Source organism: Phragmites australis, chromosome 22 (genome assembly GCF_958298935.1).
Source record: "Phragmites australis chromosome 22, lpPhrAust1.1, whole genome shotgun sequence".
Taxonomy (NCBI): Eukaryota; Viridiplantae; Streptophyta; class Magnoliopsida; order Poales; family Poaceae; genus Phragmites; species Phragmites australis.
This window is the reverse complement of record NC_084942.1, coordinates 922,728-1,063,304: the sequence shown is the minus strand read 5'-3', so window position 1 is coordinate 1,063,304 and position 140,577 is coordinate 922,728. Positions and strand designations below refer to the sequence as shown.

The window sequence follows — 140,577 nt, the reverse complement described above, 5'->3', positions numbered from 1 at the left end:
GACGGAGCGAAGCGGAGGCCCGTCGCCGGGAGGCTTGGGCGCCCTCCTTCACTTGGGGGGGTGCGGGGGGCTGGCCCCCCGCGGTACGGTATATATACCCGTCGCTAGGGTTCCACTGCGACTGATTCATTCATTCTCTTGTAAGCCGCCGCACGGCGTTGTAACCCGACTCTTGATAATAGTGAGGAGTGTTTGCTGGCTGGCGCCCGTGGTTTTTTTCCCTTCGAATTGGAGGGATTTTCCACGTTAAATCTTGTGTCTCCGCTGTGATTTGATCTTGTGTTCTTCGTCGTTTATTCGCCGTCATTCACAACAAGTGGTAACAGAGCTGTGGTTGCAGATCATGACGACGTCGATGAAGTTCGATCTACCGCCGCTGGATTACAAGACTCGGTTCTCGCTATGGCAAGTCAAGATGCGGGCCATCCTGGCGCAGAAGGATGATTATGATGAGGCGCTGGAGGGCTTCGGGAAGAAAACAAAGGCTGAGTGGACTCCTGAGGAAATCAGGAGGGATCGTAAAGCTATGTCTTTAATTCAGCTTCATCTCCATAATGATATTTTGCAAGAGGTGCTGCAGGAAAAGACTGCTGCAGAGCTCTGGTTGAAACTGGAATCGATCTGCATGTCCAAGGATCTAACCAGTAAGATGCATATGAAGATGAAGTTGTTCACTCTCAAGATGAAGGAGGGTGATTCGGTGATGAGCCATTTATCTGCCTTCAAGGAGATCGTGGCCGACCTAGTGTCGATGGAGGTTAAGTATGATGATGAGGACTTAGGTCTTTTACTGTTATGTTCACTGCCAAATTCGTATTCTCATTTCCGTGACACCATACTTTTGAGCCGTGATGAACTAACCCTTGCGGAAGTTGTTGAGGCACTCCAGTCCAGGGAGAAGATGAAAGGCATGGTGCAGTCTGACGGGCAGTCGTCCTCCAAGGGCGAAGCACTGCATGTGAGAGGCAGATCTGAGCATAGATCCTCCAATGACAACAACGGTCGTGACAAGAGCTACGATGGCAGAGGCCGTTCAAAGTCCAAGCCGCCTAAAAAGTTCTGTAAGTATTGCAAAAAGAAAAGCCATTTTATTGAGGATTGTCTGAAACTTAAGAATAAGGAGAAGAGGAAAGGCAATCATGATGGTAATGCTTCTGTTGTTTCTGGTGCTGAAAATTCCGAATCTGGAGATTGTCTGGTAGTTTTTGCTGGTTGTGTTTCTGGTCATGATGAATGGATACTTGATTCTGCATGTTCATTTCATATCTGCACTAACAGAAATTGGTTTAGTTCCTATAAGCCTGTGCAGAAAGGAGATGTTGTGCGTATGGGAGACGACAACCCGTGTGACATTGTGGGGATCGGCTCTGTTCAGATCAAGGCACATGATGGCATAACACGCACGCTGAAGAATGTGAGGTACATACCAGGGATGTCCAGAAATCTCATCTCACTCAGCACGCTTGATGCAGAAGGTTTTCATTATTCCGGTTCAGATGGTGTTCTAAAGGTATCAAAAGGTTCTCTTCTTTGTTTGAAAGGTGATCTTAATTCTGCAAAGTTATATGTCCTTAGAGGAAGTACTTTACATGGTTCTGTTTCCGCTGCTGCTGCTGTTACTAATGCTGAACCTAGTAAGACTAACCTTTGGCATATGCGTTTGGGACATATGAGTCAACTTGGTATGGCAGAATTGATGAAGAGAAACTTGCTGGATGGCTGCACTTCGAGTAACATAAAGTTCTGTGAGCATTGTATTTTTGGGAAGCATAAAAGGGTAAAATTCAACACCTCAGTTCATACCACCAAAGGTACTCTTGATTATGTACATGCTGATTTATGGGGTCCTTCCCGTAAGCCTTCTCTTGGTGGTGCTCGTTACATGCTTACAATTATTGATGATTACTCTAGAAGAGTTTAGCCTTATTTTCTGAAAAATAAAGATGATACCTTTGCTGCATTTAAGAATTGGAAAGTTATGATAGAAAGACAAACTGAAAGAAAGGTGAAATTGCTTCGTACTGATAATGGTGGAGAGTTTTGTTCGGATGCTTTTGATGATTATTGCAGGCAAGAAGGCATTGTTAGGCATCACACCATACCGCACACTCCGCAGCAGAATGGTGTGGCCGAACGTATGAGCAGAACCATCATTTCAAAGGCTCGTTGCATGCTGTCCAATGCAAGGATGAGCAAGCGTTTTTGGGCTGAAGCAGCTAACACCGCATGTTACTTGATAAACAGGTCGCCTTCTATTCCACTTAATAAGAAAACTCCCATTGAGGTATGGTCTGGTACACCTGCAGATTATTCACAGTTGAAAGTTTTTGGCTGCACTGCTTATGCTCATGTTGATAATGGAAAATTAGAGCCTAGAGCTATTAAGTGTCTTTTTCTTGGTTATGGTTCGGGAGTTAAAGGATATAAATTGTGGAATCCCGAAACAGGAAAGACTTTTATGAGTAGAAGTGTTGTTTTCAATGAATCTGTGATGTTTAATGACAGTTTGTCCTCAGATCATGTTCCAGAGAGTCCTGAAAGGGAGCTGCAGTTTACCAGTGCGCAGGTGGAGCATGTGGATGATGAGGCAGGTGTGCAGGTGGAGCCAGTTGATACTCATGATGATGAAGTTGCTGATGACGACACTCATGATGATGTTCAGCAGCACTCACCTCCTGTTTTGCAGTCAGAGGAGGAATTGCCTATTGCTCATCGCAGGTCAAAGAGGGGCTGTGGACCTCCAGCCCGTCTTATTGAAGAATGTAATTTGACTTATTATGCTTTGAGTTGTGCTGAACAGGTGGAGAATACTCATGAGCCAGCAACTTATCGTGAAGCCATTGGTTGTAGTGACCGTGACAAGTGGATTTCAGCTATGCATGAGGAGATGCAGTCTCTTGAGAAGAATAGCACATGGGAGGTTGTTCCTTTGCCTAACAAGAAGAAGACCATCCGCTGCAAATGGATCTTCAAGAGAAAGGAGGGTTTAACTCCAAGTGAGCCTCCAAAGTTTAAGGCAAGGTTAGTAGCAAAAGGCTACAGTCAGATTCCCGGTATTGACTATAATGATGTGTTCTCTCCAGTGGTAAAGCACAGTTCCATTCGTACTTTTTTGAGTATTGTTGCTTCACATGATCTTGAGCTTGAGCAGTTAGATGTGAAGACTGCGTTTTTGCATGGAGAGCTTGAGGAGGATATATACATGGACCAGCCTGAAGGGTTCATAGTGCCTGGCAAGGAGAAATTTGTTTGCAAGTTGAAGAGATCCTTGTATGGTTTGAAGCAGTCCCCTCGTCAGTGGAACAAGAGGTTTGATTCATTTATGCTGTTGCACGGTTTTAAGAGGTCTAAATATGATAGCTGTGTTTACATCAAGCATGTTAATGGATCACCTATATACTTGCTGTTGTATGTTGATGATATGCTGATTGCTGCCAAGAGTAAGGTTGAAATCACTAAATTGAAGAAATTGTTGAGTAGTGAGTTTGACATGAAAGATCTTGGTGCTGCTAAGAAAATTCTCGGTATGGAAATTACTAGAGACAGAAAATCTGGTTTGTTATTTCTTAGTCAGCAAAATTATATTAAGAAAGTTCTTCAGCGTTTCAACATGCATAATGCAAAGCCTGTTAGTACTCCTATTGCACCTCACTTTAAATTGTCAGCTGCACAGTGTCCTAGTACAGATACAGATATTGAATACATGTCAAGAGTTCCTTATTCTAGTGCTGTTGGGTCTTTGATATATGCCATGGTTTGCTCTCGTCCAGATTTGTCATATGCTATGAGTTTGGTTAGTAGATATATGTCTAATCCTGGTAAAGAACATTGGAGGGCAGTTCAGTGGATTTTCAGGTACCTCAGAGGCACAGCAGATTCTTGTTTGAAATTTGGCAGAACTCAGAAGGGACTTATTGGTTATGTGGATTCAGATTATGCTGCTGATCTGGACAGGCGCAGGTCTCTCACTGGTTATGTGTTTACAGTTGGCAGTTGTGCTGTGAGTTGGAGGGCTACATTGCAGTCTGTTGTTGCTTTGTCTACTATTGAAGCAGAGTACATGGCTGTTTCTGAGGCGTGCAAGGAATTAATTTGGCTGAAAGGTTTGTACGCTGAGCTGTGTGGAGTTGATTCTTGCATTAATCTATTTTGTGACAGTCAAAGTGCCATTTATCTTACCAAAGATCAGATGTTTCATGAGAGGACTAAACATATTGACATCAAGTACCATTTTGTTCGTGATGTGATCGAAGATGGTAAGTTAAAGGTATGCAAGATCAGTACTCATGATAATCCTGCTGATATGATGACTAAACCTGTTCCTGTTGCTAAGTTTGAGCTGTGCTCAAGCTTAGTTGGTTTAGTGGATTAGCCCAAGAGGCTATTTGGCGCCAGTGGTATTTTTCTTTGTTATGTTCAGGATGAAGGTGTTGATTTATGCTACAAGGCCCATTGGGGTGCGCCCTCCTTCACTTGGGGGGGTGCGGGGGGCTGGCCCCCCGCGGTACGGTACATATACCCGTCGCTAGGGTTCCACTGCGACTGATTCATTCATTCTCTTGTAAGCCGCCGCACGGCGTTGTAACCCGACTCTTGATAATAGTGAAGAGTGTTTGCTGGCTGGCGCCCGTGGTTTTTTCCCCTTCGAATTGGAGGGGTTTTTCACGTTAAATCTTGTGTCTCCGCTGTGATTTGATCTTGTGTTCTTCGTCGTTTATTCGCCGTCATTCACAACATGTACATGATTAAGTTCAGAGCAAGTAGCAATTGATGCGCCTCCTCAATGTCATACATGAATAGTTGACTTGACTCGAGAGCTTTTGTCTTGAAGGGAGCAGGTACATCATCAATTGCCCTTTGATCATTGTCCTCGCCAGCAAGCTTCCTCCTCTCCTTTTGACTTCACTTTGGGCCTACCATGCGATCGAATCTGTACTGCCATTAACCCATAATACATCATTGACCGGTTGATCATTGTCATTGCGAGGAGGCTTATTCCTGACGCACCTTCTTCCCTTGCGACAAAGTAGTTTGTGCAAGAGCTCGCCGGAGCAGAGCCAACGTAGATCACGATGGCGGAGGTGTTTGCGTCTCTATCCATCGGGACGGCATGGGAGAAGCTCTCCTCCTTCCTCTGGGTCCTCACAGCGTCCTCCTTGGCGCCCTCACCATCGTCATCGGTAGCCATGGACCTGGAGGAGCTGAGGAAGCTGGAGAGAACCATGCGCCGGATCTTGGCAACTTTGCACGACGCCGAGGAGCACTGGAATATCCAGGAGGAGTCCACCAAGCTGCGGCTAAGGGAGCTCAAGGAGTTGGCGTACACCATCGAGGAAATTGTCAACAAGCGTGAGTATGAGGCCGACCAGCGTACGGTAGAGGCTCTCAAGGGATCCACGGGTATTCACTACACCAGCAAGCGCAAGCGCCAGGAGGTAAACCACCTTACAAATTAAAAGGTTTTGCTACAGAGATTTCCGTTCATGTAGACCTGATCGTATTTATAAATTCTAATTTGATCTTGCTATTGTTTTTTCCTGTTCAATATATGGCACAATATCATACGAGGGCTTTTGCTTTTTGCACTAGTATGTAACTACAAAGTGGAACTGAAAATAAATAATGATTAAGCTTTTTCTTCTTTCTCCAAAAAGGAAAATGGGACTTATTCGGTGGATACTGGTGTAGTAGAAGTTACATATGAGTTGGTCTCTCGAGTAACAAAATTAACAGAGAGATTTGATGAGATCAGGCTTTTCGCCAACCACTTCAGTTTATCAGAGAACGATGGAGGGAGATGGTTCACTCATGATATCAGTAGTTCGCGGCATACCAGTTCTTTCGTATTTGAGAAGAGGATTCTTGGGAGAGACGAAGACAAAGACATACTTGTTGAGAAATTATTGTCCGGAGAAGGAACAAATGGTGGAAGTCATGTTTCCGTCTTGGCGATTGTTGGTACGGGAGGATTAGGCAAGACAACGCTAGCAAGACTTGTGTATAACGACCCGAGACTGCGCCAGTCATTTGACGAGCATGCTTGGGTTTATGTGTCTGAGCTTTTCGATGTCAGTACAACAACAAGGAACATCATTAGTTCATTAACCAAAGGGACATGCGAGTATACAGAACTTGCTCATCTTCAGGAGAAACTGGCTGATGAAATAAAGGAAAAGAGAGTTTTACTTGTGCTTGATGATGTATGGAATGAGCGAGGAGACTGCTGGGAGTTGTTGTGCACGCCTCTGTCAACTGCAAAGATTTGTCAAATCATATTAACCACTCGGAGTGAGGAGGTTGCGAGGCTGGCACAGACAATGCCTTTCTATCGCCCAAGTTTCCTAAGTTTTGATGACAGTTGGTCATTGTTCAAGCAAGTTGCATTTCCTGCCGACCAAGAGTCTGACACTCCAGCAAATCTGATAGAGATTGGGAAGAGTATTGTTAAGAAGTGTAAGGGATTGCCGGTAGCAGTTAAGACACTAGGAAGCATGTTATGCTATGAAACTGATGAAAATAGATGGGAGGATGTCTTAGAAAATGAGTCGTGGACTTGTAACAATCAAGTTACGAAGTTTTACCAGAATTATAGTTGAAATACATGCACATGCCCATATACTAAAGTGATGCAGTTGTTTTCTTGCCTCATCTCTGTTTGCAAAAGTTAGCTCACTTTGTAAGAATAAGGTGATGCGGTTGTCAAAATTGAACTAGTACATGACTAGCTTCACTCTGATGGAAATTGGACTTCTCTTTGCGCCGTATAAAAGGCTAATGAGGGGTGCGGTTAGGGTTAGGGTTTCCGGTCCCCTTCCCACTTCACTGGCGCTGTCGTCTCTAGAGATCGCCGCCGCGCCGTGGTCGAGGTCGACGCGGATCTGGGCCAGCTCCTCGTCTTCCTCCTCTCAGATACGCAGCTGAGGAAGATGAGGAGGATGAGGGCCCGAAGGGGGTGCTCCTCGCCGGCTTCGCGGCCGTATGCATGTCGAGGCGGACGGATGCACGTCAAGGTGGAGGTCGTCGCCGCCGTCTCGGGTCGGCGCGCGCCTGCCGCTGCTACCAACAGATGTAGGAGCGCTGCCTCTATGGGCGCTGACGCCGAGGTGTGGCCCGTGCTCTAGCAACCACCATTGCGCTGGGGGCCAACGGCGTCGCCACCGTCGTCGCCTCTCGGATCCGTGGAGGCATCCAGATCTGACTCTGAAGGGCGGCAAGGTGTGGCATCCCCTCTCTGTGACGTCAGTACCCGCCTCCTGCTGCTCCTAAATCTGGGCACATCGGGCGAGGTCGCTGCGACGACGAGTCAGGACGGTGCGGCAGGCTCGGGTCTGCGTCGAGTCAGGAGTCAGGACAGCGGCGAGGTTAGGGCGGCGACGGCGTCGCTCGGGGAGAAGAAAGCAGCGGCAGGATTTCCTTGCCGGCTGTCACTAACTACAGCCTCGAAGGATTTCCGCGGCGGCGGCAAGCCCCCCGCGAGAGCTCGTCGACCTGTGGGAGGCGATCGAGGTTCCTGAGCAGTGGATCCGTATGAGGGGCTTCCTTCCTCACTGAAGAGGAAGCAGAAGGAGGCGGGTGGGGGTGTGGTGGCGACCTAGCGCTGCAAGTGAAGGCTGTGGGCGTGGTCATTGACCAGCAGGACCTCGCCCGTGGTGAGATCAAGGAGAGGAGATCGATTTGGAGGGAGAAGAAGGGAGTGGCAGTTGGGAGAGTACACTGAGAGCGAGAGGGAGAGGGAGGGTAAGTGTATATTTTTAGCTAGGTTAGGATATAGTGAGTTGGGCCTGTTTTGGGCCAAAAACAAATAGACCTTGTTTAAGCTGGAAACATCGATGCCGGTTTTTCCTACAAAACAGTCTTCGTTAATTAATATACACATCACATATCATTTTTTAGCAAAACCGACTATATACATTACAGTTGTTTTTTTTTTAAATCATTTGCGATAAGCTCTGACATCACAAACGGTTTGTTTCTAAAACCATCTACGATAAGCTCATATTCAAAACCCGAATATGATAATATGTTATTTGAGACAGTTTTTATCCTTCAAGATTCTTTTAGATAGGTTTTATATGTGATTAGTTTATCACAGATGGTTTTTATAAAACATCTGTGATGTCCGGTCCGATACGTGATGTTCTGTATATATCAGGATGAAGAAGAACTAGCTTGATCTGTCGTCGTAGCTAACTAGGTAAGGCATGTATGAATCCTGCATGATGTGACATCCACTGCCTAACTGAAGACTCGCATGCGTGTCATGGCAAGCAGAAATGAATCCCTTGCAATGCAATATGTGTGCAATCGCTACAACAGAAATAATTATTATTATCGGTTGGTAATTTATTTTTACTGTTGGTTATCCAGCCGACAATGATTACTCAGTAGTGATAGTTGGATAGCATCACTGTCGGGTTTGAAACTGGCAGTCGATTATGAAGCGACAGTAATAATCCAAAAATTTAACGTTTGTGGGGCAGGAAAAATTAAAAAATATATCTTTTTGCCACAAGGAACCCCGTGGCCGTGCGTCGCAGGTCATAGTCACGCGATTTTTTGTACGCATATGTTTCATGGCACTTGAACCCTGACCTCTCAGCTCATAAGATCCGTCCTTACTATCCCACCACAGAGGTGCAAATGATGATAATAGGATAAGCTTTTCTTATGTTCCTTGTTTCCTGAAACTAGTTATGATTATTTGAATATTTAAATGACCTCAAATTAAAAAAAAAATAACTACAAAGTTGTAGATCTCGTCAAGTGCTATAATTTTCATATAAATTTTGTCCGCATCTGAGTTCATATGAAAAGTTATGAATTTTTTAAGATAAGCTATAATCCATTATCGTTGCTGATTCGTAACACGAACTGGAAGTGATACTTGAAGAACTATCACTGCCGATTTATTGCTAGAACTGGTAGTGATAGTCAAGTTTCACTGTTGGTTCATAAAAAGATCTTATCATTGTCGGTTCATGGCCAGAATTAGTCAATTATCACTACCGTTTTTTCGAATAAACTTTTAGTACCGGTCTTTGATACGAACCGGTAGTGATAAAGGCGGCTGTAACATCCTGAGTTTTAGCATATTAATTAATCACAAAAATTAACTCCAAATTAAAAAAATTATAATTAATTAAACCAACTAAAATCAAGGAAATATACATTTAAATATATGAATATACTTATATGTATATATACATATTCAAATGTATTATTTTAGCTAAGTATTCTAAAGTGCACTAAAATTATTTCTAAATTAATCCCTGCATTGAATTAGAATGTCTCTCAAATTCGAATCTACTCTTAGTTTCCCTTCAGCTCAAATCGTATTACATTCAAATCCACTTCCGAATCTCAAGATCCAAATCCAAATCACAACTCAAATATTCCAATTTGAATGTTGGTCAAACCCAAATCGAATTCCAAAACCAAATTCAAATGCCTCCATTTGAATTTAAACCTTTTCCTTTTCCTTTTTCTTTTCTCCCAAGGTCAAATCTCTCTCCCTCTCTCAGTTCTGGCCCATGCGCAGCCGACCTAGCTTCCTTTTCTCTCCCCTGCTCCCTGCCAGCGCACCTGGGCCGCGATGCCCTGCTCGGCCCACACCCCCCACGCTTGCGCAGCATGGCAAACACGCCCACCCGTGCGTGCCCATGCGTGTGTAGCCATCCACGTATTGACCATCCGCCTGTTCGCCCGCTCGCTCTCTCCCTCTCGCCGTCATCTCCCTCCGCTAGTTCGATGCCACCACGTTGTCCACCCGCGCCACCGCAACGGCTGGCGCATTCAATGCACCGGCAACTTGCCTGCGCTCTTGCTCTCTCCCCGCACCCATGCACGTGTGTGGCCGATGTAGTCCTACCACCGCCGCAGAAAAGCCGCGCCACACCTTCTTGTCATCGTCGCCTCCCTGTGCCATGTCATCGCGCTCCCATTGCCTCACTGTGCCCTCTCTCCCTCTATAAATAGAGCAGTCCGACCTCCCTTCTCTGTTTCCCCGCTTCGCCGCCACCACCGCCATCATGCCATTGCTAGCCGTCGTGACCTTTCCATCGTCATTCTGTCCCCACAAGCTGTCGAGGGGTACCCAGAGGTCGTCGTTGTCCTTGTGCCACCCTCCATCGCCCAGGAGCCCGACGGGAGCATGCCCGTGCCAGAGACCGATCAATTCCACTGCTGCCGCATCGACACATCGCTGACCGCCGCCATACCCATCACCGTTTTCGAGCTCGGTGAGCATCCCCGTCCCCTCGCACACCGTCCTAGATAGCTTGTTGTCATCTTAGTGCCCTCCCTTCGCCTAGAGACGTGCAGCCGTGAGGTTTTTCCTGCCGCCGTGCAGAGCTCACCACCGGTGATCTCCTATCCCCCTACTGAGCTGACCTCCGTGCTGTGTTGCTGTGTAGCAAACATAGATGTAGGTCATGGGTGTTAATTGCGCGTGGTTAGTGCTTAGCCACTGCCCCAACTATGCTCCACCGCCCAGCTCTGCTCCGGCTGCCATCTGATGCCCCTCCGGCCCCGGCTCGCTATGGATAAGCCCTCACCCGAGTTCGTCATCGTGTGTAGAAGCTCGACAACCCTTTGCCTTTGTGAACCCCTGTAGAAGCTTGATGACCCTTTGCCTTCGTGAACCCCCGTCGCGTGCCACATAGCCCGCTGAGCAGGTCGTGGCCTACCAGGCTAGCCCAACCACCAACGGGTCGTGTCCCGGTGGGCCAGCCCAGCTCCCAGCCCGCAACCAGCTAGCCCGATCCGAGTGGCCTGGAGACTCTGCATCCCAACACTGTGCGGCCCAGGACCCAGTCCAGTCCCGGCCTGGCTCAATCCAAGCCCATTTTGACCCAACCCGAGTACTATGCAAGTGGGCTCACCAGTTACCGTGCAGTGGGTCCTACCCATAAATAGTGTTATTTCATATTTTTTTGGTTTAATTTTAGATTAAGTCTTCCAGTAGTTATAACTTCTCTGTTTAGGCTCCAATTTCAGCGATTCTGCCGCCGAAATTCATCTAAAATTGAGATCTACCTATCTATCATAGTGTGATATCCATTATGGCTCATTTGTCTTCCCGTATGGTATTATTTGTTCTTCTCTAGTATAGTTAATTATTGACCGTAGTCACGTTTGAAGAACCAACAGAGTTTTGTGAGTGTTGCACCGAAAGCATCAGGAGTGAGGAGGATCCAGATTTCGAGCATTGTTTAGAAGAGAACATTGGAGAAGGCAAGTCCTATGTCTTTGATCATATTGAACTAATGATTTCAAATAATCTACATGATCAACTAAAACTGGACTTATTATCGTATGTGTTATATATTGCGCTTTTCCAAACTGCTTGTAGTAGTTAATCCGATCAAACAATTGCCATGCCTAAAATATTATCATCCAAAATACATATAACCTAGGAATTACCTGTCATTGTCTATATTAATGTCAGACGACGCCTTGATATCTAGCATGCTTAGGATTGAATATGTCTCCTTGGAGACGTCACCTTAAATGCATCTCTTCGGAGATATTGATTCACTATTTATAAAATGAACCCATATATCATGGATCCTTGATGGTTTTAAATTCCGTGATGGTTGTGAAATCCTTGATGCCGTGTGAGATATGACGGAAGATGTGTAAAAATAGGTGAAAACTGTTTTGGCAGGGGCAGGTAGAGTAGTCCTCTGGTCGAAGATGCTCTTAGGGGCTTGAGTTACTGTCACGTCCTAAAATCCGTAATTGTGTGTTTTAATCCTAAAAACATGCAATTTCAGCTTCATGTTCCAGTTTGGGTCACTGGAGCACCTCACTTTGAATCAATGAGGTGGGAGAAGGAAAAACTAAGAGAAATAAAAGAGCTAGAAGCAAGTCTGGACTTTCCTCTAGGTAAATGGGGCCCACTTGGGTGGAAAATATCTCTCTATAGGTGGGCAACAACACTCTCTCTCCCCCTAAAAAGCTTGCCCATACGTACTACTCACCCACTCCACCAGATAAGGCTTTTTGAAGAAGCAAGTTGGAGTTGGCTGTCTCTCACTCTCTCTCTTAGGCTCCCTTTTTCCCCTTTTAGATCCCTACCTCTGGGAGCAAGATCAAGGTACGTATGTGGTACTCACGTGACCACCAGCTCAAGGACTACTCGTCCATCCAATTCATTTTCAGTTTCCCCGAAAGAATTCGAGCTGGTTCTGAACTTGTTTGGTGTTCTTTGGGAGAAGCAAGGAAGCAGCAGTTTTTCCTCTCTTCTCCAAGCCATTTTCCGTCGTTTCCTCCTTCAACTGGCGGTCACCAACCTCAGCAAAGGACCTTGGGTGAGTCTGCTAGGCTCCCATGGCAAGTATGCTCATTTTTTGGTTGGATAGATCTTGAATCTGCAACTAGGGTTGCAAAGTTCTTAAAGTTCTGCAGTCTGGGAACAAATGAGGATTTATGTGGATTTGAGTTAGGAATCATGTTGCTAGGCGGTTGAGCAAAGTCTAGACCCTGTACCCCCTTCTAGGTATTTTTACTTTTGATTTAGAGAGACTCCCAGGTTAGTTTAGCCCAGTTTTTCCCTTCGTAATGGCTGCTGTTCTGGAGCTGCGCGAGGCTGATTTTACTGTAGCTCCGAGTACTGTTCACCCGACGACCCCCGGGTACTGTTCACCCGAGCACCCCGAGCGCCCCTGTACTGTTCATCCCGAGCACCCCGGGTACTGTTCACCCCGAGCACCCCCGGGTACTGTTCACCCCGGGTACCCCCGTGAGTACTGTTCATCCCGGGCACCCCGAGCACGGTTTATCAGGCTTTGCTGATAGCTGATAGCTTGTAAAATTCGTAGTTAATTCGTAGGAACTCCAAACTTTTTGAGACCACTTGGAAAATTCTGGTTTGGACAGTACGATCTTGGAATAATGTTGTCATGTATTGTGGAGCATATTTTTCTTACATGATCGCATTTCATACATGCTCATTACATTGCACGCGTTGCTCTCTGTAGTGAACGCCGATCCGTCGATCCCGGAGGCCGTGGGCGATCGTGAGGCGTCCCACCTTTCTGATTCAGGGCAGCAAGGCAAGCATCGTTCATATTGCACCGTGTCTACTTGAAATTTTAATATGTTATCTACGCTTATGTATACATTGCATGTGTCGGGTACTGAGTTGGGTAGAACCTATGCCGATGCATTATCCCATTTCGGTCACGTGTCATGTGTTGTTCCTAGGAGCCTAGTGGTGTCATCGAGGTCTAATTTTAGTTCGCTATGCTTAGTGGTACTTAGGCTTTCCGGTAGAAGTCGACGACGGTGTCCACCGTTGTCGCGAGCCTAGGACTTATTACTTGTTCGCACTTATGGTTGTGTTGATGATGAGTCGGTTTGGTGAGTGGTGAGTTGAGACGAGGTGTGGGCGGTGTTAGGGGTGTCATCTGCTCACGAGGAGTCCTCAGGCAGTTCGGGGAGGGAACCCGGACACCGTAGACCGCTTGCACCGGTTAAGCACCGATCATCGGTGTAGTCGGCTTTAGCACATACCTTACTCACCACATGCTGATATAATGGTAGGCGAGCCGATTACCTTCGCAGACGTGGTCATGTGGGCCTCGTCATAGACGGTGTGAGTCCGGTTTGAGTCCGGGCTTTTAGCGGTATTAGTTTGCTCGGGGAGTAGTTCTAATACCGCCGTGCCGAGCTATGGTTGATCCACATGGTTGGGCCTGGTTGGGAAATGTTGTCACGGGTACCCCCTTGTGCGCATCTTAACGGGTGGCACAAGCCGTATGGTCCCTGTGTCGTGTGGGTCCAGGAGTATCCCCCTGCAGGGTGTATAATCAGTTCGAACTGCCGCGCTCTCGGTTATGAGCATCGCTATCGCTTATCTCCACCGAGCGACCATGTTTTGGTCGTAGAGTTTCGATGTGGGTTGTGGCATGGTTGGATTGGGGTGGCTTGGTCGGTATGTGGTTGGTGGTTTGGTGGGAATGGTTTGCTTTTATACACTTGTTGTTATATATCTGTTTTGATCAGTTGGTTGGCAGGGTTTGAGTCGGTGGTTGGTTAAGTCAGTTGCTTACACTTAGAGTCTAGGTTGCTTACCGCTTAATGAACTTAAACATGTCTTAATCCTTGCTACAGCTTTAAATGCATGATCCTTGGAGTCGAGAATATATATACTCATACTGTGTAAGACTTGCTAGTACCTTCGTACTAAGGGGTGCTGCCCCTAAGTTGCTTTCAGGTTCGCAGGTTGGCGAGGGAGAGGCAGTGTTCGGCTACTTTGTGCCTGCCGATCAGGGTGGCGGGCAGGAGTAGCACCTTCTACTCCGAGCTCCGGCGCTTTTGGTATGGAGCCTAAGGGCATACGGCTCCATACTCTTTTGTTGTATAGGTTTTTCTTCCGCTGCATAGTTGTTGTTGTTCCTCTTTTGTTGTAAATTGTGGAAGCAGTTGCTTGTTTAATAATGGTAATCCAGTTTAATTATTTGCTCTCTATTAAACTGTGTTGTGATATTTGAGTTGGAAGGCATGTGTTCCGATCCTGGGCACAAAACACGTGCCGGGACTACCGGAATGGTATTCTGGTTAATCGTCGAGGTTGTGATTATGAATAATGATCCTCCTGATGATTAATTAGAATACTATTTGGACGGTTCCTCACAGTTACCTTTGTGGTATTCACTGTCAGAAGATACCTACCCATGTCGTTTAAGCACCGAATCTCACACCGTCATGCTGAGCTACCCTGTCAGTGTATCAGGAATCGGGGGTCCCTGAGTCCCGAGGCCAGGCCAGCCGTCCGCCACGTGTCACCATCCTGCGAGGTCCCTCCTGCAGGATGAGGAAAATCTAAGTTCCGGGAGAAGGTGCTCGGGGCCACAGCCTCTGGTCCCCGAGCACCCCAGTTCCCCGATGGTCAGAAGAGCTAAGTACCGGAAGAGAGTGCTCGGGAGAGAGTGCTCGGGGCTGCGTGTGGCAGCCCCCGAGCATTCAGTTCCCCGAAAGATTGTGCAAGAGTGCTTGGGAGAGAGTGCTCGGGGCTGCACGTGGCAGCCCCCGAGCACTCGGTTCCCCGAAGGTTCGCACGAGAGCACCCGATGATCCCGACGACCCAGAAGGGCCCCCGAGGGGCCCGCCAACGAGGTGTCAACCAGTCAGAGGTCCAACGCCACATTTAATGGGCATGCGCGGCCTGACATCCTGACATCCTGACATCCCCAACTGCTCCCGCCGCAGTGTCAATCCCTACCATGCTTTGGCAGGGGCGGCGTGGGGCCATTAATTGCACGAGTCCCGTCCCGTATCATCCGGTGTATCTCAGGATAACGTTGCCAGGATCAAAGCATTCCGCCTGCCACCCTGCCCTGACAGAGGAACAAGACAGGGTGGGCGCGCCGGGTGCCTCTGCGGCTACCCGGTGGGCCCTCTCAACGACGCCCGGCGCCAGGGTGTCCACAGCGACGGGTGGTCGGACGCGCGCCGCGTTTTTCCACCGCCCCTGTCACTTCGCCCAGAGGAAATGATGACGCCTTTCCCAATCGTGGCGTCTTGGAACATGTGCCCCTTCTTTCCCGTTTGGGGTATGTCGTGGCCGGCGAGTGCATAAAAGGATGGAGATATAGAAGGAAGAGGAGGGATCGGAAGACATCGAAAGAGACCGGATTGACTCGAGGCAATCAACCGTGCCACACTTAGACGAAGAACACCGCAAGCAAGCTTGAGCAGAGCTAGAACAAGGGAGCCTCAAGCTCTCAGTTAGACAATATATTCTTGTAACCAGACATATCCCTGAGGGATCCCCTTCAGGAAAGGATATTGCATCCACACAGGAGTAGGGTATTACGCCTCCGCGCGGCCCGAACCTGTCTAAACTCCTGTGCATTTACTTCCCCTGCACTAGGTCGATCGTCCCCCACCACCGGCCGTTGCATTTATTTCCACTTCCATTTATTTCTCCGACGAACCCATTCAGGATCATCCCCCCGGCCGAATCTCTAAAAAGGGGTCTCTCAGGATCCCTGCGATAGGAGTTCACCCTCCGACAGCTGGCGCGCCAGGTAGGGGGGAACATCCCTGAATCTGTTCGTTTGTTTTCTTCCACAGGAAAAGATGGCCGGTGGGCACCGTCTCCAGCATTCCGGCTCCACTTCTAGTGACGGAGTGCTGCCCGACGTCCAAGAGGCCCCAATCGCTGCTGCGTTCCAGCAGCAGCCACTATTTGCACGTGCGGTTGTTCCCTCCCAAGGGGACCAAGGCGCTGGGCCCAGCAGGGCCGCCGCCGCCGGTGTGCCCTCCGACCCCCAGCAGGTGGTCGAAACCCCAGCCGCCAGGTCCGCCTCTGGACAGCGCCGTGTGCCACTTCGGCGTAGACTCGCCTTTAGCGAGGCTGGGCCGGGGAGCACGCTGCTTGCGGCGCATGCTCTCCTCAGGCACCCGCCAGTCCAGGCAACGCCGAACACTCCGGAAGGCCGGTGGATCCAAGATGTCGTCGCCCTGGTCGGCACTGCTCGCCGCCAAGTGCTGGTCGGGAGTTCTCGCGCCACCACCCAGCGTGGCGCAGTCAGAACCGGCTCATCAACAGGCAACGTTCGCACGGGCCGGGGGGCCTCCAGGCGGAGCGCCACCCCCCTGGCCGTGTCCGAAGCCCGGGACCTCCGCTTGCGTCTCAACGAGCGGAGGGGCCACGAGGATGCGCGCGTCACTCTTGAGCGCCAGCGGGGAACCCGGCAGGAGGCCGAGGCGGAGGATCAGGCTTCCTCTTTCCCGACCCACGATCATCGGGAGTCCCCGACTCGCCGGCATTCACCACCAAGGACTCCCGCCCGCGCTGCGGGGTACGACACCGGTTGCCGTGCCTTTACCACCGAGCTCCGTCGGGTCAAGTGGCCCTCCAAGTTCCGCCCCGAGCTGCCGGAGAAGTACGACGGGTCCATCGACCTCGTCGAGTTCCTCCAGATCTACACTACGGCCGTTCAAGCGGCCGGAGGCAGCGAAAAGGTGATGGCGAATTATTTTCATGTTGCCTTGAGGGGCTCTACCCGTTGTTGGCTCATGAACTTACCCCCAGGGTCTATTAGCTCCTGGGATGACCTCTGCCACCAGTTTGTAGCTAATTTTCAGGGCACATTCACGCGCCCCGGTTTGGAGTCCGACCTCCATGCCGTCAAGCAACAGGGGGGGAGACGCTGCGGCGCTTTATTCAGCGCTTCAGCCAGGTCCGCAATACCATCCCACGGGTGGCCCCCCACGCTGTCATCGTCGCCTTCCGGCAGGGCGTCCGCGACGAGCGGATGCTCGAAAAGCTAGGTACGTGCAAAATCGAAACCACTGCGGAGCTCTTCGCACTGGCCGATAAGTGTGCCAAGGCGGCGGAGGCCCGGGCGTGGCATGCTCCACGCCCCACCACCGACCAGCCAAGTTCTTCCCGTTCCGATAAGTGGGAAAAGAAGAAGAGAAGAAAGCGCGAGACCGCTCCTGTCGAGCCGGCCCAGGGCCCCGCCCATAGGCTGGCCCAAGAGCCTGATCGCCAGCAAGAGCGCCGAGCGGCCGCCGACAGATGGCCTGAGCCTGATCGCCAGCAAGAGCGCCGAGCGGCCGTCGACTGATGGCCCGAGCCCGCAAGGGCCCTTGCCAGGGCCCCTCCTCGGGCCCCGGCGCCCGCGAGGGCCCCGGCACCAGCTAGGGTACCGGCTCCCGCAAGAGCCCCGGCACCCGGCCGGGCTCCTGCTCCAGCGAGGGTCCCCGCTCCCGTGGGGCTCGAGCCAGGCAAATGGTGCCCCATACACCAGACCAGATGGCACGATCTCACGGAGTGTCGTACGGTCAAAGGCCTCGTCGAGCAGCGCCAGAGGGAGCGTGACGAGTCCCGCGGGGGAGGCGACGCTGAGGCCGCCCCCGACAACGCCGAGGTCGGCTTTCAGGAGCCCGAGCATGCCGTCGCCTTCATCGATGGAGGCGCCTACACGCCTTCCTCGCGCCGCGGCATCAAGGTCATGCGGCGCGAGGTGTGCTCGGCAACCCCGAGCGAGGAGGCCGCCGGGCCCTTGAGGTGGTCGGACGCCCCGATCACATTCAGCATGGCCGATCACCCCGCAAGTACTGCAGCCGTGGGGCGACTACCCCTGGTGGTGTCCCCCACCGTCTGCAATGTCAAGGTCGGTAGAGTGCTGATCGATGGTGGTGCAGGCCTTAACCTCCTCTCCAAGGAGGCTTTTGAAAAGCTACAGGTGTCCTCCAGGCGCTTAAGGCCGTCGCTCCCCTTCTGCGGAGTGACACCCGAGCACTCCCTGCCCTCGGGCAGGTCGAGCTACCCGTGACCTTTGGGAGTCGGGACAACTTCCGCACGGAGAACGTCCTCTTCGACGTCGCGGAGCTCCCCCTCCCCTACAACGCCATCCTCGGGCATCCGGCGCTCGCCATGTTCATGATGGCCGTGCATTATGCGTATCTCACGGTTAAGATGTCGGGCCCAGCGGGCCCCATCTCCGTGACCACCGACTCCGGCGGCGCCGTCTCCTGCGCTGAGCAGTCGTACATGGCTCTAGTTTCAGCGCGGGCCGAGGTCGAAGGCTGCACAGGGGGCCCGGGACCCTCTTCATCCAAACCCCGACTCACCGCCGACGCCTCTGTTCCTACGAAGGAGGTCGTGGTTGGCGAAGGCGCTACCCAGGTCGTCCGGATCGGCGGTGACCTGGGCAGCAAATAGGAAAGTGCGCTCATCACCTTCCTCCGGGCTAACGCAGACGTGTTTGCCTGGCAACCGTCCGACATGCCCGGGATCCCTAGGGAGGTGATCGAGCATCACTTGGCGGTGCGCCCGGACGCCCGCCCGGTGAAGCAGAAGGTCCGGCGGCAGGTGCCTGAGCGCCAGGAGTTTATCTGGGAGCAGGTCAGCAAGCTCCTCGACGCCGGATTTATCCGAGAGGTCCTCCACCCCGACTGGCTGGCAAATCCAGTCATCGTCCCGAAGGCCAACGGCAAGCTCCGTATGTGTGTGGACTACACCGACCTAAATAAGGCTTGCCCTAAAGATCCTTTTCCCTTGCCTCGCATTGATCAAATTGTAGATGCAACTACGGGATGCGATCTTTTATGTTTTTTAGATGCAAACTCTGGGTATCACCAGATCCGCATGGCCGTAGGGGACGAGAAAAAAACTGTTTTTACCACTCCGGTGGGGACTTACTGTTATATGTCAATGCCTTTTGGTTTGCGCAATGCTGGGTCCTCTTTCCAGCGCGCCATTCGCATTACCCTTGATTCGCAGGTTGGCCGCAACGTCAAGGCTTACATCGACAACCTCGTGGTCAAATCCCGAGACCGCGCCACCCTGCTCGAGGACCTTGCCGAGACTTTCGACAGTCTCCGCACCACCCGCCTCAAGCTCAACCCCGAGAAGTGTGTCTTCGGGGTGCCGGCGGGCAAGCTCCTCGGTTTCTTGGTTTCCGGCCGAGGAATCGAGACCAATCCAGAGAAGATCCGGGCTATCGAGCAAATGCGACCCCCGGCTCGACTCAAAGAGGTCCAGCGTCTCGCCGGCGGCATGGCGGCCCTCGGGCGCTTCATCTCCAAACTCGGGGAGCGAGGACTCCCCCTCTTCAAGCTTCTGAAGAAGACTGGTCGTTTCGACTGGACGCCGGAGGCCGAGTAGGCTTTCCGCGATCTGAGGAAGTATCTCACCTCGCCACCCGTGCTGGTGGCTCCCTCCGAAGGTGAGCCCCTACTGCTCTACGTCACGGCCACTCCCCAGGTCGTGAGCATGGTGCTGGTGGTGGAGCGTGATGAGTGCGTGGGGCCAGGTGCTGGGTCCCAGCTCCCAGTGGCCCCCGAGCACTCACCCGTCCTTGCGGCTCCCCCGAGCAAGGGGTCGAGCCCGAGCATTCTGCTCCTCCCGACCAGGCAGTCGAGCCCGAGCACCCGGCCAGCCCCGACCATGCCGCCGAGCCTGGGGGCTGCAGCAGCCCCCCGGGTAAAGCCGCCGTCCGGGCCCGCCGGGTACAGCGACCGGTGTACTTCGTCAGTGAAGTCCTCCGGGAGGCCAAAACAAGGTATTCCCAGGCTCAGAAGCTGCTCTACGCCGTGCTCATCGCTTCCCGGAAGCTGCGCCACTACTTTCAGGCGCATAAGGTCTCGGTGGTTACCACGTATCCACTGGGACCCATTCTCCGGAACCGGGAAGGCACCGGGCGTGTTGTCAAGTGGGCGGTGGAGCTGGCGGAATTTGACCTGCACTTTGTCAGTCGCCAGGCGATCAAAAGCCAGGCGCTCTCCGACTTCGTGGCAAAGTGGACACCCGTCCCCGAGATTGTCCCAGAAGAGATCTCTACGTATCCTGGGCACGACACGCCCGGGTACTGGGTCATGCACTTCGACGGCTCCCTCTCGCTGAAAGGCGCGGGGGCCGGAGTGGTTCTCACCTCCCCAACGGGTGAAGAGCTCCAGTATGACGTGCAGTTGCAGTTCCGCGCATCCAACAATATGGCGGAATATGAATGTCTCATCGTCGGCCTCCAGGCTGCGATGGGGCTCAGGATTCATCGCCTCCTGGTCAAAGGGGACTCCCAACTGGTGGTCAACCAGGTATCCAAGGAATACCAGTACACGGATCCTCAAATGGCGGCGTACGTGGTAGCAGTCAGGAAGCTGGAGAGGCGTTTCGATGGCCTAGAATTGCGGCATATCCCTCGCTGCGACAACGCCCTGGCCGACGAGCTCTCCCGCCTGACCTCCTCCCGTGCGCGCGTCCCTGCCGGAGTCTTTGAAGAAAGACTCGCACGGCCTTCCGTCCTGCCTGCCGAACAGGACGAAGGGGAAACCTCGAACTCAATTCAGGGGACCCCGGTGGTGCCCTCAGTGGGAAGCCCCGTCAGGGTGCCGCCGTCCGGTGAGTGCGCTGCACTCGCTGAATGTTCTCAAGATGCCTCGTGGATGTCCGACATTCGAGGGTACTTGAAGGAAAAGTCCCTTCCCGGGGATGAGGAGTCTGCCGAAAGAATTGCTCGGCAGTCCAGACGCTATGCCATAGTAGATGGGGATCTCTACCGGTGCAGCGCAGGAGGTGTCCTCCTGAAATGCATCTCCCGGGCAGAAGGCGGCGAGCTTCTCACTGAGATCCACGAGGGTGAGTGCGGTGGCCATTCATCGTTCCGTACGCTCGTCGGGAAGGCCTTCCGGCAAGGCTTCTACTGGCCTACAGCTCTCCAAGATGCTTCCAAGCTGGTTCGGCGCTGCAGGGCGTGCCAGTTCCACGCAAAGCAGATTCACCAGCCAGCTCAGGCTCTTCACACCATCCCCCTGTCATGGCCTTTCGCGGTCTGGGGGTTGGACATTCTGGGTCTGTTCCCCCGAGTAATCGGGGGCTATGAGTACCTCTACGTCGCCATCGACAAGTTCACCAAGTGGCCGGAGGCGGTCCCAGTCATCAAGGTGACCAAGAACACGACGCTCCAGTTTATCCGCGGCATCACCAGTCGCTTTGGCGTCCCGAACCGGATCATCACCGACAACGGCACTCAATTCACGAGCGCCCTGTTCAGGGACTACTGCGAAGACCTCGGCATCAAGCTCTGCTTCGCCTCCGTCGCTCATCCTCAGAGTAACGGGCAAGACGAGCGCGCCAACACGGAGATACTGAAGGGCCTCAAAACCCGGACCTATAACGTGCTCGCCAAGCACGGGAAGGGATGGGTGGAGGAACTGCCCGTCGTGCTATGGGCTAGTCGGACCACGCCAAGCCGCGCCACCGGGGAGACTCCATTCTTCCTCGTCTACGGCGCTGAGGCGGTCCTCCCCTCCGAGCTCACTCTAGGCTCCCCTCGGGTGCATGCATATTCTGAGGGTGAGCAGGAGCAACGAAGGCGCGAAGACGTTGACTATCTGGAAGAGCGCCGGCGGCGTGCCGCCATTCGGGCGGCTCGGTACCAGCAAAGCTTGCGGCGCTATCACCAGCGCCACGTTCGGGCACGGTCCTTTGAGGTGGGGGATCTAGTTCTCCGACGCGTCCAGTTGCGCGAAGGAAGGAATAAGCTATCCCCTATGTGGGAGGGTCCCTTCACTGTGATCGGGGTCCCGCGAGAAGGTTCTTTCAGGTTGGCGCCAGAAGACGGACGACCACTTCCCAACCCATGGAACATCGAGCACCTGCGCAGGTTCTACCCGTAGACGGCCATGCTCGCGGCTCAGGTCAACCAGGTCGGGGGCTTCCCCCCGCCCAAGTTGACCGGGGGCTGTTACTCATTGGGTAAGTCGCCCAACCTTGTAAAATTTGTCAATTCAATGTAAATCTCAATGTGCAGTCGCATGTCAATTTCTTTTTTCTGGATTCCATAAGTTTAATCTGTCTGGTGAGATGCTCGATTGTGCGAGAAAAAAGTTCGCTCTCTCATTTTCCCTGCTGATAAAAGAATCCCAATCGGTATGCACGCGGGCAGTTGCCGCTGACTTACGTCTGATGTGGTAGGCTGTGATGTTCGGTGTTGTGACAGGCTCCCGGGCACTACCGAGTTCCTGGGCACTCTGGGTAATCCTATCACTCGAGCTGCTCGAGTAGTCCGGAGCTTACGCCCCAGGGACGGGCTGTCGGTGCTCGATCTGGTCTATCATACCCGGGCGCCACCGAACCATAGGACCTCTGGGTTATGCCCTCTGCCTGCTCTTGTCCACCGGTCTAGGTATTCAAGAGGTCTCAGGTCAAAAATGAGAGTAGTCTATAACAAGTACCGCACTAACAGAACGCACCAAGCAAAGAAATTCCCTATCCTCTCTTAAGTCACAGGTCGACAATCAAGAGCAGCTCGACCGCGAGGGCCTCAATGCCTAGGTCACTAATCGGCCCCAAGGGTCCTCGGGTGGTCCTACCACTTAGGCATGAGTGGTCGAGATCACCCGACCCCGGGATCCTCGCGTGCCCCTTGACGCTCGGGTGCTCCGGCTAAAGGAACCAAGCCCCCGGGCACCCCGAGCTCGGAAGCACACGCCCCTCCTGGATCGGTTGGCCGGAAAGCCGATAGCTGTCCGGTGAGTGGTTAAATTCAGACAAATTTATAGTCAATAGTACTCTGTTCCCGAGTCATCCTCGGGGGCCTTCGTATTCTAATCTGCCCTGTGAGATGATCTCCTCGCGCACAAAACCCTACCGTGTGTCTACTTTTTCCTGGAACGACAGAACAGTTCATAGAAAGGTGTACCGCACGTACGGTAATGTCCGACCAAAGCCCTTCGTGGTGGTCGTGATGTTCGGTCCGCTTTTAAGGACCCCGAGCACTACCGAGTCCCTGGGTGCCCTAGGTAATCCTATCACTCGAGCCACTCGAGTAGTCCGGAGCCTATGCCTCAGGGGCGGGCTGTCGGTGCTCGGTTCAGTCCGTCTTAAGCCCGGGCACCACCAAACCATGAGGACTCTCAGTCACATTTCCGCCCGCGCGTGTCTCCGGTCTACTAACTGAGTGGTCGCGAAGTGAAAAAATATTCACCGGTCATGGTGTGTTCCGTGCTGGATCGATCCATCTCCCGAGCAAGGAAGTTCGTATATTTGTCTTTTGACTTAGACGATGCGGACTCGCGAGGGCTCAGGGGCTGAACGCGCCAAGAGCGACGATCAGGACAACTTCGTTCTCGGGGACGGAAAGGCCGGGAATGGTCCAACTGAGTACTCCCCGGGGCTTCAAGGCAAAACATCGGAAGGAACACTAAGTACTCAGGAACACTGGAGTTGCGAGCCCAAAGAAAAGCTGCCATTATATTCACAAGGAAAATACAAGCATTTCTGAGGGATCAATCCCATATTTACATCCATCCAAGACAACAACAAAAGAAAAAGAAACTGCTACAAAAAGCCTAATCGGCGGCGGAGTCGGCATCAGAGTCGTCTGGGTCGTCCCCGGGGGCTGGCGGCGGCGGCGCTTCCCGCCTGAAGCCGGCCGCCACCTCGGCAGCAGTGCTCCGAACCGCTTCCCGGGCGGCCTCTCCCTCGGCTTCAACCACTCCTTCCCGCGCTGGCTCCAGCGAGAAGTTCGGGTCTCTGCTTCGGTAGCAGGCCAGGACGTGCTCGGCCACCGCGTGGGCCAAGCCGCGTCCTTCCCGGGCGGTGAGTTCCTGGACGGCCCAGGGCAGCGCCTCGAGACGCTCGCAGACTTGTTGAAGCCCTAGCACTTGTCGTGCGGGGCCATCACTCTTCTCGTCCGCGACAAGCCGCCCGAGACCGGCCCTCTCCACGGCCCGCCGCATCTGTCGGAGTATGTCCTCCAACATTTGGTGCAGGTTGACCCTCGAGATGAAGGCAGTCTTGAGCTTCTCCTTCGCAGCCCGCAGCTGTGCCTCGAGTCCCTGGTCCCCGGCCGGACCAGAAGAACCGCCGTCGGTTGCGGAGCCGGCGGCTTGTTTTGTCTGCGCCACCAGTTCGGACAAGGCGCGTTCACGGGCGGTTAGCTCCGCCTCGTGTTTTGCGTTCTCCTCCTCCCTGGCTTCGCCGCTGTCGCCGCGGCAGCCTCCCTTTCTCGACGGGTCAGCTCCCCCTCCCGGCGGGTCAGCACGCCCTCCTGGTGGGCCAGCGAGTCCTCCCGGGCGCCCAGATCCGCCGCCGTGATCTCGTTATCGACCTCCCGAAGGGAGAGGTCCTCCTCCCACCGGCGGATATCTTCTTCAATCTTCCGGAGCTCTTCTTCCCGGCGCTGGAGGCCGGTGCGCGTCTGTTCGGCCTCGCCCTCTCGGCGGGTCAGCTCAGCCCGGAGCTCCTACGCCGCCTTCTCGCGGATCGCGACCGCTTCCTCCCTCTTCTTCACCTGCGCCCCCCTGGCAAGGGCCCCGGCAGCCTGCTGCCGTGACGTCTCAACCTGATGGGCGGCGTCTTCTCGCTCCCGCGCGGCTTTGGCGCGGGCGGCCTTCAAAATCTCCCGTTCCCGCGTGACCTCCGCGCGGGTATCTTCCAGGAGTTTCTGCTCCCGCGCAGCGGCCGCACGGGCCTCATCCTGGGCGCTCGCAAGCTGCGCCCTCTCCAAGATCAGCCAGGCACGCTCTGCTTCGAGCTGCCCCTCCTTCGCGTCCACTGCCGCGCCCAGCCGCCCGACCGCCACCTGGACGCCCTCAATCGCGGCCAGGAAGGGGTCGGTAGGCCGGCCGGGCGCCGGTGGAGCGCCGGTCTCCCTGCGATTCACCTCCGGGGGGTTCGAGGTCCCCAAGGGACGCCACACGACCATCCACCCCGGGCTCTGCATGCCTGAGGTAGGTTCCACCGGCGCCGAAGGCTCGGGCGATGGCCGCATTCCCGCCTCGGCCGCCACATCCGCCAACCCCGGCGAGGCCACTGTTTCCGCCACCATCCACCCCGGGCTCTGCGTGCCACCCTGCCGTGGCAGAGGAACAAGACAGGGTGGGCGCGCTGGGTGCCTTTGCGGCTGCCCGGTGGGCCCTCTCAACGGCGCCCGGCGCCAGGGTGTCCACAGCGACGGGTGGTCGAACGCGCGCCACGTTTTTCCACCGCCCCTGTCACTTCGCCCAGAGGAAATGATGACGCCTTTCCCAGTCGTGGCGTCTTGGAACATGTGCCCCTTCTTTCCCGTTTGGGGTATGTCGTGGCCGGTGAGTGCATAAAAGGATGGAGATACAAAAGGAAGAGGAGGGATCGGAAGACATCGAAAGAGACTGGATTGACTCGAGGCAATCGACCATGCCACACTTAGACGAAGAACACCGCAAGCAAGCTTGAGAAGAGCTAGAACAAGGGAGCCTCAAGCTCTCAGTTAGACAATATATTCTTGTAACCAGACATATCCCTGAGGGATCCCCTTCAGGAAAGGATATTGCATCCACACAGGAGTAGGGTATTACGTCTCCGCGCGGCCCGAACCTGTCTAAACTCCTGTGCATTTACTTCCCCTGTACTAGTTCGATCGTCCCCCACCACCGGCCGTTGCATTTATTTCCACTTCCATTTATTTCTCCGACGAACCTATTCAGGATCATCCCCCCGGCCGAATCTCTAAAAAGGGGTCTCTCGGGATCCCTGTGATAGGAGTTCACCCTCCGACACACCCCGTGCAACCATGCGTCATGTATGGGCAGGACTTGATTTTTCTTTCATCGGACTAGGTTGGGCATCATACTAGGAGGCTGAGAGCAACGAGTAGTCAAGTGACTATCTGGCCCTCTGTTTGAATGTGCAGAGACTGGCAAGTGCTTTAAAATAAAACCTAGCATTCAGTACAAGACTTTTAGTACTTGGGGGTAAATCTCGTAGAAAAACCTGGCAGGAAAGGTGATTGAAGTGTCTCGGTATGAATCGCTCCTCCGATTGCAATGGTTGGAGACTGAGCATATTGTGTGGGTACAGTGTACAACCTCTGCAGAGTGTAAAACTATTTCAATAGCCGTGTCCATGGTCATGGACATGCGAAGGTATGGTCACGCTTGATTAGACTCTGGGTGCGTATGTCTTGATAAGTGAGTGTGTGGACTAGATGTCTGTGTGATGAGACTGCTAGCTCAATCCGTCAAGATCAGTGTGGTACTAGAGGTACACTTGATGTGATGATAGGTACTGTGGAGAGAGGTGTAGCCCCTCCTAGGACCAAAAGACCAGAGATATGACTTGTTACCTTGTTTCAAACTGTTTTAAAGTTAACATTAGAGAATACAACTGAATCCGGGCATAAACTGCTTTGTGCTTAAAACTGAGCTGTAAAGCCTTATCCTTTGAACTACCCTTTATGCATCTATCAAATATTTAAAGTAGTATAGGGCTTACTAAGTACCTTTCATACTCACTCTTGCTGTCATTCAGATGAGAAAACCGAAGCCGACTTCGCTGGAGCAGAAGGCGAGGATGAAGAGTAGACTGAGAAGTCATGTTCGCACCCTAGCTGCTTGTGCCGTTGGGTCGTAGTCTTCCACTGTGCTTTTATTGGCCGTTAGGTCAGGTTTGTAATATATAGTATGGTTTGTAACATTTTGTGCTCTAAATCTTAATACTTATGTATGAAGTTTGACGGTGATACTATAATTGTTATATTATGCGTATCAGCTATTTGATCTAGGAACTGATACAAGAGGCATAGGAGATTCTGGGTTTAGGGTCTTACAGGAGTGGTTTCAGAGCCATGCTTGGCTGTACAACGTGACCTTAGTATCGACGTGTTTGTGGTTGCTTAGTTCCAAAAACTATGTTGTCAAAATTTCTTCTGCACTTACCTTTTGTCTTTTTGCTTTGGAAACCTCTTTTATGCTGGTTCTAAGCCGCCTCCTTTCCCTCGTAGATGGAAGACGAGGATTGAATCACAGTGCGCTGTCTGCAAGTGAAGGGCTTTCCCAAGTTACTGTGGGAAGCTTATTGCCGCCTGGAGTACACCCGACACCCAAAGTACATCGGGCGCGAGTACGACGAGGATGACTCCCATATGTGCTAAGTACTTCTACGGGTCTTCAATTGCCTTAGGAACCCAAGCTGGTAGCTGTGGCACGTCAACACCACCGGAGTATGGTACCCTGACATGTACCAACTGGCAGCCTATGAGACACTGCGGTACTTGTGCAAGAGGCGTGTTAGAGAAGTGGTATGCACTCCTATGAGGCACTTTCCAGCGGGCTGCTGGCTAGCGGGGAGCTTGGTGCGAATGCCTAACTGCAATGGAGGATGCATGTGTCACGTTCCAATTTCTTAATCACATATTTAAGCAAAATTATGCTTCTTAAGCATTATGCTTAGATTTTGCGTAATAGTAATCCGGAGTGCTATTGCACTTCATTAATAATCATTTGGATAAGAGAGAAAATTGGGGGAGAAAATAATGGAAAATGCATTGGAAACACATATTCTCTCTAACATGTGGGCCCCACATGTGGCCCCACTCCCTCTCTCAAGTGGGGAGCAGCCTACCTGCCCTCTCTCTCCTCTACTCACTCCCCACGTTTCTTCCCCCCAACTACAGCAGCAGCCCCCTTCCTCTCTCCCACTCCCACTCAAGCACTCTCTCTTTCCCTCCAAAATCCGAGCTCAAGTGGAGGATTCAAAGTATGCATGTGGTACCATTACATTCTCTAGCTCATAAGCTACTCATCCATCCAATCCATTTTCGTTTCGTGGAGGAATCGAGTAGTTCTTGAAGTTCTTGGCATTCTTAAGCTTTTTGGAGCAAAATGGAGTTTTGGTCGAATCTGAGCTCTAGAGTAGTGTTGGTAGTTGATGAACAAGTTCTAGTACCCTTAGACTATCCCTAATATGTTCCCTTTAGGCTTGGAAAAGATCGCAACTCGAATCGACCAAAAATCCACTCGAGAACAGCTTTTCTATATAGTTCGAATACTCCGGACTCACTCGGATACTCCGGGTTCAGCAGATTTTGTTCGATGAATTGTGTTCAAAATTAGTTAGGGTTTAGGGTGCGAGTTTGGTTTAGGATCCTTTGGATAGGACATCTACACGTTTGTGTAGCACAGATTTGTAAAATGAGTCAAAACACCAAAGTGGAAAAATCGTGAAGAAACCAAATCTATATAGCTCGGATTATCCGGACAATCCCGGAGACTCCGGGTAGTTATGTGATCGCGTAGCCGAGAGCTCCGCTCGGAACCTCACTCGGAGTGTCCGGTATGTCCCGGATAGTCCGGACCAACCCGGAGGTTCCGAGTTAAATTAAAATAATGCTAACCGAAAGTCTTTCCCGGAGGATGGCCCGGATACTCCGGAACCCGGATACTCTGGATTCACCCGGATACTCCGGGCCAGTCAAATAAATAAAAAGCAGTACCAGAGCGCCTCTCCCGGAGGGTCACCCGGAGGGTCCAAGCCCAGATACTCCGAACCAGTCCGGATACTCCGGATGACTGTTATTTTCTGGGGTTCGTTTAGATCGTTTAGTATTGCATTGATTCGTATATCTTATACTTCTAGCATGTTGTTAAGCATTATGGCATGTATTGTTGCACTTTATTCATACTCATGGCATTGCACGCGTTTTTCTTTTTAGAGGACGTCGAGCCGGTAATCCAGGAGGGCGATGCAAACTTTGGGCAGCCACCTGAACAACAAGGCAAGCAACTAAACATATTGACCCATCTTGTGTAATTGGATAAGTCTAAAATTGATGAATTATGCTTATGTATGTATGCATGTTTAGTGAGTCAGTGTCAGGTGCCAATGGGTAGAACCTATGTCGATTGCATTCTTCTACCGTGAATACTTGTGTATTTACATTCCTTGTAGCCTTGAGAGGTTGTCAATGTCTAGGTATGAGTTCGACTTATATGCTTAGCTATGCTTAGGTCATTCGGTAGAAGTTGTACGGAGGCGTATTCCGTTGTTCGCGAGCATAGGACCTTCTTATGATTACATACACTTGTTGAGGTTGAGATGGTTGTATGAGTGGTGAGTATGAGACGAGGTGTGGGCGGTGCTAGGAGGTGTTTTGTCCTGCCTGGATGAGGAGTTCCCCTGGGTAGGCCAGTAGAGGAAACCGGACACCATAGACCGCTTTGCGCCGGTTAAGCACCGATCATCGGTGTTGTTAGCTTTAGCACTTACCTTACTCACCACATGCTGATCTAATGGTAAGGCGAGCCGAATTCCTTCGCAGTTGTGGATTTTTGGGATTGGACATCGACGGTGTGAGCGGGCGGGCTTGTAGAGGTACTAGTTTGCTCCGGGAGTAGTTCTAGTACCGCCGCACCGAGCGATGCATGATCCAAACAGTTGGGGCTGGTTGGGAAAGATTGTCACGAGTACCCCCTTGTGTGCACTTTGGCCGGTGGCACAAACCGAATGGTTCTCGTGTCGTGTGGGTCCATGAGTATCCCCTGCAGGGTGTATAAATAGTTTGAACTATCGCGCTCTCGGTCAAGAGCATACTTCTATCTATTTGCATCAGTCGTAGAGTTTCGAGTATGGCTTGTGGTTCGGTATGTGTGAGATGGTGATGTTGGTTCTTGTTACTTATTGATACACATGTTGATTACAGTTATACTTGTTCAGTTGTTAGTTGCAGGGTAGTTTTCATATGTTTTGGTTAAGTTTCAGTCGCTCACACATATGTCTAGGATGCTTAGTGCATATGTTTTACCTAACCTATGGCTCATCCTTGCTAATGATCAATGCATAATCCTTGGAATCGAGTTATGTATATGTGCTTTATATGATTTAAGTCTTGCGAGTACTTTCGTACTCATGCCTGCGTTTTCAGGTACTCTTGCTGCTGAGGAAGAGGCTGTTTTTGGCTATTTCGTGCCTGCCGATCTTGGTGGCGGGCAAGAGTAGTGCGTCCTATTCTGAAAGTGGCGTTTTTGAGACGGTACCTAAGGGCATGCGACGTAGTTCTCTTTTATTGTTTATAAGTTTAACTTTTCACTACGTAGTTCTTTTGTGGTTAGGAGTTGAGGGGTTTTGTCTCCTCCTAACTCGCTTTTGCTGTAAACTGTTGAAATCAGTTGCAAGCTTAATACTTGTGATATAAATATTTATTACTCGCACTTTATTAAGCTATGTTGTGATGTATATGTTGGAAGGCATGTGTTCCGATCCTTGGACACAAAACACGTACCCGGACTACTGGAGCGGTATTCTGTTTAATCGCTGAAGTCATGATCGTGCCAGTGATCGACTTAGTGATTAATTAGAATACTGTTTGGATGGTTCCTCACATAACTTCTCTATTCTGGCTCCGATTTCGGCGATTCTTTCACCGAAATTTATCTAAAATCGAGATCTACCTATCTATCATAGTGTGATATCTATTAGGGCTCATTTGGCTTCCCGTTTGGCATTATTTGTTCTTCTCTAGTATAGTTCATTATCGATCTTAGTCATGTTTGCAGAACCAGCAGAGTTTTGTGAGTGTTGCGCGGAAAGCGTCAGGAGCGAGGAGGATCCAGATTTCGATCAAGGTTTAGAAGAGAACATCGGAGAAGGCAAGTCCTATCTCCTTGATCATACTGAACCTATGATTTCAAATAATCTACATGGTCAACTAAAATTAGACTTATTATCGCATGTACTATGTACTGCGCTTTTCCAAACTACTTGTAGTAGTTAATCCTATCAAATAATTGCCATGTCTAAAATATTATCATCCAAAACACATATACCCTAGAAATTATCTGTCGTTATCTATATTAATTTCGGACTATGCCTTGATATCTAGCATGCTTTGGATTAAATACATCTCTCGGCGACGTCGCCTTGAAATGCATCTCTTCAGAGATAATGATTCACTATTTATCAAATTAACCCATATATCATGGGTCCTTGATGATTATGAATTCTGTGATGGTTGTGAAATCCTTGATGTCATGTGGGATATAGCGGAAGATGTGTAAAAATAGGTGAAAACTGTTTTGACAGGGGCATGTAGAGTAGTCCTTCGGTCGAGGATGCACTTGGGGGCTTTTGTTACCTTTGTGGTATTCAGTGCTAGAAGATACCTAACCAATCCGTTTAAGCACCGAATCTTGCGCAATTATGCTAAACCACCCCCATGCAACCATATTTTATGTATGGGCAAGACTTGACTTTTCTTTCACTGGACTAGGTTGGGCATCATACTAGGAGACTAAGAGCAATGAGCAGTCAAGTGACTATATGGCCTTCTGTTTGAATGTGCAGAGACCGGCAAGTGCTTAAAAATGGAACCTGTCATTTAGTACAAGACATTTAGCACTTAGGGGTAAATCTCGTAGAAAAGTCCGGCAGAAAAGGTGATTGAGGTGTCTCGGTATGATTCGCTCCTCCGCTTGCAACGGTCGGAGGCTGAGCATATCGTATGGGTACAGTGTACAACCTCTGCGGAGTGTACAACTATTCGAATATCCATGTCCACAGTCATAGACATGCAAAGGCGCGGTCACGCTTGATTAGACTCTAGGTGCGTGCGTCTTGATGAGTCAGTGTGTGGACTAGATGTCCATGTGATGAGGTTGCTAGCTCAATCCGCTAGGATCTGTGTGGTACTAGAGGTACACCATATGTAATGATAGGGAATGCGGAGAGAGATGTAGCCCCTCCCGGGATTGAAAAATCCTCAGATATAACTTGTTACCTGATTTCGAACTATTTTAAATTATTTTAAAGTTAACAGTAGAGAATACAACTGAATCCCAACATAAACTATTTTGTGCTTAAAACTTAGCCGTAAAGCCTTATCCTTGAATTACCCTTTATACCTTTATACATCTATCAAACATTTGAAGTAGTATAGGGCTTGCTGAGTATCTTTTGGACTCACTCTTGCTGTCATTCAGATGAGGAAACTAAAGCTGACTTCACTGGAGGAGAAAGCAAGGATGAAGAGTAGACTTAGAAGTCGCGTCCGCACCCTAGCTTCTTGTGGCTTTGGGTCGTGGTCTTCCGTTGTGCTTTTGTTGGCTGTTAGGCTAGGTTTGTAATATACAATATGGTTTGTAACATTTTATGCTCTGAACCTTAATACTTATATACGAAGTTTGACGGTGATACTATAACTGTTGTACTATGCATATCAGCTACTTGATTCAGGAACTGATATATGAGACATAGGATGTTTCGGATTTGGGATCTTACAGTGGCATATATAGGGGTCTCTGTATTAGTGTAGGTTGTCCACACACTTGGCAAGAAAAGCTTATATAGAGCATCAGCACATGCGTGACCAAAAAGTTTCACTAGGCATGATGGCATTTTTTTGGTAAGTTGACATTATCCAAGTTGCATATATGCATGACACCGTAGCATGTTCTAACCATCTCACAGATAGAGTTGTAATTATATTCTTAGCTTTGAGCTGTCACTGCTATGGAACTAGTCATAAGTGTCACCTTATCAGTGCCAGTTCAGTCAAAACCGGCACTAGTAGGGTATCAGTGCTTGTTGGTAGTAATACCAAGCATCAACTCGTCCATTCAGATAAAAATCGGCACTGATAACTAGTATCAGTACCGGTTCAGATTACGAACTAGTATTGATACTACAATCGGACCCGAATTTTTTATACAATGCATTTTTGGCTCGTGCTGGCGTCCGCTTGGCTCGATCATCACTCACGTGTCCACCTTATCCTCTCGGTCACCACTCACGCATCCACCTTATCCTCTCGGTCATCACTCACATCTCAGTCTCTCATCCGACCTCCTCCCCTCTGGCCTCCTCCCCTCCTGCCTTCGCTGGCCTCCCCTCCAGCCTCCTTCCCTTCTGCCTCCACCGGCCTCCCGTCCAACCTCCTCCCTCACCGGCCACCATGGCAGTGGTGGCAGTGGCAGTGTATTGAGCATGCGGTGGCAGCAAAGAAGAGGGGAGGCCGAATGGGTAGCAGGGAGGCGGTGGTCGGCGACAGCGCCAGATACACCTGCGGTTTGGGCTCAGTCTGTGGTGGTGGCGGGTTGCTAGGCAGAGAAGCTACTGAGGAAGGGTTCTCCACGGAAGCTTCGGGTTTTGGTTGAATCTGTGAATGCGTGTATGATCAATTTATGCATGTTGATGGTAGTAGACTTGAATTGCATGTGTGTGCACTCTGTGTATGCGTGTATGAATGTTCTTCTCCTCTATTATGTTCATGCATTTATGGTTGCTCTGTTCTTGGGGATGGGCTGTAATGTGAAGAGATGTGTGTTAAGCTCTGTTCTTGGGTATGGGCCGCAATGTGAAGAGATGTGTGTTGAGCAGAGGGAGAAAGAAGGGCTGAAATACTTACAGAGAAGAAGGAAGGTCAGGTGTGTTGAGCATGCAGAGGTGGCGGCGGCAGGAGCATGACAGCGGTGGCGACAGCAGGAGCGGTAGCCGAGCCAGCTCGCTTATTTTTTTGGACTTAGGAACCTTTTTCAGTGCTGGTTGGAGGCATGAACCGGCTCTGAAAAGAACTTTCAGTGCCGGTTCTAAATCTGACACTGATACTCACTGACTATCAGTGTCGAGTAAAAAGTGCCGGTTGAAAAACTGACAGTGAAATTATTTTTCAACCGGTACTGATATGTAGTTCTGTAGTAGTGTGCGTTGGTTTAATTTTAATTTGTATATCTTCATGGTAGTGCATGTTGCGTGTAGGTTTTCCATTGTCCATAAAATTTGACACATGCGTGCACAATGCATGCATGACGGCGCACAACTCGCATGGGATTATTCAACGATTTGATGAAACAATCTACTCCATTATCAAAACACAGCTTTTACGTTAACAGCCGCAATGAATCGATGATATACTCCCTTCAGTCACGTAAAAAAATGTCATTTTGGATATAACATGGTCACCAACACACTACTTTAACTAATAATTACTAGTGTAAAATATATTTAAAATATAGCAAAGCTATAATATTCTAAAACTATTTTTCAAAATGACCTATACTATTTTTAAAAGTTCAATCAAAATATTCAAAAAATATCGATGATCAAACTTTAGACGTTTTGACTACACATAACCTAAAGTGACACTTTTACGATTGGAAGGGGTATAGAGTATATAACATGCATTATCAACACATAACTTTTAAGTCCCCAAGATTTGAGACTTAGATTCTTTAGAGGTTTCCTCATTCATGAAGCGTTGACGCATAATGTGTGGTGGTTTGAAAATCAAACCATTATACATGCTACCTTCGCTTTTGCTCGAGCAAGTGATTCTCCCAAAATCTTCCATCAGGTGAAACAACAGAAGAGAAGAAGAAAAAACAGATTCAGTTGTGTAGAAAGATAAATATAGTGGGAATTATTGATGTTGTATTGAGCCTCGTGAGCGTGTTTATATACGGTACATGACTTGGATCGCAAGGCAATCTCAGAGATAAGATCAAATCGTATTAGATAGATTATTGTCGATGATTGGTAAAGTCGATTTTGCAAATACCTAGTTAAAGTAGTGACATCTGATTATGAACTGTGCATGTCGAAGAGGATGACACAAGATTTTATATAGGTCCGAACCTCTCTTAGGATAACAACTTTATATCATGTGCTGACTTGGTTAATCTCAATAGAGTACAATTACAATAGGGGTGTGTCTTGATCTACTCCTTTAAATCTCGGTGAGTTCTATCATGTTCTAAATCCTAAAGCTCTTATCAGATGATTCTAGTCATGGCTTGTATTTGTTGTGGGTCTCAACTCGTATCGCTCCAATTTAGCTCTCGTTTTGACTTGTCCTTCTACATCTTTTTTTATGTATCCCTTTCCTCCTCCTTATATAGTCGGGTCGGGGAGGCGTACCCTACTCGGTGTCTCTAGCATAACCTTTCCAAATTATATTATCTGGATGATTCTTTCCTAATCCGGGGATAGTTTTTATGTAGAACATGATGAATTGTCTAAAATATCTGCATATGCTTTATTTATCTCATGGCGGTTATTAAACCTACCGTACAATGTGATAGATATGTGTGTGATGGTACTCCATCCTCAGGATATATTGTATTTTTAGTAATTCTTTAATTGTTAATTTCCAAATCCTCATAAATTACAATCAATCCTAACAAATTACGCACGTGGATAAAAGGGGCACGGGTTAGGGTTTCCCCGACCGGCCAAGCCGCCGTAGTGCACTCCTCTCGGTCACCGAGCCCCTCCAAGACGACGCCCCTATCTCCTTCCCCCGCCTCCCTCCTGCCCAGCAGCAAGGAGGCACCCAACACGAGTGGAGCCAGCCGTCTCCTCGTCATGCTGCTCGCCAAGGAGTTCCACTCACTCCATCGCGCCGGCATGGACCCAACGAAGTGAGTGTCTCCGCCTTGAATGGGGAGCATGGGTGGCATGGTGGGGCCCGCTGTGGACGAGGAGGTGACCCAGATCCAGCGGTGGTGAGGTCGGGCTCGCTCGGATCCGGTAGCAGCGAAGCCAGGGCCACCTGGATTTGGCGGCAAGGGCCTGGCCAATTCTCGATCGAGTTCCTCCACTCGATTCTCCACTCCCGCGTGCAATCCCTACCCGCGATGGTGCCTGCAGTAATGGCGGAGGACCCTCCTCATGTCTGTTGGCGATGAACCTCCATGGCTTGGGTCATCGACGGAGTGAAGAGCCAACCCACCGAGGTCCCCTCCCTGGCCGATGACCCCGAGCTCTCCCCCTCCCCACCCCCCATCCCTCTCCGACTACCTCGAGCTCCCCTTTGTCGTCGAGTACTCAAACGCCCTCCAGCTGCTCCCCATGCCACCAGAGCATAAAGAAGGTAAGCGGACATGGGTTGGAAGTTCGCTCCTCAGGAGTCCGAGGCACAAGGTTCAGAGAAGGCTCCTGAGGAGAAGGTTTATATAGTCCCTGATCTCACCTTACCTCATGTTTGCTTCGATGATGAGCTTATCCATAGGCATTAGGAATCGAATTGCACTTGTGCCGTAAGCTCTAGTCCTTCGTGATTACTTTGTCTGGATCTTGTTCCATAGAACTGTTAATTCAAGTAACTGAATCAGCTATTTATTTTTAGTATTTGCGATGCATATCAAGTAACTGATCTGAATCAGCTGTTTATTTTTAGTATTCGTTTTTCTTCTTTATGAATGCATGCAGCAACTTAATGCGAAAGAGTTTGAACAAACACTAAAGAAAGATCAGAAGGTATCAATTAAACTCCATCTAGAATTACTCTCTAAACATATATCCCTATGTTTTTTATTGTTTTGGTCCGATTGGCTATTCTCTTACTGTTACATTAATTTTTTTACCCATATTATGCACCACCTTTAACAAGATTTTATATCTTTCAATCATATAGTTACCGTTTAGAAGACAAACTTCTTGTTTCCTGACAAGTTCAACTCCGATGGCGGGGTGAAGACACCGTGAGACTTCCTCAAGTCCATCAGGGGGCGTCCCGTCATTGTCAAGCTCAAGTCTGGTGTCAACTACCGAGGTGATTGAAGATTCTTAGGAAATCTTGTGTGTTTCTAGTAAAACACTGATTTAGATTGACATTTGGTAATTGCATTTGTTTTACCAAGTCTATTCCCCTGCTAAATGTTGCCTCAGTGACTTGTTGAAGCATAAGTTTAAGAATTAAATGCCTCCTGCTTACTGATGCTGGTTGGGAAGAAAGTGAAGGGCTTCTTCAAACGCTATCCTGATGTACATACTGTATATAATGATGATCCTGAAAAGATATCAGAGTATCTGGCACCTCTGGGATTGCAGCGTGTAAGAGCAAATAGAATTCAGAGATTCTCAAAAGCTTATGTTGAAGAAGAATGGAAATATATTACTGAGCTTTGTGGTGTTGACCAGTGGGTGGGTTGGGTGCCCCTTTGAACTTGTCCATAGTACATGGGATATTCATAGAGTGTTGTTTCTTAACCCGCCGTGTTAGTAATTTGAAAGCTGCCTCTTACTCCAGGTATGCAGCTGAAGCTTACGCAATCTTCTATGCTGGAAAGGCAAAACAGGTGGTAAGTTAGTTGATTAGTGGAAGTATGTCTGCTTTGAGTACTAGGTTAGTTAGTACTAGGTTGAGGATAAATTTGTACATATACAAATTATAGTATTAGAGAGTTTAACTAAGACCTAAACTGAAACAAATGCTTGTTAGATATGATTATGTTATTTATTCCCTGAATATACAACTAATCCATATTGGAGCTTCTGAGAGGAAGACTTGAGAGAAGGAAATCGTGAAAAGAACTTGCCAGCTAATGTATGACTCATATTTGTATTGCTTTTTATATATTTTTTATTTTAAATTACTCATTATTGTTAACGATTATCAGTGACGGGTCTGGATCTAGATCAGCCACTGATATGTGTCATTTGTGATGGGTCTAGACTCGTCACTAATGAGTTTATATTAATAATATGTTTGGAGTGACGAGAATTTTATCCGTCACTAATAATAATTACTATCCATCGCTAACGTGGATTTATGAGGTAGTGCGAGATTGGGCAGCTCGTGTGGTTGCACTCTGGTCGGGGGACAGCTCCCGTGCACACTAATCTCTCACAAACTTTGTGTTTGTTTGGACCTGATATGCATGCATGTGCAGCTAAACTCTCGGGCATTGTAAATGTTATGATGAGTTAGCTTCGATGCATGCAGTTAGCAGTAGGCGCGCTGTCTTTCATCAAGAAGTGCGACTCATTCTGGGATAGATGCATGCATGCATGTACCGGGATGGAACCTTGAATAGATCGACCAAGCGTTGCAGTTCCAACACTTTGTGCTTGTACTCTAGCTAGTTCCGATCCTTTCCTGCAGTGCTGGGAAAATTAAAGAAGTCTGAGTGTCTGACTCTGACCGTGTTTCCGTGGAAGGAAACAATGCAAATGCAAGCCCGCTTCGCTTTGTGTCAACACGTGTATCGAACTAGCTAGCAGACATCGTAAATAATGTCAGCCCGTTCGGTATGTTGAAAGAATACGTTTTGATTCTAGTTCTCTCTAAAAATGTTTTTATAGAGAATTAAAATTACTTTGTACAGTTGTTTGACTAGTTAGATGGACTCTAATTTTCAAGGAGTATGATAGTTGTAAATGCGGAAAAGATGATTCAAAAACGGGAGAAATCACCTTTTATTTATTTCGCCTTCACTGTGTAAAAAAGAGAAATATTTTTCTTATTTTGAATTCAAATCACTTATCAAAAGTACCATTTGGTGGAGAGTTTCTCAATTTCCATGACGCCCAAAGGGCAGCAGAACTCACAATATTGACAACAACATTTTTTTTATCTCTAATCCAAAAAATTTGCAACATTAGCATATGACCCTCCCCCTCCCTATGTGCACACCCATCAACTCTGAAACAACTGACCACATTTGAACTGAGATTACACACTCAAAAAACAAACTGATGAACCGATTCTTGCTCAGAGCAAAACAAACAGGACATATCTTTAATAAATTGCCTTTTACTCACGTTATCTCTTGTCGGATTTTTGTTTTTGGATAACAGCCATAAAAAGAAATGAACTCTACGTCGAACATTAATCTTCCAGAATGTAGACAGACATTACTCCCCTGAAATTAACTATCTTATACAAAGATTGTGAATTATATTGACCTTTAGAGTCAAACTGCCATACCACAAACTATCTTCATCTAACGTATCAATAGTTTGAACTATTCGACACACTTCTAGCCACGTATTCATTAATATATCATTGACACATCTGCGAAAAGTACAGTTTAAGTTGACCCCATCCCATAACTCAGAACCAGTGGCATTTTTTTCATTCACAATAACATATAAGTCTCAAAACATAATTGCTAAACTAGCTAGATGTACCCAACCAGTTATCTTCCCAGAAATTTACATTTTTTCCCATTTCCTAGCAGCCATCTATATCCCATCTTGGTTGCCTTACCATCCCACAAGACCCCTTTCCAAAATTGTGATGCATTATCTAAAGGACATGAGAATATATTAGGTGCATAGGTTTTGTACTTGTGATCTATCACTTGTTTCCACATTTTATTCTTGTCTAGCTCATACCTTCTAATCCAAGAAGCTGGAAGACAAATGTTCAAATCTCTTAAATTTGGAATCCCCTCCCCCTAAGCCCTCATATTCCCTTCTCATACATATATCATCCCATTTAACAAATGATAAGCGACGTGGCCATCGACAGCGAGACATATATGGTGACTTCATCAATCTCCAAGCTTCGTATCTCTAGTCTTCAATAGACGTTGTCTAAGTGAGCGTGTATGATGATGTGAGTGTTCACATCTACATGTTGTATTGGGCTCCTAAAAAAATAGACAAACGATAAGAGTGATGACCATCATAGTAATTCTAGAAATCACTACTGCAAAAAGGTATAAGAGTGCCGGTTGAAAAATAGCTTCAGTGCCGATTTTTCAACCGGCACTCTTTACTCGGCACTGGGTCTGGAACCGGCACTGAAAGTTCTATTCAGTACCGGTTTATGCCTCCAACCGGTACTGAAAAAGGTTCCCAAACCAAAAAAAATAAACGAGCCACCTTGAAAGAGCGGGCTTGGCTACTGCTCCTACCGCCGCCACTGCCGTCTGGCCGCGCCCACTCCGCGCGCTCCACTGGCCGCTCCACCGCCGAGCTCCTCTGGCTGAGCCCTCTTCCCCATCCCTCACTTAACAAGCGTCGCAACCCATTTCCCCCAAAGAGAAAGCACAGACACAGAAGAACACGCATACATAACAAAACCAAATCCATCCATTATCCAACTCCAGTTCATATGCAGTATTTTGCATGCACACATACACAAAAATCAAAACAAAACCAAGCACGCAGACGATCCATCGGCGGATGTACTCGGTGGCCTCCCCCGACATGACATCCTCAACGTGCACCCGCCACGACGTCATAACACGCAGACGTGATGACTTGGTTGAACTGGGGCTCGACGCCGGAGCACGCGGCGTAGGCCTTGAGGTAGTCGACGAACTAGTGCTTGGTGGGGTACTCCGAGTAGTCATTCAAGATGGGCATCCCCGGGAGCTCGCAGAAGTGACGTGTCAAGTGGAGGAGGAGGAGCACGATGGGAGCTCGCAGATCTAGTTTGAGAGAGAGAGGGAGAGAGAGGGAGAGAGGAGAGGAGAGGATAGATTAGGCTTGTGGTGAGGAAGAGATAAGGATGCAGACGTGGGGACTGAGCGTCTGAGCTGGACGTGAGAGCAAAGAGATAAGGCTGGACATGGGGACTGAGCCGAGAAGCCAAAATTGTATTGGAGGCGAATTTCAGGTCCAGACACATTAGTGCCGGTTGAGGGCTCGACCCGGCACTGATGCGTACTGTCAGTACCGATTTGTGGCTAAAACCTGGCACTGAAGTATCAATATTAGTGCCGGGTTCCAGCCATGAACCGGTATTGATAGTACTTTTCAGTGCCGGTTCTTAGCGGCTCACTCATTTTTCACGCGCGGAAGATTAAAAACTGGCACGAATACATCTTCAGTCGCAGTTTTTACACAACCGATACTGATAGTTTGTTAGTTATGATATATTCTATAGTAACGAATAATGGGACACAATGGATGGCATCTACTGTGCATTTAGGGAATCTATCGAAAGACAAAGTACGTTGAAATACTAGCTAAACATGCTTTGATTAAAGTCATCAAGTATATTGGACATTGGAGTAGTACTCTGTACATGTCACGGTATCAGGTTTGCCGTCTCGCCCGCGTGTGCCCGCCCACCCAACTACCAAGCATGCAGGCAGGCCCATCTCTAGCGATTCCAATGCATCGAATCAGTTCAGACACAACACAAAATTCCCTGCATATACATATTGCTCCCTCCAGCCACGAAATGCAAAATATATAAAGTTTTTAAAAACAAATATAAATGTACTATTTTTAAAAGTTCGGTCGAAATATTAAAAAAAATATTGAAGGATAAAGTTTATACGTGTTAGAATGCACGCAATCCAAAATGATGTTTTTTTTTGTGACGGAAGGGAATAGATGTGCGTGGTTCAACTGCCCCAAACGAATATATAGCATCCGGCCAAATTAACGCATATGTCTCCAAAGGATGTCATATCTCCTTGAATAATTTTACTTATCTGAATCAAATTTCCAACTTGCGACATACGGCATACCTAGTAGATGCCGGCGGATCAGCGGATGGATTGATGGATGGATCCAGCATCTGTTCCATCATCTCCACCGTGCACCGTCGTCCAAACTAAAGCTAGCGCACCTTGGCCAAAATAATCGAGAATCAGTCTGCAAGTAGATCATATTGGATCCGTTCCCGTTCGTCGAGAAGAATTTTGCCTCTAATCGAACAGGTGACCAGCTTATTAAGGGATCAACTCGATCAATTATATCCATGCATATCCAGAGAAGGAAGTAAAGGATAAATTAAGACAGGATATTGCTTTGTCAAATATATTCGTAGTACAGGATAAGCTAAGACATGCATCCATGGATATCCAGAGAAGGAAGTAGCAGAATTTTGAGGTCACCACCAATCATGGAACAGGAAAATGACCAGCAATAATTGTAGGAAGTAGTATATAATACTATTTTTGTTTCTTTTATTATGTAACTGCAATGCATGCCCATGTCTTCGGTTCGTGGGCGTCACCTGTACCGTCGTATTTCGTCATCTAAAGTGCTTATATTTAGTGATTTTTTATAATATAGTGCTTATTATATATTCATGCTTCGCCCTGGGAGTTGCACAAAGTTTAAAGCACGAGTAGTAAACCTTAACCGAGACTAGCTACCTTTTTTCTAGCTTCCTTTCACTACAAGAGTTTCAATTTTTACTCACTGTTATTTACGAGTGGCCAACAGTTTTAAGTACTCTGTAGTATTATTTCTTGAGTAGCTGACGATTTTTCTGGTATAATTTTTCTCTTTCCTGATAATTTAACAAAACATAAATAATATAATTACCAACAAACTTATTCCCCACAATATTTGATACTTCATAAGAAAATTACAAACCGCGCGTTGAGCACTTGCAACTGAAAATGGTCGGGGGGAATCAATAATCTTGTAGTGTTTCTCATCATCCATATTGCCATTTGCAACTTCTATGCCTATTTCACTTAAGACAAGCATGTCATATATCCTGTTTGACCCAAGGTATGGCTAAACAATTGGTATACATGTGTGAGTGTGTGCGCGTGTACGTTATCCATGTAAAAAAAAGAACTGATATACATATAGAGGCTAATTTCAAGATAGGCCTTGGTGAGTGCATGATGGGTTGATCAAAGGACAAAAACAAACCAAGAAAAAGGAACAAATTTAAAAAGATAGAGATGGGATTAGAATGAAACTCCAACGCTCCAACGATGATGGTGATCAAGTAACAACAGTCAAAGAAAGGACGAGTCATCACAATCCAAGTACGCTTCGCCATTTCCATGCCTCGCTCCCTATACACGCATCACCAAGGACTCGAGAGAAAGCTCGAAGCAGCATCCATGATCCTTGGCCAAATTAAAGCAACAGGGGATTCTACGAGTGCTATATACCAAACAAAAGGGATCGAGTTGCCACCTTGAACACATTTTCTGTTCTTTTCTGGACTCTCCCTGCTGGCTACGTGCTTGACGTTTCATACTATTTATCGTAAGGGATATCAAATTCTCATGTTCAATGTGACAGTTTTAGTGGAGTATATGTATGAATATCACGATTTGTTATTTTAAACATTTTAACTAATATTTTATAAATAAACCTAGCCCGGTAATTTTCAAAATTTTAATCTTTTGGTCACGCCACGAGTCTTAGTGTAGCTGTAATACCTTGGTCTATTAGTGTTTCTGGTTTTGACCCATGTGACATAAGTGTTCGGGTGTGATGGTTTAGTACCATCTCGGTAGTTTAGATAGGTTAAGGTCAGACCGATCAGTTTATAAGTCTTCGTGCTTTAAATATAGTATATCCAGGTTAACTCTTTTACACGAAGCAATGATGAAAGTGTAAAAGATGTGCTATGCGTATTCATTTTGGAGGCGATGCGTTACAGATGGTATCCAAAGCTAACTCTCGTCGCACGAGTGCATACATGTCGACCCGTGGAGGGGATATGGCATGGCCATAGCACAAGGGAGATCATGTATTTGTATGCCATGTACACGGCAAGCTATCGAGGGCGTCAGCCTTGGAGGGTGAATGTAATACTCTGGCCCATTAGTATTTATGGTTACGACCCGTGTGGTCTAAGTATCTGGGTATGGTTGGTTTAGTATAATCTTGGTAATTTAGATAGATTATGACCAGTTTATAAGTCTTTGTGCTTCAAACATAGTATCTCTGCGTTAACTATTTTACATAAAGAAAGGACAGAAGTGTAAAAGAGGTGACATGCATATGCGGGCCTGCCTCACAAATTGGCTAGGTTATAAGCAAATTTTAGAGGCGAGACGTTACAGATGGTATCCAAAGTTAATTCTCGCTACACGAGTGCATACGTGTCGGCCCATGAAGGGAACATGGCATGGCCATGGCACCAAGGGGAGATCATGTAGTTATATGCCATGTACGCGGTAAGCTGCCGAGGGTGTCAGTCCTAAGAGAGGGAATATAATACCCCGATCTATTAGTGTTTTTGGTTTCAGTCCTTTTAAGTATTCTAGTGTGATAGGTTTAATACTATCTTAATAGTTTAGATAAGTTAGTATCAACTTATAATCATTTTATACGAAATAATAACTAAGTGTTACGGTAGTAGCCTAGCCATGAGCATGGGCCGTAGCGTGGCCACATCTTTGACAAAGGTGGCCAGTGGGCCTTGTCATGGTCAAAAGAGTCAAATTAATATTTAGTGGGCAAGAGTGTATTTTTAATCAGAAAAGTTTTTAAAATAAAAAAAAGAATTGTTATAAAAAAAATCGTTATGACCAAAAGGCTATGATCGAGCACAGTCAGATAGGACAGGACTATGTACACGGGTGATGCAGTTGGTGAGCCTGTTCTGTTGTGTGATGTTGAAGGCAGCAACTTTACTCGCAACATGTACTATTCCGTTATCACAATCTTTCAATTCTTTTTGCCGACCATTTGCCGACCGTCTCGATGTGCATTATCGTGAATAACTTTGAGAGGATGTTCAGTAGTGTGACGAAAGTGGATTAAGTCCCTCTTCTTCCACCCAGGAATTATATCCTGATTCGCGCCACAAAACCAGTAGTGCTCCATGCCATGCGGTGAGGATGAGGTCATTTCGCTCGCTCCTTGGTCAGGAGGAGGCGGGGTCTCCCGAGATCAGCACCACCCACATGCCATGAGATGGCGATGGCGATGGCGATGCGCGGCCGCGTCAGCTCATTTCTCGCCGCCCACGTACCCAGCTCCCCCCAGCCAATGCCAATCCATAGCGGTATAAATTCACCACGCCTCCCCCACAAACTCCTCCACCTCCGGTCCCAAGCTGCAAGAGCAACCGCAGCAATCACGCACAAGCCTTGCGGTAGGGAATCAAAGAAACAGAGGAGCAGGAAAGATGGCAAAGGTGCATCCCAACTCCGGCATGCCAGAGCCCGCCGCCACCACCAGTACTAGCAGAGCCGAGGAAGAACAGCCCACGGTGCTGACGGTGTGGCGCAAGTCGCTGCTCTTCAACTGCGACGGCTTCACCGTCTTCGACGCCAAGGGCAACCTCGCCTTCCGCGTCGACAGCTACGGTTCCGGAAGGCGCGCCGAGGTCGTGCTCATGGACGTCGCAGGCAAGGCGCTCCTCACCATCCGACGCAAGAAGCTGAGCCTGGCGGAGCACTGGGTCATCTACGACGGCGACGCCGCAGCAGCCGCCAAAGCCAAAGCCAAGCCGCTCCTCTCCGTCCGCCGCCGCGTCAGCCTCCGCGCGTCCAAGGCGCTGGCGCACGTCACTCCCCTGCAGGTGCAGGGCTCGAGCATCTCTTCCACCGAGGCGTACGTGGTGGAGGGATCCTACGGCCGGCGGGCCTGCGCGGTGCGCGACGCGCGCGGGGACGCGGTGGCCGAGGTGCGGCGGAAGGAGTCCGTTGGGGACGACGTGTTCCGGCTGGTTGCGGATCCCCGCCTTGGCGCGCCGTTGGCCATGGGCCTCGTCATCGCCCTCGACGAGATGTTCGGCGGCGGGGCGCACTCGTTGCTGCGCAGGACCTGGTCGGCGTAGTAACTACCAAGGCCGCTGACAAATCGATCGATCGGGCCTCGTATGTGTCCCAGCTTCAGCGTCAGCATAGTAGTATCAGATGGACAGCTCTCACCGTGTTGAGTCCATTGGCGGTACAAATAAGCGAGCCACTTCTTAACGGTAGAAAAAAAAATCAATTGGCTTTACCGAGAAATGACACCCACTAGCTAGTTTAGTTTTCCACCATATCCACCGTCAAAAAAGAAGACGATGAAGAGAAGAGTGTTGAACCAATTGTTCGTATCTGCTGGTTTCTTTTTTTCATTGTCTTGGTCGTCTTCTTCTCTCTTTTTTTTTTCATTGTCTTGGTCGTCTTCTCCCTCCTCCATCCGTATGAGTATGAAGTGGATGATAGGAGTCATTTTAGCTCATAGCTGGTTTGTACATGAAATTTTATCGAGTGATTAGAAATTAGAGTTTTTTTTTACAGCTGACAGTGATAGGAAACACACCAATAATTACAAATTCTTGTGCACCGTCTCTTATGTGTCAGTAGTCTCGTATGATTCAACAGAACATATCCTCTTGCCTAACTCTGTCACAGCACACTGTGCACACCTCTGCCCCCAACCAATAATCCACGTCCTAATTGCCTTTCAAGAAAGAGAAATAGCAATGAGGAATGCATGCAAATTGTTCAGAGCTCCAACCCTGAAGTCTGGCTATGCTAGCTAGCTAGGTTGTAATGTAAGTAGAATATGATGCTTATTTGCATCTATGTTTTTTTAAGATAATGAAAATATAACTCTCGGTCTCTGCAATGAGAAGATGGTAAAATGGTAAAGATATATGTAATCATTACACTGCCATTACCTAAAGAACATAAACAAACCGACTTTAGGAGAAAAGAAAAACAACAAAGAAAAAAAAAGATAAATCCTCCATCCTTCAGCTCGGAACGTGTGTGTGGTGGGGTGGGGGGATCATGCAAAATGTGTGATCTCCAACAACTATTAGCAAAATGTGCGGTCTCCAGCTACTAGCTGCTTCTGCTTAGCAAGGAATTCTGAGTTTGTGACCTTTTCTTGAATTGGCAGAGCTCGTGCCGTCGGTTCGAAAAAAAGGAATTCTGAATTTGATTGCTTTTTTTGAATTCTTGTGACCTTTTCTGTAATTCTTGTGCCAGAATTTCTCTGCTCATGAATTCATCCAGATTGTCATTTTCAGGCGCCACTGTTCTTGCGACCTCTGGTGCACTTTTTCTAGCCGAAATTGAGCAGCTTTTTGAGGAGATTTTGTTTACTTTTGCTGGCTCACATTTTCAGAAGCACGTTCCCGTCAACTTGGATGGAGTTGATGCAAGGTCACCTACGTTCAGAAAGGTGCACAACACGCGATACGAATTCGATTCACGTTCCGGAAAAAGGACATGTGGGAAGCAATTCCGATGTGCCAAACAAAGCGACGCCCTGATAACCATTTGTTTGAATGCCAATGGGTTTTCAGAAATAATTCTCTCTGCGTCCTTGTTCTACGTCCTAGTAACAATTCACTCGCACAACGGAAGTTCAGAAACCGACTTGTTCATCCTAGTCTCCTAGTCCTGTCCTGTTTATCCAGTAGTACCAACTACAATACTCCATAGGAACCCCATTCCAACAAAAAAAAGGGTTGTGTTGCCAAAAGTCTTGGAATGCATCCGTCAGGGAATCATCATAACTTGACTAGTTGCGAGTGAGAGACACATAGTTATTACAGCGGTACGGTGAGACACAGATAACTTATCATATTTATATCGCTTTTGGTACGCAACATGACAACACCATACACATATTATAGTACAGGATATTGTAAACACAGGACATGATTAAAATGAATCCAGGTTGATGACATAGGACGATGACCCATTTATATAAAAATATATTATAATAGCGAGATGATATATGTATTATCCAGTAAGACTTATATAATTATACTAGAGTAATCCTAATTAGAACATATATATCAAATGAGAAAAAAATTGATAGGCCATTATTATACATCAAGCTCATCAACCCATTAGCCAAATAAAAGCCCCAAAAGCCCACTAAACCAATCCATTACCTCTTGTTCTTGGCCCAACAACACAATTTTCCCCTCCCACAACTCTTTCCGTGCCTCCATCCTCCCTTCCCCCTCCTCTCTAGGTGGCATCCCAAGGCCGGCTTGGTGGCGTGACACATAGGGACGGTGGTCTACTTGGTGGTAGGCCACGCAAGAATGGCGGCCAGTTCGGTGGCGAGCGATCGTCTTGGCACGAAGATAGGGAGGTGGATCAGCTCGAAGGTGAATAGAGATGACGAGATGGGTCCGGGAGTGGTGAAGGCGGCGGCGAGCAACCATCTTGCCACGGAGACATGAAGGTGGACCAGCTCAGAGGCAGACGTAGAGGCCAACATGGATCCGGGAGCGATGAAGGTGGTGACGGTGCACCAACTCGAATGGCTCCCACAACACTTCCAAGTTGTGGCATTGTTGTGGCAAGGAGCAATCCAACGTCACTATGATATATCGACGCTATGGCAACGCCCTAATAACTAGGATAGGATAAGAGTATGAGTATTATGGTCTGTTTAGAATGCAAGATCCTCAAAACATAGAGGAATACCTAAAACACATTATTAGAATGTCTTAGCTCCTTGGACCCCATGGAATTGAAAAACTGCAGAAATTGCCGTTTCAATGAAAAACACATAAATCAGATGATGTTAGAAATCGTCCGACCCTGGAACGGTGAATGCAGTTGCAGGCCATGAGGACGAGTTCCTTGAGCCTTTCACCAGCCCATATGTTACATTAAGGGTGCGTTTGGCTGTGTGAATCCAGACCGATTCTTCTCTGAAACGGTCTACTAGAGAGCCAAATGCTGAAATTCGAAATGATTCTAGTTGAAACGCTTCTCCCAAACGGTTGGAATAGGCGAAATGTCTGGGAGGCCGTTTCTGCCCCAGACTGCCCTTCAGTTCGCGGCTAACAAGATGCATAAAAAAAATCATATTTTCAATCTCTTTTTCCTATAGGTTTAGACCTTCTTAAAATTTCCAAAAAAAATCTACTAATTTTTATATAGGTTCTATAATCCATAAGTAACCCATTTTAACTTGTTGCACTTAAAAAGCTTGAACAGTATTCAAATTAAAATTCATTGAATTTAACTGTGTTTTGCACATTCCATGAATTTTATATATTTAAAATGATTCCTAAATATTAGGAAAATTCATCAATATTCATCTTAATTAACGAATTAATTTTTAAAATTATCTCCAGCTCTAAGTTATATAGTGAAATTTAAAGTTTCTTCACATGGCCTCACTTTCCATAAATTTGATCGATTCAAATTAAATTTAAATGCATTCAACAATTGATAAAAAATGATCAATGATGCTCATGATGTATATGTATGTAAATTGTTGTTATTGCAACACCCCCCCCCCACCAATAGCATATCAACAAAGGACAAAATGATCAATTACACCACCACCATTTTTTCAAAAAACTGAATTCAGATAGCTTGCTAAATGATTTTCAAAGATAATTTTAACTCACCAGAGAAATATTTTCAGAGATAATCTGAAATCGAAATATTTTTAGAAAAATCTGGACTACCACGGTACCACCCATCGCACCCTAACTCCTCTCTTCTGCCTGACCCCACATGTCATGTGCAATACACCGTTGCAGCGATACGCGGGCTTTTGAAATTTGAAACCTTCCTTCCACCAACGTTTCTCTCTCTCTCTCCCCCCTCACGAGCACCGCTCCCCGGTCCTCCAGGTCACCGCCGTCGTCCCCGCACTCACCGCCTCCACCTCCGACTCCCTCCTCGTCCCCGCCAACGGCTTCCTCCTCAACCTCTCCGACGGCCTCCACTCCATCTACGTCCAGCTCCCGCCCGCCGACGCCGACGCATTCCTCTCCGCGCGCCCGCACCTCGTTGGACACCTCGTACACCTCGAGTCCTCGACCGCCTCCGCTTCGCCCGCCCGTCCCCCGCTCCATCGGACACCGCCTGGTGCCATCCTCTCGCGTTGTCCCCTGCGTCGGCAACGCCGACCCTCTCGTCGCCCGCCCCGCCGCGTGCTCCCGGGGCTACGTCATCCAGCCCGCCGCCTCACCCTCCGACGCCGCACCGCCGCTCATGCCATCCGGTTCAAATATCCATGACAATGATGCCGTCAAAAGGACGGTACGTGGGCCCAAGAACGTCGTCTCCGAGGCCGCGCCACTGCCGGCCGGCTCAGCCGTCAAGCGGCGGTTTTCGTCCCCAGCGCCATCCAAGCAGCCAAATCCGTTGCCTTCCGTGAAAGGCGCCTCACGGGCATCCTCGCCCTCGGTGAAGGGCGCCTCCCGAGCGTCCTCGCCCGCGGTAAGGGGCACACCCAGGGCGACGTCGCCGGCGGCGTCCAAGTGCGTGGTGCCCAGCCTTGTTGCGGCCAAGGAGGAGAACCGCAGGGCGGCCAGGGAGCCGGCGATTGTCGTCCCATCAAGGTATCGGCAACCTTCACCGGCTGGAGGGAGAAGGGGAGTGGCGTCTCCGGTGATTGGTGGGAGGCGAGCATCCCTGTCCCCTAGTTCGCGGCGGCTTTCCGGGGAAGGGAGCAGCAAGAAGAAAGTTGGGCTTTTGGTTGCTGGGATCTCCAAGATGCCCGATTTGGGAAATGGATCGGCCATGAAACCAGGGAGGAAGAGCTGGGACGATCCGACAATGGCCCTTGCGGCGGCGGCGGGTTCGGTGATGAAGTTCAGGGCCAAGGTAGACAAGGATACTATTCTGAGGACCCAGGTAAGGATCCTGTTACATTATGTTTCAATTGGAACATACAACATTGTGCTTGCTAGCCTTATTGCTACTAATGCTACTAATAGTACCAGTGTCATTTTTTTAAGATAATTATACGGAGGACTACTCTGCCGGAGAATTCAAGGAACACAATTTTATTATTAAATGCCCTGTCACTAGAATAGTAGTAAAAAATTTGATTTTTGGAATTTAGTTAAGACCATCTTAGATTGAAACTGAGGTCGAACTCGAAGGTATATAGTAGACATTTGGCCATGCTATATTGCTATGCAAATCAAAGATCTTGCAAGGCACACTCAAATGAGACTAGAAATGGATAATTTCCTAATGCATACAAGGGGAAATCCAAAGTATGACTTGACCATGAACTACTTGATTCATAGGATCATAGCGCTGGTCAGAATTTGGCTATGCAAATCGAAGGTCTGGCTTAGTGCATTTAGATGGGATCAGAAATGGATAGTTGAAAAAAACATAAAATTGAAAAATCTGAAGTTTGTATATTCAGTAAACATTTTTATCTGCTTCTGTAAATTCAGGAAGCAATGTCAAGGCGACTAAGTGACGCTACAACAGAACAATCCAGTAATGATGATTCCTCTGTTGATGAGAGGCCAAAGCCTCGCAAGAAGATAGACTCTACCTCAGTAAAGACGAAAGCCATAGCTCCAAAAATTATACTTCATGATCCTAAATGGACTGATGGCAGCATTCCATTGGATGCACTTTCTGATAAACTCTCCAAGATCGGAAAGGTAAGCACTCTCAATTTCTGGGCCAACAATCTCCATTCATTGATCTTGACTTGAGTATCTAACACCATTTCATGACTGAATTTACAGGAAGCTATTGAACGGAGAGATGCAGCAGCAACTGCTGCAGCTAGCGCCCTGCAAGAGGCAATGATCACTGAATCAGTTGTCAGGAATCTAAGGTAAATTAGAGCCATCTTTTTCATTCAGCCGAAATTGAAGTAGTAATATCGTGTTTATTTCATTCAGCAGAAATTGATGTCGTAATATCGTATTTATTTCATTCAGCAGAAATTGATGTAGTGATATCGTGTTTATTGCTGTCTATAGCAAGTTCTCTAACATTTGCTCATCGTCAAAGACCTCCAATCCACTCCCTACAATCGATCTTTTCCTTGCTGTCTATGAAGATACTCTCAAGTGGAAGACCATTGCTGAGTCTGTAGTGACCAATGGAGCAGATGAGGCATTTTTAGAGAAATCAAGTACTCATTGGGTTGAAACTGCATTAGCCACTGATCTTGAAGTCCTCAAGTTACTGAACTGTGCTACTGAATCCATCTCTCGAATGAAGAACACCAATAAGCCCAAGACTTCTTCAATGGAACCACCTAGAACAAGCCTGTCCAAGAAGCAACCACTAGGAGCTTCTGCAAAGGGCCAGTCCAAAGTCTCACCATGCCCTACAGTGAGCTGCACATGGAGTAACACTGAGGGCTTGAACGAGACAGTAGGGCTTGCTAAGACCTTGTGGTGTGAGATGCATATGTGGTTTCTGAATTTTGTGGATGAGGCACTGGATGTGGGCTTCCACTTATTTGAAGATCAGAATGTTGCGAGTAGGGGAAAGCACATAACGATGGTTCTGTCACAGTTTAAGAAGATCAGTGACTGGTTAGATCGAGTTGGGAAGATTGCAGAGGAGACAACCAAGGAGAAGCTTGAGTGCCTGAAGCGCAAGATTTATGGATTTGTCATTAGCCACATGGGGTCTGCGTTCGAGAGCTCAGTTTCAATTTCATCAAGAAGTTGAAGAATACTTAATGCTTCATGCTCTGAAGCTTGCTTATATTATCATTTTATTTTTATTTTTTTTCAAGAAGATTAAGGTTGCGCAATTCAACAGTCAAGAGGTGTGAATTCAACAACTGGTGTAGTTTTTTTGTTCTTTCCAATTTATGACTTTATTTTCGCGCTGTGAATAGGACCTTGGTTTGCGCTTAAGATCTTCCAATGCCTTGTGTTTTTGTCAGTTATGAGGATCATCAGGCGATCATTGTTGATTGTTTCATGGTTCAGTTTGCATTTTGTTATGACTGCATGGCCACTGGCCAGTGAGTAGTGACTGTGGTAAGATTGTGTCCTTGCAAATCGTAAGGCACAGGTAATGTTCAGCGACATAATTCTGGTACCTACTGCCGAAACTATCTTTTTCTTGTTGAAACCCCCAAAGTTCTATTTCAGTACGTCTTCTCAAATGTATGATTTTGTAAAACTTCTCGAATGATGCGGTAATATTCCTTCGGTTCAAAATATTTGTATTTTTAGTGTTGTACATATAAATCTGAGAAGAAATTAGCACTTTATTTCTTTTAGGAGTACATAGTTTACACTTATTAATTGCATATCTATCTTTTTGACAGCACTACTAATAGGTGATCAATAGGCGCATTTTGTGAAAATCGTCACCTCAAAATCAAAAACAACTCCCTAAAACCTGTATCTATTTGAATTGGAACGAGTACTGGTAGATCGCTTCGCCTTTCATCAATCGTAGAGTTGAGTAGTAATGAAATACTCCCTCCGATTGTAAATGTAGGTCGTTTTAGACTTGTGCATAAGGATTAAGAAAGTAAATTAAATAATCTTATTGCCCTTTATTTATTCTGCATTGGAAAAGATAACTCATTCATTTGTGAGAGTGGTAGCATTTATTAAATAAAGGTAAGACGGGAATAAAAGAGAAAAAAATATATAGAAGTTCGAGAATGACTTATATTTAGAGAATTGTTGAGGAGGATAAAACGACCTACATTTATAACCAGAGGGAGTACTAAAACTACAGTTGCATAACCATATCATTTGCGCTACATGCTTAATGGAAAATTCAGTGTTCAGTAATGCAGTTTGGAGTACGTAAATGTTCTTGTTTGGATGAGAGAACATATCCTCTACTCGCACCCCTTTGTGCGCTCCCGTGCTCCAACTTTTTAAAAAATGGTGAAAAAGTGATTCAACTATTTAAAAAGCACATGAAGGGATATTTAAAAAGCACAAGAAGTGCACCGGATATGTTCTCGTTAGAATCAAATGAAATTTGAAGCATTCTCTTTAGAGATGGGCGTGGAGCACCAATAGATATTCATAGATCCATTTTAGTACAATTTAATTAACTAATTTGTCATTTTGATCTAGTCAAAATAACTAGTTAGTTAGTTGAGTTGAACTAAATTGGATCCACGGATCGCTCTACGTTCATCCCTAATTTGACGGAAGAGTGGGTGATCTGGGGGCACGACCACGTGAGCGAGGACCACGCGGTAGATTGGCGGGCTCGAGCGTGGGCACAGTGCAAGAACGGGCACCCGTCGGCATGACCACGTGCGCGTCGAGCGACGGAAGAGCGGGCGCAGGCACGAGCCTGCCAACAGCGCGACATGTCACGAGTGACGTGGCAGATGTGCGTCTGACGGACCGAGCCAGCCATGAAGGAACGTGTGGCCGACAAGCAGGGCCTTCCGACGGGAGAAACGCACGCACGGAGGAGGATCAATAGGATCGATCGCGAGAACCTAGTTATAGGTTGTGCAGCCCCCAACGGAGATCATGGAGATTAATCTCCCTGTGGGTGGTGCGGTGGAAGCAAAAGCGGTGGGTTTAGGGTTAGGACTAAAACCTAAATTGATACCATATAGGAAGAATAGATTGTGTGGAATGTTGATTGTATTGCATTAAATCTTGAGGGCAGAATATATAGAGTACACATAGCTTAGATATTAAGCAACCTTATAGATAAGATGAAATCTAATACTATCTTAACATAACAACTGGATCCTTATGTATCATATACCATATACTCTTGTTAGAAGCTTAGCCTATTATATTTGTATAATTTCAAATAAATCTCAAAGGCCAAACCATGTGAGGAAGGTGTGTTTTTTTAATTCCACCTTGCTAATAGATATGGATGAAGACCAACTTAAAAGAATTTCTCTCCTCCACTCACTTAGCATATGTAGATGAGAGGACTAGAAGAACACACGCGCGCGCTCGCTCGCCGGGTCGGGGCAGGTCGTGGTTGGGGCAGGGTGCGGGCGCACGACACCTACATGAATGGTCCGTCGAAATCAGGTCTAGTTGCTTGCGCAAGTTTGGTTTCCTTTTGCGGTTTTATTCCTTTTTGCTGTGTGGGTAAACGGATAAATATATGGAAATCGTGTCGGTCAAGACTCCGATCGCGGCGACATAATCGACTCCGATCGTGGTGCGTCTCAACCGCGTGACTCTCCCTCTATATATATCTGCCAACCGCCGCACAAAGGAGAGATGCAAGTTGCATATTCACAATTAGGGTTTTGTCAATTTCTCACTGTTGCGCCGTCTCACGTACACTACTCCATCCCACTGCACCAGCGTGCATCGACGAACGGGAGAGCAGGTCTTTGGAACCTGTCGCTCTTAGGATCCTACATTGGGAGAGGGCGAATAAGTTTTTTGGGAAGCGCTCGTCATGACTGCTCACGATCTGCTTCCTCTACATCATTGTGTGATACTTCGTCTGTATTGCCACCGTCATCGACATCTGCTACATCGAGATCAACTTTGACTACTTCATCTTCATCATCGCCTACTGCATCGACATCACGAGGGCTTCTGCATCTCATGTCGTCATTGGGTAGGTACGTACACTACAATCCTACTCGAGTATTTAATCGAGTGAACTAGTTGATACACTACTCTAGTATGTTAGTCGATACGTTTCTCGAGTGAGCTAGTCAAGATCCTTTTCGAGTATCTAGTCAAGGCTGATTGGGGACGAGGAGGACATCCCGCCCACCACGCTCCGCGAGATCTCCCTCCTCTCCCACTCCCTCTACGTCGTCCGCCTCCTCGCCGTCGAGCAGGCCACCAAGAACCAAGAACGGCAAGCCCATCCTCTACCTCGTCTTCGAGTTCCCCAACACCAACCTTATGAAGTTCCTTGACATCTACCACAGGGGGCCCAACGCAAGGCCGCTCCCCACACACCTCGTCAAGGTAGTACTACTCATGACCCATGCTGATTTACTTCTTCTTCATTTGGTACTATTCACTGATCAGTTCGACTCTATCAACTATAAAAATGATGCCTTGCCTGGTTCTCCGATCGATCTGAGCAATTGAGCACATCGTGACCAGAACAAACTAGCATGTGCGTTACGAAATGGCATTTTTAATTCTGAGAAAGGTACAATACTAATTAGGCTGAAAAAAGGACAACATTGAGCCATGTAGATGTTATCGACCAAATGTAAAATCAAATCACTGAATGATGCATTGCTGATATGATGTCTGTAAGTTGTACAAATTCTGCACTGACAGGAAGTACAGTAAACTCTTGCATATGCTGAAGACTAATAGTTGGGAGTCTGAAAAGTGACATTATGCTTGGAACCCAGCATCTACAGCAATTGCTGATGATGTTTTGCATTTTACATGCACATGTGCACATATTTGGGGTCTCCAGCAGATGCAAAATTGAGTTTAGATTGTTTGGTGCTTCCAATCAAATCCTTCTCCACACCTTAATCTCATACTTGGGGTCTCCAGCAGATGCAAGATTGAGTTTAGTTTGTTTGGTCCTTCCAAGCAAATCCTTCTCCACACCTTAATTTCAAGGATGAAATACACAATTGCGTTTTTGTGCTCATTGCAGATGAACATTGTGCATATTTGAATAACAGCCTTTTGCCCTATCACTGTTGCTTTCATGGAAACATTTGTACTATGTTTATGCACAAATGACGTTTATGCTCTAGCATGAATAATAAGGATTTAAGTCATGATTAGAAAATTGTGACATTGACAAGTGACAACTGACCATACATATAAATGTCTCACAAGTATGTCTACAAATTTAGTATTTAATGTGGGCACAAAGTTTTTGAATGGAGGCAATGTGAAAGTAAACATCTTGGGTATTATCCTATCTTCCTGGTAACCTAGAACTGTATATCTATTTTTGGATGACGGGAATACTTGAATTACATTTGAGGTTCTTTTTTTATGAGTTGTCCACATGTAAAGTATACAAACTGAATTATCTCGAGCACCACTTCTGAAAAGTGGACAAAATTAGAACAACAACAACAAAGCCTTTGTTCCGAACCAGTTGGGGTAGGCTAGAGATGAAACCCACAAGATCCAACTAAAAAGGTGAAACAAAATATTTAGGATAACTCAGGAAAAAATCATAAGCACTAAATGAAATAGAAAGCAAGACGGAATATGTTACTAAGAAATTGGAACCCTTGTGCGTTCTCAACTATAGATGATAAGACGATCTATGTTTAAGATTTCCACTTTTATGGCAAGGAAGATGGATTTTGGAAGCAATTATTTTGTGTTGCTCATTGGTACTTGAGAAGGCCCAGATTGCTCTTCTGAATTGGTAATTCCGTACTTGCAATTATAGAAATAGTTTTCCTAGGCCACTTGAATACATCATCGCTGGATCTTGATAGCATTCAGCTCAACCTTCATTTTCGTGACTGCTTGTTTATGTTTATAATCTGTAGTAAATTGATGATCATCAGATAGCAAATACTCTCATTTTGATTGGTTAATTTTGGACTAATGTACTTTCTTCCATAATTTCTTGTATCAGTTATGCAAAGGAGTTGCACACTGCCATGCCCATGGTGTCCTTCACCGGTTGGATTTTTTTTCCTCTGATTTAGGTTGTTGGACTTGATGAATACAAAATTGCATTTGCCACTAATGTGATTCGTGCTTATTCCTGCTCGATTTAATAGGGATCTAAAGCCACAAAATCTGCTGGTTGACAAAGAGAAGGGGATATTGAAAATTGCAGATCTTGGGCTGGGTAGAGCTTTTACCGTGCCAATGAAAAGCTACACCCATGGATAGACAGATACAATGTTTAACACTGAAATGCAATTTTTTAGCAAGATCTATTAAGCTCCTTGCTTGGGACAAAGGCTTTGTTGTTGTTGTTGTTGATCTATTAAGCTCCTTCATATTCTCTGTTTGTGCAGAACTTCATGTAACACTTTGGTATAGAGCTCCTGAAGTTCTGCTTGGAACTACACATTACTCAACTGGTGTTGATATGTGGTCTGTTGGATGTATCTTTGGTACGCCTGGTTTCCTCTTGAGTTCTGTTGATACGTACCGTGTCCTGCACTGAAAACAAGATGTAATATGTTTACCAAACAAAAAACTTTTTGGGTTAGGGTTTAGGGTAACCTGGCAAACTTTTTGTCCCACTCTTCTTAAATTAGAAGATGTACTTAAAGTATTTTGCACTTCTGATTGAAGTTTTTTCCCCATTGTGATGTTCATGACTTTTTAATGCAGCTGAAATGGTCAGAAGACAAGCTCTTTTTCCTGGTGACTCTGAGTTGCAACAGTTGCTTCACATTTTCAGGTTTTTTTTCCTCATGATTTCAAATGTGGTTACTATAATATATGTACTACCTTGCTTAGTTACTACGAATTAGGATAGCGTATTAGTAATATGTTAATCGTGAAAGTTATCTGTTGCCTTATCCAGTTGAAGAAATATTCTGGCAATTAGCTTTTGAGGACTTTTACAGTACACCTAAATGAGTGTATACCGTCTATTTTTTTTCATCCGGTGGCTTAGATTGGCCCAATGATACTCTATCGCTCATCAGTATCATGGGTATCATTAAAGAGTATCATGGGTATCATAAGGGTAAAATTGGAAAAAAAAAACTATGATAAACTTGTAAATTATATGTTTAATTAGGGAAGATCAAAATGTTAGTTTATTCTTCGGATAAGCTTTCACTTATTCTGTTCATTTCATTTATTAGGGTTTCCACTCTCTGTCGGTCAGTCGATGATGGATGGCGAAGGTCCGAAGTCCGATCAGTCAATGACGTAATTACCCCTAAGGGTATCAAGATAATTACAATAATACCTACTAAAATGAACGGTTGGATCACAACAATGATACTCTCCATCATCTAGTATCATGGTGTACTGTAAAGGTTCTCTAGCTTTTTGTTTCAGACGTTGTTGTATTTCATGATTTCTTGCTTGGCATAATCTAAATGCCTTTTTAAATCTTCATGATAATTTTATTTGCCTAGTCTTTGTTAAACTTTTCTACGTTAGACACCATTCCAATGATAGTTTCAAGGAATTGCTAGTGGTGCAGACATCTTACATTTTATCTCGGTCTTGGTTTCTTCTATCAATTTCTATTGTACTATGGATTGACCAAAATCTGCCTCTGGAAAAAGGTTGCTGGGAACTCCTACTGAGGAGCAATGGCCTGGATTGGCTGCTTTGAGGGACTGGCATGAGTTTCCACAGTGGAAGCCCCAGAGTTTGGCCCGTTTTGTCCCAACGCTCGAACCTGAAGGCATTGACCTACTATCAGTAAGTTCAAAGGCTGATTAAACATGCTATTTTACTGTGTTCTTTTTTTTTTCTTTTGCGAGGAATTTTACTGTGTTCTGTGTACTTGAAAAGTATTGACCCGCCAACTTAAGAGATGCTGCTCCATAATCAGCTCACCGAAATTTGTCTTTTAAGTTTTAACTTCTTAAATCTCAGTTTTTCATATTTGAAAGGAGTCTGTGGCTCTGTGCATAGTTTCTTTTTGTGCCTTACACATTTATGTTACTTGATTGATTCTGGAGTGTATGTAACATGCTTCGTTTCAGTTTGTTCATTTGAATGTCATGACAACATCGACTAACTAGTCGAATCAATATCTGGTTACACCCTTTGATCTCAGCTGATGGTCTGTGGTTCATCTGTTCCAGAAAATGCTTCAATTTGATCCGTCAAACAGGATATCAGCAAAAGCTGCGATGGAGCATCCCTATTTCGACAGCCTTGACAAGTCCCAGTTCTAGTCCTTGTACTCTACGAATGAGTCTTCTGATGGAGCTATGGAAATTTTCACTTGCCATCTGGGTCAATACTTATTACCAACGGTTTGTTAGTGATTGTAAAATTGGCGTGCCTGTCTTCTCATGTTAGGGCCATATGTGTGTTTATGGAGAGTAAGTATTGCTGCAAATCACTGAACAAAACTATGTAGCACCTTTTTTTGGTAACAGCTTGTCTTGTGAACATATCATGTAGTATAACAGAAGTTATACGTTTGAGATTCTGCCTTTTATCCTAGATGTATTTGTTAATCGTTGAAAGAGTTGTATGGAGTGTAGAGAAAGCAAACTTGTAGCTTAGAATGATGGATTGGTAATTATTTGTAGCTATCGTGTGTTGTTCTGGTGGATGCTGGAAGAGGCACTTGTTAAGAAGACAAGAGAGCGAGTGGACCGGAATGGAGGAGCCGTCCACTTGGATATGGACGAGCGTGGAAACATGACACCAGAATACGAGTAAGCAGTAGTGTTGGATGGTGACGTCCAACAGACAGCAAGGAAGAAAAGTGTGCTCAACTGCGGATGGATTCCGACAGGGACGCTTTGCCGCCTGGAATTGATCCCCTTTGGACCAGCGAGGCTGCACCGCATCGTGTTACATGAGTACCGGTTTGAGTTGTGATGCATGTTTATCAAAATTTAGTTGTTTTTAGCGGATTATCAAGATTTAGTTTGAGTAAAAAAACTTGAGTAGACAGCTAACCACCATGCCGTTGGTAACTGCCATGACAGGAGTTGCATCAAGTAACTGAGTAACAGGACGCATAGATAGTATTATGAGATGCGTGGGAGAGTGGTCAACATAGGGAGATGGTGTCCGTTAAGAGTTTAATCGCGGCATATCTGAATCATATGATTTTATCTCTATATATCTACTTGTTGTTACCACAAGGCATACAATAGTTAGGATTTTTATCTCTCCCTCAGTGTTGTGCCACCATAGGTAGATGATTCCTGTTACACCTGTGCTCATCAACTATTGGGAGAAGAGGGTTTTGAAACTCATCGTGCTTAAGATCCTGCATTAGAAGAGGATGAATAAGTTTTTAAAAAGTATTTGTCGTGACTGCTCACAATCTAGTTCCTCTATATTTGTCTTTGTCATCGTTTGCTACACTATCGTCGCAAGAGCATGTACACCTCTTGTTGCTGATTGTTACGTTCACTGTGATCAAATATCTTATTTTCTCACGTCGCCATGCTTATTATTCTATTAATTCTGTCATATGGTATATTAAAGATATATATATAGCATAGTTATATATACTACTGTTATATGATTATGCTAATTTTTTAAGTTCATGACGATGATTTTATCTACTAATTAAATTAAACCTAAGTGTGGTATTTTGTCTGATAGATTCAAGTGGTAACTAATATTAATATGTTGGTATGTTGGTTTCCATTCCAACAAGACGCTAGAGGCAGCAGCTGTCATTCTAGGTGGCTCCGGAGGAGGGACGCGGAACCTCCGACTTACTGCATAGGTATTGTCCTATGTGTCAGTGGGCGTACAGGAAGCTAAGTTGGGGGATCCACGTGTCCGGGGGAGCAGAGAAGAGAAGAGGAACAAAAGTGAAACGCAACTGCATCGGCAGTTTGGCATGGCCGGTGGCGCCGCGCCGGATGGTCCAACATCCCTCTCTCCAGTCTCCATGCATCCCTCCTTTGGGCCGTGGCCGTCAACCAAGGCAGGCGCCTGTGCCTGCAATCAAACAATCAATGAGGCCCGCCCGCCCCCAACCTCCCCTCTCCCTCCCTCCGCTCCGCCGCATTAACTTCCTTCCCCTCCCCTCCCGATTTCATTTCCTTCGCACCGCACGCTTCGTCTCTCGTAGCATAGCACAGCACAGCACAGCGTCCACCCAAACCTGAAGCCCACGCACGCCCCGCGCCCCGAATCAATCAACCGCAATGGCCTCCTCCACCCACGGCAACGGCAGCGGCCTCCCCACCCACACCGCCGCCTCCAAGCCCCCACCAACGCGCAACCCCCGCAACCGCTGCCTCTGCGTGTGCCTCCTCGTCACCCTGGCCGTCCTGCTCGCCCTCGCCGTCACCCTGCTCGTCCTCTTCCTCACCGTCCTCCGCGTGCGCGACCCCACCACGCGCCTCGTCTCCACCCGCCTCGCCGGCGTCGCCCCGCGCCTCACCTTCCCCGCCTTCTCCCTCCAGCTCAACATCACCCTGCTCCTCACCGTCGCCGTGCACAACCCCAACCCGGCCTCCTTCTCCTACCCCTCCGGGGGCCACACCGACCTCACCTACCGCGGTTCCAAGGTGGGCGAGGCGGAGATCGACCCGGGCCGCATCCCCAGCAAGGGCGACGGGGAGGTGCGGCTGGCGCTGACGGTGCAGGCGGACCGGCTGGCGGCCGACGTGTCGCAGCTGGTGGCGGACGTGGAGAGCGGGTCCTTGCCCATGGAGGCCAGCACCAGGATCCCCGGGAGGGTCACCATCTTCGGCCTCTTCAAGCGCCACGCGGTGGCCTACTCCGACTGCAGCTTCGTCTTCGGCGTGGCGGAGATGGCGGTGCGCAGCCAGGAGTGCCACGACCGCACCAAGCTCTGATCGTCTGCAGCCGGTCGTCGTTGATTGCCTCGCCCTTGCCGCATCTCTTGTTCTCTTGGTTACGCAAGCTTGTTTGGTGGCAGCCGTGAGCCGTCGGCATTCTTCTTCCTTTGATGCGTTACAGATTCTTCCTTACTGGCTGTATGATGATCATGTACATAAACAGGATGGATGGATGGATTCATGGATGATATGCAGGTTGCTCCTCTTCTCTTGTAGAGCAAACACAAGTTATCTGTCTCTCTACTCGTGTAAGCAGCAAACAAGAGTCATGTGCAAACGGAAGCGCAAAGAAAGGAACTGTCCGAGCTTCGGTTGCACAAAAGATTAAGGGCCTATTTGTTTGACTTTTTATTTTTAGCTTTTTTGAAAAATTATGTTTTTGATTTTTCTGAAAAAAATATTTTTGATTTTTTGAAAAATTGTTTTTGATTTTAGCGGTTGATTTTTATAATAATTTTTTAACTTCTTAGCACACAACTTCTTAAAAATAAATACTCTTAGCTAGTTTATCAGTTTTTAATTTATTTTCTCAAAAATAAACTTCTGATTCTTTTTAATAAATTTTGTGTTTGTACTTCAAGTTTCTGATAGAAACAGAAGCTAGAAATAGACTTAAACAATTGGGCTTTTGCAGGATATAGCGCCTAGGAAGCATTATCAATGCCTTAGAAGTCGAAAAGTTATTTTTTGGTTGTATTTTTTTTATTCGATGAGTCACAAATAGTAAAAATACCTTAATTAAATGTTTAAAATAAGAATAAATAATATTTAGATTAGCTTTGAGGGCCAACCAACTTTTTTTTCTTGAGCCCAACCTAGGTCTAAGCCGCCACTACTTTGAGCTAAGACCCAAACCGACCCCTTTTCCCAGTTGGCTTCCTTCCCCCTCCCGGCAATCACACACAGGCAACAGATGAACAACGACCAGCATCAGTACGATCTTTGAGCAAAGCTATTGAAGAAATAGGTTTCTGAACTTGGTCACAAGAACACCTCAACGGATCACGTCGGTAAACACAAAGTTTGAACTTCAAATCAAACTTGAACCCTTTCACATACAACACTGGCAACAACCACGCGCCATCACTCAGCAATTTGGTATCAGCAAGTATGTACTGGATACTTAAAACATAGACCACCAACTACTACTTCTGTCTACATGGGCTCCAGTGGTACTCAGGGATCTACGGCACAGTTGCCTTCTAACATCGCTAGCAGGGTTGGTGAAGCACAAAACTAGAGCTAAACTGACAAGGGATACAACTGGAGCTGCAGCAATAAACAGCCATCTATGACGCCTGCGTGCTCCATTTGGCTGCTGCGAAGCATGAACAGCATGTTCACTCGTATTAGTCTCTTCCATTGTACCACTGTGTGTATTAAAAGTTCCTTCAACCTCAGGTTCATCAGAAATTTCTTCAACAGTTTCCTGCGGATGGGCGTGATCCACCCCATGGATGCCTCTCTCATTGGTTGTGGCTTGCTTGGACCTCTCATATTCTGGGTCATCTGTAGGAAGCTCATATCGGCAGACTGGACATGTATTCCTAGAACTAAGCCATGGCAAGATGCACGATGGATGATATAGATGCATGCATGGTAGCTGTTTTGCTATAGTTCTGATAGGCATGTGATCTTTGCAGACTGGACAGGACACGCCACCGTTTGTCTCATGGCTTGTGGAGATAACCACAGATGGAAGATTTTCAACAAAGGATGTCGCTGCAGGTGGAACTCCTCTTCTGGTATTGTTGTCCTCAGCAAATTGCTCAAGAAGCATTTCGACATAATCACCAGGATTACCAATAAAAAGTCTCCTGATTTCTGGCCCTTCCGTGTCTTCCCTCAAATTAGTCATGTTTAGTCGACTTCCTGCTGTTCTCCAAGTCCATACAACATCTTCAGTTCCCTGCTCGTTCAGTCCACTTGGGGCAATGTTGTGCCATTGCTGCCGGCGCTGCTGCATGGTGTCAACTGCTTCATCAAAATCAGACTCTTCTGATTGCTCATCTTCATCATCTTCTTGGTCATCTGAATCCCACCGGTCCATTCCAGCATTCATGGGATCAATATATGTATCTGTGTTCATGTAGCTCTCACTGTCAAGCTGAATGACAGTCTCCCTGCCCATTGTGGTGTGTTGATCAAGAGAAGCATCTGATTCCCCACCATAGTCACCAAAACTGATGTTTGATTCAATTTCACCAAACACAGAATCGACATAATTGAGACCATCGCTCTCATCATCTGAAGCATGCCATCTTTGGGATCGGTTTGGCGTAGAACTATAAGATGCATGCTGATTCGGAACTGTCGGAGAATCGATATCTGCTTCATGACCTTGTCTAGCTAAGTTGATCAACTGGGAGAACTGCTGTGAGAAAGTGTCCCCAAAGGGTTCGTGCCTTGCAGCCCTGGATCTTGGCCTTCTTCGTCTTCTTTCTCGATAAGTGCTGGTAGTCTCATCTCTGTTGTTGTTGTTGTTGTTGTTGTCACAAAGCACAGTCATCTTGCACTCCCTGCATATGGCTAAAGCTTCAAAGCTATCGGTCACCTCAGTATCTAGAGTAAAAGGTCTTGTGCAAACTAGGCATTGCACATCTGGCTGAGTGGCAAGGATCGCATAGTTGCTGGAATGACTTAGATTGTCAGACATGGATATCTAGTACTAGTAAATCTGAGATACTGAAATTTGTCTGCCAGGGAATAGAACAAATGTGAACTCAACTTCAGACATGAACTGGATCAGTTGCTCGTGACATGCACTGATAAAAACAGCACAATAGTTTTCCCTAGGTGTGAACCTGCCAAAGGAACGAAAGCGATTGGATCAGTTATTAAGAAAAGAAAGAAGATGCACTGAACTGTTTCATGCCGCACATGCTAAATCAGATGGACATGATAACCATAGAATCAAATCAGATTCATAAGCATATACAACCAAATTATCAACCATAATGTAACCTATAATTTGTTCAATTGAGCAAACATGCGTGATCAGCGAGCCTCGAGCCCTAATTCAACATAGAAAAAAAAAGAAGCATCCACCAACAAAATTAAGCAAGTATTTGACCATTATAGCACCCAAGACTATGCACAAAGTGAAGAGGCGTAGCCTAATCAATCACACCGAATGAGTTCCATCCGGGGAACAGTCAGGCATAATAGTGCTCCGGCGGGCGTTGCCGGAATCACCTCAGATAGAAACAGTAAAAGCCATCGGGCTTCACATCACACAGCTCGGGATGTTGGATTCAGCACATCACTGAGGCTCAATAAAATAAAATGGACACAGGACAGTTCTATTTTTAAGAGCGCGATTGAATGGAAGTAGCAGCAGGAGAATCATCAGCCTTTCACCGAGAAGAGCTTGCGCCTATGCAAGACTAGGAGCGGGAGCCAGCCGTCGATGAGGGAAGGGAAGATTTGAGAAAAATTAACAAGTTGAAAAACCTAGGGCAGGAGGGAGCTTCCTCACCAGGAACCGCGACCTCGATGAGAAGGAAATCGCAGATCATTCAGCCGAACCTGCCAAGGAGACAACGGAGGACGAGAGCACTGTGCCGGATTGGGGAGAAGGAAGGAAGGAGAGGGTGGTTGGGTTCACCAAGATTTGTCAAGACAGCAGCCAAAGCTCTCTCCTCTCTCCTCTCTCTCTCGCGCGACGAGATCCTCCGACGTTAAAGTCATGTGATGTGGTCACTGAAAGGTGGGACCATTTCCCAGAGGACCCCACGTGTCAGTGACCTTACTCTCTCCTCTGCTTCGAGTCGAGTCCTCCCATCCCATTCGCGACAGGAAAAGGAGAAGGATTATCGAAGGCCAACTTGGGACTAGCCCGCTAGAGCCGGCCCATACACTCGAACTCAGCCCATCCTAGCCCAGCCCAGCCCATACTAGGCCAGCCCAGACCAGACCAGCCCATACTAGCCCAGCCCAGACCAGCCCATCCTAGCCCATACCAGCCCAGCCCAGCCCAGAGTGTCCAGGTTGGATTGGTGTTGGTGAGGGCCAGCCACGCTGTCGCCAGCCTTCCTCTCTATTTTTTGTCCCCCCGGAGAATCAGTTGGTGGCGAACTTGCTACGCCGCCGACGGCGAAAGAGGAGTTGGTTGCTCCACCGTGTTTCGCTTCTCCTGTCGCTGGCCCGTACGGATTGTGGTCTGGTGTGTACAGGGCGCCAGCCTCCTCGCTCTCCCCGGTCGATCCCCATGGCGTACCGCCGGAAGCAGGGCCCCGCCGACGATCGCCGGAGCTCCTATCCCCAGGCACGCACTCCTAACCCTCGTTTCTCTCTCCCTGCGTCTTGGTTGTAGGCTTCCAGCGTGCCGTGCCATTTCGTGATCGCCGATTCGAGGTTGCTGCTGCCCGAATCCAAGTCCGATTAAGCTTTCCGTTGCCATGTTCACGAATGAAATAAGCAGAAAAAGAAAATACGCATCTTGCTTCATCAAGGACCATCGTGTAGAGTTTTAGTATGTCATAAATGGCTGTGGATTACTACTAGTGCCTAAAGGACCATTTTATGGTATCATCTCCATGTAACGATGGCAGTCAATAAATCTTCTTTTATCGGAAAAAACATAAATTGGATTTTCTAAGTCATGACACATGTACTTTGTGGTGATCAAGATATGCACAATTGTTTTTTTCCTTCTGGATAATGATACGCACCATTGGCTTGTTCCTATCACAGCACTAACGGTAGGCAAATAGCAAGAGTTCCCAAGTCCTAACACATGATATCTTTTTTAGGCAAGTCCTAACACATGATATCTTTTTTAGGCAAGTCCTAACACATGATAAGGTATGCTAATTTGTCTTTATAGGATTCTGCTTCATCATACAGTTACACATCGATTAAAAGCGTAAACGAACCCAAGCTTGGATTGTGGGAAACTTTGGCAAGGAAAGCCAAGGGAATTCTTGATGAGGACCGTGTGGCGCATAAGTTTGAGGACTTCAGAAAAGACCAGCCCCGTAGTAACACTGGTTCATCCAATGGAACTCAGGTGAGGCAGCAAGCGTGTACAGATTATCACAAGAGAACTTTTGGTGTATGGCCTTGTCACTTTGGTAATGTACCAAGCTGCATTTCTGTTTACATCCCTTGCCATTTTTTGTAATTTCAGGCTCCTCAATCTCGTTGGTCATTTGAAAACAACTGGAAAACAGGAGAGGCTGCATCTCAAATCAGGCCGGAGGCTCTTTCTGCTTCTGTCAACCAACTTAGTGGAAGAATCAGAAATGCTTTGGAAGTAATGTATTTTACTTAGCTCTGTGCAGCTCCTTTTCTTTTAGCACTTTTAATTGCATAACCCTCTGGCGTCATTTCTAAATTCTACCCCTCTGGCTGTTGCCTCTCTGGATCCTCGTGGGATTTCCTTTTCTTAAGTATCTCGTTGGTTGTCATAACGAATTGTTGCTTTCATTGTTTAACAGGAAGGACTCACAATTGTGGATAATAAGACATCCAGTATTATTGAGGAAACAAAGAAAATTCAAATTAGAAGGAAGCCTGCTAGTTCAAGTTCTTATATGCCGAATTCAGTAGTAGATACACTCAGCACTCCTAATCTCTCATTGGATCAAGCTGAATCTGCAGCCCAAGAGACTCAATTGAAAGCTTCTCGCAATGTAAGGTGCCACATGCTTATATCTGGATGACAAATATGTTATTTTTACCTCTTGATTTTGGAAAGCTCTACGCAGAGAAACTAGAGTTCCTTTAATATGGAAAAACCTGCAACATTTAGTGGTCCTTCTATTGCCAGTTCAACATCTAAGTTTAGGTTTTCTAGTCTTATGAAATGGGGACAACATTAATTCTCAGTATAAATAAAGGAAACCATATGGATATTTGTATTTTCTGCTGAGAAATATTTCTAGTTCCTTTGACCTTTACTAAGTTGTAAGTTCTTGGTCACGGGCCTTATGATTGTTAGTATGGTCAAGAATTGACACGGCTGCCTGCTGAAATTGCATAATGTCATCTTACGATTTCTAGTGTAATTGAATACAAGTATTGTGACCGTCCTATTGGCACTCTAAAGCTCTTTTCTCTGGTTACAATGAATAAGCTGAGCTCCTGTGTTCCTCAAAAGATAATTCTGTGGTTGAGAATAAGCAAATTTCTCCTTTTCACCGTTGTTATATCAATGCTTCAGATAAGTAAAGAGATGCTTCTTCTTGTCGTACCTGCCTGCAATGATACCTTTCTTTCGCCCCTACAAATTGTTTCAGGTTGCTAATGCAATGTCTGCTAAAGCAAAACTACTACTCCGTGAACTAAAATCTGTTAAAGCTGATCTAGCTTTTGCAAAGCAGAGATGTGCTCAGCTAGAAGACGAGAACAAGATCTTGCGAGAAACAAAGCAGAAAGGGAGCAAAACTGAAGAGGATGACGAGTTGGTACTCTTTCTGATCCAGTTAGCTCCTTAAACTTATTTGTTGAAGTTTTCTTCATGAATTACATACATCTTGATTTTCTACTACATCAAGAATAGTGAATGAGTTATAACTCATCATGAAGCTGATAAGATATTATCAGTGATTCTTGAAAATTAATTATAGAATTTTCTGTCATTGTTCATTCTGTTTCTGAACACTTGCATCAATGTTCACTTTTCAGTACATTTCTTATTTTCAAGACTCAGCATTGCATAAATTTAGTGTGGTTGACTTGATTTATATGAAAGTATACTAGATGCTATGATATCTCATTTCAAATAAGCTATTGACTGTTGGTACTGTCAGCTGGTTCTTAACTACATTTAAAGAGTTTCACTGCATCCTTTGAAATGTGTCATATACAACATGGTGTTGTCCTTGTGAACTGATAAGTATAATCTGTTCTGTCCAAGATATACTGAAATAGTCTTTCTGAACAACCCATTGTTGAAACAGATTCGTGTGCAGCTGGAGACATTACTGTCCGAGAAATCAAGGCTGGCACAGGAAAATTCCACATATGCCCGTGAAAACCGCTTCCTGCGCGAGATAGTAGAGTTTCATCAATTCACCACCAATGACGTTGTCTCCTTGGATGATGGCGACGTGGAAGACGGTGACCCAGAAGAGGACATCAATCTCATCTACACTGGAAATATGTTAGCTGTGATTGAAGAAAATTCAGCTCATGAAGAACTCTCCCATGTTCCCTCCAGGCCAGAATCACCAAACCTCAGCCCAACTGAACAATCATCCCCCGAATCCAGCAATTCTTGTAGTGTTGCTGGTTCACCGAATAACGCCTCAAAGCCAAATGCATCAGCATCTGACACAGCTTGACGCATGTGACTTGCCGTCTTGTTTGGGATTTCAACTGGTTTGGTTTTAAAGTTTGTGTGCATAAATTTTTGTCCATTCTTTGTCCACACCGGTTTCCTGCTGTTATGTAGATACATGTTTCTGATTTTGTATAAAGTGCATAGCTTGGTTTCCAAGCCAGGTTTTGATGAAACTGACTCGTGTGATTAGGGAGAGCATATGGTTTGATTCGCATGTAAATATTTGTGAATTTGACTGTTGTGAATAGATAAAATGAAGAGCACTTTGAGTGGGTGTACATCTTCCATGGCAAGTGCGGTGCGGACAAAGATTTGAAACCCGGTACGTGTTGTGTTATGTTGTGAACAATGGTGGTGACAAGAAAACCTTTCTACATGGCAAATGCCTTTTCCACACGCAGCGAAGCAATGCTGCGAATGCATGCGTTTGCCTTTTCTCATACGCATGCAGAGATGTTATGAGCATTTTCTGACTCTGAACCTGCGTAACTTGTTCACCTGTTTCTATGATCTTCACCGATGGACAAGGAGGTAATCAGCAGGGTGTTGCGGTATAAGCCAAGCATTACTGGTACCATCTCGAATTCCTGTCGATGCGTTGCATTAAGAAAGAAAGAAAGAATGCTTCTCCTGGCAGGCTGCTGGAGATGATCCTGTCCCTCCCGTGCTGCTGCGTCCACCTACCAAACCGTTGGTGAGTTAATCATCAAGGGGAGGGGATAGATAGAACATGCCATGATCATGAGATATGCCGCTCTGCTTGTTAGGTGAAGATCCCACAAAAGACATAACCAGTGCAGTGCAGTGCAGGCTAGGGCTAGGCTACTTTGGTCTTTGGGGTATTGGTGAATGTAGTTGCCATTTTCTAGGCCAGAATTAACCAAGACATATCAGCGGCTGGATCAACAGAGAAGAAAAAAACAAATGCCAGCTGCAGCTTCTTCCAGCTTCCATTCCACCCAACAGATGCATACCTGCCTGCACGTCGATGATCTGCGTGTCGTGCTAGCTAGCTGATCATTTCACTGCAAAGAGAGGATCAAATATACAAATCGTATTGTTCCCAAGACAAAGAGAGGATCAAATATACAAATCGTATTGTTCCCAAGACAAAGAGAGGACCGGTTCAGTTGATCATTTCACTGCAGCATCTCACGGTTTGGATCATCCCACCATGCTTCAGCTGTACAAGTAAATATATCATAGCACCACCAATGGGACGTACACTACTGTTTCAAAACAAAAGTTCATTCACTTTAATTTGTTGGCTTTGAACGAGCACATCCTTGGGCTGAAATTGATTTGCTGGTCCTTGACAGCATGCCGAGGTGAAGAAGACAAATATAACATACAGATCGCATCCAAGTACTGGGGATGCACAAATTATTGATGGGCGCAATAGTATCAATTGGGACCTTCTGCTCCGGCACGCATGATATCAATTGGGATTTATAAGTTTTTTATTTTAATTTGCCATCTACCTTTTGTGTGCATTTTATGATCAGTTTTAATTTGTTCATACGACAGTACCATAGTTATATAGCTACCGTCTCAGATGAAAATAACCCTAAGACATAAATAAGTGGACGTATACATCACCTTTTTTTTAGCAAAATTTCACTTTGTATCATGTATTAGTATACTTGATGTACTTTGAACTATTTTTAACAACAAGTATCACTCTAAACCATATAGTTTGTGCCCACTAGAGGCACATAGCATTGTGGAAATACCTGGTGGCGAGGCAGACATGCTGGAGAGAGCGGTGGTGCAGGTGGCGAGACTTGAGATGGCGACGGTAGAGGTATGGTTGTAGTGAAAATGGTCCTATTAGATTATAATTATAATTTTAATGATTAATGATAATATAGTCATCGGGACTAACATGTTTGTTAAGAATATATATTAGTAGATCTTATTGATACAATATATCAAGAAGACGGAAGATCTAGTGCAGAGGAGTTTGTACTCACCGGAACATTGTGTACAAAGGCTGATAGTCTCATCGGATAGTACGGTGAATAGGACATGAATTCGCTGGAGTATTTCTGACAAATGAGGAGAAGGCTGAGGACCTTACCGGATAGTATGTTGATCTGCACTGGGTAACACCGAAGTATTTTCTGTAGAGAAGAATGCAAGTGTAGAAGATTAAAGATCAACTCATCGGATGGTCCGGTGCTTGGTTTGTACACACCGGAGTATAGCACCGAAGTATTTCTTGCAGAGACGACTGCAAGTGTTGAAGAATGAAGAACAATCCACCAGAAGGTTCGGTGCTCTGAGGATGAATGCACCGGAGCATTTTACACAGAGAGGCTACAGAGGCTCAGATGGCTCAAGATAACTCACCGGAAGGTCCGGTAATGGATTTGAAGGTACACCATAGTGTCTGGAGTTCATATAGGCATTGAGTGGAGTTCCAACAGCTAGTTTCTAAGATTGTACTCACCGAATGATCCGGTGTTAGTACTATTGTCCTCACCAGATCATCCGGTGTTAACAGTTTTTCTGAGCCATTGGGAAAATAGCTAGTTGGCGAGTTTGAGACTATAAATACCCCTCCACTCAGTCATTTGAAGGTGTGACATACTGTTGGAGTTTAGAGAAAACTCATATATACTTGAGAAGACATCCAAGCCACCAAAATACTTAAAGTGATCATCTAAGCCGATTAAGCAGAAGATTAGATAATATTTAGTGCTTATAGACCTAGAGTGAGTTGTAGCTAAGTGTTGCAGCTTTAAGAAGGGATCAATGAGTGATCCTAGTTTGTACCGAGAGGTACGTCGGCACCTTAAAGTCTTGGTGACTCGTCGGTATCTTAGGCCTTGGTGGCTCAAGCTTGTTGACCCTCCGATTTGATGTGCAACGCAAGACATGTGTATAATGACGCAGAGACCCTTTCCTTGGTGGCTCAAGCTTTGAAGTGATCACGACGGCAAGCGATCAGAAGAGTGGCTAGTGGTGAGACTTTGTCTTGGTGACTCATCGTGCTTGAGATCTTGTCTTGGTGACTTGGTAGCTCAAGAGACATGACCGAAAGAGACTTGACGACCGGGAGCATATCCTTTGTAGAGCTCCAACGTGGACTAGGATGGTATTCATATCATAGATATCACAAGATAAAAATTCATTGTGCAGAGTTTATCTCTCTACTTTATTTACGTTTCTATATTTACATACTTACACTTTATCTTGTTATAGTATGTTGCAATTCTATTAAGTGGTAGAGTAGATACACTAGATAAATTTAGAGGACATTTAGATATATATTGAGATAGGTTTATCTTGTGAAATTTTTTGAACCAATTTGATTTGGGTTTCTAAGTGTCCTAATTTATCCTCCTCTTAGAACGTCACCGTTCCTCACAATGGTAGACACGATCGGGAGGAGCGATGGTGTGTGACGACTGGCAACGATAGTGCAGGATACAAAGCCAACCAGGAGCAAGCTGCGATGCCTAGACCCTCTGAGCACCCTGATTTGGGTCAAGTGATGGCAGCAAATTGAGTTCAACCATAGAGGCAGTAGGAAAGGAATAATGGCCAGACATGAAGAAGGCTTTAGCAAGAAATAGCACTCTGTGCCTAACCCAATCACTTTGGAGATTTTTCAGGGCTTGGCTTACAGGGGTTGATGAATTTTTTTTATAGGGTTTGGTTTACAGGGGTTGAGGATTTGGGCTGGTTTTGACCTATAGGCGATCTCCCAACACTCGTCGTGATCTAGTCTGTTTGTTGCCTTCTGTTCATATCTCAATTTGTAGCGACAACAACGAGCTAACGTATGATGAGCGACAAGAATACGTACGCAACAATATGTGGTGCTAAGGATGATGGATTTGCTGGCCACGGCAACATGGTCAAAGACCCATTGCTTAGACATGTTACAATTGAACGATTAGTACAAATTCTATGGTTTAAAGTGATAGTTAATGTTAAATATAGTTTAAAGTGCACCAAGTGCACTAATCCATGGTACAAAATAAAATTTACTCTTTTTATTTTAAAAAATAGGGCGCTTAACTGATCCCAGTCTTTACTGAAGGCTAGTTGTGGGCTAGGTGTAAACTACCCATCTGCCAACTGGTCCCTTACAAATATGGTCCTTCACCTCTTTTTACTATAGATATACCATGCTCATTTTTATTGTTTTGCGTATAAGCAAGATTCAGCAGAATCGGCAAAAAAAAAAAAAGTAGTACCAGTGTTTTCCTTTTTGTGTCATGTATGACCACCTCCTTTATTGGACTGTCACTATCATTAGAACTAGCTGCTCTTGTTTAGTACAATAATTTGGTATCAATTGACCAGGTGAAGGACCATATTTATATGGAGATATTGTAAAATACTAATTGTCGAGCTGCAACATTGGGAAAGAAAACACTGAGAAAAAATGTGAATTAAAAAGAGGTGTAGTAATACACTCTTTTTTTCGATAACGGAAGATTTATTGACCTTCATCGTTATATCAAAATAATATAACTGTATAAGAATTGACCCACCTGTTATATAGCTCAGATGCGTACAGCAAAAAACAAAAGAGTATAAACGAAACATAAATACATGAAACAAACTTAAAAAATGATCATATGATTTTCTCTCTTACGGTGGCAAGATGACACAAGCAAAGCCAGCTTCATTTGACCATCATCATCTCACACAATGCAATCATTTTATGATAACCACTATGTCATGATTTATGGAAACCGTATATGAACCATGCATGCATGGTCCCCTGACATCACTACATATATTTCTTCCAGATAGTGCTGTCTTTAGTCCCTTGAACACTAAGAGAATACTGAATTAATGAAAAAAAAGCTACATGGAATTGAAATAAATATAACAATGAAACAAACATAGTGCCAACTAGGTTGCGTCATGGCCAAAACATCATCACGTCATGATAAAAAAAGAGTACTGCAAGCTACCTTCACTCTTCAGCAAACCAAAGCGCCAAAAAGAAGAGGAAAAAACATCATCACGTCATGATGTTCATGTGATTTTCGCACATAAACATATATTCCGGCTAGGATGTCGGTGAGTTGAATAACTAAGATCTTGCACGGTTAAATTCTGTGGTGGCCTAAAGGTAATTAAGGTCTTTGAAGGTACGATTCATTGTTCTTATTGGCAGTATTGCTTAAACTCTAGCTTCATATCAGATCTTAAATTTATATGATACGATAAAATTATAAATATATATTTTTAAATAAAAATAAAAATAAAATAACTCATCTAAATACTCTCGTATACTTATAGCTCTAACTCTACTCAACCACAGGTCAGTATGTCTTCTTTGCACAGTGAAGAAGAAGCTTCACTTGCAAAAAAGCCCCCCGGAAGAATCCAAACGTTAGGAAAGAGGCCATGACAAAGCCAAAAGCGGCAAACGGCACGCCAGTCCCACTCGTCAGCGAATGCGGACAGCAGAGAGGGTCAAATCCGTAACTTGCGTGGTGTGACAGCTGTGTTAGAAAAATGTTTCTAGGTAAAAAAAAAACCCTGAAAAGAAAAATAAAACCCTCGGCGAGAAAAGAAAAAGGAAAAAAAAAGCATCCTCCTCTTCCTCCATCACTCTCCCTCGTCACTCGGAGTCGCGTCGAATCCCCAAACCCCTCTCGTCACTCTGCGCGTCGCAATCATCCCTGCGGTGGGCCGCTTTGATCCCCTCCCCACCCAAATCCTGTGGACTGATTCCCCCTAGATTGATTTGCGTTTGCTCCGATCCTCCCAATTCTTTCTTTCTTTCGTTCTGGCTTTCCATCTTGGTTTGCAATCTTGTTTCTTCTTCTTCCCATCCAATCTGTCTCCCTCCTCCTCGCCTCCTAACTTCCATCGCCATTGCTGCTCTCTTTCTCTGCTCAAAGCCGCCTGCTTTTTTGGACCTCGTCCCTGCCGGGCGTAAATGCCCGGCCGTGCAGGGGATCCCAGCCTTTTCCACCCCAAATCCCGTCCTTGATTCCAAGTATTAACACCAGGGCAAGATCCTCGTATGGACACGGCTCCTGGTAGTCATAGATGAGGAGGAGAGCGTCCTGACTCTTCGTGGGCAGGCTCTCCGGCTTCTCCGCTCTGACCCCTACTGATATGGGCTTCTTGATCTGTGCCTGCCTCCTCCAGCTACTCTTCTTGGGCTCCCCTCGATTGGCGGCGCAGCCGCTGTCGCCGGCGAGGATCCTCGACGCAATGCTGCAGGACTACGCGTTCCGGGCGTTCGTGCGCCCGCGCACCGGCATTGTCTACAACGCCACTCTGCCTGGCAACCTCACCGGCATTGCGGCCTCCGCGCTCCGCCTGCGCAGCGGCAGCCTCCGGCGGAAAGGCTTCGCCCAGTACTTCGAGTTCGGCGTCCCCACCGGCGTAATCGTGCAGCCGCACGTCGAGCGGGTGGTGCTCGTCTACCACAACCTGGGCAACTGGTCAGACTACTATTACCCCCTCCCCGGGTACACCTACCTGTCGCCGGTGCTCGGGCTACTGGTCTACGACGCGGCCAACTTGTCGGCTGTTGGATTGAGTGAGCTGAGCATTGCCACGTCAGGAAGTCCGATTTCTGTAAGTTTCAGCAATGTCAGGGCGGTGCCGCCAGGCGGTTCAGCACCGCGGTGTGTGTGGTTTGATTTGGATGGTGTGCCACAGTTCCAGGACCTGGAGGCAACCAACGTGTGCTCGACGTATCGCCGAGGCCACTTCTCCATAGTGATGAACTCCAGTGAGATTGCTCCTGCTCCAGCTCCATCTGGCACAGTTGCCCCACCAATACCGACGGCTGGAGGTCGTGCTAAGGGCAACTCGAAGGTGTGGAAGATTGCTGTCAGCGTTGTTGGGGCCGCCATAGCGTTGGGATTGTTGGCTTCGCTTATGCTGTGTTTGGTGAGGTACAAAAGGGATAAGAAGTTAGAGGTGATGGAACGAAATGCAGAGGTTGGGGAGACATTGCGGATGGCGCAGGTTGGGCGGACGCAGGCACCTGTGGCGTTGGGGACACGGACACAACCGGTGATTGAGAACGAGTATGCTGCATAGTATCCTTCTGGGCTTTTTGCATAGTTCTTGTAACAAAAAGACTTGATGGTGATGGCTAGAGACGGAATTGTCCATCGGTTGGTTGAGGCAGCAAATTTTCCATATCACTAAGGGCGATGCGAGCTGCTAAATTCAGAGCTCAGAGTCTGCTCCATGAGGGTTCGGCACATTCTTTTGGTGGGTTTGTTTGGAAGCTTAAGTTTATACTGCAAGCAATGGCTACTGTTCATGTTCATAGTCGTTGTGTTCATATGTGGGGAGTTCTTTCATCTCCAAGCAGGCAATGGAGGAGAAACATGTGTCATGACAGGTTTGGAATCCTCAGTTATTATTTTTGGGTTACTGTATGCAAAAGGAAATGGGCTTGGCAATAAAGCTGAGGTAATTTTCATTGCACATTGCATGGTGCCTTGATGGTGAAATTCATTCATTAAGTTCGAATTCTATTACATTTTTGTGCCATCTGGCTTCTCGTGTCTGGACACCTGTTATGACGATGTATATGGTTGCTTATTTAGTCGTTGTGATAATTATTCTGATTTTGATAATTTAGATTTCGTTGCCATTTGTTTTAACATCCGGTATGTTTGCTGTGAGAATTTTCCATCATCTTCTGGGAAACAAATTTAATTTTCACTTGTATTTTCTTGGTGGTTTGACATTACTATTCGTTTCCTTAGTAACACAGGACTCTAAACTTACCAGGGTGTCATCACCGTTGTTTGGCACTACAAATTCTAGTTTTTGATGATACTGAATTTTCCCACGTTTCATTTTCCAGTGGCCCGAATGTAAGCATGTAAAAGTAAGCTATATAAGGTATACCTATTGTAGCTATGAACATACAGCAAAGTAAATATGAATCAAACAGATGGATTCAAGAATGCGCTGCTGGAGAAATTCCAATTTTTTCTCTTTTTCACTGGTAGCATTGAGGGTTGGTCTTCCATTGTCAAGTTAGTTAGAAGTATTATATGTTTCGTGTAGAGCTGTCAGTGAGGGTGCCTAGACTATCGATGAGTAAAAGAAGATATAAGCTAGTGTCAATTCGTTACAGAATTTTCTGCGTTTCCTATTGTTCGCCACCCTTGCCGCTTTGGAATATTAAGGAGGCTCCTGTGGAGCTCCATTCTGTTTCTTTTGCCTTTACAAACAAGTCTTTCATGGTTGTGGTTTTGTTACTTGGCTGGAGGAGGCCTTTGCGTTGTTCTCATGTTGCCTTTTTCATTTAGAAGGTGCCTTTGGCATCGTAGCTAGCGGAATCTTGCTGTCACTGCAGCAACACTATTCACAGCACAGCTCATGTGCGCTGGAGTAGAGTGTACGTATGTATGTTTGTCTTCTAATGTGAGTTGTGATCTGCTGCTGTATTATAGTAGTGCTCTAGTGTAGTGTACTGAGCTGGTTTGGTTGTATAATATAAAGTACAGACCTTGCCTTGGATGAATACAGCACAAGCTACAGTTGGTACTGTGATCGGAGTGAGATGACTCGTTTAATTTGACAGATATTACGGGACATGTGCAAGTGTTGGAATTTGAAGGTCTGTTTGGTTTGGAGCTGGCTCATCCCGCTAATTTTTTGGCATTGACCTAACCCGCGTGAGCGCAGTCATTTGGATTGAAATCAACGGTTGGCTTGCTCACGCCAGTTCATTTTTGCGCTCATGCTGAGAGAAAACGCCGCGGCCGATTCTTCCGTTAAATAATTGGCTCGTCCAAGTTTGATGGGTAAGTGTGGCCTAAAACCAAACAGGCCATAATATACTCCTATAATAGACTGCAAATGCAGGGAGCGAGCTTATTGGTGTATGGAGTGTAAAGGTACTCTTATAAAACAGTCTCTAAGGAATATAAGAAACAGGGATGTATATTTTTTAAAAATTAGTCGGTTGCACGACTAGGGTAAGAAGTTTCGTGACCGATACGAAGCTTACGCGACCAGTCTCATTGGAATCTCGCCTGAACCCGCGACCAGTCTCACTGGTTGCAGGACTAGATCTGACACAAACTGTCCAATTATATTTATTAATATCTACTTAAGTTTTTTTTTCCTTCCCATGCGATTTCCCCTACGAACAAAGTTATGGACGGTACAGAAGTGTAGTGTCCCATCCCGTGATATTAAATGCTAAGAGGTGGGGTAGTGCATAACAGCACGGTGTCGCACAACAAATAAGACGGTGTCAGCATACCAATCAAGCAAGTTGATAACTCCACGTACAAGCGGCAGGCAGAGCACCCGGACGAGATGACGTGATAGCCAAAGATCTAAAGCGCACGACGAGGGGATGTATCAAACCCTCAGGGAAAGTATGCACATTTTGTCCTCTGTAATGATGTTTGGGTTTGGGTTAGATATTAGGATGAGCAGGAGTCCTCTATTTGGACCTACATGTAAGTTTTTCTCCTCTCTACTATATAAAGGGATGATGACCCTATTTGTAAGGGAGGAGGGAAAAAGCCTGATAATCAGCTAGAACAACCTCTATAACCCACTTAGATCCTGCATAAACACAACACACATGACATAAAGTTATTATCCTTCGGAAGATCTAAACCTGTATAACTCCTCACGTCTCAGAGTTCTGTCACATATATAATTCATCATGTGCTTCACCGAACACTAGCTCATCAACTCTTTGTGTTTCCGAAACACCGTTCACGCACTCACTGTTTAACATACTCCGAAATCACTATCAGAAATTAACCCTCGACAAAACTTAACTCAGGAGTAGTACTAGTTTTAGGGATCATCCCTGGATTTTGAAACCAGCTACTTGTGTTTGAATAAGAAAGAGGTCGATGTGACCTAATTTTATTAACCTAGCTAGAATAAGAAGGATTATTTATTTATTTATTAGAATAAGAGGCCTTGGGCTGCTGCTACCACCACAGATGGACCGGAGCCTGCCTCGGGAATTCAATGTCAAAACACGTGATGGGGGTTGGGCTTTCAGCAGGTCCTGGGCCTACAACTTTTTTGTGGTATAGGCATAGAAAGAAAAAGGGTTCCCATGTGGAGTTTTCTTATTTATATGTTTTTTAATTCAGGTATTTGTAAATACATGTGTCCGGTTTAAAAAATGCAAATATGCAATCCAAGTGTATACGCTTCGAGATACGTGTCGTGGGCTGATTGAATGGCCACATCCACTGCAATAGGAAGGGGGGAGGGGGGCTGCACAGTACATAATAGCCAACGGAAGTGATGCCTCTTCCAAACAAAAAAAAACAAAAATTAAGCCGGCTCAAATCGAGCCGGAGCGGCCACGTGAGGCCGCTCGGTCGCCTCTGGTGTGCAAGCTCCGCTGCCAGCACAGTAGCTGATGATGGTGAACACCTACGTAACAAGGAAACACAACGACTCGAAGGCCACCGCCATAACACATGCACAAACACGATCCAAACTCGATCCACGCCGTCCTGAACACGGTTCACAAATGCAACGGTAACCATCAAAAAAACGCGGTTACCAACCTTCTCGGTCCGGTCCAGTTTCAAAAACCGAACGGTAACCGAATTTGAATTCAAAAAATTAGAAAAATTAATAAAAAATTAATAAAAAATCTTAAAAAAACTAGACACGATTCTAAGACCTTATGTGAATTTTTTTTTTCAAAAATAATGTTGTTTGCATCATATTCTACGGGGAGGAAGTTTGAAAAAAATTGAAGCGTAGGGCTCAGTTATTAACTCATGTTAAGGAAAAGTGTAACATGCAAACACATATTTTTTTTATGTAAAACGTATTTTAAGAGAATCTTTAAAATTGATTTTACTTTATTTAGAGTTTTTATTAATTTCTCTATGATTTTTACAAAGTTCACACGCATAAAGTGAATATGTTAAGAAGCAATACTGTAATTAACATTTTCATGTCTACTATTATTTTTCCTACGTAAATCATAGTATAAATAAGCTAATGAAAGTGGTTTCACTAATTTTTGAGGTGTGATGGGTAAGTTATGAATTAATCTAGTCGCAGCATATTTACACAATCATGCATGTTACAATAACTAATTCATGAGTTTATGTATTTTTAAAAGACATAGGATCATGTAAGAGGACTAACAAAATTAGTTTCATAATTTTTGGATTAGCAAAGAGTAAACTATGCATTTAACTTGGTTTAACAAATACAAATTCTCATAGAAAATTTTGAACTTTTTTATAAGTATAAATACTTTTATCATGTAGATCATGTCACAAGGAAAAAAAAATGTTTCACTTGATTTGAAGCTCAGATGAATTAGTTATTGATTTTAGAAGATTGAGATATTTTTTTGGTTTTTTGTTGAACTTCACTGAAAATCGAGAAAACCGCTCGATAAATCGAGAAAATCGAGCGGTTACTGACAATGCGGAAAATTCGAGAAAACTGCTCGATAAATCGCAAAAACCGCTCGGTAACCGGTCCAAACCGACCGGTTACCTAACGGCTAAAATCGTGATTTTTTTTTTCCAAATTTCAAATTTTGCCAAATGAATTTTCTCCGAATTTTTTTGAATTTTTGACCGGTAACCGCGGTTATCGCGAATTTTCAGTTACCGTCGGAGTTCGGTAACCGAGCTCTGGTCGGTAACTTTAACCCTGGTCCTGAAGCAGACGTCTTCTTGGCCACCCCCGACCCCTCTGTTCGGCCGCCCCCGCCGCTTGCCACATCCGAATCGCACTCATCCCGTGCGCTTGCCCGCAGCCTCACTCGTAGGCGGAACTTAGTGCATCTCGTCACGGAACTCGGCGCGATCAACGTCGTCGCTGTGGTTGGCATCAAACTGCTCGAAGACGACGTTGTAGAGCGCGACGACCTTAGCGGGGAGCCAGACGACCTTAGCGGGGAGCCAGACGGGCTCCATGGACTCGAACCCAACGTTGTCAAAAAGGCGGAAGGACTCGAGCGCGATAGCCACGGCCTTGGCCTCTACCGTCGCGCGCTCCAGGCGGCAGGGCCTTGGGGACAGCGCCGATGCGGCGGCAAGGGAGCGGGAGCATAGGAGGGCGGCGACGGCCGAGGCAAGAGCGAAGAGATAAGGTAGCAGGAGCTAGAAGAGATAAGGCGAGCACGAAGAGGCAAGGTAGAGAGAGAGGGAGTGAGCAGACTTAGAAAATTAGACGAGCGTGAAGAGATAGGTCAGCCGATGATCGAGCCGAGCGAACGTGAGAGAGTCAAAATCCTATTGAATGGAAATATGGGGTCTGTGCTATCGTTCACTGTCGGTTTTTAATATGAACCGGCTATAATAAGCTATTATCAATGTCCATTCTTTTCTAAAACAAGCAATGATATTGTTTTTCTTATAAATCGGCAATGAAAATTGTATCAATACCGGTTTTAATTGATCTGACAGTGATGAGATGGTATTTCTGTAGTAATGATATTATGTCTCAACATTTTGAAATATGTCCAAAATGTTGAGCTAGTACTTTCATAATGTTGTTTTCAAAATTTTGAATACATATAAGAAAAAATCATAAATAGACAGAAACAATTAAATTGTAATAAATATTAAAAAATAAAACATGAAAACAAAAAAGAAAAACCTTTGTTGATGAGGCCACGCTGGGATATTCGATGCGGAAGCTCGTTCCGTGTCTCCTATAATGCATAGGAGGTCCTATACAGATATGGATTTGTGCTGAAAGCACCAACGCCGCTGTTGGGGATTTCTACGGGACTGTCTATTGTTTTAGCCTATAAATAATAGGGATATCTGTGTAGTTATAAAAAAGTACCACGTAAAGAGATACAGAATTATACAGGCCTGAGTTGTTACAATGTAACAATCCTACGTCTAATCTTATCTTAATTATTTTTAGGATCATAAAGTATAATATGATGTGTTGACAGATATATCTTTTAAGAACTAGGTGGATTTATATGTGTTTAAGGTTTAAGATCTAAGTCTATTAGGGGTTATTTTTACCATGGATTTTTAATAGGTATTAGTCTTCTACTCGATCAGACTTGCTTGAAGGTTTCTGTAACTTTGGAGATTTAAAGGCACGAGTTGCTTGTGTTGGCTCTATTCCTCCTATGCCGAGCATTAAGATTATTATGTGTTAACGGAGCACGAGCTTAGAGTGACACAACAAGGTTTTTTTTTTTAAGCCTATCTGAACGGAGTCGAGATGGCCGTCGGGCAAAGGAGAAAGGCTCCAGCCGAAGCAGTCAGTATCGTCTGATCCTGCACTCCGCTTGTGCTTTATCTCATTGCACGTCGAGATGGCCGTCCCCACCATTGCTCCGGCGTGGCGAGCTACGACTGGCCTAGCGTACGGATCATGGATTTTTGTGGGGCCCCAACGTTATCCTCCGACGTGGCAAGTCGGAGGCCACGGCCGGGAACAGCTGAGCGGGCGAGGTGCAGGGCCGGAGGCAAGTCGCATCGATCACTACTCGTTCGCGCGCAAATACAGTTGCATCTGCATGCGTCGTTGTTCATCTTGTGCATTGCATGCAGAGTCTTCAACACTGCTAGCTGGGTGACGTTGATGCTTGCATGCGATTGGAGTTTGGAAGAGATCGATGCCACTCTTCGTGCAGCTGCAAGAACAGAATTGGAAAAGAGAACACTTCATCAATTTTGTGTCTGGACTTGTCTGCAAATTGAACTGTTTTCATTACATGTACTGCTATGCCAATACAGTATTTGCTCCAACTTCGATGTCTAAGATGGGGAAACGAATCCTCTGCAGTTGTCAGCAACTGCAGAGAGCTACAGTGGAGTGCATTAGGAGCACTCCACAGCCGTTGATTTGGAGATGAATGGATTAGATCAACTGCTACAGCACACTACAGTACCTGGTGCTACAGCACATATCCGTGATACAGTAGAATCAAACACTGCAGCTACAGTAACCCTCAGTAAATAGCGATTAATTAATGCAGGGAACTGTAGCAGTAGGCCATATTACTGTATAAACAGTAATCCTCTGCATTAATCGTCATTAATGCAGAGGATCTGTGTCCCTAAGATGGATGTTGTAGTTGCACTTAATCAAAGTAAACAGTGTAGTTGCTGAGAACCTACAGATCCTCCACTAGTAAAGTTGAACATGGAAAAGTTTCTGTCAAGAAGGCGGCCTGTCCCCTCATCTCGTCCAAGAAAGAAGAACTGAACAACTGCCAGCTGATGAAGACCGGGACACGCCATTCCAAACCCCAGTTTGCAAGTGGATCGGGATGACTGATTATTTCCTCAGCGAATAAACACCAGCCATGCAAATATCGTTTCCAAAGAAAGAAAGGAGGAACGACTCAAGAGCCAACATGGAATGGAATCTCTATATATCAGATGAGATAGCTCAAGAGAGTATCTCTGCAGCTGCAGCTTCAGCTTCAGCTTCAGCTTCCATGGACAGGATCTCCCAGTGGTATGAATGACCTAGGCGGCAATATATATTAAGCTGGTGAATTCATGCTAGCTCGTGTAGTGTGTTGCGTGCTGAATAGGAGTATATTGCTGATGATGCTTGTGGATGGATTACGCAGGGTGTCGTCGCAGGAGATCCCTTCCGACCTCACCGTTCGGATCGGCGACTCCGTCTTCCCGCTCCATAAGGTAGTGACTCTTCTGTTCCATCAATCCTTCGTCGAAAGATCAAGCAATTGATCAAACTCTGCTCTCATCTCTCTTGTCTTTTCGAAATAAATAAGAGAAAGATTTTGACAAGCTCTGCTTTGATCAGCATGCATAATATAACGGAGTCTGTGTCTGTCTCACGTGAATTAACGAAACTTCTTGATGCCAGGCGGTGATGGTGCCCAAGTGCGGATATATCCGCAGTGCTGTCGCGGCGGCGAGCCAACGCCCATCAGCCACCGTCGAGGTCGACCTCTCCGCGCTGCCGGGCGGCGCCGACGCGTTCGAGAAGGCCGCGCGGTACTGCTACGGCGCCAACTTCGAGATAACCGCGGGCAACGCGGCCGCGCTCCGCTGCACCGCTGCGTTCCTCGACATGCAGACCGCGGAGGGCGGCCTGGCGCGGCGCGTCGAGGAGTTCCTCGCGCAGGCCGGCCTCCGCACGCTGCCGAGTGCTGTGGCCGTTCTGCGCTCCTGCGAGGGCCTCCTCCCGGTCGCTCAGGAGCTCGGCATCGTGCGGCGATCGGCGGACGCCGTCGCGCTCAAGATTTGCAACGAGACACTGTTCCCGACGAGGTCGCCTCCGGGGTGGTGGACGACTGAGCTCGTGGCTCTTTCGCCGGCGTCGTTCCACAAGGTCGTCACTGCGCTGCGCTGCCGCCGTGCCGACCCGGAGGTGCTTGCTACCGCGGCCACCGCCTACGCGGAGCTTGCGCTGGCTCAAGTCCTCGCCGACCCCCGGGACAGCGAGCACCACCGCGCGCTTCTCGAGTCCGTCGTGGCCGTGCTCCCTTCCGCCACCGACGCGCCACTCCCGGCAGCTTTCCTCTGTCGCCTCCTCCACGCCGCAGTGAGCACCGTAGCCTCCGCCAAAACATGCCGCGACCTGGAGCTCCGCGTCGCGGCGGTGCTCGACCAGGCCACCGCGGGGGACCTGCTGGCTGTCGCGCTCGACGGCGCCGGAGAGCGCGTCACAAACACCGACACAGTCCGGCGGATCATCGCCGCCTTCGTCGAGAGGCAGGCGGCGTCGGAGGACGGCGCGAACGGCCGGGGCCGGAGGGCTTCTCTGTCCGGAGCAGAGCTCGGTTCGGGCGCGCTGGAGAAAGTGGCTAAGACCGTGGACGATCTGGCGGCAGAGATAGCGACGGAGGAGGCGCTGCCGATCTCCAAGTTCGTCGGCGTGGCCGGCGCGGTGCCCAAGGATGCGCGGGCGTCCCACGACTGCCTGTACCGCGCCGTGGACATCTACCTCAAGACGCACCCGGCGCTGGACGAGATCGAGCGGGAGAAGGTGTGCAGCGTGATGGACCCGCTGAAGCTGTCGTACCAGGCGCGCCTCCACGCGTCGCAGAACAAGCGGCTCCCGCTCCAGGCCGTGCTCAGCGCGCTCTACTACGACCAGCTCAAGCTCCGCAGCGCAGCCGCAGCCGCAGCCGCAGCCGACGACGACGGGTGGGAAGGGCAGTCGGCCGCAGGGGCGGCTCGCGCGCAGGCCAGGGCGGACGCGTCGCTGGCGCGGGAGAACGAGGCGTTGCGGTTGGAGCTCGCCCAGATGCGCGCGTACGTGTCGGGGATGCAGCACAGCAAGGGTAGCGGGTCGAGGGCGCCGGCGGCGAAGAAGGCGAGCTTCTTGGGGTCGGTGTCGCGGACGTTGAGCCGGCTGAACCCGTTCAAAGGCGGGTGGGCCAAGGACACGTCCAGCATCGCCGATGGACGCCATAGGAATACGATGCATGATCATCATGTGGTCAAGCCCAAGAGGAGGAGGTTCTCCATAGGTTAATCATGTTATGATCACGTACTTGGTAATTTATAAGAAAAAATTGTGGCTTGTAATTTCATTTTGTTTGTTTATTTTATTTTATTTTGTGTGTTGTCATATCTAATTGTGTCTACGTTGTATGCTTATTATAAAAAGAGAGTAAATTCCGTAAAACTACAGTATATTGTACAAACTATTACAAGACAAAGTCATGTTTAAGTTTCCATTTTACCAAACCACACTTTTTTATTTTATATTTCATTACGCAAGATGAACTAAAACTTTAGGTCGATATATCATACTCACTATATTGGACAACCTCTATTTATTGACATGGTAGTAGCGTCACATGGGGTTACCTTAGGCCACGCCCAACAGATTCCCCTCGCAGACGAAATTCCCGTCGTGAAGGGATTTCGTTCCCTTCAGCGCTCCAACGGTTTCCCTTCACGGTTTCCTTCACGACGGGATTCTCAGAGTCATTCCCTTCAGGACGGGATTCTCTCTCCTTTCCCTTCGTGATTCCCCTTGAAGGGAAGCTGTTGGAGATGAGAGAAAATAAAGAGAATGAGAACAGGGAAAGGAATCGGGAAGGGAACTAAATGAAGAGAATATGGTTAGGAATGGTCTAATATGGGCCATATGAGGTTTCATTATATAACATGTGGGCTTAGCTTGTCATGTCTGTTCTAAGAAAAAAAAAGAGAAATTCTAAAAACAAATCTCATAAAAGAGAAGGCATCCAATCATTGATATGGATGCTCAACGAACTGTAACCGAGGATCTTAATTACTTCAAACTCGGAGAATCCCAACTGAAATTCCCGAAAGCCAAATTGTAATGCAAAAGGAAACGTGAAAGATACATGACATTTTAAAGTATAGTTTCCTCCAACACATATATGTTTTCTAAAAGAATTAACATCGACACTTACCTCTTAGGTATAATATCACTGGCTTTATAATTTTTTTCTCTCATTTAATTGTCATTTAATCATTCATACTTATGTTTAAGCAGATGTTATAGGAGTTGCAGTATATATTGGACCACTTGAAGAAACCAGGGCACAGTTTGGAGTATCCAAAATTGGTGACATTGTTCTCCTAATCGAGCAAGTTAGAAAAAAATGTGAAAATCAACTGCCAAATCTTTCCGTGTTTACTACGGATCATGATGTTGTGCTACTAATTCAGTATACTCCTGTTGGATCCTGTACAGCCAAAAGATGGCTATGGCAATGAGTGGAAAGAGCCAATTGGCTCAACGGCCAGGCGCCAATGGACATCGCTCCCGCTCTGTTTCCACTGGCATGACCAACAAGATGAAATGACATGGAAGTATACGGCGAAATCAGCCTACTTGATTCAATTCCAGGGTTCATACAATGCCTTTGATGCACACGCAATTTGGCGCGCGCGTGCAGAAGGGAAGCGCAAGTTTTTTGCGTGGTTGGCAGTGCAAAGCAAAATTCTCACCGTCGACAAGCTGCTGCTCCAGAATCGGCCTTGCAAGACAACCTGCCCGATGTGTGACCAACTGCCCGAAACTGCCGTTCATCTATGCCTTCAGTACTGCTTCGCCAAGGAAGTCTGTGAGAAGGTCAGAATCTGGACCAACAATAGCATAGCCGTGCCAAGGGTTGGATGCATGTCTATGCAAATGTGGTGGACACAATCAGCACGCGGCACAGGAGCGCTACAGGTCTTTCATCTCATCAAGGAGGAGATAGCTCTCAGAAGAATGGCGTGCGGAACGCCGGCGATTTTATAGTTTGTGTAGATGTTTAGTTTCAGATTGAGCCGTTTCTTAAGTTTCATATATAATACAACTCTTGTAATTTGTCTGTTTTCTTCTCTATTTAAATGAAAAAAAGGTTTAGATCTGAAACCAAACCTGGAAATAATATAATTGTCGTATTTCCTCCTCCTCAGTCAACTGAAATTGCACGATTCTTCACCGGGGAGGGGAGAAAAGAGGTGGGAGGTGAGGGAGCAACCGTCGACTGCGCACGCAAGAGAGAAGCCGTCGGCCTGTTTGCTGAGAAAGAAGATGATCACTGGATCATTTGATCCCGATCAAACGGCTACGAACATCGACTGAATGAAACGATGTTTTCAATCGATTGAAAATTAGTCAGCCCCTATAATTGTGAGAAGGGAAGGAGATAGATATGCGATGTGGTCCAGGATCATTTTTCCTTGTCCTACTAAGAGAAAGAGATCACTGAAGATAGAAATTGCCAACAATTAGTAAAGTTAATTATATAAATATTTATATAAAGTAGGAATATATGTTCATCAACTCTATGTATCAAAGAGGAGGTCACGATATTTTGTATAGTTTCGAGCCTTTCTTAGAATAATAGCCCGACGTCCTATACTAACTTGATTAATCTCGAGAGAAGACAATTACAATGAGGATGTGTCTTTATCTATTTCTATTAATCTTGGTGAGTCTCTCATGTTCTAAATCCTAAAGCTCTTGTCGAATGAATGTGATCGTGACTTGAATCTGCTACGGATCTTAATAGAGTTGTTTCTGCTTCTATCCGATCTCATATTGCTTCTATTTGACTCTGTATCACTTGTCTATTTGCCTATTTGGTTTTGTCCTACCTATCTGATCCTGTCTTGATGTATCCTCTCCCCTCCTTATATAGTTGAGTCGGGGAGATATTCCTTACTCGGAGTCTCTAGCGTAACCTTTATGGATTGTGTTATTTGGATGATTCTTTTCTGATTCAAGGATAGTTTTCGTGTGAAATACAATAAATTATCTGGAATATTTATACATGTCTTATTTATCTCATAGCGATTATTAAATCTATCGTACAAGGTAACATATACGTATTAACGTATACGATGACATTCCATCCCTAGGATATATCATATTTCTAGTAATTTCTTAATTATTAGTTGTGAAATCCTCGTTTGAAATGTCGAGGGGAAAATCTTGATTCAGTCACTAGTGAAGTTGGATTGAATCATTATACCTTAAGGAAGAGATAGCAAGTGAGTAGCAATGTTTAATCTTTTCAGAGTGGACAGAGTCATGGTGAGTTTCATAGGATAGGATGTGGTATTGGCATACGGCTACTTAATTGTTAGTATATCCAGTGGTAGATCCAGAGCATAAAGTATGAGGCTCTTCTTCCACTTCTTAGTCATTCTCTTTTTTTCTCTCTCTACTTCTTTTCTTCTTCCATGACAAAATTTAAAGGGGATGTCAAAATCTGAATAATGCTAAAATATGTATAAAATAGATGTTGTTTGGATTGTGATCATGCCAAGCTAAAATTGAGGCTAGCATTTTGCTCGCCCGTGGATGGTCTTGGAGTTATTATTGTTTTACTGTAGCTGAATAGATTAAATTTTAGCTTTAAACCAAATGAAGGCTAATTTTTTTAGCATTACCGGCCAACTGGAGTCACAAACCAAACGACCCTCACACTTGACAGTGACTAGGGGAGGTGAAAAATGGAATTCTCCACGTGCCTCAATTGATCAGACTCCCGCGGGCCCACACGTCGGTGTCTCTTCGACCACCTACCTACGCTGTCTTGCGTGCAACCGAACCTGCCATGCCATGCGACGAATGACCATCTTGCCCCTGCATGCTTGGTCCCACTGGCCCACGTCCTGCGTCTGACGCTGCCTCAGCCGCTCAGAGGGGACCAGTTCGGGGACAAATCCGACGGTCCACGCTCGCTTGGACGACCATCCGTCCCCGCGCCCCCCGCTGCGTGACACGTGGAGCCAGGCCAGCTGGACCGCAGCACGGCGTGCACATGGACGAAATGAGACCACCCGCGAAAGTCTTATACCAGATGGCAAGTGGGCTCCATCAACGGGTTGTCCCACAGGTCAGTGGTTGGTAGCCTTCAGCGTGCTGGTGAGGAAGGCTTCTTGCCCGGACAAGTAGCAAGTGGAGTACCATTGAGACCTCAGAGGAAGGCTTCTTGCCCGGACAAGTAGCAAGTGGAGTACCATAAATACCCCTCCGCCTTCCTTCCCCTCTCTTCTCTCTCTCTAAAACCCTCCCAAAACCACGACCAGCCGTTGAAGCACTCGCGGTTTGGCCTTGCCGATGGATGCTCACCGCCTCCGTCGCCGCCACGACGCCAGCCGCGTCGTCCGCATACACTTCCTGGACGAGGACGCCACCGACTCCGACTCCGATGACCACCGCGCCCGCCGCTGCGTCCGACAAATCGACCTGCAGCTTCCGTCTCCCGCGGTGGCCAGCCGGGGGAGGAGGCCACGCAAGAGCAAGAGCAAGAAGCCCAGGGAGGAGCAGGGCCAGGGGAGGCAGCGGCGGCGGTTCCGCGGCGTGCGCTGGCGGCCGTGGGGGAAGTGGGCGGCGGAGATCCGCGACCCCAACCTGGGGAAGCGCCTCTGGCTCGGCACCTTCGACACCGCCGAGGAGGCCGCCGCAGTCTACGACTCCGCCGCTATCCGCCTCCGCGGGTCCCGCGCCGTCACTAACTTCCATTCCTCCCTCTCCTCGTCGTCCTTGTCCTCCTCCTCCACCGTGTCGCCCGTGCCTCCTCCGGTGACATCCCCTGAGGCAGAGAGCTCCACGGCCTCTCCTCCGTCGCCCGAGTCGTTGGTGTTGGACGCCGACGAGGAGGTGACTGGGATGACGTGGTTCGAGGAGGAACCGTTGGAATTCATGGACTTCTCCCTACCGACGACGGCGACGGGTAGCCAGTGGGAGTTCGGGGAGCTGGGCGACCTCGACGACCTCTTCTCGCCGGAGCTCCTGGCGGTCTGAATTCTGATGGAAATGAGTTTTTTTTGAGGGAGGGCCTTTTTGTTCTAGTAATTTAAATCGAGAGGAATTTGCGGAATATTTGTATCTTTTGTTTAGTTTTGAGGCTTATTCATATATCGGAGGCCGTGGAGAGTTCAATTCTGGTCAGGTCTGACATCTGACTTATTTTGGGAGTGTCTTGTCTTGTTGAATTGTGGCTAAAATTCTGGAGAAATTTATCTATACATCCAACGGAACTGAAATGTTCAGCGCAATTTCTTTGCTTGGTATGACCATTTGCACTATCTGTGTAGTCCTCCTATGTGAGAACTGAGAAGTCAGCTCCATAAAATCATTGAGCTGAAAATTTGCTGCTGCCTCATCTTGCTTTGCTGTTTCCGACACGCTGAGATGCAGGAGAAAAGGCTACAGATCAAAAGAGAGACGGATCCATGATGCCTGAACACCCTCCTTGAAATGTTTCCTCACCTGCTTACACTTCTGCACCAACGTGGGCGATTCATTCGCTCAAAATTAAGCATGGAACCCAGCCATGAGAAATGGGGCTGCCCTGTCCCGTTACTCCGAGGCAACATGAGGGAGAAAAAGGATGATGCACAGCAAAAGCACTATGCTCTGTCTATCTCTAACAGCAGAATCAATGTATGGCCTATGGATTCCAAACTACAACAAGAAAGTATAGAGCAACTGTCTCCTGAAACCTGATGCAAATTTAAGCAAATAAAACTGCCATATACTTCCAATGCATAATGCATCATATCTTCACAACCATGCAAAACTAGTAACATCAGAAAAAAAAAAATCAGAATCAACAAAGCAACTTCAAAAGACCAAAGCAAAGGAAAATACTGTTCTTGCCCCTAAATCTTTTAGTAGCATTGTCAGAGTCAAGTATGCTAAACCAAAGTTCCCCACTCCCAAAGGTGATACTAAACCAAAGGTCCCAACTCCCAAAGGTGATCACAAGCAGGAGCTTTGAATTAGGACTACTTTCTCTGTAAATCATGCATACCTAACTGTCCTTTCTTGGCCCTCAGTTCAGCCTGGTTCCAATCAGAGGAATAAAGATCACTTCTGCAGGTAATTATATACGGTAATTATATACATAAATGCACTACTGAATCAATAGTTATCACGCATATCATCACCAGAACAAGAAGGTTGCTTATTAGTTGGACATAGTTGATGCAGATTCAAGTGCAAGAAACAGTAGAATGTATTACAACTGCCTGAGCTAATGATCTGAATAACATTTGTACTCTGTGGATGGCCATCACTTCTCATGTGGATGGCGATTAGAAAAAGTTCGTTTGTACTCTGTACTCGCTTTTACAAGAACAGCCAAAAAGGAAGTAGACAGTTTGAGTAGATGTACACTTCGGATGTTTTCTTTGTTCCAACTATACCATACAGAAGCTCAAACGGGATCATGAATAAACTGGCAAAAAGGGACAACTTACTAATCGAACTGCACTAGTGTTGAGAAGTGAGGAAATCAACAGTATCTTTAAGTGCATGGACGAAGACATCCACCTCCTCTTTTGTATTGTAAAAGTGAAGACTTGCACGAGCACTTGCATTGATACCAAGGGTCCGATGCAGAATCTGTGCACAATGATGCCCTGACCGAATTGCTACTCCATGCTGAAACAAGGAGTCAGCAGATCAATACAAATTACTAGTGTTGTATGGAGTCGTTTGATGAAAGTAAGCAAAATGCATCTTAATAACAAATAATTTAACCCAAACATCCAGTATCAGAATCATTTATTTGGTGCAAATCAACTAGATAACATATATATGAGAGAGATAAACAACATTTGAGAGAAAGGACAGTGCGTCATAACGCTGGATCCTGAAAGTCATTATTTTTCCTTGCCATATGGTGTAGAATGTTTAAAATTCTATCCGTTTCATATTACAGTCAAAGTTAGGCAATACATTCGAAATATGACATCGATGTGATCATAGTAGGATGGACATTGAAAATGGGCCTTATGGCCTTTTTCGCTCAGTTCTTCCTCAACATGGTCATTCTCTGCCGCATAGAGCATACTCAACAGATTCTAGAGAGATCAGTAACACGGCCAAATAACAGGAGCACGGTAGAGCTACAAAGTTGTCACAGAAGTTTTACTTATGCAATTTGAATAATGAAGCTTGGAGCAACTACGAGAGAAGTACCCAACTATTGATACAATCAAACTATATTTGCATAAAGATCACTGGTTGAAACTTCAGCATACCTGGAGATCAAGAATTTCTGCAATATCGGTAGGATGAACATTCTCAACATTGAAAGAACATAAAGGAGCACGGTGATCAGTTTGTGAAGGAGACGGACCATAGATCCTGACATTTGGAACAGAAAGAAGGTTTTCATAGAGATATCTCCCCAACTCTTTCTGGACAGAAAAAAACAACAAAAGTGAGAATGTTATCATAGGAAAAGCTTCCAAACTCTTTTTTAGAGAGGATATAAAGGAGCAACCAACATAAAGACTGTAAAACAATGTTACAAAAAAGGATGTAACCAAAGACAGAATTTGTACTGACCTCATATTCATGGATCTGCTCCATGCCAATATGTGACAGATAATCTATTGCTGCTCCCAGTCCTATAGCTTCTCCAATTGCAGGAGTTCCAGCCTCAAATCTTTTTAGAACATACCATAATTAGAATATCTAGAGTAAAAGATGAACTAAGAATATTTCAAAACGAGTTGAGACAAGAATATCTAGAGTATAAGTTACTGACTTGAAATATTCTAGGTTTGCCATATCAGGTTGGCAATAATCAATTATTCCATTTCCAAGTCAGAACATGAGCAGAATCAATATTTGATTATAAACTTATAAAAGAGTGGCCTTTTATTGTTTGTGACTTCAGAACCATAACATGATATTTTAGCCATGACCATAATAGATGGCAGTATTATTCTGTCCTGTAGTGTTTTTATCAGTTCAGATATTGTATAACTTGTCTTCCTTCAGAAGATATGATAGAAGCTGATGGCAGATCTGGAAAGATCAAAACAAGCAGAAGTTTTTATTATATTCCTCACCTAGAAGGAGGCTCAGCATATGTGGATTTGTCTTGAAACACATCTGCAATCATTTCACCACCACCTGTAGAGAAATCAGTATTCAAGGCTAAGTAAAAAATCTCCTCAAACAGGAAACTGAGGCTTAGTCATGGCTCTATTTCACAGCAACAAATGTCAACTACCAAGCTTATCCTCTGATATAGAGTGAACAAATTTCTTTCGCCTTACAGTATCTTACCTAAGAAAGGCTCCATCAATGACAAGATCTCAAATTTGCCATGCAAGAATCCTACGCCTGTAGGGCCACACATCTGAGAAGTTTAGCCCATAACTTGAGAAGGTCAATTGCTGTGGTATTCTAACATTGCTACAAAGTTATTTAGCAACAGCGAGTTGATAACAAAAACCTTATGAGAAGATGCAACGAGAAAATCGGCACCAAGCTTCTGAACATCAACTGGCATATGGGGAACACTTTGACAGGCATCTACAAGAACTTTAGCTCCAACTTTGTTTGACCATGTTACTATCTCCTCAATAGGAAGCATTGAACCTGGAATTCATGAAGGTTGTAGTAAAATCAATATCAGCAATTGTTCAAGATTACATGAAATGAAAGTTACATAAGGGTATCCGATCACGGAACATAGTCCTGACCTTAGCTCACATCATAATTCATCATATCATGCTTACTTTCATCATATTAGGTAACAAAGAAACTATGAACTATCATATAAAGGTCTGATGCAGCTATTTGATTGACTATTCTATCATTAACTACAATATATGGATACCATTTGACAAGGGCTCTAACTTCTAAGCCTACTCATTTCAACCTCTTTTTCTGTTCACGAAAAAAAATCAACCCTTTATTTTGGAAAGATTTGACCTGGATAACACCATAGCTTGTGTTATAAGATCTTTAAATTAAGGAAGATAACTGATCTACACTTGCCAAGGGCTAATTACAGAGTTCATAAGTTTTCATGGCCTTTACATAGTTTTTTTAGAAATAAAACATCAACTAACCCAGTACATTTGAGACATGATGGACAACAACAATCTTTGTCTTATTTGACAGAAGCCCTTTTAACTGCTCAATGTCTGGAACCTCTTCTTTAGTCAGCCCAACATACTTTAAGGTAGCACCAGTCTTCTGGGAAACAAATTGCCATGGTACGATAGCACTATGATGCTCCGCAACTGTAAGAACAATCTGGCCAACAAAATAGGAGAAAAGGTTCTTATCAAGAAGTGCACAAAAGATCGCATGTTTTCCAAGAACATAAACCAGATCATACCACTTGGTGAAATTTGAATGCGAATAAATAGCAATGTTCTCTGGCATGGACACTTTACTAACTAACAGACTACAAAGGAGCGAGAGAATTTCGTTTCTTCATAAATGCTTGCAAAAAAAAAAAACCAAAACTGTGATGAAAACAAAATTTTCACAGTTATGTGAAACAATATAGGAAGTTAGGAACATAAACAGCAGGTACAGTCAACTAAAAACATAATGTACCGGCAGGAAAAGATAGAGGACTCACCTCATCGCCTTGTTTTAAGTTAGATAGACCCCATGAATAGGCCACCAAATTGATAGCTTCAGTAGCGTTACGAGTGAAAATAATCTCTCTGCTATCAGCTGCGTTGACAAAATTTGCAACTTTTCTTCTTGCACCCTCATATGCATCAGTAGCCTTCGCACTGATGCCAATGAAATAAGCATGTCAGTTACGGTACAACTTGTGTACACATTCATTGGTAGATGTATAAACACCAAAAACTCAAAACAAATGATGAACTCAAGCCGATTGACGAAAAATACTAAGAAGCGATGGATTTAATATATCTTCCTGCCGATAGTGCATCAATTGTTGAATATATTACTGAAGAGTCAAGATCATCAAATACCACATAGTTCTACATCTATAGAATCGGCATTTGGTATAGGAAGCATGTGCACGGAAAAGTTTAACAGAAGGAAAGAAAAAAAAATCAGAACAAGTCCAGCTCAGAATACAGCTGGCTTTAACCACACTTGGTGATGGTGAATACGTGCTCCAAAATAGTATTAATATCGATTTTATAGTTTTGATGCACTGCATCAAGAAACAACACACAGATCTATATATTACCTGAGTGCATGAATGCCACGGTGAACATTTGAATTGTAAGATCGGTAGTACTCATCTATAGTTTTTATTACACACAAAGGTTTTTGCGATGTTGCACCATTGTCGAAGTAAACTAACTTGACACCATCAAATTCCTGCAAATTTCAGTGGTACAAAATGAAATCAGTCTCCTAACTCAAATGCCAGAAGCTAGTATCCAACAGACTGTAAGGTTAAGATTTATAATAGGAATGATAGAATCCAACAGGACAACAACAAATCACTGTTGCAGTTCCTCAACCCGCATTGACTGAAACAATTTTTTCAAGGAGCTATTTTGAAGGGGCAATTAAAAAATGGACCTTTCATCAATCATGCGCCTCACAGAATTACCAAGTTAAGAGAAATGTAAATCAACTTAGAAATGGCATTAATCTGATGGAAATCCACACTCAAAATGATAATTGCACTAAAAACAGCAATATGCCACAGAAACCCACATCTATTTTAGAAACAGATGGAAAAGTTTTAGGTAGTAGCACAGCAAACTTGGTTTTTAAGAAGACAAACTTCATCGTTCAGAAACCCACAGAAGAAGTTTTGATGAAATTTCATCCAGAACAAGCAGAACCCTGATCTAACTAACAAATGGTCTTCAGCAAGCAGTAACTAGCGGCATTCCATTAACAATTTATCGGCTGTTGTGGTCTGTGGATGAATACCAAAACCTATGATGATAGTACATATAGCAGTTATTCAAACTACTGAACTTATAGCACGCAAGATGTAAACATGGGTGCAGTTTCACCGTAAAAACACTAACAACTTCTGAAAAGTCAGTACCGATGTGGAACTGTTACGAAGCACGAGTAACCAACACCGAAAGAAACATGAATTTAATTAACCGGCGCAAGATTGATTGAACTGCAACCCAAGCCAACCGCCGGATGAAACGGAGGGGTGGGGGGGGGGGGACCTGGTGAAGGATGGGGAAGTCGAGGCGGTGCGGTCCCCCAGCGAAGAGACCGGCTCGGCCTCCCGCGACGGCGCAGCCACGGCGCCCCGCCGGGAGGAGGGCCTGACGAAGCCACTACTGATAGCGGAGCCAGGGAAGCAGCGGAGCGCCGCCGTCGCCATGCGCGCCGTCGCGACTCTCCTGAGTTCCGACGAATGCAAAAATTGGGAACCGCAGCCTTTCAACCCTTGGGAATGCATTGTGCCGCTGCGCGGTGGGACCCACTCGTCAGCCTCATACAAGAGCAGACTCGAGAAGCCGTTGCCGAGGAATACCATGTGTCCTCTCGTCGCAGCACCACCGCTTCGAGTGACGCTAGAATTTTTTTAATAATAGTATTTTAATAGAAACTGCAAAAAAAGTTTAAAATGGAAAATTGTAAAAATATGTGTCGGGGGGCACTTCAAATATCGATAAGTGGCCAGTTTGGCACCATATAGGTGATTGTTGATTGTGCGTAGACACCTATCGACACTTCTAATGTTAACATTTTCATTTAGTCGGATGTTAGTTATTCAACCAATTTCTATAATTATGAAATTTATGTAAGATACGGAGGAGTAGGCTATTCTTTTTTAAAAAAATTTCTTTGACTAAGACAAGTTGAAGCTACATAGATTATGTGTATTGCTTCTATTATTAACAACCAGAAAAAAATAGATAATGAGTATGAGGTAACAATTTTATATTGATATGAATCAATCTGTATGCTCCTATCTTTAATAGGATTTTCGCTAAAAGTATATATGTAGAGTAATGCGCTTCCCTATGGGTATCCGGTAATCACGTTATGTAGAGGTATAATCTGTAATTTGCCAGCATAAGCAATAAAAAAGTCATAATAAAATAGTATTTTTAATGTTCCAGAATATAATTGATTAATCAATCTTTCCAAATGATCACGTGGGATTTATCATCACTCTTATTATCCTGTATAGTTGAATATACTAATATCCTTATTGACCTACCGAACGAGAGCTATCGACACATAGGGTACTAACAGATCTTGAACTGTTCGTTACTTAAAATGCCAATAGGTCTTATGTACACTCTTAATATCGATAGTTGGCATTCTAAGTGTCGACGGGTCCTTCCTATAGAATGTTCACTCGTAGTTCTGATTGACACCTATTTTTTGCAATTTTTCATATTTAAACTTTATTTTTGCAATTTCTATTAAAATACTATTATTCAAGAAAAAAAATCTGACGTTTCGCCCTCCTCCACTGCCTCCTCCTCGCCTCCCTCTCCGTCATGCCACCGGACGCCGACGAGTAGGCAGTAGTGGAACGCCGGGGGCCCCATCTGTTGGCGTCGGGGCGCCCCTTCATCGTCCATGGCTTCAACACCTACTGGCTCATGTACTTCGCCGCAGACCACACCACGCGCCCGGCAGTCACCGCCGCCATCACCGAGGCCGCCGCCGTGGGGCTCAACGTGTGCCGCACCTGGGCGTTCAACGACGTGGGGCACTGCGCGCTGCAGATCAAGCCCTTCTCCTACGACGAGGTGGCATTTCAGGTGAGCGCGGGCCCCTTGCGCTGCGCACGGCGCTTGTTTGACGAAATGCGTGGCCGAGTGCCGTGTTTGATCAAATGGTTTGTTCAGTTGGTCTTCTCATTTTTTTCCATCTTCTCATGAGCATGCCGTGGACACTGATTTTTGAAGAAAATGGTCCTTGTCTAATTACTAGTATGCATGGCATGTGGCGTGGGCGCTGGACAATTGTTATCTTCCATCGTTTGCAATATAATGTCTGTATCGTTCAATCAACAGCTGATCTCCGTGTAGTAGTTTTAGTTACTGATAACTGAACTCAGTATGCCATCTTTGTCAGGCATTAGATTTCGTGATCAGCGAGGCAAGAAAGCAGAAAATGAGGTTGTTACTGTCACTGTGTAATAACTGGGAAGATTATGGAGCGAAGGCACAATACGTAAGGTGGGGAAAGGAGGCTGGGCTGGATCTTATCTTACTTTTATGATGACTTCTTCTCTGATCCGACAATCAAGAGCTACTACAAAGCTTCTTTTAAGGTAAACATTCTGCTTGTGTCTCAAAACGGAGAAATAGACCTCATCGTATTCGTAACATCATGAATTAGGTTGTTAATAGCAGCCATTTTTTTAATGTAATTTGTTGTTCTCACCCTTCTGTCATGCCTTACAGTTGCAATTACATTTTTCTTTCACTTCTTGGGCTATTTTGACAAGAATAAACACAATCACAAATGTGCCCTGCAAAGATGATCCTAGCATTCTTGCCAGGGAGCTGATTAACGAGCCACGCTGCCCTTCAGATCCATCAGGCGACACACTGCAGATCTTTATTTTGAGTTTACTTTGGTGCAGTTCTGTCTTCCTTTTAATTTTGTTCACTAAACATTGTTTAACACTAGGATTTCTTGTAGGCATGTATAGAAGACATGACATTTTATGTCAAGTCTACACCTTTTAGAGATTTGTGTTGAAGGGTTTTATGGTCCATCTACTCCGGATTTTTTGCGTGTGAACCCAGATGATTACTCAGGAAATGCTGGAACAGACTTCATTAGGAACCATCGTGCACTAGAAATTGATTTGGCTTCTGTTCATGTTTATTCTGACACTTGGTAAGTCTTCATGTTCGGTCCCATGTGAGTTTTATAGCCGAGTGTTGGACCGAAGTTCCCAGACAAAGTGAGATTTCGGATACGGAGATATCGAAGGGCTCTCAGAGCAACACGTGTTGGAGACAGAATAGTTTTTTTATACTTCTTTCGGTGCACTGTGGCTCTATTTATAGCCCGTACCCGGCAACTACAGGTGCTGTTTACAAATACTACCCCTCAAATGCTACATTCCCGAAATATCCAAGGGCATTATGGTACAAATGAGTATAATCAAATAATTACAGCAGTACCTTGGGCGACCGAAATCGGGCCCACTGTGTCGAGGTGACTCATGTCTCCGAAGGGCATCGAAGCCTCCTCCGCTCAGATGCTCGTTGGATAGCCTTCGTCCCTCGGCGAAGGTTAGCTTGCGTCTTCGCCCGTTGCGAACGCTGCAGACTGCGGGTCTGGGCTTCGCTCTTCAGTCGAAGGTCTCCTTCAACTTCGCCAGTATGGGAGGTCGAAGACGTGAGGGCGCCTACACCCTTCGACCAACGTAGCTCTACGACCTTCGCTGCTAGCAGATGAACTCCCTGTAACAAAACCACAGGCTATCACGCAGCATTTTCAGTAGACTTCGCGGTTCCCTTCGAAGTGGGGGGCGGGAGATCATCCCCAACAGTAGCCCCCTACTGGTAAGGTTTATCTTCGATAGGCCGAGCCTGTAGCCTGCTAGATATCTCAACGCCGTCCCCTTCGACCTGTCGAAGTCTACTGGGGTCAATGCATGCTGTTGAGTTTTATTGTTGTGTATAAGGATTTTTTTTGATTGACAGACGCTCCTTGGTAACTGCCAAAAGGTCTCAGTAACCGCCTGCATTTAATGTTCTTGATGTATACTGAAGCATGGTTTTCGGCGCCGGTTCACTTTTCGATGCGGGCAATTATAACCGCCACTGCCTTGCACTATAAATATAACGCCACTGTCAATATTTTTTACCACGCCTTTGCTGAAGCCGTCGCTCTCGTACGAAGTCGACTAAACTTTCTCGAGCCTTTCGGAGGAAGCCCCTGATTTTTCAACTCTTCGCGCAATCTGCTGTTCGAGTCAATCTCTTTGGACCAGATGGCGCCGAAGCTTCGATCCTCTCGCCCGAAGACTTACTGGATCGGACAGTCCAAGGTGGACAGTGAAGTGCTGGCCGGCCTCGTGAGGGAGGGGTTAATTAGCGATGTTTCGAAGGTTCGGCTCCCCGGCCGACAGGAGACACCGGAGCCGGCTGATGACGAGGCTGTTGTGTTTGTGCATTACTTCCGAGCGGGTCTTCGCCTCCCGTGCGATGAGATGGTAATTAAAGTACTGAAATTGTTCGAAGTCTATCTCCATCAATTGACCCCCAACGCAATAGTGAGGATGGGGCTCTTCGCCTGGGCAGCTCGTTCGGAAGGTGTGAAAGCATCCGCCAGGGCCTTCGCTGCCGCACACCGACTTCATCACCAACCCAAGCCAGTCTTCGCTCGTGGAGTTCAGAGCGAGGCTCACTATGGGTGCTTGAATTTCGCGTATCGCGCTGGGCTATCTACGCCCGTCGTGGTGTATAAGAACAAATGGCCTAGTGACTGGACCCAATGGTGGTTCTACCACAAGGTGGACACCGAGGAATATCTTGTATCAAAATGCGAAGAGGTGAAGGGAAACCGCGCACCGGATGTGCAACTGAAGTCCTCGCAACAGACGGCTCTCGAGGCCTTCGCCAGGTGCGCGAAATATCTTTCAACTCGCGACCTGGTGGAGGAGTTCATAGCTGCCGGAGTTTGGCCCCTGAGCCGGGATTGGGCTATTCCGGAGTTCGGGGAAAAAGGGCCCGAGGGGCTTTGCCGGCCCCACCCTGCTGTACATGGCTTTGCAGGTACTCGCTTATCCGTAGTTACTCATACAATTTATGTTTGTCCTTGCTTAACGGTTTTGATATTTTCCAGATTTGTCGGTGGCTGAAGTAGAGGCTAGGGCTGTAATGCTGGTCGGCAAGTTCACACCAGGCGAAGCACAGCTGTGTGCCGAACAAGCCCTCATTCGAAGACTGAATATAGTCTTTAAATATCGAGGCATATCCTATCTTGAACGGCCGAAGGTCGCCACCATACTGCAGGGTGGCATGGAAGGTTCTCCGACAGCAGACGCGGGCGAAGAGGTCGCCGTTGGCCCTTCAACGAAAAGAAAACACCCCGAGCAATCGCCGAAGGGAGGTCGGACTAAGAAAGCTCTCGCCCTCCGAAAGAGGCCACACGAAGCTGCACCCGAAGTTGCTCATGCAGAAACATCTCCGGAGGGTTCCGCTGCGTCGCGCGATATGCCCCGGCGGGAAACTTCTGAAGGCACCCAGGAGGGCCAGGCCTCGAAGTCATTGTTCTGCTCCCGCGTTGATCTTCCAACCCTGATCCTGAGCGATGACGAGGAGTTGACAGGGGCGGGGACGATACTTGAGGCCACCACTCAGGAGCCCAAAGTCGAGGGTACCGACAACGTTGAAGTGGTGGCGTACTCTTCGCCCTCTTCGCCTTCGAGCTCGTCCTCTGAGACCGAAGCATTGACACCAAGTGCGCCCTGCCGCGGTGGAAAGGGATTGATGGGCCTTGGCGGGCTGCTTGACGCGAAGGCCATTGCGCTTGAGGCGTTGAGGCCTGCCTCTTTTGAGCCTAGCGCCGGGGAGGTTGATGACGCGAAGAAGATTTTTGGTACCTTCGTCCTCCCCGAACTCGAAATCCCTCTCGGCCAGAAGTCCGCTAACGAGCTGCTCGATGCCTCCGACGTGGTCATTGCGAAGGTATATTGTTATTTTCTTATATTATTGTACTTAGTTTTTTTGCTGACTTGTGTTCGACATTGCAGGCTTTGCTTCTATTGCGGGCTCAGCGTAAGCAAGCTGAGAAATCTGAAGCCCGGGCGCGGAGTGCACACACATAGATTGATATACTGCAAAAGCGGGCAGAGAAAGCCGAAGGCCAAAAACACGAGTTGTCGCGTCGAGCGAAGGATGCTGAATCGCGCCTGGAACAGCTTGAAAAAGAGCTCAGCACCCTTCGCTCGGAGAAGCAAATTGCCGAGAACGAAGTAAACTGCCTTCGCCAAAACCTGCAGTCCTCTGAGGCACAAGTGTGTGACCTGCAGGCACTTTGTGCATCGGAGAAGGCAAAAACACAGCGGCTGCAATCCGAATTGAGCGAGGCGAAGGCTTTTTCCGATGATGCCCTTAATGTTATTGGGGGGGTTAGAGCCGAAGGCAGTCGTCGCATGCGAAGCCATCAGCCATACCTTCGAAGGTATTGGTGCCTCGGCGACTCCCCCAACAATAGAACTTGTCGGTCTGGGGGGGACTTATAGGTTGGATCAACGAAACCAGCGGAAGCCTTCTGCCTACCGCTCAACTTTATGACGACTTCTGCGCGATGGTTGCTGCCCGAAGTCTCGTGCAGTCTATTGAGATGACGGGTTGTGACCATTATACTGCTCTTCAGAAGCCCTCCTTCCAGTATCCGGTGGACCTGTCGACTTCGGCCGTTACGAAGGCGTCGAAGAGCACCGCTCGATCATTTACCACCAACTACTGGTGCAAGCACGGTCGCGAGCTCGCTCTTCGGGAAGCGGAGATGAACCGACAACGGGTATGCTGATTTCCATATTCTGTTATCTGGTCGAAGGTCATAAATAAATTATTTGTAATCAAATATCTTTTTTCCAGGCCAAGGCGAGGGATGATCCCTCGTCAAAAGCGACAACCGCGACGGTCGAAGATACTGGAAAGGTGGGCTGATTCAGCGCGAAGCGTCGTTTTGTTTTTGGTTTCGCTTTCGTGATTTTGACGATGTAACACATTGGTGGCATAATATATCTTATATTTACATCGAAGTGTTTTTGACTTGTTGCGTTCCCTGCGCAGGTCTTTCCTTCGTACACTGCGTAGGTAGCCGAAGAAGCTGTTCCCTTGACCATGATAAGGGACAATTTTTATGTGTCTTGGTCTTGCTGGGAATCTTTTCACCGTCGTCATTCCGATATCGAGCTGGAGCAGTATTGGCATGCGAAGTGTAGATCGTATGATAATATGAATGCTAGGATGAAAGCGTTTTGGAAATCCCTTAGTCCTTCAACACTAGCTAGTCGCCGAGCTGAACACGATCTGCGCCGTATGGCGAGAGGAGACGTCGAAGGCTCGTCTATGCTCCTTGAGCCAAAGGTTGAGCCTCAAGACGAAGAGCCACCTCTGCGGCGGCCGCAACTTTGCTATCGCCTTGGCCCTTCTTCGCAAGTAGTAAAGCACAACGGTGGCGAAGATAATGTTCGGGCATCCCCATCATATTCGACTCATGTTGGGGCCCCACTGGCCCCAACGACGCATTTTCACGCCAGCGAAGGCGTTGCTTTTTAATTTGCTTTCAGCCGTTGGTATAAGGATTTTGTTGATCCAGATATTGATCACTCTGCGGAATAAATTTTGTGTTTGCATTATGACTTGTTTTATTTTGTTACACTTCGGCGGCATCGCGCCCGAAGCGTTGTTTGCGATTTGAGACATTCCAAATCTTATGGAGGGGAGGGGCTTCGGACTCGACGTACCAAGCGACGCCGTCCCCTCGATTTTTGCCGTAGTTTCTTGCGATTGCACAATAGTTCTTGTGTTGTTATTTTTTTTTTCTTTCTAAAACGCCGTCCCCCCTGATTTTTAGTCGCAGGTAACTTCGGCCTGTAGAGATTTATGCTGTTGGTCGAACGATTTTGCGTTAGTCGTTAGTCCGCCTTTTGTTAGGTTGGATGACTCTTTGACTTATCCTCTGAAGGTTTGCTTTTTCTAAGGTGTGAGGGCGAGCATTTTTAGCCCCTGATTTTTGCCCGAAGTGCGCCTCCTTTTCGCAGGTTACGCGATGTTTTTCCTTCGGTGCGGGGGCAGGCACTCTTAGCCCCCAGATGGTTTTTGTACTCTCGTTCTCTCGTTTTTTTTATTTTTTAAAGGTCGAAAGTGTACGTCTTTTTGTTTACACTTCGTATCGCCCTCGCGTCGTCGATTGGTGCGCCAATCCATCCCTAGTTTGGCGCACTTCGACGATAAAGTATTAGTATCCGAGACAAGCAGTATTTTTTGGGGTACTATTATATCAATGTTTACATGGATTCCTGCCTCATTAAAAATCTCACCCCCTAACGAAGGGGTCCCCCTGTGAGGAAAAGAGTGCAGTACCCTTACAAATTGATTACAAGAAATATTGCGAAAGAAAAATTACATAGAAGTCTTCGACTTGGTCGCCGACTTTCAGGCGTAGAATTTGCGAAGATTGTCTACGTTCCAGGTGTGCGGCAGCTCCTCACCTTCCATATTAGCTAGATGATATGAGCCAGGTCTTAACGATCTTTTAACTAAGAAAGGGCTATCCCATTTACTCTGAAGTTTTCCCACCGATGTTGTACCGAATCTTCGTAGCACCAGACCTCCAGGGGCGAAGGTTTTTTTGGATACATTCCTATCTCTCCATTTTCTTGTCTCCTGTTGATAATTGGCTAGATTTTCTGCGGCTTGCAATCTTACTTCTTCAAGGGCATCCTTCGATGATAATTCTTCGCATTACTCTGGTTTGTTTCCGACCCTGAATGATTTGGTTTTGCATTCCTCTGGGGTCATGGCCTCTTCGCCGAAGAGGAGGCAAAATGGCGTGTACTCGGTCGGTCTTGCAACCGTTGTTCTTAATGACCATAGCACCTTGGGCAATTCTTCGACCCACTTCCCTTTTGGCAACGCTTGAAGACGCTTCGCGACACCAGCGAAGATGATGCCATTCGCTCTCTCAACTGCCCTATTAGATTGTGGGTGATGTACGGATGCAAAAATTACTTTTATCCCTAGGCTATTGCAGAAATCCTTGAAACCTGCACTATCGAATTGAGTGCTATTGTCCACGGTTACTTCGCTTGGGACTCCGAAGCGGCATACGATATTCTGCCATAGGAATTTCTGTATGTTTCTTGATGTTATGCTCATGAGTGGCATTGCCTCCACCCATTTTGAGAAGTACTCTACCGCAACTACAGCATATCGCAAATTTCCTGGAGCTGGCGGCAGCTGTCCAACAATGTCGATTCCCCACCACCTTAGTGGCCAAATCGGCGGAATGAGCTGTGTCTTCGTCGTGGGTCTGTTTGAGCCCTTCACCCAGAATTGACACTGCTGACAACTTCGGACCATTTGATCCGCATCGTTTACCGCCGTCGGCCAATAGAAGCCCTGCTTGTATGCTTTTCCAACTAGAGCCCTTGTGGCGATATGAGAACCACACAATCCGCTGTGAATTTCTTTTAACAGGTTTTGTCCTTCTTTCTGGGATATGCATCGCAAGAACGGTGCACAGATCCCGGCTTTGTACAAATTATTTCCCATAACTTTATAGTTTCTGGCCCTCTGGGCCATGCGCTTTGCCCCGACATGATCTTCGATGTTTCTCTGACTGCGAAGATAAGCCAGTATTGGAGAACGCCAATCTTCGCTTTCGATTGTTGCAACGAGACGTGTTTGGTTCAAAGTGTCTTCAGGGGCTGGTTCACTCAGCTTCTGATAGAAAACATCTGAAGGCATAGGCAGGTTCTGCGAAGCCGCTTTCGCTAGCTCATCTGCGTCGGAGTTATCATTTCTTGATATACTCTTGACTGTGAATTCGAGGAAGTATTTTTCTATTATTCGCACCGCTGTTCTGTACTTAATCAGCTCTGGTTCTTTTGCCTGGAATGTCTTATCAATTTGACTTGCTATGACCTTCGAGTATGTCTTAACCAGCACTCTTCGGGCGCCCAAAGCCTTCGCCTTGCGAAGTACCAGGAGGACTGCTTCGTACTCCGCCGTATTGTTTGTAGAGCGGAACTCTAATCTGGCGGCGTATATTAGCTTCGTCCCCGAAGGTGAGAATAATATTGCCGAAACTCCTGCTCCCGTAGCTCCCCAAGCTCCGTCGCAATATGCGGTCCAGACAGGTTCTGGCGGTTCATCATCCGAGGCTTCGATTAAGGGTGTCCATTCCACCATGAAGTCTGCCAGTGCTTGCGATTTCAATGATGTTCTTGCCACAAAAACGATCATGAATGGAGCGATCTCCGTTGCCCACTTCGCTATTCTTCCAATGGCTTCTTTGTTTTCAAACATGTCGCGAAGGGGTAAGGAAGTTGGTACTGTAATCCTGTGAGACGTGAAGTAGTGGCGAAGCTTGCAGGATGCCATTACTAATGCATACGCTACTTTTTTTCAACTCTGTGTACGACTTTTTTGGGCCTGCTAGAGCTTCCGATACATAATATATTGGTACTTGGCGCAGTTTGTTGTCTTCGGGTCTTTCCTGCACAAGTACAACGTTGACTGCCGAAGGGGATGCCGCTATGTATAACAACAAATCCGTGCCTGGATCCGGGCTGGTCAGTGTTGTAAGCTTCGTCAGGTAGCTTTTTAACTCATCGAAGGCTGCTTGCTGCTCCGCATCCCATTTGAAAGGGTCAGAGCTTTTTAACACTTTGAAGAATGGTAAACTTCGCTCTGCAGATTTTGCAATGAACCTGTTCAGTGCCGCCAACCTTCCTGCCAAGCGTTGAGCTTGCTTTCTGTTCTGTGAGGGTTTCATATCTAAAATTGCTTGTATCTTCTGAGGATCCACTTCGATGCCTCTCTTCGACACAAAAAACCCTAGTAGTCTTACGGATTGTTTTCCGAAGACGTATTTTTCTGGGTTTAACTTTAAGCCTGCTTTTCGCAGACTTTCGAAGGTTTCCCGTAGGTCTTCGAGGTGTTGGCTCCTTCTGGTATTTTTGACCACTATGTCATCAACCTGGTGAAGGTTGCGCCAGCGTTTCGGAGTCTGAAGGGCATCCTCATGAAGCAGTATATGCCGAAGGAGGTCCTAAAACTCATTTTGTCCTCGTTTTTCTTCGCCATCCATATCTGATGGTACCCTGCATATGCATCTAGGAAGCTTAGCATCTCGCAACCAGCCGCGGAGTCTACCAGCTGATCAATTCTATGCAATGGGAAGTCATCCTTGGGACAAGCTTTGTTTAAGTCTGTGAAGTCGATGCACATTCTCCATTTTTCGTTGCTTTTCCTTACTAACACCGGGTTGGCCAGCCACTCTGAGTGCATTACTTCGCGTATGACTCCAGCATCGAGCAGTTTTTCCACTTCAGCCTTCGCTACTTCTTCTCTTTCGCCTGAAACTTTCCTAAGCTTCTACTTCCTTGGCTTCACCTTAGAGTCCACATTTAGGTTGTGCTGAATGATTTTCCGACTTACTCCTTGCAGGTCTCTAGGCGACCAAGTGAAGACATCGTCGTTACCGCGGAGGAACATTACAAGTTGCTGTTGATCCTCTGTCGGAGCCTCCGCTCCTATAGTGACCTTTTTATCTTCTTTTTCTTGATGTAGCTGTACTATTCTGGTCGCTCCTTCTGGTGCTGCCCTTGCTGCCTTGCCTATTTTCGGCTGGTTGCAGCTTTCTTCCCGACCCGTCGAAGGGTCTGCTATCATGTGGACATTTCGTCTTCTTGGAGCTATTCCCACTTCGATTCGTCTAGCCACTCGCTGGTCTCCCAATACCTTTATGACTCCTTCCGGGCCAGGCATCTTCATGCACAAGTATGCATGGTGCGGTATTGCTCCGAATGTATTGAGGACTCCCCTTCCAAATATTGCATTGTATGGGTAATCAATGTCCACCACATCGAAGGTAATGTCTTCTGTGCGGAAATTCATCTCTTCGTCAAACGACACTGGGATTGCTATTTTTCCCAGAGCGTTGATTGTGTTTCCGCTGAAGCCTAGCAATGGCGATCCAGCTTGCTTTAAGTCACTTCGTCGCAGCCCCATTTTGTCGAAGGCATCAGCGAAGATGATGTCCGCTGAGCTTCCTCCGTCGATCAAGATCCTGTGTACTTCATTTCCCGAGATGTTTGCTGTAATGACGAAGGCATCTGTGTGTGGATAGTCTAAGACCCTCATATCCTCTTGCGAGAATGTAATAGGAATGTTTGACCATCTTGAATTAATGTACGTTGGTCCCACTTCGACGTGGTTGACCCTTCACATATATTCTTTTCGTTGTCTCTTAGATTCTGTCTGCTGGTTAGATCCCCCTGAGATGGCCAACACCACGTTGTACCCACGATTTGCTACTTTCCAGTGGTGCTTCGATCGCGGGCCTCGGTGGTGGCGGAGGAGCTCCCCCTGGAGGTTCATTTGCCTAGTTTGATTAAACTGCGCTGAAGTTGCAGGTGCATACTGTGGTGCAGGAATTTGTTGCCATTGGTTCGCAAACGCCATGTTCTGATTGTGGTTCTGCCACCCTTCGCTTCTTTCGAAGCTTGTTGCATGGTGCACTGTCCTTGCGTGATCAACAGACTGCTTCGCCAAGCTTTCTTTCATAGCCACGACCTGCGGGCACTGTTTGGTTCAGTGGCCGGCTCCTTCGCCATGCAGTTCGCAGTAAAAGGTTGCTGAGTCCCGCGGAACCCATCCTCCTCGGCCTCCGCGGCCTCTTCCTCTACCGACTCGGTCTCCCCTATTGGCCACACTGTAAGCTTCGCATACTCCTTGAGCGGCTTCGAGCGGGCTGGGATTAATCTGGTTGACTTCTTTTTACCTTGGATAGTCTGAGCCTTCGGGCTTTCTTGGACGGTGCAGCCTGTCTCTAGGATTGCTGCTGCCTGCCTCTCTAGCCGGTGCATGTTGTTTTACCTTGGAAGCTGCCATTTTGTTTTTCCTTCGGAGATGATCGAGCTCAGATCTTGAGTACTCTTCCATCTTGTTGAGCAGCTCTTGGACGCTTTCGGGTCTTTTCCTCGTGAGCTTTCCTGCTAATAGCCCGCCTCTGATGCCCTGTATTGCGGTATCGATGATTGTATCTTCGCTTAGCCCCTTCGCCTGACAACGTATGTGTACGAAGCGGCGCATGTAGCTCTGCAAGGTTTCTGTTGGTTGCTGTTTCAGCGTGAAGAGGTCGGTTGCAGTGATTTTGTCTGCCTGATTCCCCTGGAAGTTGTTGTATAGTGCACTACGCAATTGCTCCCATGAATATATGGATCCCGGGGGCAACGTGGAGTACTAGGATCTTGCTATCCCTTTTATGGCCAATACGAAGGCCTTCGCCAAGGTTGTACCATCCCCTCCGGCAGACTCCGTAGCTGCTTCGAAACTCATCACAAATTCTCTTGGGTCTGACTCTCCGTCAAACATAACCACTCTGGGCATCTTGAATCCTGGCGGCCATGGCTGATTTTGCAGATCCATGGCCAGAGGGGACTCCGGGTCTCCCGTGGACGACCTTCGTCGAAGCTCCTGCGAAGCTCGTATCAAGTCTCCCGGCGGCGTTAGCTGGCGAGACATGCCCTCCGCTTGGTGGAGCATATCGATTTCTTCCTGGATTTTCTCCAATGTTTTCCTAGCTTCATCCGCTCGCCTGCGGTACTCTGCGGCTTTCCGACTTGCTGCTAGGCCATCCAACATGCGCTTCTTCTGCGCTAGCTGCCTTTCCAACTCTTCGGCTTTCAGCCTTGCTGTTCTTTCTTCATTTGTTTCTTCCTCGTGCTCAAACTCTGCGAAGTCGTCGAGTTCTTCCCATTCTTCATTTTGCACCCTTTCGCCTTCTTTTTCTGGAGGCTCAAAGTGCATGCAATATATTGGTTCCATTACCTGCATTTGCTCCGCGTTAACCCGGACTGCTTCGCCCTGGCGGGCATCACTGGGTCCTTGTGGTGCTATTTCAACTTCGCAATGTTGTTCTTGTCCGGCCGAAGTTCCCCCGGCCGAAGTATTACTTGATCCTGGTATGGATGAAGGGGGTCTATCGGCCGAAGGCCCAGCCGCAGCTGGAGGTTCCGGCAATGCCTCCACTGTTCCGACTGGCTTCGATTTCTTCTTGGGTGGTATGTCTTCGTGGGTTCGATCCGCACGGTCGGTGCCAACTGTTGGGACCGAAGTTCCCAGACAAGGTGAGCCTTCGGATATGAGATATCGAAGGGCTCTCAGAGCGACACGTGTTGGAGACGGAACAGTTTTTTTTATACCTCTTTCGGTGCACTGTGGCTCTATTTATAGCCCATACCCGGCAAGCACAGGTGCTGTTTACAAATCCTACCCCCTCACCTGCTACATTCCCGGAATATCTGGTGGCATTATGGTACAAATGAGCATAATCACATAATTACAGCAGTACCCTGGGCGACCGAAATCGGGCCGACTGTATCGAGGTGACTCATGTCTCCGAAGGGCATCGAAGCCTCCTCCGCTCAGATGCTCGTTGGATAGCCTTCGTCCCTCAGCGAAGGTCAGCTTGCGTCATCGCCCGCTGCAAACGCTGCAGACTGCGGGTCTGGGCTTCGCTCTTCAGTCGAAGGTCTCCTTCGACTTCGCCGGTATGGGAGGTCGAAGACGCGAGGGTGCCTACACCCTTCGACTGACGTAGCTCTACGACCTTCGCCGCTAGCAGATGAACTCCCTGTAACAAAACCACAGGCTATCACGCAGCATTTCCAGTAAACTTCGCAGTTCCTTTCGAAGTGAGGGGCGGGAGATCATCCCCAACACTGAGCAACTATAAACGCTGAATCTAGCCACTTCAAGAAATTGAGTTTATTACCATGACCGTACTATCTTTTGAAGAGGAAAATCACCTCCAATTCGTGAAAACCTGGATGCAACAACATATTGATGATGCAGCCAACTTGCTTCGGATTCCAATTCTGATTGGGGAGTTTGGGGTATCACTTAAGGACGGGAAGTTTTGTAATGAGTTCCGTGAAACTTTCATGGAGAAAAGTCTACAGCATTTTCTTGAGATCTTGGAGGAGTGGAGTGATTGGAGGAGGCTGCCTTGTTAAAGCGCAGAGCACATGGATGATGGTTATGCAGTTATTTTTTCAAAATCACCATCCACATTAACCTTACTTGCAAATCACTTGAGGAGTCTGGACTGCTGAGAAGTGCTGCCTCCCTACTTCTTATATGAGTACTATATGGCACAGTCCATGTTACAAGTTTTTCAAGCCAAAACATCCCTGAGAAGTTGAATGTGCAATGTGTAAATAGTAAGAACCTAGTGATTGTACGTGTGAGTATGACACACAATAATGCATGCTGGTCTGTGGTTCTCGAAAACATTGTGCTGTCATGTAAACTAAAGGGTAAATATTAAATTGTGAAATGAGAGTCCGTCCTTCCATCATGCACCTACCTAACTTCCTTTCAACAATATTCCTATACAAATGAAGTATTTTCTTGTTTGCACATAAACTGCTGTTTGATCCTTTATATTACCATGAGTTGGATGTCTAGCATGAAATTATTTGGTGCGGAAATTCCATTGTCCGTCATCTGAGAACATTACAGGTAGCAGATGCGTAGTAGTTCTCTCATGTAATTGTTGTTATAAAATAAAACGGAGAAGTGTGTGCTTCCTTACCACTTATGTTGTTTATGAAAAACAAGCACTTAGTGATGTCAGAAGTTTTGCTTCCTTACTACTTTTGTACTTTACGAAAACAATAACTCTTAAAAGGCCTATGTTAGATTAACAAGGACCGGCCAAAACTATGTAGTACAACTGTACGAATACAAATCCATTACGAATTTAACATACACCAAATATTTTTACAATCAACACTATCAAATCCTATGCACTACACCTTAAACGGTCAATTTCGTACCACTACCTACAAGCGTAAAGCGTAAAATGGTTCAAATATATTATGCATTTCAATATGATTTAATTTCATCACAACAATTAAAAATACTTGTACACATACAAGAACATGCATTGCTCATATACATTAAGTGTAACTATATGTATTTCAATTTCCCGCGCTCAAACAATTACATGCAACAAATTTCACACGATACATATGCGTTACTATACATACATAACACGATATATAAACTCTGATCTAGACCGAAATGTACAAATTTTATAGATCAATAAAACCATAGTCTAAACCCTAACTACCCTAGAACTAACAATGTAAACAAAAAATAACAAAAATACTTGGAGGGAGTAGAGGAGCTACCTTCCTATGACACTTCCCCCTGAAATCCCCTTCGAATCGGGTCCGAAATCGGTGGAGATTGGAGGGAGGGGGCATCGGCAGCGTATTTGGCATCTGTGCTGGTCGCGCTCGAGTGAGGACGAAGAAGGGCCGGTGGGGAGAGAAGAGTCAGAACGCCTCGCCCCCCTATATGCAGCTGTGTCACGCCAAAGCGGGTGGCGTGATCAGAGTCGTGCCAACCCCCTTGGCGTGACACAGGTTTGCCACGTTGGCATGCCGTGTGGCACGGCGCCGGGCAACCGCCAGCGTGGTAGCTCAGTCACGTCAGGGAGCTTGGCGTGACTAAGTCGGGAGTCACGCCAAAGCTTTTGACGTGACAAAAGGGGCTACTTCCTAAAATTTTAGATCCCCACGTGCTGTTATTAAAATATTAATTTTAAATAGGCTAATTTTTTTTTCTCTGTTAGATTAACAAGGACCGGCCAAAACTATGTAGATTCCAATCCTGTGTGCAGTCAAAAGTGCTTCCGAAGTGACATCTATATTTTTCTTTTTCCTAATGACACGCAACATATCTAAAATGGAAACTATAAAACTTGTGTTACTTGTTTTAAAAAATAAAATAAAGGGAAATGTTTCCACGAAACTGTTTCCACAAAAAATAAAATAAAGAGCTGTTCTGGTGCAGAGAAGAAGGGGCTGTGAGCTGTATCTATGACCAAAATCTCACTTGGTGGCAACTGATTGATCATGGAATCTTGCTGTTTGAGGGTCCAGCATGTGGTCACGCTCTGTATTTATGAAAACCTGTTTTATTCGATCCAATATCTCGTGATCTCCTTGAAGCTTGCAGTACTAATAGCAGTTGCAGACAGGGTTCATGAATTCGCTCGGCCACCTGTGCTGGCCGGCGAATTTTCTGAAATTTGTGAATATTCGGTACGAATTTGATTAAAAAATAGAAGAATTTTATTAAATTTTTTATTTTTTAACTTTAAATTTAAATCTGATCAAAATGTGGTCGTATTACGGTGCGGATCGAATTGGTTGAAAACCGCGAATTTCAGACGGTTTTTATGAATATATGAACATGGTTGCATGCCATTCACTTGTACTTTAACCTGAAGAAGTGGATGATTAAAATGTCGGGGCACATTCCGTCCGGAGTAATTACATCTTGTGAGGCTTCTGATACGACAAGACGCACGTGGACGGTACGCCGACCAAATTTTTAATGGAACAAAATTATTTTGCAACCAGAACCAGGCTAATTACTGGTGTGTCGGCAACAACCACTCAACAACACAGACGTGCTTATTACGTAGTACTGGCGCATTTGTACTCCACCTTAGTAAGTACCATTACTTGTACTGGGATTAATAAAAGTTTATGACCGTCCTATTCATAGCTTAGGAATACTGTACTGGTCCAAACTGAGTACGTACAATACTGTCATAGAAATACAAATACTCCTCGTACTTTTCTTACCTGACATGGATCCTCTGCATTATTTGAGTTCGTCGGTAGAAAAGTTGTCTATAACAACTTTCATGCTTTATAGATGACTCTTATAATTTATAGGGTGTGATTTGTTGTTAGGATAAGTTTTATTCACATGAATAATATATGCAGACTAATGAATAGCGAATTCATATTTATTGAAAAAAATATTTGGTTGAGTTATTTAACTAAAACTATGAAATTATATATAAGTAACTAAATACACTTCTCGATGATAGTACGAGTATCTACCGAGCCGGTTGCTCTCATGAATCCATAGTTTATTAACACTGTCCTATAAAAAATACAGCATAAGAGACGATTAGCTTCGCTTGAGCGATTATCTCCCGCTCGAGAACAACCTCTGTCATCAAGACTCTTCCGCGTCACCGGAAATTCCATACGCAATCAATTTTTTCCCCTGAGTTTTTGACCGAGGGAGAGTCAGCGTCAGTCCCAAGGAAAACTTATCCGCTCCCTCCCTCTCTCCCTGCCTGGTCAGTCAGGGCTCAGGCGTCGCCGCCCCTCAACCCTCCCTGGTCTCCTCCTCCTCCTCCTCCTCCTCTTCTCTTGTGGCCCTTAGGCTTAGCTGCTTGTTTCTCTCCTCGTCTTCCACTCCTACCACGCAGGCAGGCAGACACAGGAAGCGGCACACCGAATTCTGAGCTGGTCAGCAATCTTCTCTCCCCTGTTGCTTCCTTCCCCGTCACTGTTATACAACTAAGTAGCAGCCGCCGGACGTAGCGCCAGATTCGCAATCGGTTCCACTTCTTCCTCAGCTCTTCGGAAGGAGGTAAACGAGGAACAAACGGAACCAAGTATTGTCTCCAGGATCAAGTCTGCCAAGAAAAAAGGTTGGTTTTTACCCCCCCCCCCCCTGTCTTCAGATTTTCCTCCGAAACAAATTGGTCCTAGATCTGCAAGCAAGCAATCTCCATGCTTTCTTGGAATGATTAGTGGATTAGGTAGCTGCGCGCTCGATTGGATCCTTCAACTTAACTCTACTTTTATGGATAAATTGAGACCTCAGAACAACTGTCTCTCGTTCCCTTTCTTGTCCAGGATGATATTGTGGTGCCCTTCACTTTCTGTTGCATTTACTGCTTCACAATACTATAACCTATTCTTTCCTCCTGTACTTAATCATGTCGCCTAATGAATACTACGAGGCACTAGGGGGTGTTTCTAACAATTCAAACTCCAAAGCCTCAAGAAATTTGCCATCGTTGCCAGAGAGTGGGAGAAAACTGATGTGCTGTTGTTTATCAACATTTAACAGGGTGTAACCTTTATGCTTGCCGCCATTTAACTGCCGTGCCTCTCCTTCTCTAAGTTGCGGGGAAGATCTTGGACATGGAAGCTCAGAAGCTTCGCTTTGTCAGATGCCCGAGATGCCTCCAGCTTCTTGTTGAATACCCCTCCATTCCTGTTTACAAATGTGGTGGCTGCAGTACTGTTCTCAGAGGTACAAGCCATTTCATCTATCTTCCATTACCTTATTCTAAAAAATTCTATGTTTTCAATAGCAATTTGATTATTAATTCATTATCAATTGTATGATGCAGCAAAGAATCGAGCTGCGCCTGCAGCACAAGCTGTTTCAGAATCTGAGGAACACGACAATTCTCCAGGTAGCCTGAAAGGATCCCCTCAGGAAAGCAAATTGTTTTGCTTGGGTGAACAGAAAATTGTCTCCTCTGTTGATCAGCCTCATGAAGCCTCGGCTGATGGAACCATTTCCTCCAGCAATACCAATTCCTGTGAGAGCGCAATTCAAGAAAGAGCAATTCCTGTGGCAGAGATTGTAACCCTTGCTAAGCATCAGAATGAGGAAAAATGTTCCTTAATTGATGGGAATATCGAAAACCATGGAGAGAAACATGACAAAGACACAGGAGCTAATTCTAGTTCCAATTTGATTGAAAAAGTGGAGAATCTTGACACAAGTAAAGATGCAAATGGAGGCAAAGTGGATAATTTTGGCACTAGTGAAATGAGCACACTGTATGAGAAAACTGAGGTTGTTCAAAGGGAGGAGAGGCTGCACACATTTGAAGGTATGCATGTTGAATCTCATGAAGCTCTGATTGAAGAATTGGAGAGGTCTCTATCATTTAATAGTGATGATGACGACTTTTCGGATGACGCAGAAAACAGTGGGCTTAGTGATACTCTACGTCAACAAATGGGTAGCCGCAGATTTATGCTAGGGGGCAAAATGAATGATGCCTCTCGAAGTGATCCCCATGGTCGATTGATTGAAGAACTGGAGATGTCTTTCAGTGAAGCAGAAGAGCCAATGGACCAGTACACTGCGGTTGCAGACAGAGTTCATGGGAATGAGCATGATAAGAATCCACAGACCCTGGGTACTGGAAGCTCACATCCATGCGAAGAAATCATTTCCTCGTTTGACCATGGAAATCTCAAATCTGGACAGAGTTTTCATCAAGAAAACAGGCAAATAGATAATGGCAATGAAGGAAAGGAAGAGTACCATTTTGAAGATGAAGGCACTGCCAAGTGTATTCATGGAAATGAGCATATTGTGGTTGCAAACAAGGACACCAAAGATAATTTTTTTGAGAATGAGAATGGTGAGGAATCTATGGATGCGGAAAATGCACATCCATGTGAAAGGAGCATCTCTTCATTCAATGATGGCAATATGAAATTTAAGCAAAGTTTACAACAAGATGACCTAACAGCAGATGGCACCCAAGAAAAGGAAGAGGGCTGCATTGAAGATGACAACATGACCAACTATGCTCATGGGAATGAGAATCTTGTGTCCGTGGACGAGGACAATGCAGGAAGAGTTTGTGGGAGTGAAGATCTAACAGTTGATGGCACTGGAGAAAATGAAGAGAGCCATATGGAAGATGAAAATATGGCTAACTGTATTCATTGGAATGAGCATGTTGCAGTTGCAGATGAGGACATTTCAGAGAGAGTTCATCGGAATGAGCATGGTAAGGATCAACAGTCCATGGAAACTGAAAATGCAAATCTATGTGAAGGAGTCATCTCATCGTTCAATGCTGGAGCTGGACATATCAAATCTGAACAAAGTTTTCAACAAAATGAGCTAATAGCTGATGGTACTAAAGAAAAGGAAGAGGGTGATATGGAAGATGATAACACGACCAACTGTGTTCAAGAAGACAGTGCAGCTGTTGCTAGTTTTTCAAGCTTGTCAAATAAGAGGACTCAATGCAAGTTACCTAGTTCTAATAAGAACAAGGAACAAATGCCCTACAGATATAGAGCTACTCAACTTCATCAGGGACTGTCACTTGATTCTGGAGACTTCAAGTCAATCCAAAACTTTGAGTCGCAAATGGATGGTACCTCAAGTTCTCTTTCAAGTGGGTCTTCCAGTCAAGGGGATTTGATGCACAGAACGTCAAACAAGTTCAATAATATTGTAAGACATGACCGCCTCAAAAAGATGGATGAACTAAGAGATCAGCTAAGTAGGCTTTCTAGCCAGAAAGGCTTGGAGAAAAGGTACCAGAAAAGAGGCCTAGAGTACCAGCAACAATCCAATAGTTACGATGTTGAGCAGCATTTTCAAAGTGTTGATGCTGATTCCATTCCAAATTCCTGTGCTCTAGAATCCTATTATGGTCATGGAAGTTCACCAAGGTACCAACCACCAAATCCTTTCTCTCCAACCCATACATACACACACTGCCATTTTGGACATGCCCAAACATGCATACCGAACAATTACAACACATGGGAGTTCAATTCATATTACCAGTCCTCATATGCTGAAAGCACAATTCTTGACCATGGGTCAGCGAAGTCAACTTACAAGGAGCAGAAGAGAGTGGTGAGAAAGCATATTTTGCGGCCTCTGTCAGGTGCTTGCCCATTCACTATCTGCAACAGCTGTTTCAATTTGGTTCAAATGCCATCAGATATCTACATATCAAAAGCAAAGATTGGCAAAGTGCAGTGCGCTCAGTGCTCCAAGGTTCTTGTATTATCATTCCCTGCATTATATCAGGCGGACGCCAAGATCAGCAAGGATATGGCACAACAATCAAACAATCCTGATTATAGCATAGTCGCTAAGAATGAGGACATTGCTTCTCATTCTGCTGAGCACCTAACAGGGTATCCTGTTAGTATAAATGAAGAACATGGAGCGTCCTTCACAAGAAGCTTCTCTACTCAAGCTGGATCAAGCCTTGTTGCCAGTGGCAACAAGGTTTCTGACTCGGCACTTCATCGACTCATGGGGTATGATTCAGCAAGTCAGTTGTTACGTCACAGTAGAGTGTTTGATGATGGATATGAGAGCTTCGAGTCAATGGTGCCAGTTTCCAGTAGAGTATCCAGAAGGAAGAACATGTGAGGTTTTTCTCTGAGATGTGAAACCTTTGGTTCCTGCAAGTAGGATAGGAAGGCCAAACAATTTTGGAGTATATTTCAACCGTACCAGTCTTTCTTATGATTATGAAGACAAGCGGACGCCTTGCCTGCAAATAGTTTCATAAGTTTTTCAGAGAACTCAGATTTATTTGAAGTCATTTAATTTGTCAAATTCTTTAGTTATGGTATATATATTGTTTATTCTTCCTGTAAATTTGTCCATATTTGATTATATAATGGTGGTTACTGAACGTTAGTGTTGGCATCTGATATGTTTCTTGGTCAAAGAACTGGTAAGTTTGTATCTTTTTGTAGGTAAAATTTCCTCTCCTTTTCATCTGCTATGCATCTCTCAGTTTATACTATTGCATTGTAAAATCAATAGTGGCATGCTAACAGATCAAAACAGGTTGCACATTATTTCTATTGGCACTTACGCATGTGCATGTGCATGTGTATGCGTGGAGTAGGGAAAAAAAATTCTATGGCACCGATGAAGGGGACTATCCAACCACTGTGCATGTGTGGAGGTGGAGCTACCCTTCCATGTGCCTTGTCTGGAATGACATGCATGATGTCTCTCATGATCACAGCAGACAAAGTTGTTACAAGTTGCTATTGGATCTGATTTTAGTGTCAGGTGTCGAAGGCTGTGGACAGGCTAATACAGCCATTCCTGTTCCTGATGGTATATATTGTGCTACAAGCCCAATGTCCTGGAAAGCTAGTTGATGTCTTGATGACATTCCTGTGATGTGTTTGATTCCTTCTGTTGTTTGCAGGCATAATGTGGGCACATTACTCAATTAGTCTATTTCTAGGTACTGGGTTGTACATGTGCACTGAAAAAGGAAGTTGCAAATATGAAGTGGTTTCTCTCCAGCTGGTCCTCTGGTTTGGTGGTACAGTTGTCCACTCCATCTTTTACATACAAATCATTGGAGCATGGGGCCTTTGTGGAAGCCCGGAAATGAAGTGCGGCCTGGCGGTCGCTAAGAAAGAGGTTTAAGGGACTGCTGGTTCAAAATGCTGAACAGCTTGGCCTCTGTGTCCGAGTGATATGTGAAATTCAACATGTTCTCTTGTATGTCGTTTTTGTAATTCTGCTTTCTGGATACATGGATGCTGTGTGTACCGATGACCATTACTACTGACTACATGCGTCCATTTTTCTTAATGGTGCTCTCTGACTGGAGTACTGGACGAACAGCATGTTCAGACCCTGCTTATAGTCAGACACGGAAGCATTCGTTTTTCAGGGAGAGGTGATTTGGAGTGCCAGATTGATCCATCACATAAATTACTACTCCATCCGTATTAGGATTTAGAAAAATATTTAAAAATATAATTTGATCATTAATTTATTTTACAATATATTATCAATTGCTACAAAATCAATATCGTATTAAAAGATCTATGAAATATGGATTTATTTATATAACTTTTGTACATTAATATATATCTATATATATAAATAATTGTTAGTTAAAATTTATAAAGTTTACAGAGGGAGAACTATTGCACTTGCATGCAGCAGTGTCATGGATCCATCGCATAAACATTCCCGCATCGTGCAGGCCTGAAAGAATGTATCACATTGTTGTTATGGCCCGTAAGCCCAACAGCTACCAAATGCCGAGAAGGCCCAGGAAGGAAGGAAGAAGGCAGTCAAGGAACAACCAGGCAGACAACCTGATCGATTTTTTAATATTTTTTTTCGAAATTTTTCAAGATTACATGTTTGTTTTAAAAATAATAGAATCTACCTAACGTCATTCGTTCAACTGATGACACCTTGTGAGCTCTGGTTGGTAATAATCGGAGAGAGAAAAATCTCGCCTATTCAACTGGCGAGACCTTGTTCTCGCCCGTTCAATGTACGATACCTCCATTCGATTTAATTCAACTGTAGAACTATATGTATAATTAGTTTTTTAATAGAATTTGTATTCGGTAAATTAAAAAATATTGCACATCAATTTTCTTAATTTTTTTATTTAGTTGGTGTAAAAGTGTGTGGAATTTTTTTCCGAAGTGACTTTGTGAGAATACAAAATCTAATTTGTCAAAAAATAGTAGTTATGAAGCACAAATATCATATAACCCGGTACAAAGTTTACATACGTTGATAAACATTACATGGGATATGGGGTTTTTTATCGCTACGTAAATGGACCATGACCGTAAAGAGATGACAACAAACGTTGGTATGTACGGTACGTCTAAAGACTAACCTAATAGCATGTCGCTGCTAAATCTAACATATCTTAGTGAATGAAAATAGGTCGGGGTACAATAGATACTCTCTACTGAGTACACCTAGGATATTTACCTTTTTTTAGGGTATTGGGCCCCCATCTTAGCGCGACGGAGCCTCTCCCGCTTCCTTTCCCTCTCTGCTTTGCGTGCTTCAGCCGTGGCGCGCTCCTTCACGGTGTTCCTAATGCGCTCCTCCTCCTAATGTCGCTCGTACTCACGGCATTGGTAAGCTTCCTTTCTCCACCGTATCTCCATGTCCATCCACCGCTTCCGATCCTCATTTTGCTCCATGTCGAGCCATTGCATAAAGTCACAGATAGGTGGAGGAGACTGAACAAAAGAAACAAGATGGGAGATTAGTAAGAGAGTGCATGAAATCGTGTGAAAAGTGCTACATAAGTGATCTATATCGCAATATCGGTGGATACTCATACGGTCCATGTCGAAGCTTGTCATACTGGTAGTTGGTATACATGAAAAAACGTAGGCCATATATGTAGTATATGTCATGGGACTCGTGAAGCCTGCAAGGGTCACCAAAGAAGTATATCGGTGGTTCGACCCCCTGAGGGATAAAAATCCTCCAATATTTCTTGGGTGGGCTTGGTGGAGCTGAAGAAGATATTGCAATTGAGAGAGCTGAGGAAGGAGTGATTTATCCATGTATGAGGGTGGGATTATTTATAATGGATGGGGGCTGGTGCATGGACGGAGTGAACGGGCTCGGCTGAAGGCGGGAGCATAGGATTCCCTGTGAAAGTTGGAAAAATTGTGGTATTGATGCTTGCCAGAGATTCCCTATAGAAATTGTTGCTTGGTGTGGTCATTTTATTCTGTAAAAGTTCAGCAAGTAGTTATTATTGCAAAAGTTTAGCATGTAGTTATTATTGTCTCTGAACTTTTGCAAAATGAAATGTAAGGCAAGGAATCCAATGAAATCATTGGGCTTAAAAAACATATTGGTAGAATGATAAATCATGTTCATTTTATTGAAGAAAGTGAAGTACATCACATATAAGGGTTATCGTAAGTATTTATTACTTGTCTGTGGCTATAGTACGTAAGGCAATATGCATCGACTCGTACCCTACTCGTACACAATCTTCGACAAGATACAATGACATGTAGTTCTCCATCGCTAAATGAAGTATAGCTTATGGAAAGACAGATTGCCAGGTGTAAGAAAGTGTCTACTGGGTTGGTGAAAAAGATGAAAATTTCTCATCCAGATATTCCCAGCGGATTTCTTGAAAGTTGCATCCACGAGGGTAGGGTTTCCTGCACATATACCCTTGTGCCAGTCCATGTGCCACAAGCCCCGACACAGCCGGAAGGTCGCACACGTATTGTGGAGGAACCTACATATTGCTACGTGTAGTGATGTACTTATCCCACCACTCTTCATTGAGTTCTTGTAGCCTCATCTTCAGCCGTTCAATATCCGCGCGCCTCATTGCCGTAGCCTCATAGTAGCCGTAATTGATGTTTATGTACTCTTATTTGTTCGCATACCATTCGTACTTGCACCTGGGTTTGTCATACTGTTGGAGAGAAGCAGGTGAATTAGATGGAATTCGTAGCACGATAGGATGTCAGGCACACTTACCCCACATAGGAACCAAGCGACTGTGGCAAGCGGGAACAGTTTCAGGCTTGCTATTTTAGCGAAGTCGCACCGTGGCATGCGTGCATTGTGTGCTTTATGTCTAACTCCAGCTTCCTCTTCTCCTAATCTGGGTCTTCATTTCTTCTTCGCTCTTTGTCCTCACGCTTGCTTCTGTCATGGATGTCGCGCCATAACTCGTAAGGACCCATATTGCCCTTACCCTTGTCAAACCCGCATCCGAACGCCATGGAAGGGATTGTGTTGGACTGTGTTAGAAATAAAGTAGCCATGGTTGGGTCACCCTTATATACAGAAGTGGGGAATACTGCAAGGAACTGTTTGAGGGAGAGTTATTGCGATGCCAGGGTAGGTCTCAGGGAATCCTTTCGCGCATATGTTGAAAGTGTCAGTCGACAGAGAGAGAATGAGGCATGGTACTATAGAAAAAGGGATAAGGTCACAGACAAGTGCTTCCTCATCATTTTACTGCGTGTAGTGAGGATGTGTCCAAGCTATAGGATACTATGCATAAAGCTCTATCGTATAATATATGATTAAAGGTTAGGCATATGACCTCGATGAAGGACTTCAATGGTGCCACCATCCATTCCTCCGAATGTTTTGACTATTATGGCCACTCACATGAGTGGCAGACTTGGTACCTAGAAGTATCAGAGTGGTCACTAACATCAAGCGCAAGCAATTCCTAGAGCAGATATGTCTCATAATTGTCAGAATTGTGACTAACATCTAACCCGAGGCATTCTTGATGGAATTCGATGTGATAGGTTAAAGCTGAGTTATTTGGTATGTTCATGTGTAAAGCATTAATCAGGATAGAGGTGTTGTTATTTTATGATAAAAGTTGTGTCGTGTGTTCACTTCATGTCTAAAGCCTGAAGCATGATATATGTGTTGTCATTTCATGCTTAAAGCTCTGTCCTATGGTCACTTCATGTGTAAAGTGTGAGTCACGACAAGGATGCTGTGCTGCAGTAAGGTATTGTCATTTCTTGCTAAAAGCTGAAGAAGCGCCTACCATAGGTGCAGGAGATGTTACTACTTACAATGTCATTACAGGTTCAGATTGACGTAACCTATCGCTACCACATTTTGAGAGCGATGTGTCCAAACGCCGTCGAATACTCAGAGACGCTACATAAAGGCATCTAATACATGCACTATCTCCAAATTACATACCTCGGCCTTCATGTACAGCCACCAGCGCACACAGTCACCGCCAACTCATCAAACTAGCAAACGAAGTTCGGGTATGCGCGGTGTGTCTGCATGCTGGACCAACTCGGCTGTGCAACCTGACTAAGTTAGACAATACAATAAAGCAATCAATATAAACGTATACAAATAGCATTACACTTACCCTACGTCTGCACCATAAGGACCCCCATGGTCGGGCTGTTAACGCCGTCCGCACCAAACTGGTACGTGCTAAGGTCCACAACGGGCCTGCTGATAGCGATGTGCTCATACGACCACATCTGAAGCAGCAGAGGACACCTAGTAAAGATCGCGTTGTCATCGATCTTCGTGCACCCATCGCACAGGCCGCGGTACATCGCAGCTAGCACAACTGACGCTAAGCTGTACTACGGGACCTCCGTCGGGTCGGCGTCCGCAACCTCTCTGGCGTAGGAGATCATGCTCCTTCAGACCGTATTGTCGTGGGTCTCGGTGAACATGACCCACCTGAACAACCACAAGAGATATGCCTCCAGGTGTCGGGAGACGTCCTCGGCGCTTGCCAGTGGGTGGATAGTGTCTGCCTGTCAAATAAGGAAGAAGTACAAATATCTGCATCCGTTAATAACGTAAAGAAGATGAGAAACTATTAAAAGACATACATACCACAAACTGAACGAGAAAGGCCTTCGTCGGGCCGTGCTTCTCGTTCGCTGGAGAAGACCTGAACGGGGCTATGTTGTCCATCCGTTGAACAACGGAGAAGCGGCCTAGCATCTCATCCTGTCAGCTCACGCCCACGTCCCTAGCCCCAACAATGACACTCGAGCAAGGCAGGCCCATGAGGAATGAGACGTCCTCGAGTGTGGGCGCCATCTCGCTGCATAGGAGGTGGAATGTGTGCATCTCGGGACGCCACCTGTCGACAAGGGCCACGAGGAGGGCCCTGTTGTAGCTGAACCACGTCACCGCCTCCGAGGCCCTTGTCAACACGTCCACCTCCACAAGCCTACATAGCGGAAGTAGGCGAGCAGCACGCAACCTGTAAGCATACTACAATTAGCGACCAATATCGTGTCTAAATCCATATGGAACCGTAAATTTAAAATTAAAAAAACCTCAGGATCCAACGCTACCCTTGTTCTGGATATACCCTGTCTATTGACTTAAATACGGATAGTACTACCTCTTTCAAACCATATAAGATTTCACTGTCACCGTAAAAAATCCTAAACTGCCACATATCCACCATACCTGGCAACCATCGACAAAAACTATGACATTATTGTGACATAACGAAAAGAATCATGTTAAACTACATCTACAATGTAAAATTCATTACAAGTGTAGCCCAACATGTAAGATATACTACAACAACATATTCCCAATTTATTACATCTAACACATCTAAATCCTACATCTATCATATCAATTGTGACTACACTATATCTAAATCCTACATCTAATACGTAAAATATGCCTAAATACTACTTATAATTGCTAAAATATACGTATAAACATAATCTAATTGCTAAACTACATCTAACCTTAATTATAAACCTAGATCTATATTTTATCCTACTTCTAGTAGCCATAGTACCTGTCGGTGGGTGAACACCGCAAGCGGGGATCCTGAGGGACCCCCTTTGAGATCCGACCGAGGGGCTGATTCTGGGTCTACCTCGTACGTGGATTTAATGTGAATATGTGAGATCTAGGCGGGACAGATGATCGTCGGCTAGTGAGAGTAAATGCTCAAGGAATTTTAGACAGGTTCGGACCGCACAGAGCGTAATACCCTACTTCTGTGTGTATGCTATTAATGCTCTTGGAATGCCTTTATCTGGATCTCTATGTTACAAGGTTTTTTGTGTAAGTCCTGAGCTCCAGTCTTGCTCCTTGCTTCTGGCTTGATTTCTCGGAAAGCTTCTCAGACTTGTCTTCTACGGAGTGCATCCCCCCCTTTTATCCTATCGGGGGAGGCTCAGCGTGCCCAGAAACGGGGGCACGAGTTCCCATGAGCTATAAATGGAAAGCAACCGTCATGGGGCTACAGTTTGACGTTACAGGGGGTTGAAAATGCGCCTTCGGCCGGTCCTGTCGCCCATTACGCCTAACTTTAGCAGATGCAGGGGGTCCACCGGGCAACCGCCGAACTGCCCCGCATGCCCTCTTGGTCAGAGCAGATCTGACACAGCAGGGGGGGCAAGCGATATGCCTTGAGCCCAGTGACGATATCTCCAAGCCGTTTCCTTTATGGGCCCCGCAGGGTGACGTGCGATGGGACCCGTCGCATGAAATGTCCCCACGTCTTCCTGCCAGGAGGTGGCAGGGACTGACGTACTCAGTACGACAGGCGTGGGGGAGAGTGGTTGGAAGTGACAGGCCACGCTCCCTCTTAAATGCAGTATCGGGCCTCTCACCAATTGACACCTCACCGTTGAGCCCTTGTAGGGTCCACCGGCAAGGGGCTTCTCAGGTCCTCGGGGAACCCTGGGTACTCGGGGATCACTGTTCATAGCCCCGAGCGCCCTCTCCTGGATATGTCTCTTCTCGGTTCTCGGGGAATTTTGGGTGCTTGGGGACCACTGTTCATAGCCCCGAGCGTCCTCTCTCATATATGTCTCTTCTCGGTCTTCGGGAAACTCCGGGTACTCGGGGACCACTGTTCATGGCCCCGAGCACCCCTCCGGGAACTGCCTCTTCTCGGGCCTCGGGGAGATAGTCCCTGAGGGAATGCGCCACGTGGCATTCTGCTGTCCTGACCTCAGGACTCAGGACCCCTGATTCTCATATCACCGACAGTACCAGTTATGTAAAATAAAATCTAGATCTAACATCTAACCTATATCAAAAACTAGTACTAATTGCTACTTGCTATCCCATCAAGTTCGTTAAAAAAAATACCTCTTTTTTTTCAGCAGGATTTCACCATACAAATCTCCCTTCCATTTCCTCCCTCTCATTTCCTCTCTTGGCTGAATGAATGTCAAATGAAGTGCTAACGGCAGTAAGGTCGGCCGGGCTGGCCTAAATTGGATGGGTCTGCGTGGCATCGCAACCACGAATGTCTTGTCTGAACGGGCGAGATATTCCTCTCCCCGATTATTAAATGTGCTGTCAGCCAGAACTCACAAGATGTTGCTCGTTCAACGAGCGAGTTCTCATATGTTGAACAAGCGATGGTAGAATAGGTTATATTATTTTTAAAACAAGCACGTAATCTTGAACTATTTGGAAATCAAGCACAGCACAGCTCGCCGAATGAAGAGAGCGGTTGCCTTTTCTGAAAGCTTTGGCCGCCGAGACGAGCAGTCAACTGGGGTCATGCTTGCCCAGCTCGGTCCTTTCCACTCGAGCCCGGCATCGAAGAAAGAAGAGGAAGGAAGTCAAGGTTGGTACAGTGTCGCGGTCCTTACTCGATCGGACTGACTGACTGACACATGGTCCTTCCTTCGCCTTCCTCCAGACCATGCACCACCGTCCATCACCGCAGCAGATGAACCGTCAGTGAACAGCAGCAGCAGGAGACGCAGGCGTAGCGTAGGTGCGTGTGGACCAGCAGTGGGGACGATCCGCATGGCACGCATTATAGATGTGTGAATACTGCTACTAGAAGCTGACCTGGCTAGCTTACGTCATGGTGATGAGCTCACTAGGTTGTTCTCTGGACCCACCCCTATGTCCACCGTCGACCTGCGTGCATAACAGGTACGCCTCGTAACTCACAAGGATATATTCCCTAATAAAAATATAAATATTAAAAGTGATAATATTAAATACAAATTTAAGTATAAAAATATGGATATACTATATGAGTGACATTGAACGAATACATCAGAAGTGATGTCGTAATATGATTTCAAATAAGATCCGATAAAGGAGGAGGATATTATCCGTTAATTTCTCTTCTATTATTTATTTATTTTTATTAGTAAAATCCTGATAACGAGCTAGAGAGGTTGGAGGACGAGAATGGATAGTAAAAATAGATAAATTATTTGAATTTTAGAGATTTTTATTAGATGAGAGAAGAGCATAAAAAAAGGTTATATAAGAATAACTCGTGTTTTATATAATAAAGATATCAATCGGAGGTCACCATGCAACCGATGGAATGGAATTATAAGGATGCATGCATGCATGGTGTCCACACATTTTGTTTAATTTGAGATGAAATACTATATATATATATATATGAAAACTAGTATGTACTCCTAAGAGTACATATTTTTTTATTATGATCTACTATATAAATAAACTGTATATACTTCTTTATCACTATAAATATATTTATATTCTCATTCTAAGATATTTCAATGTTAATTATATGAAAAAAATAAAAAAATCCATCAATTTTAATAGATTTTGATAATACCTTCATATTCATAAATAAAAACTAATATAAAAAAAATATGTAAAAAAATATACATACCACTTGAATGATCTTATATACTCACATACTTCATGTACATACTATTTATCATATAAGATAATCCTTATATTATAAGATATGTATATGAGAGTACATATTTTTAAAATTATCAAATATGCTTTCTATATATTTTTATAGGTCCACGTGCAACACGTACACAAGCTTGCTTGCGTGTGTACCACACTACCACCACTATATTATTCCTGCAATTGCAAAAGATCCCCGGACCCACACGCAACAGTACTTTGGAGGTTTACATACCATGAAAAGGTTGAGGCAGCTGGTCTTTATAAACAACAAGCGAGCTGCAATCTGGCATCGCATCGCATCGCACTAGAGCCATGAAATGCATGACCACCAACAAATTAAAGAAAAGCCTGACATCTTCAGAAGCAGCCGGAGCCGATATATATGGCCGCCGTATACTAGCTAGCTCAGACCAACTCCAGTCAGGTAGCGCGGCAGCCGGCGATGACGCTCGTGGCCGGCAGCGTTGGCGGGCCGCGGCGCCGGCGGGGTACCAAGAGAGCCCCGGACGACAAGGCCAAGGATGCCCGCCTCATTGCAGAAAAAGAAGGTACCAAAATTTCTAGCTTCAATTTTGATGGACTAATTAAGGTATATAATATATATATATGTAGGTTAATTGTGATGACGACCTTGGTTAATTTAATCAATAAAATTGGCATGTGACTAATGGATCTCGCTTAATATAAATAAACAGCAGGAAGAAGAAAGAAACAAGCAGCAGTACATCACTTGTAACATCAGTGCCCGATTTCGACGGGTACCAATGGAGGAAGTACGGCCAGAAGCAAATCGAGGGTACCGTGTATCCCAGGTAAATCATATCCAATTCTCATACCCCATATAATAGATCGGTAGGAAGAAAAAAGAGATGTAGAAAGAAGAAAGAGGAGCTGCCCTGTAAGATGCCATTTCCGTCGTCGTATCCTCTCGATCTAGGTAGGATACGATCTCTTCTGTCGGTCGTGATACACGTTGGGCACTTTCTGTCGCATCGATCCATGTAAAGACGAATGGTCGATGATCGAGACAATTAAGCTTGCAAAATTATTAGTGAAGCTGCCAATGTTTTTCAATTCCAAGATAGATAGATATTTTGAACTGGTATGGGTTATTTAAATCACACATGCTTATATATGCGTGCGTGCAGGAGCTACTACAAGTGCAAACGGAGCGCAGAGCAAGGCTGCCCCGCCAAACGGACGGTGCAGCGCGACGACGACGACGACGGTAATGGAGTCCCAAAGTACACTGTGGTGTACACGGCGGAGCACGCCTGCAGGGCCAACGATTCCCTGGAGGCGCCGGTCATCCTCGAGACAACCGCCGTCCCTGCTAGTGCTACCACCACCAAGCAGAGACCTGAAGATGACGACGAGAGTCTTGCAGCGGCAGCAATATTCCTGCCGGCGGCTCGTCGTGATCACGCGGTCGACGCTCCTGCGGTTGGCTCGAGTCCTACTACCACCACTGCCGCTACCGGGACTGAATCTCCGGCCATCTCGGACATGACGTGGAGCAGCAGTGCTAGCGAGCGCGTCGATGACTACTGCGGGCTGTTCGCCGTCCATGACAGCTGGGCCCCGACACCGGCTGCGTCGTCGTTGCTCCAGGAGATTGAGGACTTCACCGGACCAATCCGGTCGCCGGTGCACATCGCCGCGGATGGTTGGACGATTGACCAATACCTACAGCTCGTTAATGAGCCTAGCAACCATTTCTCAGCTGGTTTCTCTATCTAGGTAGCTACCTACTCCATCTCGCTAGATGATGACGATCAATCGAGTACGTTCTCAGTATGGAGTACTGTACTGCTGCCTCTACCAGCTCATACCTCAGTGCACTGCCAGCTGCTACTCAATGTCTCGATCTCCTCCTCCTCGTCGTCGTCGTCGGCATTAACTAATGACCCCTACCGCCGCTTGTTAGCACGCATGATAATACAAAATGGAATCCAAGGCTCGCGTCCCGTCAACTTTAATTCCATGGCATGATTTTGTCCATGGCATCACCCCCGTGACATCACTCGCTTACCGTCTGCAGCTTACAACAGCTAGCTAGCTACCTCTTGCAACCAAGCTGATGCATGCTACTCTCTCTCATCAGTCATGACACTAGTCTATATATGACAGTGATCTCTACACTCTAGATGACAGTCATCTTTCCTGTTTTCCTCCCGAAAGACTTTTTTTTTCTTCTGTTGCGAGATCCTTCTTCCGGTTTATCATGCGCGCAGGCGCCCAATATTCTTGATTTCCTCACGAGATGCTATTTTTTTTTGGGTTGCCAGATCCTTCTTCCGGTTCCTCCCGCGCGTGGACGTGCTTGGTACCTCGTTCGGGGTCGGACCTGTGGGGGGTGTTTTTTTTTTTTCCAAGTTGCGGGAGAGTTCTTCCCATTTATTCCGCGCTTAGACGTGGTTGGTCGCTCTTGCGTAGTCGGACTGGGGGCGTCGGCGTGTGGAGGCACTATAATATGAAAATTAGTCTGTATTATTGAGTACATACCCCTACTATAATATATCATATAAATAAATTGATATACTCTTTTGTCACTATAAGTATACTTATATACGCAGTCTAAGGTACTCCAATGTGAACTATATTAAAAATAGAAAAAAAAGTCCATCAGTTTTATTAAATTTTGATAATACATTTGTATTTATATATAAAATATAATACACTCAAAAAAATATGTGCAAACCACTAAAAAACTATACATACCACTTGGATGATCTTATATACTCACATACTCCATATACATACCATTTATCACACGAGATACTCTCCATATAATGAGATATGTATGTGGGAGTACATACTCCTGGGAGTACTAAATATGCTTCCTATATACACACACATATATATATATATATACATACATACACATACGATAAGTCTATAGTTTACCACTGCGCATATTTACAGTTACAACTCGAAAAACTATCAGTTACAATCCGCTAGTAGATCAGTTACAACTGCACGTTCCGAAGTACATAATTTCAACACGAGAAACTAATGAGTTACAATCAGTTACAATATAAATATATATATATATATATATATATTATACTATGATTACAATCGTATTTCTTATGTTATACTACATCATTAGACAAGGAATTCATTAGGAGTTACGTTCATCTATAACACAATTGTAACTCAAATTTTTTTATTTATGTTCGGTTGTAACTCCCTATCTTGGGAATTGTAACTCTACTATTTTTTAGATTGTAACTGGGATGTCACAACAGTAACTAGAGTTGAGTCTAGACACATTATATATATATATATATATATATATATATATATATATATATATATATATATATATATATATATATATATATATATATATATATATATATATATATGAATTGTAACTCTTGGGTTGGAATATATATACACACTTACGACTCCTAGAAGATTTAATCTAAACTTAAATCAAGAAATTCCAAAAAGGTACTATTTATAGATGGATCCCACTAAATAGTAACTCTTGGGTCCCATTGAATATTATTAGGCCAGGGTTGGATTGGATCTGGGCCAGGTCTAGTCTTGGGCAGGGCTTGGGTCGGAGTGTACCGAGTTGACCCACTAGGAAAAACGGCCTCGTGCCTCCAAGTTGGGCCAACAAGCTGGCCCGCTAGCGGCCCAAGACGTGGCATGCTCGGTCGGTCGTGTTTCTGTGGCCAAAGGCTCGCGTGGTGCGCACGCGTCTCACTAGATGGCACAACATAGAGGAGAAGCCGGCGGTGAGGAATCACGGGAACCAGGGGTCCCCGAGTCCCGAGGCCAGATCAGCAGGCTGCCACGTGGTGACCTCCCGCGGGGATGATCTCCCCGAAGCGTGAGAAGACTAAGTCTCGGGAGAGGGTGCTCAGGGCCATGAACAGTGGTTCCCGGGCACCCGGGTTCCCCGATGATCCGAGAAGACCAAGTGCCAGAAAGAGAGTGCTCGGGGCTGCGGGCAGTGGCCCCCGAGCACCCGAGTACCCCGAAGATCCAAAGGAAGCTAAGTTCCGGGAGAGAGTGCTCGGGGTCGCGAGATGTGGCCCCCGAGCACTCGGTCCCCTGAGGACTCGATCAGCCAGTTTTCGGGAGAGAGTGCTCGGGGTCACGAGCAGTGGCCCCCGAGCACTCGGTTCCCCGAGGACCAAGAAATGGCATATCCGGGAGAGAGTGCTTGGGGCTGTGAATAGCGGCCCTTGAGCACTCGGTTCCCCGGGGGACCTCAGAAGTCCTTCGCCGGTAGCCCCCACAGAGGTCCAGCGGTAAGGTGTCAGCTAGTGAAAGGCTCGATGCCGCATTTAAGAGGGCGCGTGGCCTGTCACTTTCAACTGCTCCTGCCACGCTCGGTGTCAGTCTCTCCACTTTCTGGTAACATCGGGATAACATTGCGAGGCACAAGGCGCCCCGTCTGCCGCCCTACTGTGTCAGGCGTACAAGACCGGGCAGGCACGCCGGGCTGTTCGGTGGCTGCTCGGTGGACCCTCTTCACGACGACCGTTGCAAAACGCCATCATGACGACCAAGACCGGGCCGGGGGGGGGGGCGCATTTTCAACTCCCCCGTCACTTTGCGCAGCAGTCCATGATGGTTGCTTTTCCATTTATGATGCCTTGAAACTCGTGCCCTCCCTTTCGGGGTACGCTACCGCCGGCAAGTATTTAAGAAGAGCCGGAGGACACGGAAAGACTCTCTCAGATCTAGACGCATCCAAGACACTGGATTTGAACACTCAGAGCCAAGGAAGAACATTCCCATATAAGCACAGAAGCTGAGACCACCGAAGAACAAAGAGCCCGAAGCTTTAGGATAGACAAACATTCTTGTAATCAGCAACATCTCTGAGAGACATTCTCAGTGCATTTATAGCATCCACACAGGAGTAGGGTATTATACTCAGTGCGGCCCAAACCTGTCTAAAAACCTCCAGAGCATTTACTGCATTCTGCATCCGATCATTCCATTCCACCTGCCATTGCATTTACGTCCATTTATTTCACCCGCAAACAGATTCAGAATCATCCCCCGGCCGAATCTCAAAGGGGGTCCCTCCGGATCCCTGCTTTAGGAGTTCACCCTCCGACACTAGCCGAAATTGAGTTTTTGCCGTCGGTTTCGAACAAGACCTATGGGCTGGGCATCTATGGACTAGGGTGAACCCGTTTTGGTGTTAATTGATGGCAGCCAGCGACCGGAGCATGCCTAGATGGCGACCAGAGATGGGGACGACAGCGGAAAAGAAAGGGCAGCACCTCCTTGCGATTTGCGCACTCTGAGTACCTGCAAGCCTACTGCTACGCTCACGCGCACTAACACATCACGAAGTCTAACTCAACAGTGAGGGATTGGGTGCCGGCAGCAAGCAACTCACCGCCATGGTGCTCGCGGGCCACCAGCTGTCGGAGGTTGAACTCCACAAGCGGGGATCCGGAGGGACCCCCTTTGAGATTCGGTCGGAGGGATGATTCTGAATCTACCTCGTATGTGAATTAAATGAGAGTAAATGGGATGCAGGTGGGATGGATGATTGGATGCTAGAGGAAAAAAATGCTCAGGGGATTTTAGACAGATTCGGACCGCGCGGAGCATAATACCCTACTCCTGTGTGTATGCTATAAACGCTCTGGGAATGCCTCTCTGAGGATCTCTTGTGTTACAAGGGTTTCTTTCTAAGTCTAGAGCTTCGTGTGTCTTATTCTTCGTCTGTTGAGCTTCTTGAACTTCTGTGTTGGAGAACCTGTTTGACCTCTCCTTCTTCGGGGAGCCCGCCCCTTCTTATACCCCGTCGGGGCGGCCTAGCGTGCTCAGAAAGCAGGGCGTGAGTTCCAAGGCGCCATAAATGGAAAGCAACCATCATGGGCTGCAGCTTGACGTTACCGGTGGGGGGGGGGGGGGTTGAAAACGCGCCCCCGTCCGGTCCTGTCGTCATCATCTCGCTTTTTTGCGGGTGCAGCAGGGAGGGCCCACCGGGTAGCCACCGAGCAACCCCGCGTGCCCGCCTGGTCAGAGCAAGCCTGACACAGCAGAGCGACAGGCGATATGCCTCGAGCCCTGCGTCGATATCCCGAGGCGCTCCGAATGACTCGCGATGGGACCCGCCGCATTAAATGTCCCCATGCCTCCATGCCAGGCAGTGGCAGGGACTGACAGCAGGCGTGGGGAAGTGGTTGGAAGAAACAGGCCATGCTCCCTCTTAAATGCAGCATCGGGCCTCTCACCAATTGACACCTCACCGCTGGGCCCTTGTGGGGTCCACCGGCAAGGAGCTTCTCAAGTCCTCGGGGAACTCTTGGTGCTCTGGGACTACTGTTCATAGCCCCAAGCACTCTCTCCCGAGTATGCCTTTTCTCAGTCCTCAGGGAACTCGGGGACCACTATTCATGGCCCCGAGCACCCTCTCCTGGAACTGTATCTGCTCGGGTCATCGGGGAACTCGGGTACTCGGGGACCACTGTTTATGGCCCCGAGCGCCCTTTCCCAGAACTTGTACTTCTCGGGTACTCGGGGACCACTGTTCATGGCCTCGAGCACTCTCTCCCGAAACTTTATCTTCTCGGACCTCGGGGAGATAGTCTCCTAGGGAAGGCGCCACGTGACACTCTGCTGTCCTGGTCTCAGAATTCGGGGACCCCTGGTTCCCATGTCACCGACACCAGCCAAAGGCAAATTCTTAATGACAGGTTCCACCATCCCAAGCACGCTACTAGGTAGGGGAAGGAGAGGGATGGGAAGGCTCATTGGAGTCTATGGGGATGGAAGGGTGGTCATCACCGTGAAGCTTTAGGTGGCGGTGGCGGCAGGCTTGGCTACATGTCCCCGTGCTCCCTCCCAGCGTCAGGACGAAGAAGGGCAACACAAGGTGGATGAAGAGCTCCTCGTCCTTTTCAGTTGCCCATGGGGGAGAGGTGGCGATGGCGTTGCAGTGGTGGTGGTGGATTTGGGTGGCGGTGGTGAGGGATGGAGATGGGGGAGAAGGGGGAAAATGGGCTGGAGTGCCCATTTTATAGAGGGAGAGGGAGCAGGAGGTGACGGCAGTGAGATGGTGCGGCTCCGCGTCTCGGTTGAACAGTGTGACAGTGCCTACCAGGAAATCCGTGGCACGTGGTAGCGCGACCACCAGTCATCCGTGTGTGGTAGACGCCAAAGTCACAGGCATTGGCCCTTCGTCTTGGGCCGTGCACGCTAAGAGCAGAGAGAGTGGAGAGATGGCTGGAGAGGGAGGGGCATAAAAGTCACATGCTTTGATGGCGAGGAAAAGCAGCGACAACGGTGGCTTGACTAGGAACAGAGAGGGGGTGAGCTGGAGGAGGGGGAAGGCTCTGGTCAGTGGGTCTCGCGTGTCAGTGGGAGGGAGAGCGGGGCGGCGTGGAGCACTGGCTCTCTTGCACGCGTGTCGCGCTGATTGGGTCGCGTGGAGTGGCAGTGGCCCATGTGAGCAGAGGAGTGGAGAGAGAGGGGGGATGCCGAGCCGGCTTGCTAGGCGAGCACAGAGGAGAAAGAAGAAGAGTGCGGCCCGAGAAAAAGAAAAAGGATTTGCTATGTTGAAAAGGGTTTGATATTAGTTCAAATAGAATTATTTGAATTTAGATTTGGATTTGAACTTGAAGCCCTGATTTTTGGGAGAGGTTTGAACTCAAAGGATTTGAATTGATTTAGATTTCAGCTGAATTGAATCTAAGGATTAGATTTGAATTTGAGGGGCATTCAAATTCAAATCTCCACTCAAAGAACCATAAAAATAAATAAACCAAAGATGCATATGATCATCTTATTGCAGGGATTAATTTAGAAATTAATTTGGTGCACTTTTGAAAACTTAGCAATAATAATATATTTGAATATATACATAGTAGGTATATATTCAAATATATACTTACTTGATTTTATATTGGTTTAAATAATTAGATTTTTTTTTAAAAAATGAGTGAATTTACTATAATCTAAATACTAAATTTAAGGATGCTACACCTCCAACAGTGACATGCAGGGTGACACAGCAGAGGAGCAGGACGACGAGGCACATCGCCGTGAGCTACATCGGCCGGGCCCAACCGATGACCGCGAGCAGGCGGCACGAGATGGTGTCGGGAGGCTGATCCGGAGTGGCGGCGGCGGCTCAGAGTTGCATCGGAGCCGTGGATCCGAACGTCGGCGACTTGGGGTTGCGTCGGACGGCGACGATGGTTGTGCTCACTCCATCTTGCACGTCCACACTCTCCCACCGAGTAAAACTCAAGAACAGAGAGCTCCCCAAGTCGGCAAGACTGGATCTGCCAATCAACTGGTTTTGATAATAGTTCAAACGACAATTATTAATTGTACTATAATTTTAGTGTTCATTAATTCTAGAAGGGAAGTTTAATTGTTGTATGATAGAGTTAGTGTTCTGATGTCCAGTCTTTGATCTGGTTTGTGGAAAGTCATGTCAAAAACTACCTAATGAAGTTTGTCGGCACGAAGAAACAAATATGTTAGTATCACTACGCTCCCAAATATAGATCAAAGTCCACATTTTGTTCTTTAATTATTCTGAAATTAATTCTTCACTCCAATTAAGAATTAATGCACTTGGAAAACTAACATCATATAATATATTCACGTGAGACTTTTGAGTTTACGCAACATGCTTTCAGGTGACGAACTTATGATGACATGATCTTGCTTCCGTCAGTTATGATGGGAAAAACTTGATGTGAGGAATAATTATTTCTAAGCTGCAGATTGATTAGACAAGCATGTTCTAATTCAACCAGTTGCACCTCCCAATATAATATATGTAGCACTTGGATCTGCAGTATGTCGAGAAACTCTTGTATGCGCCAACGGATTCATTATGGCTAACCAATTTCCTGCACCATAGTCCCAAAGGCCTAAATTCACGAGGCCTCACAACCTACATTCCGGACTATTGTCGCAAAGAATACTATCCGATCCCTCACAAGGACGATTACGAAGCTCGGTGGTAACTTCTCAGATGGAGCCAAGCCAATAGGGGTTCGAGCCCCCGTCTCGCTCCCTCAGGTCTCTAACGAAGACCGCGTTGTAGAAAAACGTCGTAAAAAAAACCCATATCACATGATTCTATTTCTCAACTTGGGTTTTTCTCATCAATACGTTCCAGTTCCTTCCTCTTACCTTTCAACCCTGCCTTTTAGGACAAAAATTGGTGGTTTGGAAATTCAAAATTTTAAATAACATTTCAAATTTGAAATGGCATACCTTTTTTCTGTAATTTTGTGTGCGCGCGCGTATCGGATGTTGGAATGGGACTTGAAGTGAACTGTAAAAGGTGGAGGAAAAAAAGGTCTGGTGAGAACTGAACTTGACTGCTTACTCACGAGACTTGTTTATTTGGAGACGGGAGCATCTGGTGAACACAAGCGACATTTGGCTAAGATGAGACTAACCAATCCTTGTGCCAGGTTAATTTAGCTGACGCTGACCGCAGCATCTAATCTCTTCATATATAATCACTATTCACTACTCATCTCGTACTATCAGTAACACACTACCAGATACAACCAACTTATTAGAGGTAGCTGCCAAATCAAGAGTCCTCCCTATCAATCTCCGTGTGCCCGATCTCCTACGCATGCAGGCACAGCTAATTATATATATTATTCCTCAAGTTGATCGTTAATTATGTTGCATAACGTGGTGCCACTCCATATATAAGTACAACAGATTAGGAGTAACCTTATCGCCATAGCCAGACAATTAGCTTCCTTCTCGATCCATCCAGCAACTGCTAGGAATTGAGAAGTTGCAGTTAAGCAAACCAGCTTCCATAATTTGTTCAGAACTTCAGTCTTCAGATACAAGATCTAGCTAGAAATTAGCAGAGCTAGCTAGATAATTAGGGATGCAAGGAGAAGAGATGAAGCATGACCACCACCACAACAACGGATATCTTCCTCAATCTTCACCTTCTGATCACCCCTCTCTCGTCTGCAACCACCAGTCGGCGATAAAGGAGATCGCCAGGGAGCAGTCTCTGGTGACGCAGCTGCGAGCCATCGTCCTTCCTGCGCTGCAGGCGGACGAACGCTCTGAGCTTGTCGCCCAGATGCTCCAGGGCATATTGGATTGCTCCAGCAAGGCCATAGCCGAGCTGCAGCTTCATCAGTTAGAAGCTCGAGCTGATGATGTGCTGGTTGATGACAAGAAGAGAGTAAGGAGGAATTCTGATGACTGCACCAGCAAGGAGGAGGATGCTAAACCCCATCATCAGCACAAGAGAAGGTATCCAAAAGCCTGGTAAATTCATTTGAGTGAAACTACTGCTTCTCTTCATAATGTTTCCATATTTCTGTATGCGATTAAGCTTTTTATTGACTCGTTTCTCTGCAAACGATTTTTAACAGGAGATTTTCTGACTCAGTGTCACTTAAAACGCCCGTTCCGCACTACGATGGCCACCAATGGAGGAAATATGGGCAGAAGAACATCAATAAAACAAAACACCCAAGGCAAATTTCTCCTTCTTGATGAAAATTAAAGAGTGAATTGCACAAAACTATATATACTGTGCCATTTGTAACATAAAATTACAATTATTGTGTCTAGTATCACCAAGCTACAAGTATTATATCATTTATAAGATAAAACTATATATATTATGCCATTTGTAACACAAAACTACAACTATTGATGTGTCCCCGTTAGTTTGATTGTAACACAAAATTATAACTATTAAAAGATGTAGTTTTGTGTTACTATATACAATACTTATAGTTTTATGTTATAAATGGTATACTACATGTAGTTTTGTGCAATTCATTTAAAATTAAAAGATGCCTAGTTCCTCTTAGGTGTTCTCGTTTTTTCTGTAACAATTTGTATGCACACAACTATGTGTCATTCCAATGGTGTATATATGTGTCCTGTATCAGTCTTTAAGAGAAGTTAAATGATGCAAATTTCTATTAAATTGTACTATCATTAATTGAATCGTGCAGGAGCTACTACAGATGCACCTACAGAAAGGAACAAGACTGCAAAGCAACAAAGACGGTCCAGCAACAAGATGACAGCATTGGTGCTGATCATTCCGTCATGTACACGGTCGTCTACCACGGCCAGCATACTTGCAAGGACAAAAATGGCGTTGATTCAGGCCCCAATGACTCTGAAACAAACACCCGGAGGAGCAGCGATCTTGTATGCTGCGACAGCCAATCCAGCATATCGGCCAATTGTTCAGATCCCTATGACCATCAGACATACCTAGATGGTAATAAGCTGCTAGACACATCTGCAGACTTGATCACAAAGAACAACATGTCTGAGCCATTCGACATGACTGCGTTTTCACTCTTGGATTTGGACAGTTGGGAGTTGGACGCACTCCTAAGATCCGGAGCCTGATAATTAAGATATCGACGAACAGGCTAGTGAGCAATTGATAATTTGATACGTTATGAAGAGAGATAATAAGGTATATCTCACCAGAAGCTTTGTCTAGGGGCGAAAATACCATTTAGCCAAAATGTATAGTATGTCAATTTTGTGTGTTTGTACCAAGAAGTTATGAATGACAAAAAAAAGGTATATTGTACAACCATCAAATATGATAATCTTCACAGTACCTTCTACTTCACCAAGAATTAAGGAGTATAAATTAGATCTGATCGGCAATATATAAGTAGTGCTTCCTAATTTGTATGGTATTTCCTTCGAAACTAGTAACAGAACCCTTTAATCACGCTCACGTCCCAACAAATGTTGGCCTATCTAATTACTTGTGTATCTCGGCCATTGTGGAAAGTTGTGGAGAAGAATCAATGGCATGTGAATATATGAAAGATAGCGCGCTTTAAATCATCAGTCCTTGCAGCTTGTTTCGCTGCTGCGATTATCTTCTTCTTGATTATATAACACAGATAGTTGGCAAGCAAATAATAGTAATTAATTAATTAACAATGCTTATTATATGGGTGATTAAAAAGTAGCTAGTTGGGGGTCTGACCTGCAGCCGCCACAAGATTAATTGTCGCATGTCCTCTTTGTTTGTACATGTGCGCATATCATGCCAGACCAATATATTGAAACTAGCCACTGCTAATTAACTGACATACTTGGAGGATTAATATAATGTTGCAACAAACCATCTGAAATTAGCTATCTAGAGGATGTATGTACCCATTTATATATCTACTTGCGTAGCACTCCTATATGGAGTAATATAGTTTAGCGGTATATACCAGTATATATCTAGGGAGTATATATCTTCCATTACTTGCATCAAACTCGATATGTAAATATGAAAAGAACCTGAATGCAGTACAATGAAGAGTAGATGCGAGAGGCTGTGTGCTCACCATTGGATGGTTATATAGGTTCCATTTCGTCGGACCCTCATTTAGAGTTCTATTGTGCAGCTTGTATCAGTTTCTCTATTAGTAGTTGATATGGATATTTCCAATAATAGATTGACATCAAAACCATTCATCAATTTATCACAATACCACAAATAGAGTTTTCATAGAACTTGCAAAACATAGTCCAATAAACACCATGGCCGACGGCCTTATCGAAATGAGACATGACAGTGGAAATAACAGTAGCCTAATGCATACATATACCTTGGGTGTGGACCTAGCCCTAGTCTTCTCTTATTATTCATCACCATCATTGTTGAAGTTGTACTCTAGCTCTTCATTTAAATCAACAAGCATGAGTAAGTACTTAAGGTACTCAGCAAGTCCTAACACTACATCGAGAAGTTGATAGATGCATAAGGGGTATAACCAAGGAAAACACCATAGGGTTTAGGTTTGGGGAAAAGTCTGTTTTTTTTTTTTTTGCGAGGGCTAGTTTTGCATAACAAGGTTGAAAGCATTTGGTAAAACAAGATTTAAGTCAAATTATGGTTGTTAGCCTTGGGGAAGATACATACATCTCGTTAGCTCCCAAGTTTATTAGCTGGCAGACATAGGGTCCTCTCTAGCCCATGGTGCTTAGCTGAACTTTCCAAAACATGGGTGCACAGCTCACACACACTCGTCAAGGAGGTACACACACAATTGGGCCAATCATTGTGCAGCCAAACCTGCGCATATCTATAATCGTGGACACATCTATCTGAATAGGTTTACACTCTATATAAGTTGTACATTTTACCCACAAGATATGTTTCGCCTCCAACCTTAGCTATGGTAGAG

At 46.0% G+C, this 140,577-nt stretch overlaps 13 protein-coding genes, 1 non-coding gene and 2 pseudogenes across 19 annotated transcripts in view; 13 read left to right on the top strand and 3 right to left on the bottom strand.

The window, feature by feature from the left end:
• Positions 1–6,662, top strand: part of LOC133905278 (putative disease resistance protein RGA3) — a 7,047-nt gene extending 385 nt beyond the window's left edge. Inside the window, exons 2-3 of the mRNA XM_062347034.1 lie at positions 4,832–5,435; positions 5,655–6,662. Coding sequence (XP_062203018.1) covers positions 5,073–5,435; positions 5,655–6,596 — 1,305 coding nt within the window. The 5' untranslated portion in view covers positions 4,832–5,072 and the 3' untranslated portion in view covers positions 6,597–6,662. The remainder of the gene's footprint in view (positions 1–4,831; positions 5,436–5,654) is intronic.
• A 37,901-nt stretch (positions 6,663–44,563) lies between these two features.
• LOC133905044 (protein LURP-one-related 8-like) lies at positions 44,564–45,888 on the top strand. Its single transcript, XM_062346740.1, has one exon. It carries the CDS (start codon positions 44,790–44,792, stop codon positions 45,441–45,443), a length of 654 nt encoding a protein of 217 aa, XP_062202724.1. The 5' UTR covers positions 44,564–44,789; the 3' UTR covers positions 45,444–45,888.
• A 3,402-nt stretch (positions 45,889–49,290) lies between these two features.
• Positions 49,291–52,198, top strand: LOC133905087 (uncharacterized). Its single transcript, XM_062346793.1, has 4 exons — positions 49,291–50,226; positions 50,784–50,999; positions 51,087–51,178; positions 51,327–52,198. The coding sequence occupies exons 1-4, from the start codon at positions 49,582–49,584 to the stop codon at positions 52,027–52,029; spliced, it is 1,656 nt and encodes a 551-aa protein (XP_062202777.1). The 5' UTR covers positions 49,291–49,581; the 3' UTR covers positions 52,030–52,198.
• A 31-nt stretch (positions 52,199–52,229) lies between these two features.
• On the top strand, positions 52,230–59,166 carry LOC133905344 (cyclin-dependent kinase B1-1-like; annotated as a pseudogene).
• A 1,599-nt stretch (positions 59,167–60,765) lies between these two features.
• LOC133905543 (uncharacterized) lies at positions 60,766–61,947 on the top strand. The gene has a single exon (XM_062347362.1). The coding sequence runs from the start codon at positions 61,061–61,063 to the stop codon at positions 61,715–61,717; it is 657 nt and encodes a 218-aa protein (XP_062203346.1). The 5' UTR covers positions 60,766–61,060; the 3' UTR covers positions 61,718–61,947.
• Positions 61,948–62,727: 780 nt separating this feature from the next.
• LOC133905541 (uncharacterized) lies at positions 62,728–65,359 on the bottom strand. Its single transcript, XM_062347358.1, has 2 exons — positions 65,199–65,359; positions 62,728–64,524 (listed from the first exon to the last, which is right to left on the bottom strand). Exon 2 carries the CDS (start codon positions 64,374–64,376, stop codon positions 62,844–62,846), a length of 1,533 nt encoding a protein of 510 aa, XP_062203342.1. The 5' UTR covers positions 64,377–64,524; positions 65,199–65,359; the 3' UTR covers positions 62,728–62,843.
• A 37-nt stretch (positions 65,360–65,396) lies between these two features.
• On the top strand, positions 65,397–69,286 carry LOC133905542 (uncharacterized). Of its 3 annotated transcripts, none has more exons than XM_062347360.1 (6): positions 65,397–65,987; positions 66,549–66,731; positions 66,852–66,977; positions 67,162–67,356; positions 68,047–68,130; positions 68,626–69,286. In XM_062347360.1, the coding sequence occupies exons 1-6, from the start codon at positions 65,931–65,933 to the stop codon at positions 69,007–69,009; spliced, it is 1,029 nt and encodes a 342-aa protein (XP_062203344.1). In that variant the 5' UTR covers positions 65,397–65,930; the 3' UTR covers positions 69,010–69,286. The 3 variants fall into 3 exon arrangements, with proteins under 3 accessions (XP_062203344.1, XP_062203343.1, XP_062203345.1); XM_062347359.1 differs by having other exon boundaries at positions 67,963–68,130; XM_062347361.1 differs by having other exon boundaries at positions 67,963–68,147; positions 68,626–68,870.
• A 5,257-nt stretch (positions 69,287–74,543) lies between these two features.
• On the top strand, positions 74,544–76,620 carry LOC133904236 (uncharacterized). The gene has a single exon (XM_062345695.1). The coding sequence runs from the start codon at positions 75,105–75,107 to the stop codon at positions 76,041–76,043; it is 939 nt and encodes a 312-aa protein (XP_062201679.1). The 5' UTR covers positions 74,544–75,104; the 3' UTR covers positions 76,044–76,620.
• Positions 76,621–83,212: 6,592 nt separating this feature from the next.
• LOC133904866 (root phototropism protein 2-like) lies at positions 83,213–85,473 on the top strand. The gene is made up of 3 exons (XM_062346486.1): positions 83,213–83,420; positions 83,539–83,608; positions 83,799–85,473. The coding sequence occupies exons 1-3, from the start codon at positions 83,266–83,268 to the stop codon at positions 85,413–85,415; spliced, it is 1,842 nt and encodes a 613-aa protein (XP_062202470.1). The 5' UTR covers positions 83,213–83,265; the 3' UTR covers positions 85,416–85,473.
• On the bottom strand, positions 84,146–84,282 carry LOC133905598 (small nucleolar RNA Z248). The gene has a single exon (XR_009907650.1). It is a non-coding gene; the product is annotated as a small nucleolar RNA Z248 (small nucleolar RNA).
• A 3,850-nt stretch (positions 85,474–89,323) lies between the features above and the next one.
• LOC133904912 (ethylene-responsive transcription factor ERF069-like) lies at positions 89,324–90,389 on the top strand. The gene has a single exon (XM_062346557.1). The coding sequence runs from the start codon at positions 89,481–89,483 to the stop codon at positions 90,165–90,167; it is 687 nt and encodes a 228-aa protein (XP_062202541.1). The 5' UTR covers positions 89,324–89,480; the 3' UTR covers positions 90,168–90,389.
• A 919-nt stretch (positions 90,390–91,308) lies between these two features.
• LOC133904911 (cysteine desulfurase 1, chloroplastic-like) lies at positions 91,309–96,566 on the bottom strand (annotated as a pseudogene).
• A 930-nt stretch (positions 96,567–97,496) lies between these two features.
• Positions 97,497–99,002, top strand: LOC133904342 (mannan endo-1,4-beta-mannosidase 8-like). The gene is made up of 2 exons (XM_062345810.1): positions 97,497–97,870; positions 98,187–99,002. Exons 1-2 carry the CDS (start codon positions 97,709–97,711, stop codon positions 98,331–98,333), a joined length of 309 nt encoding a protein of 102 aa, XP_062201794.1. The 5' UTR covers positions 97,497–97,708; the 3' UTR covers positions 98,334–99,002.
• A 14,932-nt stretch (positions 99,003–113,934) lies between these two features.
• On the top strand, positions 113,935–118,186 carry LOC133904426 (uncharacterized). 3 transcript variants are annotated; one of them, XM_062345933.1, is made up of 4 exons: positions 113,935–114,350; positions 114,776–114,961; positions 115,062–115,553; positions 115,647–118,186. In XM_062345933.1, exons 2-4 carry the CDS (start codon positions 114,850–114,852, stop codon positions 117,860–117,862), a joined length of 2,820 nt encoding a protein of 939 aa, XP_062201917.1. In that variant the 5' UTR covers positions 113,935–114,350; positions 114,776–114,849; the 3' UTR covers positions 117,863–118,186. The 3 variants fall into 3 exon arrangements, with proteins under 3 accessions (XP_062201917.1, XP_062201916.1, XP_062201915.1); XM_062345932.1 differs by having other exon boundaries at positions 114,830–114,961; positions 115,062–118,186; XM_062345931.1 differs by having other exon boundaries at positions 113,936–114,350; positions 115,062–118,186.
• A 9,491-nt stretch (positions 118,187–127,677) lies between these two features.
• On the top strand, positions 127,678–129,926 carry LOC133905536 (transcription factor WRKY45-2-like). 2 transcript variants are annotated; one of them, XM_062347351.1, is made up of 3 exons: positions 127,678–127,956; positions 128,107–128,220; positions 128,557–129,926. In XM_062347351.1, the coding sequence occupies exons 1-3, from the start codon at positions 127,721–127,723 to the stop codon at positions 129,146–129,148; spliced, it is 942 nt and encodes a 313-aa protein (XP_062203335.1). In that variant the 5' UTR covers positions 127,678–127,720; the 3' UTR covers positions 129,149–129,926. The 2 variants fall into 2 exon arrangements, with proteins under 2 accessions (XP_062203335.1, XP_062203334.1); XM_062347350.1 differs by having other exon boundaries at positions 127,682–127,956; positions 128,104–128,220; positions 128,557–129,921.
• Positions 129,927–137,000: 7,074 nt separating this feature from the next.
• Positions 137,001–138,875, top strand: LOC133905537 (WRKY DNA-binding transcription factor 70-like). Its single transcript, XM_062347352.1, has 3 exons — positions 137,001–137,656; positions 137,779–137,883; positions 138,373–138,875. The coding sequence occupies exons 1-3, from the start codon at positions 137,277–137,279 to the stop codon at positions 138,779–138,781; spliced, it is 894 nt and encodes a 297-aa protein (XP_062203336.1). The 5' UTR covers positions 137,001–137,276; the 3' UTR covers positions 138,782–138,875.
• The last annotated feature ends 1,702 nt before the right edge of the window (positions 138,876–140,577 follow it).

Excerpts from the sequence above, each read along its gene's own strand:
- LOC133904866 (XM_062346486.1), top strand. The coding sequence starts at position 83,266 with ATGCAAATATCGTTTCCAAAGAAAGAAAGGAGGAACGACTCAAGAGCC. Across the intron at positions 83,421-83,538 it reads ATGGACAGGATCTCCCAGTG|GGTGTCGTCGCAGGAGATCC; the intron begins GTATGAATGACC and ends TGGATTACGCAG. Across the intron at positions 83,609-83,798 it reads CCGTCTTCCCGCTCCATAAG|GCGGTGATGGTGCCCAAGTG; the intron begins GTAGTGACTCTT and ends TCTTGATGCCAG.
- LOC133904426 (XM_062345932.1), top strand. The coding sequence starts at position 114,850 with ATGGAAGCTCAGAAGCTTCGCTTTGTCAGATGCCCGAGATGCCTCCAG. Across the intron at positions 114,962-115,061 it reads CTGCAGTACTGTTCTCAGAG|CAAAGAATCGAGCTGCGCCT; the intron begins GTACAAGCCATT and ends TGTATGATGCAG.
- LOC133905087 (XM_062346793.1), top strand. The coding sequence starts at position 49,582 with ATGCCATCCGGTTCAAATATCCATGACAATGATGCCGTCAAAAGGACG. Across the intron at positions 50,227-50,783 it reads ATACTATTCTGAGGACCCAG|GAAGCAATGTCAAGGCGACT; the intron begins GTAAGGATCCTG and ends CTGTAAATTCAG. Across the intron at positions 51,000-51,086 it reads AACTCTCCAAGATCGGAAAG|GAAGCTATTGAACGGAGAGA; the intron begins GTAAGCACTCTC and ends CTGAATTTACAG.
- LOC133905044 (XM_062346740.1), top strand. The coding sequence starts at position 44,790 with ATGGCAAAGGTGCATCCCAACTCCGGCATGCCAGAGCCCGCCGCCACC.
- LOC133905543 (XM_062347362.1), top strand. The coding sequence starts at position 61,061 with ATGGCCTCCTCCACCCACGGCAACGGCAGCGGCCTCCCCACCCACACC.
- LOC133904236 (XM_062345695.1), top strand. The coding sequence starts at position 75,105 with ATGGGCTTCTTGATCTGTGCCTGCCTCCTCCAGCTACTCTTCTTGGGC.
- LOC133904912 (XM_062346557.1), top strand. The coding sequence starts at position 89,481 with ATGGATGCTCACCGCCTCCGTCGCCGCCACGACGCCAGCCGCGTCGTC.
- LOC133905542 (XM_062347359.1), top strand. The coding sequence starts at position 65,931 with ATGGCGTACCGCCGGAAGCAGGGCCCCGCCGACGATCGCCGGAGCTCC. Across the intron at positions 65,988-66,548 it reads GCCGGAGCTCCTATCCCCAG|GATTCTGCTTCATCATACAG; the intron begins GCACGCACTCCT and ends TTGTCTTTATAG. Across the intron at positions 67,357-67,962 it reads AATTGAAAGCTTCTCGCAAT|GTTGCTAATGCAATGTCTGC; the intron begins GTAAGGTGCCAC and ends AAATTGTTTCAG.
- LOC133905537 (XM_062347352.1), top strand. The coding sequence starts at position 137,277 with ATGCAAGGAGAAGAGATGAAGCATGACCACCACCACAACAACGGATAT. Across the intron at positions 137,657-137,778 it reads CATCATCAGCACAAGAGAAG|GAGATTTTCTGACTCAGTGT; the intron begins GTATCCAAAAGC and ends GATTTTTAACAG. Across the intron at positions 137,884-138,372 it reads AATAAAACAAAACACCCAAG|GAGCTACTACAGATGCACCT; the intron begins GCAAATTTCTCC and ends TGAATCGTGCAG.
- LOC133905541 (XM_062347358.1), bottom strand. The coding sequence starts at position 64,376 with ATGTCTGACAATCTAAGTCATTCCAGCAACTATGCGATCCTTGCCACT.
- LOC133904342 (XM_062345810.1), top strand. The coding sequence starts at position 97,709 with ATGTACTTCGCCGCAGACCACACCACGCGCCCGGCAGTCACCGCCGCC. Across the intron at positions 97,871-98,186 it reads ACGACGAGGTGGCATTTCAG|GCATTAGATTTCGTGATCAG; the intron begins GTGAGCGCGGGC and ends CATCTTTGTCAG.
- LOC133905536 (XM_062347350.1), top strand. The coding sequence starts at position 127,721 with ATGAAATGCATGACCACCAACAAATTAAAGAAAAGCCTGACATCTTCA. Across the intron at positions 127,957-128,103 it reads CCTCATTGCAGAAAAAGAAG|CAGGAAGAAGAAAGAAACAA; the intron begins GTACCAAAATTT and ends ATAAATAAACAG. Across the intron at positions 128,221-128,556 it reads GAGGGTACCGTGTATCCCAG|GAGCTACTACAAGTGCAAAC; the intron begins GTAAATCATATC and ends GCGTGCGTGCAG.